Source organism: Xenopus laevis, chromosome 6S, assembly GCF_017654675.1.
Source record: "Xenopus laevis strain J_2021 chromosome 6S, Xenopus_laevis_v10.1, whole genome shotgun sequence".
Lineage (NCBI taxonomy): Eukaryota > Metazoa > Chordata > Amphibia > Anura > Pipidae > Xenopus > Xenopus laevis.
In genome coordinates this window covers 43852660-43975056 of record NC_054382.1, presented here as the reverse complement: position 1 = coordinate 43975056, position 122397 = coordinate 43852660, and the positions used below count along the sequence as shown (strand labels likewise).

Sequence of the window (122397 nt, the reverse complement as noted above, 5' to 3'; positions counted from 1 at the left end):
TTGCCTTACTCTGGATCAAAAGAGACATTTTAATTTTTTTTTAACGTTAATAAATAAATAAATATTAAATATTTTAACTTGAGTTGAGTGTTTTTTATGTGTACTACAACATTTATTTCTATGCCTAAACACAGTGAAAGGCAGAATGCAATCCTCCCATTTAACAATTGTGTGAAATTACTTTTTACATTCTTCTCCCCAGAAAAACTCTAAAATAAATCTTGCTTATCATAATATAACAATATGTGAGACTTATGTATTGATCCAATATTTTTTCAAGGACAGAGATGGGACTTATCTTGTCCTTGATGTGTATTCAGCTATGGAACAGAGGGTTGTGTTTGGGGCGCTTTTGCACTGTTGCATAAAAAAGCATTTAAATTAAATATATATGCATTTATTCATGTTCAGCATGTGTTTTAAAAATACAGAAAAAAATGAATCTGTGTAAGAACCCTTAGTTTGCCGTTTCAGCAATCGGGTTGCTAGGATCTGAATTACCCTAGCAACCATGCATAGATTTGAATAAGAGACTGGAATATGAAGAGGAGGACCTGAATAGAAATATGAGTAATATAAAGTAGCAATGCCAATACATTTGAAGCTTTACAGAACATTTGTTTCTAAGATGGGGTCATTGACCTGCATTTAAAAGTTAAAGAATGAAAAGAAAAAGGCAAATCATTAAAAAAAAACTATAAAAATAATGAAGACCAACTGAAAAGTTGTTTAGAATTGGCCATTTGAAGCCAATTGAAAAGTTGTTTAGAACTGGCCATTCTATAGAACATTAAAAGTTAACTTATCGTGAACCACCCTTTAAGGATATATATATTCAGGTAAAAAAACTATAAAAATAATGAAGGCCAACTGAAAAGTTGTTTAGAATTGGCCATTTGAAGCCAATTGAAAAGTTGTTTAGAACTGGCCATTCTATAGAATATTAAAAGTTAACTTATGGTGAACCACCCTTTAAGGATATATATATTCAGGTATATTAAGGGTGTGTATTTCTACTTTGCTCTCTCTCTCTCAGGCTGCTAGAGCCCCCCAGCTCTGAGCTAGTTCTCAGCTAACTTGGTTTAGAATCGTAACTTTCCAGGTTTCATCTTTTAGGGCTCATACTCATGGCTGTTTTCACATTACATAATGCTTACGTGCGTCATTGTGAGTATGGCCGCTTAAAGAAGAATTGACTGCATTTGGACCTGCGATGCCCATGGGAGAAAACAGCTGTGAATATGAGCACTTAGCCTGTGCCCCCAACCAGCACTGTAACATAAGGAAGTAGATATTTCCTGTACCAGCAAAATTCAGGGTACAGTGCTACATAAAAGTAGACATGCTGTGCTATAATATGTATAGTAATAGAGTAGAATTACAGGTCCACTAGTTTTGCACTGCTGTATGGATTTAGTTAGTTCTTCCTGTTGTAAATCTGAAACTCAGAGATCCTGTCATCTCTAGGTCAGAACCTCACAAGCCAGTATGTTAGTCTGACTCTCCCCTGATCTTTTTCCACCTTGACCTACCTGTATTTTTAACCACCAAGTAGACACAACAACCACACACCACCCTGCTGTAATCCCAGAACCTACACAATCCTATACATTGGGTCTATGTTCTATATGAGGATTTGTAAATAAAATAGGTGACAGACTACATTTATGACAGATTTTCTGTCAAGTCTGGGACAGGGGCAGATTTTGATATTAGAATCCTTTATGCCCACATTCATACCCCCACAATGTTGAGACTCTCCCAGAGATTAAATGAGTCAGTATAAACCCCCCATACAAACATGATAAGGAAAAGGGGAATCATTCAGATATAATTTTTCACTCTTGGTTTCTGGTAATCTGTATTCCTGTAGGTTATTTTTTTCATAAAATGGAAAAATGGGTTGGTTTGGAGGAGTGCTACCATCAAAATCTGCCCCAGTCCCAGTCTTGCCAGAAAATCTGTCATTTGGTAGTCTTTGCCACCTATTTTGTTTACAAATCTTCGCACTGAACAAGGCACCAAGAAAGACAGTAGATTTTTTGTTTGGTAAATTACTGATTTTTAATTGTTGCACATTTTTGGAGACTTTCTAATGACTGCAACCCTGACTCTGTAGGACACAGACCCCATAATAACCAAAAATGTGAATAGCCATCTTAAGAATTGTTTTCTTTAGACCAGTGATTCCCAAACAGTGACTCCTGAGCAACATGTTGCTCACCAACCTCTTGGTTGTTTCTCCTAGTGTCCATAAAGCAGGTGCTTATTTTTTAATTCAAGACTTGAAGTTTTGGTTGCATAAAAACAGGTGTACTGCCAAACAGAGCATCCTTTAGGCTGTGTGTCAACATAGGGGATACAAACTAGCCAATCACAGCACTTATTTTGCATCTCCAGGAACTTTCTTCATGTTTGTGTTGCTCCCCGACTCTTTACATTTGAGCTTGGCTCACAAGTGAAAATGGTTGAAGATCTCTGCTCTAGACTATGCAACATGTTGGAATTATTATTAAAAAGAAAACGGTGAATTTGTAGCAGAAAATAAGAGAGTAGAACAATTTAATTTTGAAAAATTATATATTTTCTAAAAGCAGAAAATTAAAGGGGTCATTCACTTTTTTCAATTTAGTTGCTTTAAAGGGGTAGTCACCTTTAAGTTCTTTTTTTGTATGTTATAGAACGGCTGATTGTAAAGACTTTTAAATTGGTCTTCATATTTTATTTTTTATGGTTTACAAATGATTTGCCTTCTTTTTATGACTCTTTCCAGCTTTCAAATGGGGGGGGTCACTGACCCCATCTAAAAACAAATGCTCTATAAGGCTACAAATCTTTTTTTGTTTTTTGCTTTTTTTTACTCATCTTTCTATTCAGGACTTCTAATATTCATATTCCAGTCTCTTATTCAAATCCATGCAAGGTTGCTAGGATAAGTTGAACCCTAGCAACCTGATTGCTGAAATTGCAAATTGCATTGTTTTAGAATATCACTTTCTACATCATACTAAATGTTAATTCAAAAGTGAACAACCCCTCTAAGATCACAAATAAAGAGTTTTACAATTGCTTTCTTGCCATTTTTCCAGATTTGAAAAAATAAGTTTAATTTCCCACATTTTGGTATTTCAGACAGCTCAGTAATCCAGGAGCAGATTCTGCATTCTGTTACAATTTGCTACATTGGTGATAAATTTCTCACAGCATCTATAGAATATCAGCAACTATTGTACCAATTATAACATCTGCCAGAGGTAAGAAGAAATGTATAAACTAATGTATTAATTTAAACTAGTTTACACAGTCAATGAACCCCCCCCCAGAGCTGGTTTAGAAAGACATAAGAAGGTGAAAAAAGAATCTTCAATATTAGAAAAATTGTCACAAATAGAAAATAACTGAAAAAAGGCTTTATTTCTGGCGAACTATCTGAAACCATCTATAGTGAAAAAGTGTTGGAAGCTGAACAACCCCTTTAAACTATGTTCTGTTGTCATTTCCAGTGAATATACTGTATGTTTGATATTAATACTACAGTTTGCAGATATCAGGGGTTTAAAATGTTTTTGTACAAATTAAAATAATACCAACACATTTTACATCGATTCTTACACATCAGTCAGTGCCCCAGAGGGGTTTACTATCAAAACTCCCTAAGAAAGTCACACATCAGTTTTAATGAAGAGCCAATAAACCTGACTGGAACATTCATTTATGAATGCAGGGCAGTGTGTAAAGGGCAATTTTTGCAAACTAATTTATCCACATTAGTTTCCGCTTAGATTTCCTTTGTAATTGCATGCACACAGGGATTTCTACACCAAACAAAATAACCAAGGCTGCTGTTATTCCAAGTTTGTCTTTTTTATCACACACCCAACATAGCCTTTCTGTTCCTTTTACAGGGTCATGACATGACTGCCCTCCTGGGTACAACAATGTGCCCGTGGAACCAGAAAAAGACACTAGGGGAGATAAAGGTAATGGCACCTCTGCATAGGTCCTCTATATGTGGGAAGCAGTGTATCAGCAAAGCTCTTCTGTTAAGGGAGGAAAGTCCTGATTTGCAGGACCTCAAAAGGGGTAGGGATTATTAAAATGTGGACAGCATTAGTGTGGATTAAGTCTTAGTTGAGGTTTTGAGCAATTAGCCATGGCCTAAAACAGCTAGACCTTAATGTATGCAATGTATGCAGTAGCTATGGGCATGAACTTACAACCAAATGAAAGATATTTGTTGAGCCTATAGATGCTCTTTAAAACAAACACACCTTATACATACCTGGGAAAAATCAAATTGTCTTGTCATCTATATTTCCCTTCATTCATAAGAAAAGAACTACAGTCCCCAAAACTGGACAGGGCAGGTAATCAAGCAGAATTTTGGGTGGGGTATAATTCAACATTTTATTGAATACTGCATGTGGCGTTTTCTTGAGCACCACTCTCTAACAGCCAAAAAAAAACACAAATTCGTCTGGCCTTGTCCAGCAGTGGATATCAAAACCACAATGACTTCACTGTCAAACTAGATGGTGCAGCCAATCTCCATAAGCTTTCCTGTTATGTTAGAAATGAGAAAGTAGCCATCTCCTAACCGGGGTCAGTTTGAGCCATTCTGGACAAACGATTTTCCTGGATGTACCAAGTTTGTGAGTGAAATTCTTGGCATCTTTCTGGTACACTGTTCAGAAATCATTTTATTTCAGTTGATTGCCAGCAATAAAATAAATCAACCAGCCAGCCATTAAAGACTATGGGAAAAACAATATTGTACAATACCAACAGCATGGTGTGAGGCTATTCAGACACAACTTACACTGTACATTAGCCTTATCACAAAACCTCAGACACTTTTTACCAAAACATTTTTAATGAGTACTGTATGCTTACAGTATAAAACATATTGAAATTATATATTAGTCTTGGAGTGGATGCCTTATATTTACTTTTGAACTCCATAAATAAGACCTTTATTACCTCCACGGTAACCAGCCATGCTGTTAATGGAGCACAATAGGTTTGCATATGAATGTATTCGGTTATTATAGATTTTACAGTACACTTTATCACAAATGTTTGTATTATAATGTATTTATTGTGTTCACTGTGGTTTTCCAACCTGCTACCCCCAGCTTGTGTAATATTCAGGCATCTGAAGTCTGTCCAATCACATATGCAAATTGGATATGCATGTTCTATCATTACAGATTACTAGACTCAAGTAAATTGTTGGATGCTTTTATCAGAAAAAGTGTTGCCCGTTGTACAGATCATTGTCAGTTCTGATGCAATCAGTGGACCGGCACCATTCATTCCCGTATGTGGCCGAAGAAATTGCAGTACTGATTGCATAGCATTTCTATATATCATTCATTTCTGTAAAAGCTTGTCTTTCAAAAGCCATAATGCACTGAAAAAAAAAAACAGGATTATTATTATTTACTATTTTTTCATTAGGAGCCAATGAACCTTCCTGTATGTTTTTGGAGTATGTGTGAAAACCAATGTACCCAGAGAAAAACCAATGCAGATAGTGCCTATGTCAGAATCAAACTCAGGCAGAAGTGTTTATAACGGTGCTATTGCTTACAATTAACACTGATTTGGCAAGTTAAAGTGATGATACTGTTATTACACTACAAAATTACTTTTAATTTATAATCCTTTTAAATCTTGTAAACAAACTATTATCTCATGTTTCAGGGAAAAAACTAAACAGTTAAAACTTACCAAGCTCTTTAAATCTATTTTGAATAGTTACAGCAAATGACACACAAGAAAAATCCACCTGTGTGATTTCCACCTTGCTGGTTGCAGGAAAACTTGGATTTGCTAGGCTGCGGTCCAGGTTGTCATTCAGAAAACTAACTGCACTAGCACATTTCCAAACTATAATTGCCTGATCTGTGGGTGCCCTGGAATGGTCCATGCAATTACAATTCAAGTCAGGTCAAAATTGCCAGGTCCACCTGGATTGTGGATAATTAATCTGAGGAGCCAAATAATAGGTCATACATGCCCAAATGGTTGGGCAGTATGGTTAAAACTAAACTTTATTCTAGATCATGAATCAGTTTCTAATCATTTAGGACAACTAGAAGACATAAGAATGTTTAGGGGCAACTAATCTAATAGCTCTTAAAGTAAGTGCTGTTAAAAACATTATTTATTGCAGCATAAACCTTTTCCTACCAGCATATTGGTTTTATGTTCTTGTTAAAAAAAAAAAAATAGGTTCAAGGGATTCTGTCGTGATTTTTATATTATAATTTGTGGAAAATGGTTGAATTCTCGTTTAAGACCATGGGTGGAGCACATAGGCGTCCAACTGTTGCATTTTTTTGTGTGGGGTTACTTTTTTTTGTGCTAGCTCTTTTTTACTTTATCCATATAAAACAAATGAGGGGTGCAGAGACTTTTCTTACTTTGCTATCTGGAAGACAAGTCCCAAATGCTTCTAGCAGGAGATTTTCTTCTTGTACAGCTTTTTCAAAATCTGTATAGGACAATTTGCTGTCATGGTCATAATCCTATAGAAAAACCAGAGCATAAAAGATGGATTACTGCTTTTCCAACACAGCTCGTTTCATTAACATTTATTTCCATATATAATAAGAGAAATTGGGCCCTACTTCCTATAATTTTTCCTCCATGTACCCCCATAGCAGCTTTCCCCATATACAGATAACAAATGTTTTGCACACCCAATAAGTTATGCCCTTTGTTTAAAGAGAGATAAATGTACAATTATCCCTACATGCACAAAAGGCATGGTAGCCTTCTGCCCTAAATAAATAAATGTAGGTATCTTGAGGTGAATATTCATAGTCCCTTTGTCAAAAGGTCTGTTATTTTTAAAAACCAAGTGTTTATTTATGAACAGTATCTTGAAAGTCTGTGAACCCTTTTAAATTCTCTATATTTTTATATAAAACAACATCTGATTTTCAGACAAGTCCTAAATGTACATGAAGAAAACCTAGCAAAGCAAATGAAACAAAAACTATTTTATTTGGTCATATATTTATTGAAAACAAATGATAAAATAACATTTATGCATGTGGCAAAAGTAAGTGGATCGCTATTCACTTACTTTTGTTCAGTATTTGGTGTGACCCCCTTGTGCAGCAATAACTGCAACTAAACGTTTGCAGTAACTTTTATTAAGCTTTATGGGTATTAACAACACTTTCCTGAGGTCCTCAGACACCTTCTTTGTTCGAGCCATGATACACCTCCACAAATTTGTTGTATGTGTGATCAGGCTTTGCTGAATCCCTTTTCTTTAAATAAAACAGGGTCTCTCACTCACACCTGATAATAAATGACCAAATATAATAGTTTTTGTTTCATTTGTTTAACTAGGTTTTCTTAATTGTAGGACTTGTTTAAAAATCAGATGCTGTTTTAGGTAACAACTGTAATACCAAATTATTTTTAACCAGATTGATTGGTCATCACTTGTTTTGCACTAATCACCCAAAATCTATTTTGCAGATTGCTATTAGTATTTATAGGCAAACATCACTATGGGGGACTCATTTCAGAAGAGATCCAATGGGCTTATTTTTTTTACGAATCATTTGAATTTGATTTTCCTTGTGTAGCTAAAATGTACAAAATGGCCTGACTAACTGAATTTGCTAATACTCATCATGTGTGCCAACAACTAAATTATGCAATGAGCAAGTCACACTGAAACCATTGGTCAGAGAATACTGTCATAGACTGTCTATCATGCACTGGAACATTAGATTAAACATTATGTTTACCATCTTTTTTAATGCTATTTCAACCAAGTCCTTTACACCTTCATCAGGGTCTTCTTCACTTGGCTGCTTTAGTAGGCTGTTCTTTAACATGTGGAACATCTCTTCTCTGGAGATATAGCCATCACCATTCAGGTCATAAACACCAAAACAATCTATGAAAAGGGACCAACATTTTGTAAAATGAAGGAAAGACATCATCCAACTCTTAGTTTAGCAATTCAATACAGAACAAAAGTAATTAAAGCCACAAAGTCTGATCTGTACTGGGTTTAGAAATGCATAGCATTCAGTAATCAGTAGAAGGCACATTTACTGATTTCAAATGATCTGATTGGTTAAAATGGGTTACTTGACCTGGTGTAAACTTCGTGACATTTATTGCATTACTCCAAGTGGATTCTGCTATTCAGATACCTTCAAGGGGTGGGACTAGAGCAAGCTAGATCCAGAAGGTAAATACAAGTTTGGGGTTTTAGATCTCTATTATTATTATTTTTTTTTACTTTTAAAACAGGACTGTTTTAGGCCTGTGAGTTGCAGGAGGCTCACCGAGAACTTTTTATGATCACCAAGATGTCCAAGATGCACAAACAGGCTTAGAAAGTGTGCACACACAAAGTTTTTTGTACCCACAGCCAATAAATAATAAGAGGAAACATTGGGGGTCTCCTCCAAATTTTGCACCCTGACCCAAGTGTCTCTAGTTTTACCTTTGGCTATGCTAGATATATAATGATCACAAATATTAAAAATTTAAATGCTGATATATATTTTGATCATATAGAACAATTTCAAGTCCAAGTTAATACTGTAATCAAATATCCATATATCAAACAAAAAAATTCTTACATTTGATCTTTTCTTCTAGAGTCCCATGTAAAAATACAGACAATCCTTCCACCCATTCTGTAACACTGATGAAGCTGTCATTATCTTTGTCAAATCCTCGAAATACTAAAAGATGAGGAAATTAAAAACAAGTTAAAAGGTTCAATAACTGATTCTTTTAAATTCCACTGAGATCTGACTCTCCTACCTCTGTCCATGATCATATCATCAGTCATGCCAAATGTATTGTGCAGGATGTTTCTGAAAGTGTTCCGGTCAATGCCGCGCCTTGTATTAGGATCACCAGGGCGCCCCACCAACGTATGATAGAGCCGGATGAGGCTCTCCACTTCACTCTTACTAACTGAAGATTAAAGATATACAGTGTTGAAAATACTTAAATGACATTTTAATTGAGCAGATTATGTTCATACAAAAAAAACAGTAGTCAGAGTCAACCATATTGAACAAGCTATATGTACCAACATACACATTTCTTGCTATATTTGGTTCAGTGTTTCAGTTGAGTATTTTTGTGTAGTAATTACTATATTTTAGCCATGCTGATATTTAAATGTCATCTTAATTTTCTGCTGTGGGAGACTAGCTGATAAATGTTACTTACTTACTTTGCTTTACATACTTCTAGTTGCAAGCATTTGGGTCAAAATTGTTTATTCGCAGTAAAGACCAGTGAAGGAAATTCTCAGCATCCTACTAACCTAACAGTGGAAAACCAAAACATTCTGCCATCAGTGATATTTCTGTTGTAAAAATGTGTTGATTCCACAACCTTGCATACTTCAGTTTCTCAACTGTATAATTTTTTTTTTTTTTTTTTTTTCCTTATGTGTTTTTTTTTCTGTTTTCTTATGTTTCCTATTTTGTCCTACTTATTATTTGTGTAAAATTCATAAAACTACTTAAATAAAGAGTTATAAAAAAAAAAAATGTGTTGATTCAAAAGTAATGAAATTTTTTAATGGGCATGCTGATTTCAGGAGTGGTGCTTTGCAAATCTTGCATTGTACATCTAGGGTGGTTTTGATCTATGCAATTTGGTATTGATGTGTTCGGGAGACATGGAATTTTCCAAGGTGAAGAGCACATTGTCAGTGGGCAGAAGCCATCTCTGTATGACATGCAAATTAGGGGACCGGTAGAGGGCAGAACTGTAGAACTGTAGAACATTAATGGGGCTACCACAGGCCTCTGTACTCTGGAACAGATTCATAGAGATTTGCAGCAACTGAAGTAGCAAGGAAGGCATTGGGCAAAGTGCAAAACAAATGGTAGAATGTTCTAGTGATTTCCACATTCTAAACTGCCAACCACTTGGAAAAGAACCCCTACAATTTTACTAAGTAAACTAAGTTCTTGAATTTGCCCTTAAAGAAAAAAAAAGAGTTTAACATCATAATCATCAGGTACACATGTGAGTTGTGAAACTCAGCTGGTAATGAAAGCACAACGTGTACATTACAGTGCATGCAAGATTTTCTGTTGTTTTTTTTTTAAAAATTTGATGAGGGGACTCTGGCCACCAATGGGTATTTTTAACTTTAAAAAAAAAATGTCTTATTGAACAGCAGTGTGACTGGCCTCAGCGGATTTAGTCTCATACTCACAATGCTTGATGAGTCGGCTCAGGGCTTCTGCCTGCTTCTGCAGGTTTTTCCTATTCATGGAAGAAACTTGCTGGGACATCGCAATGGTTGGCGACTTCTTTCTCTCAACTGCTCTAAGTCGACCTGTGTGTAGACACAATCACCACGGCAACAAACACCACCAATCAGCAGCGCTTCCGGTTTGATCTCGGCAGCGCTACTTAAAATATGTGACGTCAAGAAAAGGTTTTTGAGAAAGGCTGCATTCAGCTCCTTAGTTATGACGAAAGACGTCCCTAAAATGGACACTGTATATTTCACTTATGTTCCTGCCATCGTTTTTTATATCTGCCTCGCACGGCGTTAAGATGTGATTGCGATAGTCGGAAGATACTATTCTGCAAGCGCAGGGGGGAGTGAGGATTACGTGGGTTAGATAAAGTGAGAGGTGAAAGTTGGTGCGTGTTGAGCTATATGGGGTGTAGTTTAGTTGTGGCTAATGGCTCTGTTTTAAATTTCCTCCTGCTGTGCCTGGCGTAAAACCACCAGACTTTTGTTTGTTTCAATGTTCCAGTTGGGGTTCCCCTGTCAGTGGAGCGCAGCGTGGTGTTAAATTCTTTATCATGTTGCGTTTGGTGACAGCAGCCGATTTTCTATTGGGGAGAGGGGCAAAGCCATCAAGAAAAAGTTTAGGGTGTTAAGGTGCTGCCAGATGAGCAGCTGAGAGATGAAATGAGAATTGAATGAATATTAGGGATGCACCGAATCCAGGATTCGGCCTTTTTCAGCTGAATTTGGCGGAATCCTGCTGCCCAACCGAATCCGAATTTGCTTATGCAAATAAGGGGCGGGGAGGGTAATCACATGACTTTTTGTAACAAAACAAGGAAGTAAAAAATGTTTTCCCCTTCCCACCTAGGGTTGCCACCCGGCCGGTATTTTACCGGCCTAGCCTGTAAAATACCTGCCAAGGCCGGGTCCAGTATTACAAATTTACCGGCAATGTAACTGCCGGTAAATTTGTAATACGATCAAAAGGAGCCCTCGGCCTGCCCCCAATCGCCCCCAATCCCCTGCAATTTACCTTTTCTTTTGCCTCTTCTAGCGTCCGTGGTGTGGCCCGCCCCTTTTGACGTCACATCCCGCCCCTTTGAGGCCCCGACCCCCAGCAGCCGGTAAATTTTTTTTATAAAAGGTGGCAACCCTATTTCCACCCCTAATTTGCATATGCAAATCAGGATTCGGTATTCGGTCGAATCTTTTTGCAACATTCTGTAACCAGAGTTTATGAGAACTTTGCCTCAGAGGACAGCACCCCACATGTAAGCAGGGGCAGCCAAAAACCCACTCCTGGAGACATATTGTGTAAAAAAAAAAAAACAAGAACAATGCATTAAACTCTCTTAGATATAGAAAGAATGTGCTTTAAATAGAAGTGTTGTTGGTTACTTTATTGAAAATTACTACAAAAACCCTACTAGTTCTGCCCAATATGTTCCACTTTCTGCTGCCTCCTTTTCCAGGCTGTGCAGGGGAGCCAGTGCCACTCAGCACACTGCATTGTAGGATAGGAACTGAAGCCTGTCTTTGCTTGTGTGACTGCAGGGCTGTTGCTTAATTTATTTCCAGGTAAAATATGTTTTATGTCTACTTCAGGCATGTCCAAAGTCCGGCCCGTGGGCCAATTGTGGCCTGTTTTCAAATGTACATCAGCCATCAGCCTCCATCATGAAATTAATAATAATGTGGCCGCCAGCACAGTGCGTTCAGGAATCGCGTAGCTGTAGCAGTAATATTTGGGCACATTAGTGAAATGATGTGCCTCTTGGTCTATACTGCTGCCTGTGTGCTGAAGGTGTTAGCAATAGACACGTACTGGATTGTAGTGACGTGCCGCTCTCGCATACTACTACCCCAGTCATGTGACTTGTGCTCTGATAAACTTCAGTCACTCTTTACTGCTGTAGTTCAAGTTGGAGTGATATCACCCACCTCCCTTTCGCCCTCAGCAGCCTAACAACAGAACAATGGGAAGGTTACCCGATAGCAGCCCCCTAACACAAGATAACAGCTGCCTAATAGTTCTAGTAAAATCCAGGTCCCACTGTGACACATTCAGTTACATTAAATAGGAGAAACAACAGCCTGCCAGAAAGTAGTTCCATCCTAAAGTGCTGGCTCTAAAAAGTACATGACTAGGAAAAATGACCTGAGATGGCTGCCTACACACCAATATTACAACTAAAAAAAATACACTTATTAGTTCAGGAATTAAAATTTATATTGAGTGAATTATTTGCAGTGTAACCAGTGTAATTTAGAAATAAAAACCATTATAAAAATCATGACAGAATCTTGTGTACATTTGTGCTTACAGTTCTACGATTTTATAATCCACATGAGCACCCTGCAGTCATGCCTATTTATTTAGGTCTGCCATTGGTTAACTAAATACAAGATCAGAATGTCTTTCTGGTAAGATACCTGCAGATGAGAAGATACCTTTGTTTTATAAAATTGCCTAAGAAAATATGTTATGTTCCAAACTAAAAGCACCCTTGCTTGTGACTTTATATCCCCTTCAATACTGTAAACAAAAAGAATGTTTTTTAAATGTATATTTGAGTTTGTAATTTCCTTAACTTCTTTAACTTTTACAAATTATACCGTTGAAGGAATGTTATATAAAGCCATCATATTCAGTACAGTCTGCACAAATGTAATCTGAGTTTGTAGCTCCTGAGAAAACAAATGACCTGCTCTCATAAAGGGGCCATTATAGCAATTACATTTACAAATAGCTTTAAAACCATTAAAAACATGTAGTAAATGTATATGATAAGGTTGTGCTTGAATTACATTTTCTTTCACATTTTTTCAGTTCACTTGGTTTTTAGATTGTTCACCATAAACAAAGACTTTTATGAATTGCTTTCCATCTTTTTTCCCAAAATTTAGAGTTAAAATTAACAGTAACATCAAAAAATGCACTGGTAAAACTGATCTGTTTGCTTCAGAAATACTACTATATACTACTAGCATTTAAATAAGCTGCTGTGTAGGAAATTGAAAAAAGGCTATATGGCACAGGTTAAATATCAGATAACAGATAACACCATTATGTTCTACAGAGCTTATCTGCTATATGCTGTGTAACCTTAGCCTTTCCTCCTTTAATTGGCTGCTCCCATTGCTACACATCAGCTTATTTATATAAACAATAGTAGTGTTTCGAAAACAAACACACCAGTTTTACCAGTGCTGGACAATACTGCATTATATTTTTATTACTTTAAAGGAATTGTTCAGTGTAAAAATAAAAACTGGCTAAATAGATAGGCGGTGCAAAATAAAACATGTTTCTAATATAGTTAGTTAGCCAAAAATGTAATGTATAACGGCTGGAGTGATTTGATGTGTAACATGTCAGTCTGAACACTACTTCCTGCTTTTCAGCTCTCTTGGTTACACTGACTGGTTACCCTGGCTACCAGGCAGTAACCAATCATGGACTTGAGGGGGGGTGCACATGGGTCATTTCTGTTGCTTTTGAATCTGAGCTGAATGCTGAGGATCAATTGCAAACTCACTGAACAGAAATGTACCATGTGGTTCCCCTTCAAGTCGCTGACTAGCTCAGAGTTATAGAGCTGAAAAGCAGGAAGTTGGATTCTGGTTGTTTTATTAGACATCTGTTCACTCCAGCCTTTATATATTACATATTTGGCTAACTAACTATATTAGAAACAGGTTTTATTTTGTACAGCCTATCTATTTACACAGTTTTTATTTTCACACTGAACTGTTCCTTTAAAACACTTAAAATATTTGATGTTACTGTTCCTGTCTATAGTGTCTCAGTAATCCAATTTGGACTGCTATAATTTGCTACATTTAGTTGATACAATTAGTTGATACATTTCTCAGCAGCATCTGTGGAATAGAAGTGCAACTATTGTATCAATTCAACAGGTGCCTTTAATGTAACTCATGATTTGTATGAATTTATGTATCAATTTAGAGCAGTTAAAGTTCCCCTCCTCAGAGCTGCTTTTGAAGGGGAAAAATGAATCTTTACACTTTAATATTAGGAAAATGGTCACAAATAAAAAATAATTGGAAAAAGTCATTATTTCTGGTGAACTGTTGGAAACCAACTGAATTGGAAAAAGTGTTTGAAGGCAAAACCCCCTTTAACTGTGCAAAATAGCTTTTGGGTGAAATTATAATTTTAAATCATTCTAAAATCCAGAAAGAACTTGTGAGGTGTGATCACTTTTCCTATTTATTTTTATTATGTCCACTCCCAACTCTACACTTATTTTCCTATTTAGTTTTCTCGTCTAGTCTGGCAATCAATATGTCCCCAGGTCTCTAATGTTGTGAGGTGGGCTGTAACTGTAGCTAGGCTTGAGAACAAAAATGTTATAATTCTTCACTAGTTTAATAAAAATGTATTGTCTACATCATGCTAAAATATACTTTCCCTTTGTTTATTAACAATGCCAAAAATAATTATTTGAAAACTTTATTTAAGAAATACAAAATAAATAAACGATATCATACTGAAACTATACCACCCCCGTAATAAAATTATACCAGTATTTACTTTCAACTGCTCAAATAGAAAATGTTTCATATTCCAGTGTAACAGTGGAGGTGACTCATTAAGGTAGGTGCTAGCTTGTGCCAGTGCACTTACCCATAGAAACCACTCAGATATTTGCTTTCATTTCGCAACTTATAGCATATTAACCAAAACTCATTGCTGCAATGGACAAAAGAACTTGTGCAATTTAGCATCTTTATTAGTAAATTACCCCAGATGCTTGCTGCACATCAAAATGATAAGCAAGATAAGGAGTTGGAGGGGAAATGTATAGGTGAGTTCCCCACTCATGCATACATAGCTGATGAACATGGTCATGTAATGATTTGACCTTAGTTGTGTGCTTGCTCACTCATGGTACAGCGTGCAAAATCTCTGATAAATGACCCCTTCTAATGTCCGCAGAGGTGAAACTATCAATAAAATGTATAATGCTTCTTTTTGATTTCCAAGTGAATAAAGACCCAATGAACCACTCTCTCCCAGGCGGGAGTCCTCCTCTTGTTTTACTGCATAAAAAATCATTTGTTATCCAGTCCGTTATCAACACGATACCCTTGTGGCATGCACTCGACAGATCAGTAGATGGAGGTGAAGTAAAACAGATTTATCAACCAAACATGTTCCCTAACGCGTTTCGCGTGATCCCACACGATCCCAGGTGTACACCTATGAGTACGTGTGGGATCACACGAGACGTATTAGGGAAAATGTTTGGTTAATAAATCTGTTTACTTCACCACCATCTACTGATCTGTCGAGTGCACGCCACAAGGGTATTGTGCTGGTTGTTAAAGCCTCCCAAAGCTGCGGGTTTGGGGCGTCACATCCGGACCAGAGACCAGGAGCGGTGAGTGACCTATATAATGTGAATGAATATCTGAATATCCTGATTTAAGTGATAGGTTCGGGGCATTTGCACCGGACCCACTCAATGAAAGGGTGAGTGTTACAGGAATTAAGCCTGCAAAACAACTTTACTAATATTAAAGGTAAAGGTTAAAGGATTTGAGCGCTTTTTCAAAGTGTATTTTTTAGTATCCAGCCCGTTATGTCTCTTTCACATGAGGTCAAAGTTCAGTTTCTCTTCATTTCCATTACTGATACACAGCACTTTGCAGTTTTTCAATTGTATCTTTGAGCTGGTCCATAATAGGAATATGACCAGAAAAGTTGTTGGTTTCTGTGTCTTGCAGCATCTTCTGATACTCAAGTGGTAAGTCATTCTGTTTGGCTCCCATGCACAGGACCTGTTATTATAAGCACTTATATTAAATCCATATCTGCATATACAGTAGAAACACATATTGTACCTTCACCAAAACATCCATTCTTGAAAGGAGAACTCCACCCAGAATATATCTGTTTTAAGTCAATAACACTATTTAGAGGATTTGGAAATCTGTGATACCTACGGCCTTCACTTTTACCCAACTTGAACACACCCAATTGCAATGCACAATAATTTGGGTGCCAGTCATTTAACAGTTAGACTTTATTTGCTAGAGCTCACATACTTTTTGCTACAATGGTACAAAACAGTCACTTAAGAAGATTTCATCAACTTGATGTTAGACAGTCATAGTGTTGGCAACAACCCAGAGGTTAGAGGTAAACTAGTTCCCAGCACTAGCAGATGACCACATTGGTAAATGAATCCAGAATTTTCCTAATTGTCATTCCTTTTTTGTACTTTTTTAACACTATCTTCTACTAAGGTCCACTACCACCTCAGGCTCTTTTGTAACCAACCACTCCTTTAAGTGGGGTCCAAGGAATAGAGATGTCGCGAACTGTTCGCCGGCGAACTTGTTCGCGCGAACATCGGGTGTTCGCGCTCGCCGGAAGTTCGCGAACGTCGCGCGACGTTCGCCATTTTGGGTTCGCCATTGTTGGCGCTTTTTTTTGCCCTCTCACCCCAGACCAGCAGGTACATGGCAGCCAATCAGGAAGCTCTCCCCTGGACCACTCCCCTTCCCTATAAAAACCGAAGCCCTGCAGCGTTTTTTCACTCTGCCTGTGTGTGCTGAAGAGATAGTGTAGGGAGAGAGCTGCTGCCTGTTAGTGATTTCAGGGACAGTTGAAAGTTTGCTGGCTAGTAATCGTTTTGATACTGCTCTGTTATTGGAGGGACAGAAGTCTGCAGGGGTTTGAGGGACATTTAAGCTTAGGTAGCTTTGCTGGCTAGTAATCTACCTTCTACTGCAGTGCTCTGTATGTAGCTGCAGTGGGCAGCTGTCCTGCTTCTGATCTCATCTGCTGACTGCTGCAATAGCAATAGTCCTTGTAAGGACTGCTTTTATTTATTTTTTTGTTGTTTTACTACTACTACTACTACTACTACTACTACTACTACTACTATAAGAGCCCAGTGCTATTAGTCTAGCAGTGTTGGGGAGTGGGACTGGTGTGCTAATCTGCTGCTCCTAGTAGTTCAGCAGCACCAACTTTAATTTTTTTTTTTTAATATTCATTCTTTTTTTATTTAACTTTTTTTTATTTTACTATCGCTGTAGTAGTGTATAAGTTGACCTTTTAGGCATTATTTGCCCTGTAGGCATTTTTTGCCCAGTGTGTTATTCAACCAACTGCTATCTAGCTGTGTGCCCGTGTTCACATTCTGTCTAAATATCCATAATATTACCGTCTCCAGAAAAAACACCGGAGTGACTTTTTTCAAGCAGCCATAATAAATTTTACGTAATCCGTATCCATCGCTGTAGTAGTGTATAAGTTGACCTTTTAGGCATTATTTGCCCTGTAGGCATTTTTTGCCCAGTGTGTTATTCAACCAACTGCTATCTAGCTGTGTGCCCGTGTTCACATTCTGTCTAAATATCCATAATATTACCGTCTCCAGAAAAAACACCGGAGTGACTTTTTTCAAGCAGCCATAATAAATTTTACGTAATCCGTATCCATCGCTGTAGTAGTGTATAAGTTGACCTTTTAGGCATTATTTGCCCTGTAGGCATTTTTTGCCCAGTGTGTTATTCAACCAACTGTTATCTAGCTGTGTGACCGTGTTCACATTCTGTCTAAATATCCATAATATTACCGTCTCCAGAAAAAACACCGGAGTGACTTTTTTCAAGCAGCCATAATAAATTTTACGTAATCCGTATCCATCGCTGTAGTAGTGTATAAGTTGACCTTTTAGGCATTATTTGCCCTGTAGGCATTTTTTGCCCAGTGTGTTATTCAACCAACTGTTATCTAGCTGTGTGACCGTGTTCACATTCTGTCTAAATATCCATAATATTACCGTCTCCAGAAAAAACACCGGAGTGACTTTTTTTCAAGCAGCATTCTTATATTTTACGTAATCCGTATCCACCGCTGTGTATACGTTGACCTTGTAGGCATTATTTGCCCTGTAGGCATTTTTTGCCCAGTGTGTTATTCAACCAACTGCTATCTAGCTGTGTGCCCGTGTTCACATTCTGTCTAAATATCCATAATATTACCGTCTCCAGAAAAAACACCGGAGTGACTTTTTTTCAAGCAGCATTCTTATATTTTACGTAATCCGTATCCACCGCTGTGTATACGTTGACCTTGTAGGCATTATTTGCCCTGTAGGCATTTTTTGCCCAGTGTGTTATTCAACCAACTGCTATCTAGCTGTGTGCCCGTGTTCACATTCTGTCTAAATATCCATAATATTACCGTCTCCAGAAAAAACACCGGAGTGACTTTTTTTCAAGCAGCATTCTTATATTTTACGTAATCCGTATCCACCGCTGTGTATACGTTGACCTTGTAGGCATTATTTGCCCTGTAGGCATTTTTTGCCCAGTGTGTTATTCAACCAACTGCTATCTAGCTGTGTGCCCGTGTTCACATTCTGTCTAAATATCCATAATATTACCGTCTCCAGAAAAAACACCGGAGTGACTTTTTTTCAAGCAGCATTCTTATATTTTACGTAATCCGTATCCACCGCTGTGTATACGTTGACCTTGTAGGCATTATTTGCCCTGTAGGCATTTTTTGCCCAGTGTGTTATTCAACCAACTGCTATCTAGCTGTGTGCCCGTGTTCACATTCTGTCTAAATATCCATAATATTACCGTCTCCAGAAAAAACACCGGAGTGACTTTTTTTCAAGCAGCATTCTTATATTTTACGTAATCCGTATCCACCGCTGTGTATACGTTGACCTTGTAGGCATTATTTGCCCTGTAGGCATTTTTTGCCCAGTGTGTTATTCAACCAACTGCTATCTAGCTGTGTGCCCGTGTTCACATTCTGTCTAAATATCCATAATATTACCGTCTCCAGAAAAAACACCGGAGTGACTTTTTTTCAAGCAGCATTCTTATATTTTACGTAATCCGTATCCACCGCTGTGTATACGTTGACCTTTTAGGCATTATTTGCCCTGTAGGCATTTTTTGCCCAGTGTGTTATTCAACCAACTGCTATCTAGCTGTGTGCCCGTGTTCACATTCTGTCTAAATATCCATAATATTACCGTCTCCAGAAAAAACACCGGAGTGACTTTTTTTCAAGCAGCATTCTTATATTTTACGTAATCCGTATCCACCGCTGTGTATACGTTGACCTTGTAGGCATTATTTGCCCTGTAGGCATTTTTTGCCCAGTGTGTTATTCAACCAACTGCTATCTAGCTGTGTGCCCGTGTTCACATTCTGTCTAAATATCCATAATATTACCGTCTCCAGAAAAAACACCGGAGTGACTTTTTTTCAAGCAGCATTCTTATATTTTACGTAATCCGTATCCACCGCTGTGTATACGTTGACCTTGTAGGCATTATTTGCCCTGTAGGCATTTTTTGCCCAGTGTGTTATTCAACCAACTGCTATCTAGCTGTGTGCCCGTGTTCACATTCTGTCTAAATATCCATAATATTACCGTCTCCAGAAAAAACACCGGAGTGACTTTTTTTCAAGCAGCATTCTTATATTTTACGTAATCCGTATCCACCGCTGTGTATACGTTGACCTTTTAGGCATTATTTGCCCTGTAGGCATTTTTTGCCCAGTGTGTTATTCAACCAACTGCTATCTAGCTGTGTGACCGTGTTCACATTCTGTCTAAATATCCATAATATTACCGTCTCCAGAAAAAACACCGGAGTGACTTTTTTTCAAGCAGCATTCTTATATTTTACGTAATCCGTATCCACCGCTGTGTATACGTTGACCTTTTAGGCATTATTTGCCCTGTAGGCATTTTTTGCCCAGTGTGTTATTCAACCAACTGCTATCTAGCTGTGTGACCGTGTTCACATTCTGTCTAAATATCCATAATATTACCGTCTCCAGAAAAAACACCGGAGTGACTTTTTTTCAAGCAGCATTCTTATATTTTACGTAATCCGTATCCACCGCTGTGTATACGTTGACCTTTTAGGCATTATTTGCCCTGTAGGCATTTTTTGCCCAGTGTGTTATTCAACCAACTGCTATCTAGCTGTGTGCCCGTGTTCACATTCTGTCTAAATATCCATAATATTACCGTCTCCAGAAAAAACACCGGAGTGACTTTTTTTCAAGCAGCATTCTTATATTTTACGTAATCCGTATCCACCGCTGTGTATACGTTGACCTTTTAGGCATTATTTGCCCTGTAGGCATTTTTTGCCCAGTGTGTTATTCAACCAACTGCTATCTAGCTGTGTGCCCGTGTTCACATTCTGTCTAAATATCCATAATATTACCGTCTCCAGAAAAAACACCGGAGTGACTTTTTTTCAAGCAGCATTCTTATATTTTACGTAATCCGTATCCACCGCTGTGTATACGTTGACCTTGTAGGCATTATTTGCACAGTGTTTTCTTCAAACCGCCATCTAGCTGTGTGAGCTTGTTCACATTTTGTCTAAATATTGATAATATTATCGTCTCTAGAAAAACCACTTGAGTTACTTTTTTTCAAGCAGCATTCATATATTTTACGTAATCCGTATCCACCGCTGTGTATACGTTGACCTTGTAGGCATTATTTGCACACTGTTTTCTTCAAACTGCCATCTAGCTGTGTGTATTATCGTTTCCAGAAAAACCAACTGAGTTTTTGTTGTTGTTGTTTTTTTAAAAATAATGCCAGGCAAAGGCAGGCCGCCACGCAGAGGCCGTGCTAGGGGCCGTGCTGCTATGCAATCCTGTGGCCCTAGCAAATTGCCCAGTTTTAAAAAGCCAATGACCCTGAACTCCCAAAATGCTGAAGAGGTAGTTGACTGGCTTACACAGCACACCCCATCCTCTACCGTTTCTAACTTTACCACAACATCCTCCTCATCCTCCACTGCTATGGCCACCCCACGTAACACTTCCTCCACCACCGGTGCCCCTTCTTCACTGGGGTCAGAGGAGTTATTTTCCCATGAGTTTCTTGAACTGAGTAATGCGCAACCATTATTGCCAGAAGAAGATGAAGGAGATGAGGACCTTACACCAGATTTAATTCTGGCAGAGAACACGATAGAGATGGACATAATGAGTGATGAGGAGGAGGTCCCCGCTGCTGCTTCCTTCTGTGATGTGTCAGAAGAAATTGATGCATCTGAGGAGAATGATGATGAGGAGATTGATGTTTTGTGGGTGCCTAGTAGAAGAGAGCAAGAGGAGGGTAGTTCAGATGGAGAGACGGAGAGTCAGAGAGGCAGTAGGAGAATAAGACCTAGAAGAAGCAGGGAGGACAGCCCGCAGGGATCAGTAGGGCAACAACATGTATCGGCACCTGTGTTCAGCCGGCCAACGCACCCGCCATTGCCGCCAATACCGCCAACTCCGCCAACTTCTACTGTTACCGCCAGATCGCACACTTCCAAAAAGTCAGCAGTGTGGGATTTTTTTAATGTGTGTGCCTCTGACAAAAGCATTGTAATTTGCAATGAGTGCAGTCAGAAACTGAGCCTTGGTAAGCCCAACAGCCACATAGGTACAACTTCTATGCGAAGGCACATGAGCGGCAAGCACAAAGCACTTTGGGAGCAACACCTCAAAGGCAACAGGCAAACTAAAAGCCACACTCCTTCTGGTCCAGCATCTTACTGCTCTACCTCTGCTCTCCTTGACCCGTCTGAACCACCCTCCACTCCGCCTTCCACCTTGACCACCTGTTCCCATTCCCAGTCATCTGCCACCAGCCAAGTTTCTGTGAAGGCCATGTTTGAGCGTAAGAAGCCAATGTCTGACTGTCACCCCCTTGCGCGGCGTCTGACAGCTGGCTTGTCTGCACTCTTAGCCCGCCAGCTTTTACCATACCAGCTGGTGGACTCTGAGGCCTTCCGCAAATTTGTAGCAATTGGGACACCGCAGTGGAAGGTACCCAGCCGCAATTTTTTTTCTAAAAAGGGAATACCACACCTGTACCAACATGTGCAGAGCCAAGTTACCGCATCTCTGTCACTTAGTGTTGGGCCAAAGGTCCATATGACTACTGACGCATGGTCCTCCAAGCATGGTCAGGGCAGGTATGTCACCTACACTGCCCACTGGGTGAACTTGGTAATGGCTGGGAAGCAGGGAATGGGTAGCTCAACAACAACAGTGGAGTTGGTGTCACCGCCACGGATTGCACGCGGTTCTGCCACCACCTCTACTCCTCCATCGCTCTCTACCTCGTCTTCTTCTTCTTCTTCTTACTCTGCTGCTGGGTCCTCCTTCTCCTCCTCCACACCTGTGCACCCCCAGCTCCCCCTAGGCTATTCGACGTGCCAGGTACGCCGTTGTCACGCTGTCTTGGGGATGACGTGCCTGGAAAGCAAAAACCATACCGGATCTGTACTCCTGTCATCTCTGCAGTCACAGGCCGATCGGTGGCTGACCCCACACCAACTGCAGATCGGAAAAGTGGTGTGTGACAATGGAAGCAATCTGTTGGCAGCGTTGAGACTAGGCAATTTAACACATGTGCCCTGCATGGCACATGTGTTAAATTTAATAGTCCAACGTTTTGTCTCCAAGTACCCAGGATTCCAGGACGTTCTCACCCAGTCCAGAAAGGTGTCGGCCCATTTCAGGCGTTCCTACACAGCCATGGCACGCCTTGCTGACATTCAGCAGCGCTACAACATGCCAGTCAGGCGTTTGATTTCTGACAGCCAGACTCGCTGGAATTCAACGCTCCTTATGTTGGAACGTCTGCTGCAACAACAAAGGGCCGTCAACGAGTACCTTTTTGAACTGGGTGGTAGGACTGGATCTGCACAGCTGGGGATTTTTTTCCCCCGTTACTGGGTGCTTATGCGCGATGCCTGCAGGCTCATGCGACCTTTTGAAGAGGTGACAAATATGGTCAGTCGCACCGAAGGCACCATCAGCGACCTAATACCCTTCGCTTTATTCCTGGAGCGTGCCGTGCGACGAGTGACAGATGAGGCTGTAGACCAGCGTGACGAGGAGCTGGAAGCGCACGATTTCTGGTCGGAATCACCAGAACGAACCCAGGCACCTGCTGCAACGCAGGGAGAGGTGCCAGAAGTGGAGTCAGAGGAGGAAGGTGGCTTTGTGGAGGAGGAGGAGGAGGACCAACAGGAGCAGGCTTCCCAGGGGGCTAGTGGTGACCTTTTGGGGACCCCTGGTCTTGTACGTGGCTGGGGGGAGGAGACCGTGGATGATGCAGTCCTTGATAATGAGGAAGCGGAGATGGATAGCTCTGCATCCAACCTTGTGAGAATGGGGTCTTTCATGCTGTCATGCCTGTTGAAGGACCCCCGTATCAAGAGGCTTAAGGAGAAGGACCTGTACTGGGTCGCAACGCTACTAGACCCTCGGTACAAGCATAAAGTGTCAGAAATGTTACCAACATACCACAAGTCCGAAAAGATGCGGCATTTACAAACCAGCCTGCAAAACATGTTGTACAATGCTTTTAAGGGTGATGTCACTTCAGGAACTCATCAACATTCCAGGGGCAGAGGTGCCAGTAATCCTGCCACGAGCACACCTGCAAGGACAAAGCCCTTTGGCCAGTCTGTAACGTCAGACATGCAAATGTTTTTCTGTCCAAGGCAGCGCCACAACCCTTCTGGATCCACCCTCAAAGAACGCCTCGACCGGCAGGTAGCGGACTACCTGGCATTAACTGCAGATATCGACACTCTGAGGAGCGATGAACCCCTGGACTACTGGGTGCGCAGGCTTGATCTGTGGCCAGAGCTGTCACAATTTGCCATGAACCTCTTGTCTTGCCCAGCCTCAAGTGTGCTCTCAGAAAGGACCTTCAGTGCAGCAGGAGGGATTGTAACTGAGAAGAGAACTCGCCTAGGTCACAAAAGTGTCGATTACCTGACCTTTATTAAAATGAATGAGGGGTGGATCTCGGAGGGTTACTGCACGCCGGAAGACTTGTTCTGACTTCTATGCAGCTGTCCTTCTCTTCAAGCCTCATGACTCCACACACAGCTGTCCTTTAGCGTCCTCCTCCCTCCGCCACCGTTACAAACTAGGGTGCAAACCCTACTGGTTTAATTTTTTCTGGCCTCTGTGCTTCAGTGGCTGCAACCAAAAAAACTGGGCAAACAATGTCTACAAGGTCAACGTATGGCGAAAAATGACTATTTTCAGCATTTATATGGCATATTTTTTCTGGCAACTGTGCTTCAGTGGCTGCGTCCAAAAAAATGCATATTTTCTGCATTTATATGGCATAATTTTTCTGGCCTCTGTGCTTCAGTGGCTGCAACCAAAAAAATGCATATTTTCTGCATTTATATGGCATAATTTTTCTGGCCTCTGTGCTTCAGTGGCTGCAACCAAAAAAATTTATATTTTCTGCATTTATATGGCATAATTTTTCTGTCAACTGTGCTTCAGTGGCTGCGACCAAAAAAATGCATATTTTCTGCATTTATATGACATAATTTTTCTGTCAACTGTGCTTCAGTGGCTGCAACCAAAAAAATTTATATTTTCTGCATTTATATGGCATATTTTTTCTGGCAACTGTGCTTCAGTGGCTGCAACCAAAAAAATTTATATTTTCTGCATTTATATGGCATAATTTTTCTGTCAACTGTGCTTCAGTGGCTGCGACCAAAAAAATGCATATTTTCTGCATTTATATGACATAATTTTTCTGGCCTCTGTGCTTCAGTGGCTGCAACCAAAAAAATTTATATTTTCTGCATTTATATGGCATAATTTTTCTGTCAACTGTGCTTCAGTGGCTGCGACCAAAAAAATGCATATTTTCTGCATTTATATGGCATATTTTTTATGGCCTCTGTGCTTCAGTGTCTGCGACAAAAAAAATGTATATTGTTAGCATTTATATGGCATATTTTTCCTGGCCTCTGTGCTGCAGTGGCTGCGACAAAAAAAAAATAATATTGTTTGCATTTATATGGCATATTTTTTCTGGCCTCTGTGCTGCAGTGGCTGCGACAAAAAAAAATTAATATTGTTTGCATTTATATGGCATATTTTTTCTGGCCTCTGTGCTGCAGTGGCTGCCACAAAAAAAAATTAATATTTTCAGCATTTATATGGCATATTGTTTCTGGACTTCTGGTTCAGTGGCTGCGACAAAAAAAACATAATTTTTCAGGAAAGTACACATGCCTAATTTTTCAGGGTTCTGCAACAGTGGCAAAATCGCATCTTTTATGGTCACCGCAGGTGATCAATAAAGTAGACCAAAACTGGGCCCACACTGCAGAATCTGTGTTTTTTGGTTCACTTCACTGTACATTGAATTACCTCTGCCTGACCGTGCACGTGCGCACAAGCACGGTGACTGCTAAACACACCACTACAGAAATATTGCCACCAACAGGACGAACATCCTGGAGGTGACAAGCAACTAGTAATTAAAAACTATTATTTGCTCACTTGACGGTATCATTCATTAAAGCTCTTTGCGTCTTTTTGCGTTGCAGTAAGCACCGCGTTTCGTCTTTGCGTGTGAACAGGCTGTAACTTTTACACGACTTGATTGGCATGTAGACGCCGGACGTTTTAAAGCATTTTATTACACAGGTTTAGAAATGTAGTGTGATTTCTGCCCTTTACAGCACAAAACGCAGCGCTGTGTCAACAATGGATTTTTTAGAAACATTTTTGCCCATGATCCCCCTCTGGCATGCCACTGTCCAGGTCGTTGCACCCTTTAAACAACTTTAAAATCATTTTTCTGGCCAGAAATGTCTTTTCTAGATGTTAAAGTTCGCCTTCCCATTGAAGTCTATGGGGTTCGCGAACCGTTCGCGAACCGCTCGCATTTTTGCGCAAGTTCGCGAATATGTTCGCGAACTTTTTTTCCGACGTTCGCTACATCCCTACCAAGGAAAGTGAGCACATGATTTATGTTTTTTTGAAGCTATAGAACTACCAGGAAAATACCTTGACCTAGAATGGGGAACCATACCCCTTCCCTGCTGTGGAACAGGCCAGCTCTTAGCTGTCTTAAAGGAGAAGGAAAGGTTACAACTAACTAAGCTTTATCAGAAAGGTCTATATGAATACATTAGTAAACCCTAATGCTGCTCAAAGTCCTCTGTCAAAAGAAACACCACATTTCTTTCCTCCAATTGGTACACATTGGCTTTTGTATCAGACTTCCTGTTTTCCACTTAAACCTCCAGGGCTTGGGCTTGAGCATGCTCAATTTGCTCCTCTCCCCCTCCCTCCTCCCCTCCCTGCTGTAATGTGAGCTCAGAGCTATGAGAAAGCTGGGAGAGACTCAGGCAGGAAGTGATGTCACGGCAAGCTAATATTGCAGCTGCTATCCTAAACAAACAGAGAGAGTTTATAGAGCTGTTTACTCAGATATGGAAATGCATTCTTAAAAATAAACATGTTGTTCCAACTTGCACTGTTGTGGCTAATCTATTGGCAATAAACTGACTTGGTAGCTTTCCTTCTCCTTTAACCTATATGGGACTGCCTGAAACAAAACATCTATCCTCCTACATAATTTTTATTTATTTAATAATGGATAATAATCCATGAGAACATAACCTAAAGGCAATGTTATAATTCTGGCTCTTTAGCTCATGAATGTGGTAGTCAAAATGACTTATTTATCCTTGCTTCCCATAAAAATGAATAGGAAACAGCGTAGTCAAAAAGCCTTGTCGTTTATAGAATTTACAGTTGAAAAATTTTGTAAAAAGTGGAGTAAAACATTAATGGTGATGTTGTCCACAGCAGCCAACCAGCAATTACATTTCAACTGTTAGAAAGCAAAGATCTGATTGGTTGCTATGAACAACATCACTGGTAATGTTACGCTCCATGTTTTACACAGCAAGATAAACAGACCCCTAAATGTTCAATCTTTAACACTTCTTCCCCAGTTCTGAAATGCTGTCTGATGAACTTGCAGCAGAGCATTCAGCACACAACAAGAATAAAAGCAAGATACAGAGCAGGCAGAAAACAATTTTAGCATTTTTTTGTCAGATATTATTTGGAGTTTCCCATTTCACAACTTTCTAACTGGTGCAATTTTCAGTGAAAAGTATCACTGTCTAGGCAGGGTATCAGGTAAATATATATGGCTTTCAATATATATGCCTACCATTTGGCACGCCAATGATTATAATTCTAATTCTCCTTTAACGTGGCAAATGATTGTGTAAAATTGGCAAGGGGGAATTTTCTTGTCTTGTAATTTGGTAAAAAGTATTCTATTGCAGTAGACAAAAAAGTGTTTTCTAATTTGTGGGAAAATTGTGACAGTAGTAAATAGTAAAAGAACACTGTAAATGGTGAAGTCCGACTACTTACCTGCTTGTATTGTGGAGAAGTAAGGCCAAAGACGCACTTTTTCATTTGGTAACATCGACAGGTGATATTTCCTTCAGCTGTTTGAACATTTATCTCTACAGGTTCATAAATGCCCACATGAACACCTTCCTGCCTAAAGCATATCAGTCACACAATTAGACTTGACTCAAGTGATGAATACAAATTGTACAGCTGATATTTAACACTGAATAATGCACAGTTGTCATCCAATGCAATATGCTATATAAGTTATAAAAAATGTGGATCTTCTACATGCGTAGCTACTGGTACCTTTGTACTGAATTTGAGGCAAACAGAAGTTGGTAGCTATCTGTAAAACCCTGTTTCATGTAAATAAACCATTTTCATAATAATATAATTTTTTAGTAGTATGTGCCATTGGGTAATCCTAAATAGAAAACTGCCATTTTAAAAGATAAGGGCAGCCCCCTGGGATCGTATGATTCACATTGAACACAAACATACTAAACAAACTATACATGTTAGGTCACATGAGCCAATTAACAGACATAGTTGTAGTATTTCTGGTCAGCTGATCTCTGAGGCCATCACGAAATGCTGGTTCAAGGCAAGTTTAATAAGATTCTTTAATATGCCTCTTATTTTGATATAAACTATCTGTTGCTCAAGTATTCATTTTGGGGGTATAGTTTTCCTTTAAGTAAATGATGGGAGGTCCAGGTATTGGAAAACTGATAATAACGATCACAAAGGCTACACTGACACTTTCTGGCTAGAAATTGTATTAACCTTACTAGGGTACACTCAATGACCTCTATACAGTAAACAGTTAACTGGTCAATAAGGTTTTACATTTTAGTCAATAATTATTTATGTGAACATACTAGGATCTGAATGTCCAAAGTGATTAAGACATGAAAATTAATAAAAGTATTTAGGTGTTCATTTTAGCCAAGGCTTTTATAGATACTTACATATCCAAAGAATGTAGGTTGGTAATGTCCATCTTCCATAGAACTCCCCAGACTTCATTTCTCTGGCTCTCAACCACTGTAGCCACACCACCTCCCCAAGATGAAGTCTTTCTGTATTCATGATTGCCAAATGCAAGCCTGAAATTCTATAAAATGAAAACATACTATCTACTAACAGCAAATAATCTCTTAATCAGTGAATGGATTATATCACAGAGAGGGACTGGCCAACTAGTAGCTAGCTAGTAATAGATGTAATATTTTCCTATAGTAGGGGGTCACTGACCCTGGCAGCCAAATGTCAGGCGATCCTATACCTTTATAAAAGCATTCATCCTGCAGCCTTGTAGAGTTCCCTTATGTTTTTATATCCTCATAGAACTCCTTAGTGACTTCTAATATCCTTATATTTTAAAATAGGAGGTACTGTACATCCACTATTCAAAAAAACCCCGCACCTACACCTAGCGACAACCCACCTATCCGGTTCATTACACAATTCACCAAGGAACATCAGAACATTAGGACTATTTTGAACAATCGCTGGGAGATCCTACTTCAGGACCCCTTCCTTAAACCCTTGTTACCTACAAAACCTCTAATTACATACAGACGAGCACCCAGTTTGCGCAACATCTTAGCCCCTAGCAAATTACGTGAAAGGAATTATAACAATCCAGTAGGACCTATTCCCCTTATACCTGGATCATATTCCTGTAACCATTCCCGTTGTTTAGCTTGCCCTTTTGTTACCAATACATCCACTTTCTCATCCTTCACTACCAAGATTCAATATACCATCAATAGTCACATCTCCTGCCAATCCAAATATATCATTTATCTCATAACATGTCCATGCCGTCTCCAATATGTTGGCAGGACAACACAAGTTGCCCGGAGCCGTATAGGCCAACATAAAAGGAACATTATTAATAAATTTCCTATGCACAGCGTGTCACGTCATTATCACAGAGCACATAACAGCAGCCCCGACACCTTTTCTATCACACTTATCGACTCCATCAGTTCTGCAGATTCTGCAGCCTTTGATTTTTTAAAAAAACGAGAAATGTACTGGATCCAGACCCTCAGGACCCTGGTACCTGAGGGTCTCAATGAAGTTTTAGAAAAAGTCTATTAATTCGTCTTATAATATTCCATATGCCATATTGTTCCGTTTTATTAGTCCTCTCTTTTAGTAGCCTATTTATCTAGTTTTATTGCATTTATTTGATGCTTTTATGACCGATTATAGCCTGCATAGTTTTGCATAATTTTTTTATGCATTATTTTTATAATCGGTCTAGGTATTTATATTTTAACATTATTTTTATTCAACGCTGTTTAGAGTTTTTACATCAGGTTTTTTCATTCAATGCTGTTTAGAATTCATATATCAGGTTCTTTTTATGTGTGTATTTTTCATGTGTGTATGTATATATTCATATATTTATATGCATTCCTTTGCATTTTCATTGGTTATGACACTTTATTAGCCCCAACCAAAATGGTCGTTTATACCACGATCTATTTTCCACTACCAATATGGCTACACCATCTCCTGTTTGTCTTTCCTCCAATTAGTCACACTATATAACACGCCCAGGCATCCTCAAGCAGCACAGAGGCGCCTGGTGTGTTTATACAAAGACACTGGTAAGATTATAGCTATTCCTTCTTAAAAGTTATTGATTCCCCCTTGTTTTAGTCATTTGTGCTGCATCCCCTTGTTTTAAATATACCTTAGTTCACTAATTTATGTCTCCCACATAGTTTAATTTTATGTTTCCTACCCAGATACTTTGTTTCTCATTTAGACTAATATATACCAGCAGCCTATTCCCCATATCCATCAGCATTTGCTTCCCCATGCTGTGAATTTTTCCTCTTTCCCTTGTTTTCCCTTCCCCCACATACTTCCCATTAATTAGTCACACTATATAACACGCTCAGGCGTCCTCAAGCAGCACAGAGGCGCCTGGCGTGTTTATATAAAGACACTGGTAAGTTTTTTTCACTTTATCTTAATTTCATTGATTTCTTTTGTTGGTTTAGTCATCTGTGCTACATCCCCTGGTTTTAAATATACCTTAGGTTACATTCTTTATTATGTTACTATTGTATGTCCCCTATTATGTCTCCCACCAAGATACTTGGTTCCCAATTTAGATAATATATACTAGTAGCCTATCCCCCATGTCCATCAGCACTTGTTTTCCCATGCTGTGAACTATTTCTCCTCCCCTTGTTTCCCCTCCCTCCCATATCCTTGGCCCAAGGGCATCACTTAGTATGCACACTTACCCATAATCTGAACAGCTGTATATAATAATATTTTATAAATTTGCCTGTTTCTGTATTTTTTTAGTTGGTTTTTGCTCCCGCTCCATATTGCCTGATGAAGCAGGAAATGCCTGCGAAACGCGTTGCAATACAGTTTTGTGAATAAACTACTATTGAAAATTACCACTTTTGTTGGTGTCTGCTTGGAGGAGGTAAGTTTATTACTACCTCCTCTGAATTACCCATTGGGTTTTTAAGTGCTTTTAGCTATTTTTATCCTTTTGGCGCCTCTGTTTTGTTTTACTACCATATCGAGTCCACCCCGAGTGGAGGGGTATCATCCCCACTTTCTTCTTTTACAGAGAGCAACTTCTTATTCCTGAGTGGGGTCAGGATAATTTCCCCACCTGCCTATACAGTGGTTGCCTAGCGGTAACCCTGGTTTGTGAGTATTAACTTGTTTACTCTACCATTACTCCTTGTTAAAACATATTACACTATTGGGGCTCTTGGTGTTCCTTTTTGTCTCTTATATCCTCATAGAACTCCTTAGTGACTTCTAATATCCTTATATTTTAAAATAGGAGGTACTGTACATACAAATGAAACATTTGGGGCCCTTGAACATATATTGAACAGAATGAAATAATTTTTTTCAGGGTTGTGGAAATGCCGGGGCCTCTATTAGTTTTACCATCTTTAACCCCCCTGATGACTGTATGGGGCCTGAGATGTCATTGGTCACAGCCCCTTTCTTCAAATACTACTACTGGCACTAACATGGGCAGATAGTCAGGGCAGTAACTATGGAAAACCTTGATTGGCAGCAATATGGAGCTGCTACCATAGCAATGGCCAGAGAGTGAGATCAAGGTAGAAATATACTCCTTTTATATATATATATACAGTTCCAAACACTTGCACTCGAAACCATAAAGTTGTGGTTAGCTTTATAATGATTTGCCTTTTTCTTTTGATTCTTTAACCTTTATATGCGGGTCACTGACTCCATCTAAGAAACAAATGCTCTGTAAAGCTACAAATGTATTGTTATTGCTACGTTTCATTACTCATCTTTCTATTCAGGTCTTCCTCTTCATATTCCAGTCTCTTATTTAAATCAATGCATGGTTGCTAGGGTAATTTGGATCCTAGCAACTGGATTGCTGAAATGGAAAACTAAAGGTTCCTACACTTTTTCTGCATTTATTTAAAAGCATTATGAACACGAATAAATACATATATTGCATTTAAATGCTTTTTTACGCAACTAAGTGCATTTTTTCCATTCCAAACACAACCCTGTTCCATAGCTAAACACGCGTCAAGGGCAAGAGAATGCAACATGCTGCGGTTAAACAAACGTGCTGAAACGCAAATGAAGTAAAACAACTCAGAACACAGTACAACCAGGCAGAATATAATGGAATCAATTATTGCACTCAAAGCTGCGTTTAAACACACGGTAAACTCAGGAAAAGAGCCTGTGTGTTAGAGCCCTAAGAGATGTCGAATAAAAAGCGAAATAACTCAAAAAAACACAAATAATAAAAAAAAGAAAACCAATTGCAAATTGTCTCAAAATTTCAATCCCTGCATCATAAAAGGTAACTCAAATGTGAATATCCCCTTTAATTGGATGCTAAAATCAGCCCTGCCATAGGAGAGTATGACTAAATAAAACCTCTGTGCTGAGTCATCTGATGGTCAGCATTTTCCTATGTATTTATGAGGCACTACATAGTGACTCATCATAAATACCTACCCTATGCCAAAATAATAGTATAAATCCTATACACTTAATCCCAGAGGTGAGAGGTACAGATATTACACATAATGTACCATGTTCCTGTAAGTAAATGCACACAGATGCTGTGAGTGCATCAGACAGTACCTTGAGTGAGGCAATGCAGTGGAAGGAAGCGGATGGGTTGGAAAGAAGAAGCCGCTCTTTCAGCAAATTGCTGCCATAGGCAAAATAGTAGAAGGATTGTCCCCCTGGCAGAAGACCAGGGACTCTTGTAGCTTCCATTTAGCCTGACAGCTCCCGGAGGCAGCACAAATTCAGAATACAGGGGCTGGTGACGTGACTAGCAGCCAGTGTGGGAGGAGCACATTGAAAGGAAAGTGGTGACAAGGCAACTGCCACAAAGGCCGTTCTAGAGCACAGTGTTGTTCTACTGACAGTGACAAAAGCACCAGACTGCCTGGGGGAGGGGCAGGCGTCCTTACTGTTTTGTTTAAAGGAAAAGTAATACCAAAAAATGAAAGTGTATTAAAGTAATAAAAATATCATGTACTGTTTCCCTGCGCTGGAATCACTGACCTGTTTGCTTCAAAAACACTACTATACTTCAAATAAACAAGCTGCTATGTAGCAATGGCTAAAATTGAATAAAGGCTGTATGACACAGGTTAAATAGTGGATAACAGATAACACCATGATGTTCTACAGAGCTTATCTGCTATCTGTCGTGTAACCTGAGTCTTTTCTCCTTTGAATGGCTGCCCCCATTGCTACACAGCAGCTTGTTTATATAAACAATAGTAGTGTTTCTGAAGCAAACACAGCAGTTTTACCAGTGCAACACTGCATTATATTTTTATTACTTTAAAACAACTTAATTGTTTGATGTTACTGTTCCTTTAAGGAACAGCAAAACTAAATTTAAAAAATAAAAATCCATTCAATCCTCTTCCAATAATACCACCAACTTAAATGAATTCAGTGGTGTATACATAAATACTGTAATAAAATCCCTCTTGTGGCTGTGTACTGCCTTTTCGTATCGGGCAATGTGCATTGTACAAGAATATATATATACTAAAGAATTTTCTCCTCCTCAAACAGCAGCAAAATTCACCTGCCTCCAGCGTATTTTCACAACACGTCTCATATTTACTAAGGATTATAAGTGCACTGTAGTGAGAGAAAACTGGGCAATTCTCTTTTGTTGTAAATTGTCTGTGAAGATTGGAGATGATTCCCTGCTCATGCTTGTGCCCTCGCTTTATCCTTCTTGCAGTATATCAGAAGGGATCTGATATAAAAAGAACCAAAGAGCTGTACAGTAAAGCTGGCACAGACACAAAGATATAGTTTTACGAAATTTAGTTTCACATGATTTTTGAACCATCTATGGGCTCAGAATAATTGTCCCAACAGTTTTCGTTTCACGACTTTCAGTTGTTTAGTTGATCAGAAAGGTCAGAAAATCAGTCGGCTAACAATAATATCTTTGCTTGTATTGCCTATTTGACTATATCAATGGTTGACTTTCACTGCTATTACGCTGACATAACTATGGGTGTCTGCAGAGGGTGGGGCAAGTAGGTAAAAATATCACAAGTAAAACATTTACAAATATTTGGTGGCAAATACACAAATCTGGAACTGTTAATACACTTGAAAGAGAGAACTTTTGGACTGCTAAAATGATTTTGGGGTTAACATACTTGATGGTGAAAAGAAATACAGTGTTACCAATGGTAGACCAGGGGTGTCCAACCTTTTGGCTTCCCTGGGCCACATTGGAAGAAGAAAAATTTTCGGGGGCCACACTCGAAAATACACACAAACACTAACTTTTGATTTATTTTTAACATATCTCTGTTTATTAGTTTTCATAATAAAGTATACATGTTTCAACATTGAATAAAGTAAGCAAGATATCATTGTTGCATTACAAACAATATGTCATGTCAGTTTACACAGCTGATCATCTGAAACAATGTTGATAATGAAATGTTGTATTTAACCTTTAACCTAAAAAAATATAAATCATAAAAGTAAAGTTTCGTAACTTTTGTTAAATCGCAATCTCAAATAGTCGTGCTATTATATCTCAGTGATTAGGTACATGTTTTCCTAACTGTATCATTTTGACAATAAAAATGTTCCAAATGGTTCCATTGACTTTTATCTTATGGGTAGGAGTCGGTCTTAACTAAGTCGTAATGGAAAGGAAGAGGACTTTTTAAAATCTTCCCAAGGTTGCCATGTAATGTCATGGTTCTCAACTATCGCTGTTAAATGATGCATTTCTTGGATATAGTTAAGTCTAAATATAAACTGAGGCACAGAGAGAGCCGGAGAAATCCAATAAAGTGCTATAACCCATCCTGCAGCTGACCATATTTGCAACTATAAATAGTTAGCTGATTTGTCAAAACCAGGGGATGGATAGTTCAATCTTTTGATTTATTTTATTGTAATAGTAAAAGAAAAGAGGGTATCATAAACCTAGTGAGATTTTTGACATTGTGTTTGAGAAACTAATGTATCATTATCTGGTTCACTGAAAGTAGCTGCAATTCTCAGTGTATTCTCAAGGCGCTCATCAGATAATTTTTGTTCTAATTTTACTCTTAGGGGCAGCTTTATCAAGGGTCGAATTTCAAAGTAATGGGAGTATTTTTAAACTCCCTTTACTTTGAAACTGGAATTAAAAAAAAGACCAATTGCAATTTATTTTAAAAAATCCATGTTTATAACTTCAGGTGAATAGGCTGTATTCAAATCATTCGAATCTAAGTTTTAGCCCATTTGATCGAATTCGAATCAAAGTATTTGCCCCAAAAAACTTCAATTTCCACTAAATGACTCCAAATAGGTTCTAGGAAGTACCCCATAGGCTATAACAGCAATTCGCAGGTTTAAGATGGCAAATGGTCGAAGTCGAAGTTTTACAGAGACAGTACATTATAAATTTCAATATTCGAGTAGTCAAAATTTTTTCGAATTAAAATTGAATTTTGGCCTATTCGATAGTTGAAGTACACAAAATAGCCCGAAATTCGATTTTTTTTTTACTTCAAACTTTCACTTCAACCCTTGATAAATCTGCCCCTTAGTGTGTTCATTCTTGAAAAAAGTTTCTCACAAATGTAGGCGCTGCATATATCCCTAGCATAGTGGGCAATGCCGCTGAAGAATGCTTACCTGCCTTTGTGAGTAACTGAAAGCTCACTTGTTAAATGCTTTTCCTGCTCTAGGAAGCCACATACCGCACACCCCATGTAAACCACACATGCACATAATTAGCAACCGCGTACATACGCTCTCTGCGTGACATTGCAACATGGCGTTTCCTAGATTGGCAGAAGTTCAAACTGGGCCGCATTCATATCCATCCTGGGCCACAGGTTGGACACCCCTGCTCTAGACAGATCAGTCACAACGCACCCTTCCCACTATAAGATAATCAATAGGAAAGTGAATAATATCCTCTCCACTTGTGCCTTAACAGACACATGGGGCAAATTTACTTAAGGTGAAGTGACTAATGCTGGCGAAAATTCGCCACTGTGACATCATTTCACTAACTGGCGCTGGCGTGAATACACTAGTGAAGGAGATACTCTAGCGCTACTTCGCACTCTAGCGCCAAACAAATTTTTGCTCTGGCGAATGGCCGTAACTAAAGCTAATTTTAGTGCCTTGAGGGCTGCCCTAAAAGAGTATTGATTGGGGCATTAAGTTTTCAGCTAAAAACACAGAACAGAAATGGTTGTAAATTAAAATTAAATCATTACTGTTCTCAATTTATTCCCTTAAGAAGTAAATGTAGAAGCTCTAAGAATCATCCTATGTGGCTTAATACAGAAGTAAAGAAGTTGATAGGGAAGAAGAGAAAGGCATTGAAAAACTACAAATCTGTTGGGACAGAAGTTGCATTTAATGAATATAAACACTGTAATAAATGTTGTAAATCAGCAATCCGGAAGGCAAAGAAAGGAAATGAAGAGTTAATTGTGATGGAGGTAAAAACTAACCCTAAAAAGTTTTTTTAATATATAAATAGTCAAAAGATGCAGGTTGAGAGTGTTGCTCCATTAAATAATGGTTGTGACAGATACAGAAAAGGCAAATGTGTTAAATCAGTTCTTTTCTTCAGTGTATACAATAGAGGAGTCTGTGTTCCCAGGCTCACTTTATAGTTGCACTAATGGCTCAGCTCAATCTAGTCAGTGGCTGACTCAGGATATGATTCTTAAAGCTTTAATAAAAGTTAATGTAAAGAAGGCTTCAGGGCCTGATGGCATACACCCCCGGGTTCTAAGAGAGCTTAGTTCAGTTTTAGACCAGCCTATATCTGATTTTCTCAGATTCACTTTCATCTGGTATGGTGCCTATGGACTGGAGAAAAGCTGATGTTATTCCAATATTCAAAAAGGGATTACGATCTCAGCCTGGCAATTATAGGCCAGTAAGCTTGACATCTGTGGTGGGCAAATTATTTGAAGGCTTGTTAAGGGATCACATTCAAAATTTTGTCCTAGTGAATGGAAATTATGAGCAGCAATCAGCATGGCTTTATGAAGGATAGGTCATGTCAGACAAATTTAATTGCTTTTTATGATTAGGTAAATAAGATGCTGGACAGTGGGGGGGCAGTAGATGTGATCTATTTGGATTTTGCCAAAGCGTTTGACACTGTGCCCCACAAACGACTGCTTTCTAAACTAAGGTCTGTTGGGCTTAATGACACATGGATAGGAAACTGGCTACAGGATCGGGTACAGAGGGTGGTTATTAATGGTACATTCTCTACTTGGAGTAAGGTTCTTAGTGGTATTAGGTCCACTTTTATTTAACTTGTTCATTAATGACTTAGGGGAGGGTGTTGTAAGTGATGTATCAGTGTTTGCAGATGACACAAAACTATTCAGCCCAATTAATTCCATCCAGGATGTGGCATCCTTGCAACACGATCTTGACAAACTGGCAATCTGGACAGCTAAGTGGCATATGAGATTCAATGTTGATAAATGTAAAGTCATGCACCTGGGATGTAAAAATATCCTAGCCACTTATACCATTAATGGTACTGCACTAGACAAATCCATTATGGAAAAGGACCTTGGAGTCCTTGTAGATGATAAACTTGGCTGTAGCAAGCAATGCCAGTCAGCAGCATCAAGGGCAAATAAGGTCTTGAGCTGTATTAAAAGGGGCAGAGAGTCACTGGAGGAGAAGGTCAGTCTTCCACTGTATAGAGCACTCGTAAGGCCCCATCTAGAATATGCCGTACAGTTTGGTCTCCATCACTCAAACAGGACATTATTGAATTAGAGAGGGTACAGAGAAGGGCAACTAAGCTGGGAAAAGGTATGGAAAATCTTAGCTATGAGGAAAGACTGGTCACATTGGGGATGTTCATGCTGGAGAAGAGGCGCTTAAGGGGTGATATGATAACTATGTATAAATATATAAGGGGATCATATAATAACCTCTTTAACGTTTATTTACCAGTAGGTCTTTCCAGCTGACACAAGGTCACCCATTCCATTTAGAAGAAAAGAAGTTCCACCTAAATATTTGGCAAATTGGAGAGACTTCAGATGGGTTTTTTTTTGCCTTCCTCTGGATCAACTAGCAGTAAGGCAGGTTAAAAAAAGTTAAAAGGTTGAACTTGATTGACATGTGTCTTTTTTCAACCTAACTTACTATGTACTATGAGAGCCTTTTACCAGACCCTGAATGTATTAAAGGACCAGTAACATCAAATAAATGTAAAAAAAAAATTGTTAGTATACATTAAGAAAAACACCAAGACAAATGAAACTTTAAAAACACAGTCTTTATTAAGAAATACTGTAACTTACCGAAACTTTGCTTGCGCTCCTCTTTAGAAAGAGATTGGTTGATCCATTGTGCGGTGCTTGATTTCTCCTTCCTTATAGGAGATAGCCAAGGAAAAGTAATCGAGTGCTGCACGATGGATCATCGTCGTGTTGCCTTTTCTGAAGAGGATCGGAAGCAGAGTTTCGGTAAGTAATTACTTAATAAAGGCTTTGCGATTTTAAAGTTTAATTTGTCTTGGTGTTTTTTTTTAATGTATACTAACATTTCTAAATGTTTTTCTGATGTTAGTGGTCCTTTAAACTTGTAACACAGGAATCAAAAAAATACTTTAAGGAAAATGTTAGACCCTAAACATCACCAGCCTGGGTCGCATATAAGGCCTTCATACGCGGAAGCTTAATTAAGTATGCCTCAAGCTAGAAAAATAGAGACTTAAAATACAATCCCAACTAGAAACAGAACTAGATAACGCAGAGCAAGCCAATAGAGCATCGAGGAAATAAGACAAAAGATAAAAGAGCATAGAGGTAAATAAGACAAAAGATAAAAGCATTCCATATAGAAAAAGTAGAGAAGGCAATTTCGAAGGACCAAATATACCTTCTATAGATATGCAATTAAACCTGACAAAATGCTAGCAAACCTACTCAAGACTGACAGAAACAGCAATAAATAAGATCAGGTTTAATAATGGTAATCTATCCACCAATCCGGATATAATAACAGAAACATTTACAAAATTTTACAAACAATTATACAAAACTAAAGAGAAACCTAAAGAGCTAGACTACTAACTAAAGAACTATGGATAAAATGGATAAAGATGTAACATATGAAGAAATAGAAGAAGCAATCAAGATTAGGCTAAGCACCAGGGCAAGATGGCTTTACCTCCCTCTATTATAAAAAGTTTTCAACTCAATTAGTCCCTCAACTTTAGAGATGATTTTTCCACATAACTGCATGGGACCCCATACCCACCAAAATGAATGAGGCACGAATATCAGTTATTCCAAAGTCAAATAGAGACCCACTAACACCAAAGAATTACAGGCCAATTTCATTACTCAATATATATATTAAAATACTAGCTACAATACTGGCAACCCACTTAAAGGGAATCCTTAAAGCAATATTAAATAAAGATCAAATTCGTTTGATACCTATACGACTAACCCCTGATAATATTCGCAAGGAATTTCATAGCCTATGCCAACAAAACCAAGACCCCAGTATGCCTGTTAGCATTGGATATAGAAAAAGCTTTTGACACAATAGACTTGAAGTATCTATTTTCCATTATAGAAACATTAGATTTAGATCATAAGCTAATTAATACACTTAAAGCCTACTATCACCAACCTTAGGCGCAATTGAACCTACCAACCACTAAACCAGCAGAACCCATCAGTATACAAAGGGGAACCCAACAGGGCTGCCCCTTATCTCCAGCCTTGTTTGCCCTAGCAATGGAACCGGTAGCGAGAGCCATCAGAGTAAACATAAACATAAAAGGACTAGAAATTAAGGGTAATGAATATAAACTTTCCATGTTCGCAGACGACCTGTTCATATAACTCATCCCCTTACTTCCCTACAAAATTTAATGAATACATAAATGACTTTCAGCCAGATTTTGGTTTAGCCATTATTCAGAGAAATCTGAAATGCTGCCTTGTAACATATCTAAATCTATGGTAAAACTAATAGAACTGAATTTTGGGTTTCATACACTGACAGATTACCTGCAGTATCTAGGCACCAAGCTTACTGCCTCACTATCTACGTTGTATAAGTACAATTTCCCCCCCCCATATACAAAACTCAAAAGCTAAAACTATGGGACAAGCATCAAATATCCTGGATTGGCAGTATACACTGCATCAAAATAGTACTGCTACCAAAGTTGCTATATCTTTTCAGAACTCTACCTCTAGCAGTACCACAATCAGCCCTCAACAGATTACAATCAGCCACTATTGACTTTATATGGAGGAGTAAACACCCAGGAATTTTCTAAACGTACCATGTTCCTACACAAAGAGGATGGGGGCCTAGCGGTTCCCAACCAGTTGAAACATTACAAAGCAGTCAAGTTAGCCCAATGGGCTCCAGCACATGCAGGACAACAAGCCCCTCTATGGCTACAAATAAAGGACAACCTCTATTCAATTATTCTAGCTCTTTAGCTGCCTAAGATTCCATTCAAGGACTTTGTTGACCCCTCTCCAGTAACAACTACTATGTTACATCTTTGGCAAACCCACAGGAAGAAAAATCATCTAGCGTCATCCCAGGGGCGATCCTGGCCCCTCCGCCGACTGAGGCAGGAGCAGTTGCTGCTGCCCCCCTCCCCCGGGAATTCACTCTTAAAGTACCAGGAGCAGCATTTTTGCTGCCCCTGGTACCTAGTGGGGCGCTGCCGCCTGAAGCGACAGCCTCAACTCGCCTCATTGGTGAAGCACCCCTGCGTCATCCCCATCTCCACTGGACCCGCTAACAAACAACCCAGACTTCCCACCGGGAGATTCTAAACGGGCATTCCCTTGGTGGCTAAGCAACACAGTTACCAAACTGTATTCATTAACCCAAGGAGGTAAACCACTAACCCCAGCACAACTCATGCATATAACCCACCCCCACAGGAAGCATATAGGACTATGCAACTTTTAAACTATGCAAGCAGGAAAGCTAAGTGCTATGAGCATAATACCATAACAACATCTATAGGTGGCCATAAACGCACAGATAATATCATACAAAAACTTTTCTTACTATATTTATTGTGTGTATGGCAGGAGACAAGTTAACCAATATTGGGTATCGATCAGCTTGTCGATCAGCCCATGTGAAAAATTTTGAAGGGCATCCGAACATCAGCCATTGTTAGTTCTGAATCATCATATACAGGTAGAATTCTATTGTTTGTACCTGTATATCTGACAAATCCACTCTACACTTGTGTATTGAAACAAACAATTTTTCCTGGAAAGATCTCTTCTAGGAAATGTTTATGGCCACCTTAAAGGGATCCTGTCATCGGAAAACATGTTTTTTTCAAAACACATCAGTTAATAGTGCTACCCCAGCAGAATTCTGCACTGAAATCCATTTCTCAAAAGAGCAAACAGATTTTTTTATATACAATTTTGAAATCTGACATGGGGCTAGACATTTTGTCAATTTCCCAGCTGCCCCAGTCATGTGACTTGTGCCTGCACTTTAGGAAAGAAATGCTTTCTGGCAGGCGGCTGTTTTTCCTTCTCAATGTAACTGAATGTGTCTCAGTGGGACATGGGTTTTTACTATTGAGTGCTGTTCTTAGATCTACCAGGCAGCTCTTGTGTTAGGGAGCTGCTATCTGGTTACCTTCCCATTGTTCTTTTGTTTGGCTGCTGAGGGGAAAAAGGGAGGGGGTGATATCACCCTAACTTGCAGTACAGCAAGCATGATTGAAGTTTATCAGAGCACAAGTCACATGACTTGGGGCAGCTGGGAAATTGACAATATGTCTAGCCCCATGACAGATTTCAAAATTGAATATAAAAAAAACTGTTTGCTCTTTTGAGAAATGGATTTCAGTGCAAAATTCTGCTGGAGCAGCACTATTAATTGATTCATTTTGAAAAAAAATTTTTTTCCCATGACAATATCCCTTTAAGAAATGATCCCAATGTAGCCTAACAGCCAACCGAGGAAGCACCTGTGTCACTAACAGGGAAGCATTGATAAAAGTGCTACATAGAACTTACCTGTTCCTGGCTTGACTAAATAAAATATACCCCTCATGCGATTCACACTGCTTCAGAGGATGCAATGAAGAAGGCACAATGCTCCACATATGGTGTAATTGCAAAATAGCTTCTACTTTCTGGGACTCTGCATGCCACCTGCTGTTAAAAGTGCTACACACTTCAGTCAAGAAAGACCCCCTGGTTATACTTCTAGGGTGGAAACCTCATAAATTTACAAACTCAGCACATAGGCTATGCCAGCATATTCTAATGGCGGTTAGACTTATCATTGCAAGCCACTGGAAAAAAAAAACCCTTCCCCTGACAACGTTGAAAGCTAAAATAATCAATATAGCAACCAACGAAAAACATACCTACTGTATATGCTACAAAATGATATGGAAGCATATGACAAAATCTGGCTCCCCTGGCTAGCCCATAAAAATGATCCACTGCTCTTCTCCTCTATGCATGCATAAGTTCCCCATTAAGTCAGCGTGAACCCGATGTTATAACACACATTGATATATATGCTCCTAACCAGACAGAATTAGAATAAAGCCCAACGACTTCTTTACAATGTTCGATGTTTGAATTTACCCTTTTTGTTTCTTTTCCCTTTTATCTTTCCTTTTTTCTCTTATTCCAAGTTTCCATTTAGCAATATTCTGTGATGTAATATGTTTTACAGAAAAATGTATTTCCTTAATATACTTTTTGTGGAGCTTGATTTCCATGTAAACTCAATAAAACATTTCAGTTTAAAAAAAAAGAAATACAGTGCAGAGGTTATTATATAATAGTGTGTGGGGAGCTTATAAAATATGCTGACTGATAACTCTGAGCCAATGTAGCCATCCACTTTGCAACAAATCCATGCACTGGGCATATACATTTTAGCAGGTGAGCCTGTGCATCAGATGCAATGGGCAGTAACCTTTGTTTGTCTTACTTACACACTGAATCTACTCACACTTGCACTTAGAGAGTCTCAAACTAGTGAGAAATAGCTAATCTGCTGCAATTCACTTGCTTTTGCCTCTTCATTTACACAGTGTTAGCCTGGGTACATACATACATAGCATATTTTGGAGTGAAAATATGCATTTGTGCTGAAACCCATTCCCTGTTTCGTTACCCAGGCTGACACAGTACTCAGTGGCGTAACTAGATATTACTGGGCCCCACAGCAAATTATTTTTCAGGCCCCCAAAATGTTTAGAGGTTGACTTGTTTCTCCAATATTTATTGAAATTGTATATGAATTAGGGCCTCGTGGGGCCCCTATACCTCCCGGGCCCCCCTGCAGCCGCAGGGTCTGCTTCCTCTATAGCAGTGATCCCCAACCAGTAGCTCATGAGCAACATGTTGCTCTTCAACCCCTTGGATGTTGCTCACAGTGGCTTCAAAGCCGGTGATTATTTTTGAATTCCAGGCTTGGAGGCAAGTTTTGGTTGTATAAAAACCAGTTGCACTGCCAAACAGAGCCTCAATGTAGGTTGACAATCCACATACGGCTACCAAATGGCCAATCACAGCCCTTATTTGGCACCCCAAGAACATTTTTCATGCTAGTGTTGCTCCCCAACTCCTTTTACTTCTGAATGTTGCTCATGGGTTCTAAAGGTTGGGTATCCCTGCTCTATAGTTACGCCCCTGACAGTGCTCTATCAGTAAGAGACATAAGCAAGTGGGTTGAGGTCATGGAACAGTCACATGTGACACTAGCCTTAGAGGGACACATTTGAAGAAAAAAATTTGGAGGAGACATTCATTTGAACCCTCCTTTACACAGAAACAGATACTGATGCCAGAAAAAGATACAAAGTTTCTGAAACTATATTAATTATTAATAAGAGTCTTTTTGGCAGAGAGCCCAGAACACTGAGCATCTGCCCTGAGATACATTTTTAACAATTTAAGATAAGCAATGATACAATTGTAATGAATAAGATGGTCTTAAGCAGGTCTCTTGGGAGAACTGAGACAAGCAGCTTAAAGGGCAATTTCAGCTTCATTAGAAAAACATGGCCCTAAAACACAAATAAATGTGTTTAAACTTTCATAACCTGCCAAATTGTGTAAAATGTTATTCAGAAAAGAAAATTAACTCTTAAAATAGATAGATTTTATAAAATGGACAAAAATTTTGTAAAATGGACATGGTAATTAGAGAGGTGTGACCATAAAATGGGCATGGTCAAAAATGTTGCCTCGCTTAGCGCAGCTGATGTTGTTGCTGCAAACCTTTTGTTGTCCTTTAACCACAGCGGAGGCATCTATTGCATTCTGGGGTTTGTAGTTCAACAACGCTGTGGATGAAAAAAGCAAGGAATCCATTTTGTTCATCTCTGTTGCTTATTGTATATGTATAGCCATGCTGGAATTTTTTTTTTTTTTGCTTGTAGAGAGCTATTTTTGCTAGATCATTGCGTGTTTCGTAAGAGGTTTCAGGGTTAGTTGTCTGGGCCTCACTGGCTATTCTGCTTTTTGTGATAACAACATTTTATATGACTTAAAAAATCTTTGTCGGTCCTAGTGCAATCTATCTATGTTTGCAGGGCCACTTTGTTTTCCTGGCAAATTGGTCTTTTAGTTTATGGACAATTCGTATGATCGTACGATCGTTCCGAGATAATTGTGGTCTCACGGTGACGATCGTTCTTTTAAAAATCTAAAAAATCTAAAAAATCTATGGCCAGCTTTAGAGAAGCTAATAGCTGATAAGAGTTCCTTTCTGTGTGTGTGCTTGTGTGCTGGCTTTTTAGAGTATTGATATATAGGATAGGATATAGGACCTCTGGGTACCAAGCTTAAATACTTTTCACATAAATAAACAAACTGGCCCAACCAATCCAAGATTTTATCTTTTATCTTTCAAAGAGGCCCAAACTGAGGGCAACTGAGGGACCAATTTAAACTGTTACTGGCTTTTCCGTGGTGTTAAATAGGAGTGCAATACCGGTTTTTCTCTTGCCTTTGACAAAGCCCGCAACTTGGCGGGTGAAACGCGCGTCAGGCGCGTTTTAGCTTCTGGTTAGGCAGGCGTCTGATAGGGACATAGAATTGGCGACTTGGGCGATCGGATCGGGAGGGGACCTCTGTGGATGAAGGGGTTGGACAATTGAATGATCCGTGGGTCTGATACTATTTGGAAATTTGTACTGTGGTACATTTGAGCTTTAAACGTACTCAAACGATTTAAGGTCTTTGTTACCTTTAGCTCTCACTCATTTAACCTTATACCACAAAGGAGGGATCCTTAAGTGGGTGAAGGGGTTGGTTTGGTGTGGGGGCTAGACGTGTAGTTTTGCCTATGTGCTAAGTAACTACCATTTTGTGATCCAACCGCCACTTCTTAGTGATCTAAGTGCAATTAGCACATTTCCCCTCGAAACCGTTGTTACCGTGTCAATCAGCCTCCTATACCTAACCTTCATTTTAATGTTGCTCTCTAGACTTTGCTTTTAACGATTTAATAAAGGTTAAGTTTTACTATTTTTTGCTTCACTCGAGTCTCTGTATTTACGGATAGGAAGGTGCAGCTATTGGGTCAGCTCTTTTTTCTTTCTTCTATTTTAATTAAAAAATGTGTACCGTATGCAGTGGAATTCTCCCTTCATTTACTGCTGTGGATAGGAATTGTCAGATGGTCCCTAACTGCTGAGTAGGGAAACAATCATACTTATGAACAGCAGGGGGAGCCCCGCCTTACTTCCCAGCCATGCAGAACTCAAGCAGCTTTGTTTATGATGATCCCTAAGCAGCGCAGACCACACTGAGCATGTGCACAGTCTTAGTCTTGCAAAGATGTTTAACAAACTTACAAGATGGTGACCCCCTGTAGCCAACTTTGAAAGCATAAATTATTTGTTTGATTAGGCTTGTGGTGCAGTAAGTTCATATTTATATTTAGTATACAAAATACAGCATTTCTAGCCTTATTCTATTTTAGACTTTACATGACCTTTAAGCTGGCTACAGACGCAAATATCCGATCATACGAATCATCATACGATCAGACTTTCCCATCTTCCGACCTGCCACTAACCATTCAGATCAAATAAAGTAGAAAAGAACAGATCAGCCGATGTTCTGACCCTGACAGCAATTGTACGAAAGTTATGCGACCAAAGCTAGTGACAGTCTTTCTCTGAAAATCGTACGATCGGCAATACATACAGAGATATTATCGGCAGCCTACAGAAATCTTTTAACCTGTCTGGTCGACTAAACGACTGGGAGAAAAATGTCGGGACTCTCCACACACGGTCTTAGCATCTATGGCCAGCTTTAGTGTATGGCCAGACTTACTTCTTGGACTGACTGATCTTACACAAGATAAATTCTAGCCTCAGCCAGTATCCTCTGTTGTGGTACCCTGTGTAATGCATGTTTCAAAAGAGTTAATGCACTGTAGTGCCAGAAGGAAACTACTGTTGAGCTCATTTCCAAGGGGTGCTTTTCCAATTCCCATCATTCATTTAGCAGAAAATATAGCCTATAAACTATTCTAATTTTAATCCTTATTTTCTTATTTCTTATTGATGGGGTGGGAGTCAAGGCAAGAGATTATAGAATCAAGTACAGCATGCATATATTAATGGGGGTTACATGGCTGTTTAAGTTGTGCTCAGGTTTTTAAGGGATGGTGTCACACACGAACCACCAAGGGCAACAGAACTCATTTAGACCCTTGTGGGCAGATCTGTAAAATAATCGATTTTTAGACTTAATTCAATGGCAGATTCAAATTAGTTAGAATATAATCCTACAAAGATGTGGGCAGAATATGATGTGCCTTATCTGTGCCTTATCTGTATTAAAGCATGGAACTACTTCTCCATGTGCCACTGCATTAATGCTTCCTTGTTTGACCTGGTGTTGTAGATGGTAAACTTTAGCCCCCTCCCGTACTCTTTTCTTTCCGCTAAATCATTGCTGGCTATTGGTGGGTAAGAATAATATTGAGAAAACCCTGTGTGCATTTGGGGGGGGGGGGGAGGGAGCAAATGATAATTTTAAAGTTTGCAGAACAAAAACAGTTTAATCCATCCAACACTTTTCCCTTGTATCTTTCACCTAATCTCATTCTTAATACATTCCTGAGATTCAGCACCGTTATCTGACATCTATTTATGTCCCACTGACACAGAATACTATTTTATATTATAGAAAACTCTGATGAAGATTTGTTAGTATTGCATTAATTTAGAGTCTTTCTCTACTACCAGTCATTAGCCTTCTGTTCCCCTGTGTTCATATAAATAGTAGCTTCTGCTCCAGATTTTTCTTTTACAGCACATCGCCCACTCACTATCATGTGCTATCTGACTGTTCTATGCTATGTCTTACTAGCAAAATGAAAAGCATGAGCTCTCTAACAAAAATGTGAGGGAAGGCATTTGGGGAGATTGGTCGCTGCAAAGACGAGGCGATTAGTCGCCAGGCAACCAAATCTCCCCAAAATGCCCAGTGTGGCCTTACCCTAAGTGTTAATTTTGGGGGTATAGTTTTCCTTTAAAATGAATAAAGGAGTCTAGCGAACTGAGTTCATTAACCCATTCGTTGAGTGCTTCCCTACCCCATATCAGTATCAGATCATCTATGTACTGCTTATACAAACAAATATTATGATGTAGAGTGACTCATATTGATCACAAATATAATAATGTGGGGAGTTATTATCACTGATATATTAATGTGGGGCGGTTTCCAAATATGTCAATGGCTAGTTGTTGAGGGATCACAGTATACAGGCTATTCACATCCATAGTCACTAATAAAAAGTGTTTTTTAAGTGTTTTCATCATCTTCAGAGTCTGAAGGTATGATGGCATACATCTTATAAATGGCTGCAGGATAAAGTCTAGGAACTGTGAACCACCTCAGATCAATAAGAGAAATCCGTTGTAAGTCTGAGCTCTTCAACAGCACCTCCCCTTGCCGTGCCAACACTCCGCCCCTTGCCTCCTCCCCCAGCCCACCTCTCCTTTTCCCTCCATTGCTAGCCCCCTCCATTGTTCTTACCTGGGGGCTGGCTGGGAAGGGGAGAGGGAGACTAAGCTACACGTGAGGGGGAAGGGGGGCCTCGCCTAACCCCATTTCAGCCCTAAACGGGCTTCATTCCCCCAAATGGCTGCAGGATAAAGTCTAGGAACTGTGAACCATCGCAGATCAATCAGAGAGGCTTTTTAAAATGGCAGATCTGACAAATCCATTGCCAGACATTTTCTTGAAAAAGGACACTTACCAACTGCTCTAAGATGTATGATTATTGACTGATGCCCACCTTTACCCAGATGGAATGTAAATGGATATTTACAGTGAATACTCTATTCCCCTCTAGCCATACTGTTGCTACTTATAAAACAATATTGGATTCTATGAACTAATAGTTGCCTTCTTTCGTGGATATATTTGCCACCAGCTTGTGTTTTTGCTATAATGTTTTTTTGTTATGTTATTTTTCTACTTTATAATATGTTGTTTTAATATTATTCCCAGACGAATGTGTTACGAATACACTATAATGCTTATTTTTAGCTGCTTTCAGCACTTGCCTACCTTATCGTATTCTATTTTGCAGTTAGTATGGCCATTCATTCCCTCACACTTTTCCACTCACCCTTTTTGCCCTCATTCTGTGACTGGCCAATATACTTGGACTATAAATCGGCTGGGCTATGGCCGCTAAGCATTTTTTGTGAATAGTGTGGTAAATGTCCCTTTGGTTACTATAAATACCATGATAGTTCCTGCCTGGTTGCACAGCTGATTCCACTCAGCCATCCTCCCCCTTTTATAGTAATGATCAATCTATGACTGAGCCTGGTGGTCCACTGTTCTCTTCTGTAAGGGTGATGACACAAGCTAAGATTCCAGGGAGATTTGTTTTCCGAAGTTGCCCGAAGTAGCCTCACGAGGAAACTTCGGGCGACTTCGGAAAATGAAGCGCTCTGAGTGCCATCCCGCCAACGATTTACATTCTCGTCGGCAGGAAGGCTTTTCGGGGAGATTAGTCGCCTGAAGAAGAGGAGATTTGTTGCTGGGCGACTAATTTCCCTGGAATCTTAGGGGGTTATTTACTAAACTCCAAATGCAAAATTCACGAAAAATACGTGATTTTTTAAAAAAAACCCCAAGGATGGAAAAGTCTGAATCTGAAAATACAGCATCTCAGACCTGTCGAGGTTGCATATAAGTCAATGGGAGAAGTCCCAATGATTTTTTGATGTGCACTGGGTTTTGGGCAATACCCCGAAGTTTTTTGAGTTTTCGGGTGAAAATTACGAAAAAATTGTTAAAATCGCATGAAAAAGTCTGAAGAGTTCGTAAAAAATCAGTTTTTTTCCCGCAAAGCAAATTTTTGAGAAAATGTAATAATAAATAAGCGTAAAAAACCCGAGTGGATTTGATCGGCGTTTGTAGCAGAAAATATTGAGATAAATTCGGACTTTGATAAATAACCTCCTTAGTGTGTGTCACCACCCTTACTGTTTCTGCACGGTCTCTCTCCTCACCCCTCCTTTTTCTGCTTTTTGGCCATATTGGTTTTAATGCACTTGTGCCTCCTAACATTTTATTGGGACACTCACACACTTTACATTTGATTATCAGGTGAAACTTTTTCAAGACCCTATGTGATCTCTGCAATAATTCTCTGTTTCATGATGTTTCTATCTTGTATATACTGCACTTGATGACATCACAGGGAGTAGGTTGGACACTAATTTACATAAACCAGTGGCTTTTTAGGTTGTGGGATACTGGTGTGTTTTGGATGTCTTGAGAAAGGTCCTCTTAGCAGGATCGAAACGTTGACAGCAATTTTCACACACTCATGAGTCCCATGAGTGCTCCATTTTTTTATGTGAAGATATATATATATATATAAGATTCAGGGGCACGCCTCAGTATGTCTGGTTGTCACTGGATATCACAGCTGGATTGCGATCCTGCTGCCCCCCCTCCCCTGGAAATTCACTCTTAAAGTACCAGGAGCAGCATTTTTGCTGCCCCTGGTACCTAGTGGGGCGCTGCCGCCTGAGGTGACAGCCTCAACTCGCCTCATTGGCAAAGCACCCCTGATTGTGTGGGCATCTGCCAAAACAAAATAAGGCAAGAAATGGGTTCCAACGTTAACAACTATGTAGATTTCAGATAATAAATGTACTGCAAATATTTTGCACTTTGTCATTTTAATTGCCCCTTACTGCTAATGCTAATCAAGTGTAATGTTTCCTTTGGCCTAACAGGTAACACCGTGGTAGGATTCAACAATGACAAATCTACAGATACAGATCACTCTGTGCATTGTCATCCACTGGTCATCGAAGGAATGAGGGGTATCCCTCATCAGTACCATTTACAATAGCAGCATTCTTCTGTGGAACGTGAGATCCAGGCTGGAGCTACCTACCTACCCAGGAATGAGTTGGGCTCTCCGCCCCTGCCTTGGTTACTCCCCTGCTGTGGAGGGAGTGGTTAGGATTCCCTCTGTGTTTAATCAGTTCACCCCTTCTCCATAAGCCTTGGCACATACCTCACGGGGTCCTCGCTTCAGGGTTTGTGGCTTTGCTCTGAATGAGCCATGCAGTGTAGATCTGGCTGAAAAAGAGCTGCAGGGACCGGGCTGATATTACTGCTGCTAAGTCATTCAACGGTAAGGATTATATCTGCTGCCTTCATTATAACATTTGCTTGTTGACTTATGTACAGCTCCTGCATGCACTGTTCATTTGCTGCTCAAATCAATCATAAATGTATTCTTGAAGGAATTTGGTACAATTATACTGTTAATTAGGAACACCCAGCTGAACACTGTCCTATTCTGTTGCAGTGTCACTACTTGCTCTTCTTTCATTCTTGTGCCTAATTAGCAAATACGTTCCTAATTTTCTATGTCTATAATACAATGACCAGGAAAGATCTTTGGACTACCCTGTTCTGTCTGTGTAATAAGGATACACATCTCTCTGCTTACTCCTTACCTTATATCTTCATTATAGTGATAATAACAGCATGTATCCCTCACTTATTGGCATATTTGTGGCCAATAAAATAGCAACATATAGTAACAAAACAGACAATCTGCTATTGTATCTAGTGGGATCTATACAAAAAATACCATTTGATCTTTAACTGATGTCCTGATTTTTCCTGATCCTTGTGCACGTTTTAGCAAAGAAATCTAATGGATTATGTGTTAGTTTCAAACTGGCAGGGATTTTGCAAGCATTTGATTGAAAAATATTTTTGCAGTTCAGATTTTTTTTCTGTTTGAATGATATATTCTACAAGTGGACAAAGATGGTGTTTGGGATCATTTTAACATGTAATAGGAGCTTTACAATCTCTCAGGGGATCATGGTGCAGCCAGGGCTATGATGTGTAGTGTGTTCTCTGACTCACAATCTGTTAATGCTGGGAGGACAAATTAGATAACATTTCCACACCATATATCCAAACATTCTAATATGTTTGTATAGCATTGATGTTAAGTATTCGTAACATACCAGTTTTTATTTATGACACTATGCATTCACCTGTTAACTTCTAGTATGATGCAGAGAAGAATATTCTGACAATATTTGCAATTTTTATTATTTATGGCTTTTAGGTTATTTAGCTTTTTTTTTATTCAGCAGCTCTCATCCATTTTGGCAATCTGGTTGCTACGGTCCACATTACCCTAGCAACCATGCACTGATTTGAATATGAATAGGAGAGGCTTGTATAGAAATATGAGTAATACAAATAGCAATAACAATAAATGTGTAGCCTTACAGTACATTTGTTTTTTAGATGGGGTCAGTGACCCCCCAGTTGCAAGCTGAAAAAAGTCAGAAGAAAAAAGCAAATAATTAAGCAGATATAAAAAGAGAAATAATGAAGACCAATTATAAATGTTGCTTAGAATTGGCCATTCTATGACATACTAAAAGGTAACATAAAGGTTAATCAACCCTTTAAATTGATTATATGCAATTATAAAAATTGTCATTAAAATACTTTAGTTGTGTTTGCTCAGCTACAGTAAAGTCTTAAGTATTTTACTCTCAGCTTAAATAGACCTCTCTGTGCTATTCAGTAGTACTTAAACAATAGAATTCATTGGCCCATTATTAAGGCTGTTGTGCAAATTCTTGCAGTGGTTCCAAGACAAAGCTGTTGTAACGGTCTGATTGGAGAGTGTCATCAGACACTAGTACACAATATATGTAGCTTTTTCTACTGCAAAAAAAGCCAAGCAAACATTAAATCACATTAACATATGATCAGAATTACTAATATTTTCAGAAATTGATAGTGGGATTTGGATTTATCAAGCCTGAAAGAAGATGTAACTGGAAGAATTATTTACAAGTACAAGCGCAAGTAAAAAGTGGCAGTTCACTGCCTCAGTCTGCTTTGATGACTTGTGCAAGTTGCATGCAAGATGCAAAAAGTAGGGGCATGGAAGCAGGGGTGTGCTGGAATTAGCACCTGCTTTGAGCAGATGTTACTGTAAAGTTAAGGAGGGATCATTTATTAAAGCATTCAGGGCCTTAAAAATCCAGCACGAAGTCACAGCACAATATCAGTGGGGGCAAAGCATAGGGCAGGATTATTTTGCTACTTGTACTCCCCAGTGCACCCTAGTGTTTATGTCTAAGGGGGTTATTTACTAAACGAAAATTTGTGATTTTTTTTCTAAAATCTGAGTTTTAAAAAATCACGAATTTTTTGGAATTTATTAAACCCCGAGGATGGAAAAGTCAGAATCTGAAAATCCAGCATCTCAGACCTTTTGAGGTTGTATATAAGTCAATGGGAGAAGTCCCAATGATTTGATGTGCGCTGGGTTTCAGGCAATACCCTGAAGTTTTTGGGTCAAAATTACAAAAGAATCGTGAAAATCTGATGAAAAAGTGGAATTCTGATTTTTCCCTGCAAAGCAAAATTTCGGGAAAATGAAATAATAAATAAGCGTAAAAAAACCCGAGCGGATTTGATCGGAGTTTGTAGGAGAAAATATTGAGATAAATTTGGACTTTGATTAATAACCCCCTAAATGTTTATGTGTAAGTCAGGGGGTGGGGAAGAGAAGCTTATGTAACTGCCTCACCCACTGCTAATGAATACAGTGCCACTGAATGCACTGGGGAAACAGTACTGTAACTTTGGGCACTGCACCAGGAGTAGTAAGTGAACAGATTATTGTTTTGCAACTTCACATGCAAATATATTTTTTGTGAACAGGATACTAATGCTGTTTCTGGCCCTGAATGTATTGGTATACTGGAAATAATGTAATAAGCACACACACATTGTACAAGGAATAGCTCCACAAATAATCATAACACATTGTGTGCATTTTTGCAACTTAGAACTTTGTGCTTTCATTTGTGAATGAGCCCCATGATATTCTTGTGTTCATCAGAGGGAACGCACAACCCATTAATTGTAAAGAGACATTAAGTTATGACCGATAGTGATGTTATTTGTTGCCGCAAAGCCCTAAGAGTAAGAAATACAATATCCTTGATATCCATGTGTCTTTCTTTAGACTGAATCCCCTTATTTTGTTACATATTCACAAGGGAAGAAATTGGTTCCCATCTCACAAATAATTTTAACCAAAACTGAAATGTCTGGTCTAATTTTAAAACTGTGTTTTTCTTAAATTGGGTATTTTTAAGACTATATATTTTGTGCTGGAAAAAGCTTAAATTTCAAAGTTGGTCCTATGTTTGTATTGTTGCAGGAATGCCTTCGAAAGTAAAAATTCCTCTAATATTTTCGCTCCTGTTTCTAATAATCAGTGTGTCAGTTATAATTGCAATTGCTTATGTTCAAACACATCATGAGCGATCCCTCTCTCCTGGACTGAAGGTATGTAACGTGAGAGCTCTTGTCACTATAAGTCACACAGGGAAATCTATGGTATATATATATATATATATATATATATATATATATATATATATATATATATATATATATATATATATATATATATATATATATATATATATATATGTGTATATATATATATATATATACACACATTGATGGATTCAGCCAAATCAATAGCCACTGATCTTTTTGAAATTGTTAAATGATCAGAGTACTAAATAAGCTGAAAAGCTCCCCTATAGGACCTTCACTGGCTATTTTGGCTCACCTGATGCTAAACTGGTAAAAAGATATTTTATTCACTTATTTCCTCTACTGCTTCTTTTGCTTGTGACCATTGACCTCCCTGCCCTGATACAGTGACTGACCTGCAAGGGTGGGAAACAAGGGAGCAGCTGAGACTGTGATTGATAGGCTGCTTGAGTGGTATACGAGTCTGAGAGCTGTTGTGTTTTTTTGTTATTCTAGTTTAGTTAGTTTCTAGTGTTTCCTTGGCAACTACCTCTTGCATTAATTTGCACACTAATGATACAGTGGCCCTCTTTAGAAGAACTGAGCAACTTGGGGAAAATACCTCCCTGACTCTCTTGCCAGCACCCTGTTCTCATTTATTGGGTGATTCTACCAATTTATGGCAATTACAAATCACTACCGTTTACAAAATCACAGAGCTGATCACTGACACCCTAAATTATCATATCTATTATGCAAAAAAATGCTTTTTTTTTCATTATAAATATTCCCCTCAGTATGAAGTGTCACTCCTCAGGCAAGGGCCACACATTGAGGGGGGTTATTTATTAAAGTTTGAATGCCAAAAACTCGAAAAATTCTAGTTTTTTTTTTTTACTAAAAAATCTGAATTTTTAGTGGGCATTATTATTTATTATACTCTGAGGATGGAAAAAATCTGAATCTAAAGATCCAGCATCTCACACCTGCTGAGGTTGTATATAAGTCAGTGGGAGAGGTCCCTATGTTATTTGGAAGTTCTGTTGGTCTGCGCTGGAATTAACCCGAAAATCCAACTATTTCAGACTTTTCGGGCAAAAATCCGAAAATTATGGGCTTTTCAGCAAAAAGCACGAAAAAAAAATCTAGCAATTCGAGAAAATCCTCCAGGAAAATTGAACGATTTGAGTTTTTCCCTCGATATTATCAAGTTTTTCCCCGATCCAATTAAATTGTTCATTTTTAATAGTAAATAAGGTCAAATCGTGGATTCTAGTTTGGTCTGACTTTTTTATTTCAAAATATCAGAAAAAAAATAATCAGATTTTGATAAATAACCCCCTCAGAGTTCAGTGTTTGAGTGTCTGGAGAACTAGAGTGTGCAACTAGGTGCAGCAAATATTGGCATAATAAGGAGCCACACAATTGTAAAATGATGTAAAAGGTATTTCTTTCTGCCATAGATACTGACCATCAGATAAGGTTTATGGGAGACAAGCCTTCTTTCAACAGATTTTTCTGTTAAATAGTGATGCCAGGCAGGACTGTGGCATGGAAAACCAATGAACTCTCTTTGGCAGATGATCATTTACACAAGCTCAACAAGATCAGCAGCCAAATGATAACACATGTAACTTTCAAAAACATTTTTAAGTGAAGTATATTAGCATATTAAAGAGGCTTTATAGTTTTTTTTATAGTAAGCTAGTCTTTTTTTGTATGCTTGCACTAAGAATCTGAGAGCTGAGATTGAAGAAAGATAACACTATGAGTGTTTTGTTTGTTTAGTATGGGATAGTTCTGGATGCAGGATCATCTAGGACCACCGTATATTTGTATCAGTGGCCAGCTGAAAAAGAAAACAATACTGGAGTGGTAAACCAGACTCTAAAGTGCAATGTTAAAGGTAAGAACACATAATTATGCTTTGTGAAAATTAACACGATATTGTGATTCATTTTTTTCCATGTTAAAAAGAGAGAGCTGTCTTGCATGGTTGCAGTTGATGGAATTTACCTTGCTTGTCTGTGCACGATCGAGTAACTGCATTCTCTAGGCAATAGGTGTGACATACTGATTACAGTATTAATTCACCCTGCTCATTCTCTATAAAGCCTTTAAAATTAACCTTTTATACACTTCCCAATAAGAAAGCATAATGGCTGCTATCAACACTTTATGGGAAGTAAAAAATCCAGTAGCACACTTGAATAGATGCAAAATCCGTAGTGATTTATTTAGCCCATTTATGAACAAACAAGGGCAATGTTTTAGCCATACTGGACCCTTTATCAATACCACTGTACCACGTCCCAAGTTCATCAGGACCTTGTTAGCAATGATCTATATAGGTGTTGTTGTTACAGTTCACCTAGTGTGGGGTACAGATTTCCACAGCTAATTTATGGACTAGGATCGCTCTATGTTCTATAAGGGCTCTTACACATGAGCGTTTTTGCCTGCGCTCCCCTGCGTTCCGTTTTTCGGCGTTCAGCCGCAGGGGAGCGCAGGAATAGATGCATTTAATTATTTCAAATGGGGCTGTACTCACACAGGCGCATGTAGGCGCCGAACGCAGGAAAAATGCAGCATGTTGCGTCTCAACCTGCGTTCAGCGCCTACATGCGCCTGTGTGAGTACAGCCCCATTTGAAATAATTAAATGCGTCTATTCCTGCGCTCCCCTGCGGCTGAACGCCGAAAAACGGAACGCAGGGGAGCGCAGGCAAAAACGCTCATGTGTAAGAGCCCTAAGGGAACATTTTATTATTTCAGGATAGACAACAACAGCAAGCACAGCTGCTATCCAAATTGATAAAAGTGTCCCTAGTGTGTGTGGTACCTACTCTACTGTGGTAGGAACTGATGATAATGATGTTGCCAATCAAAGTCTACACCCCTTTATTATGTAAGAGCCATAAGAAGGTACACAATGATTTGCTCCGCTGCAAAAACAAGCCCACTTACTGGCCAAAAACAAAATAGGAATAAAGACATATTCCACTCAATGCTTCTGCACAAGAAGCTGCTGGGATCTTCTAAAAAAAAAAAAGAATTGGAGATCTTGTACAGAAGCATTGGGTGGAGTGTGACCTTTGTTCTTTTTTTTGTTTATGAGAATAATGTCTGCAGTATATAAATAAATTATAATAATGTTGGTTGCTTTATCTGCTACATTTCTTTAATAAGAAACTGTTATTTAAAACTTTTAAACTGCTGTCACTGATGTCTTACTTATTTTTATAATCTCGCCCACTTTTTGGCATATGACACATCTCTCTAGATTATAGTAGAACAAATCCCATGGTTTAATCATGGGATCTTTGTTTAGGGGTCAACTATCTTAAACCACAACAAGGAAACCCACAGAATGACCCTGATACCTGTACTGAAATGGGGATTGGTGGCAAACAATATGCAGCCACTTGACTTCCTTTCCTTGACTCTCTGGGAACAATTATAAATCTTAGTACTTGGTGGGTGTGCAGGTCAACGTAGCGTGCCCTTCCTCCACTGACTCTATAAAGTAATAAGGTAAGCCCACGCCGCTGGGGGAAATTTTACCCTTTGGGTACCGCGCTGCTGCTAACCACCATTAAGAATCGCTTTAAAGGGGTTGTTCACCTTTAAGTTAACTTTTAGTATGTTATAGAATGGTTAATTCTAAGCAACTTTTCAATTGGCCTTCATTTTTTTCTTTTTTATAGCTTTTGAATTATTTGCCTTCTTCTGACTCTTTCCAGCCCTCAAATGGGGGACATTGACCTCTTCTAAATAACAAATGCTCTGCTAAATAACAAATGCTCTGCAAGTAATAAAAATTAGAAACCAATTACAAATTGTCTCAGAATATTACTCTCTACATCATACTAAAAGTTAATTTAAAGGTGAACAGCCCCTTTAATGGCCCTTCAGCTGTAACAGCCCAGCAGCCAATAACCTCCCTGCCTGATCTCCCAACCTCACCCCTGCACGCACCAACCCCTAAGGATCGCAGGGGAGTAATAACTCTCTGCTCTCTACTTTTCTTTCGCATCGGGCATCCCTTCACAATACATTTCCTTAGGCCAGTGTCACAATTTGGGATTTTGTGAACTGAGTGAAACATACTGTTATGAAAATGCTGTTGTCGTTTTGATGACATCTGTGAAAACTACACTCTGTTTTATTGGATATGTATGGGGACATTATTTTTGCTGTAATGCACTTTAAAGTTGTTGTTATCTAACTGTTGTTCAAATATAAGAATATTAAATACTGCAAAAGGTAGCTATGCCTGTTTATATGAATAATCAGTAAAATTCCACCCCCCTTTGTGTAGGAAGGTTTTAGAATGATGCACAGCTTGGCATGTCTTTTAGGCCTGGGCATATCCAGCTATGCTAATGAACCAGAGAAAGCTCCCACGTACATTGATGACTGCTTAAAGAAAGTAAAAGAAGTGATTCCAGCAAATCAACATAACAGCACCCCGGCTTATTTGGGAGCCACTGCGGGAATGAGATTGCTAAAGTCAGTCATTCTTGCTAGAATTTGCCTTTTACAGATTGGCATTTCACTAATGAACTATATCCCCCTTCCCAGTTTTTTAAGAGGTCTATTTACAGTCATAAGACTTCCTTTAGTTACAGCCTTTAAGCTGATTGATGCCTGAAGCAAAACTTCTTGTGGTGATGTGAGTGCAAATCCTCTTCTCTAGTTTCTTAGCATTTTATTTCCTGTATAATGCTTAGGCTGAAAAATGAAAGTGCAGCACGAGGAGTCCTTGCCAATATCCATGACTACTTCCAAACCCAGCCCTTTGATTTCAGAGGAGCTAACATCATAACTGGGCAGGAAGAAGGGATATACGGATGGATTACTGTCAACTATTTAATGGGAAATTTCTTGGAGGTGTGTGCAGATAATTGCATGCTTTTTACATGTTCCTATCCAAATGTCATGCACTGACTGGTTAGGTTATCAGCTTACCTTATAATTAAGTCAAAAATAAATTGAAAGCCAATACCTTGTCTGCTACAAACGGGTGAATCCCAAACTTTATTCCATGGTGCTCACAACACTTCAATGTTCAGACGTTTCGGGACCGCATGGCCCTTCCTCAGTGACCATTGGCTTTCCATTTATTTTTGACTATTTCACTGGCGAGTGGCTAGGCCAGAGCCTTTACCCAATTCCCCTATCTGGACTTTAATGAGTACCTTATAATTAAGTACATTTTAGCCTTATAAACACCAATAAATACAGAATGTCTCTGTACACAAATAAAAAACAACAGAACAGTTTTTGTACAGGTATGGGATCCATTATCCGGAAACCTCTGATCCAGAAAGTTCTGAATTACAGAAAGGCCGTCCTAGACTCCATTATCCAAATAATCTTTAATTATCCAAATTTTTAAAAAGGATATAATAATAAAACAGTAGCTTGTACATGATCCAACCTAAGATATAATTAATCCGTATTGAAAGCAGAAGCAGTACATTGGGTTTGGTTAATATTTTCATGATTGTGTAGTAGATTTAAGGTATGAAGATCCATATTACAGAATGATCCATCATATGGAAAGCCCTGGGTCCCAAACTTTCTGGATAATAAATTTCTTACCTGTATTTGACAAAATACACAATAAAATGTAGCCCCACAGTTTAAAAGGAGTAAAAAACTGGTTGGCAGAATATTGTGGGCATATAGCTTTTAAAAATCTTTTCATATACAGACAATTTAACCAATTTGTAGGTTCTTAAACATTATATTAAGTAGGTGATTGATTCAGCCTACCTTTTGTTTGCAACAGGTAGAAAAACATTACAGAAAAATAGCATATGTATTGCAGGACTATAGCTGACCGTACAAGCCCAGATTTAATTGAATAGTTTGACCGTACTGCCCAACCATTTATACGTATATGACAGGTCAGGAAGGAATTTTAATGGATTATCTTGCAATCAGATCACAAATGATTGGATATGTGATCAGATTGAACAATTTAATCTGCTGCATTTTGGCAACTGTGGGATGGATCAACAGATGAGAAAGTGATGAGGATACAATCATTTGGTCCACATGAACAGTACAATAGGAAGATGGCCATATATCTATATATCCACTCATTCAGAGTAGATATGCTTGTCCCATGGGCTCATCAGATACTGAATAGTATCTGGCAGTGTATGGCTACCTTTAGAATTAGGGATGCACCGAATCCAGGATTCAGCCTTTTTCAGCAGGATTCGGCTGAACATTTGCATATGCAAATTCGGATTCAGTTCGGTGTTCAGGCTTAATCTTTCGTGAAGTATTCGGGGGTTCGGCCGAATCCAAAATAGTGGATTCGTGCATCTCTATTTAGAATATCATAAACTTAGGTTTGCTAATAACTGAAAGAGCTGATTCTGGCCCTGTATTCAGGCACCAACACAAACAACTTTTTTGGCCATTTTAATAAGGATGTTTATACAAATATTCTTCCTTTTAAACAGAAAAATATATGGAGAGCCTGGGTACGTCCTGATGGAGCTGAAACCACAGGAGCGTTGGATTTAGGAGGCGCATCTACACAGATATCGTTTCTGCCAGAGAAGTCAGAACAGAATGCCAATAACACGGTAGAAGTAACATTATATGGGTATCTGTACAACGTATACACGCACAGCTTCCAGTGCTATGGACGAGATGAAGCGGAGAAGCGGGTTCTTGCTTGGTTAGCTCAGGTATAAAAGTAAATAAAATGCTTTATATCATGGATTTAAAGTTCCCACCTTTCCACTAACTTTTAGTATGATGTAGATGGTCCTATTTTGAGACAGTTTGCAATTGGTCTTCATTTTTTTAAATTATTTGTGATTTTAGAGTTATTTATATAGCAGCTCTCCGGTTTGGAATGTAAGCAGCATCTGGTTGCTAGGATCCAAATTATCCAAGCAATCAGGCAGTGGTTTCAGTGAGGGGGCTGAAATATGCATAGTAGATGGCCTGCATAAACAGATAAGAAAAAAATAGCAATAACAATAAAATTGTAGCCTAACAGAGCAATGTTTTATAGCTACCAGCGTCAGTGACCCCCCCATTTGAAAGCAAGAAAGAGTCAGAAGAGAAAAGTCAGAAGCAATCTGTCTCTCTTTATGAAGAAGTTGGATATTTTGACAGTTAGGTCAAATACATTGGTGTGTGCTGCCTATATCTCTAGACAAGCTAGCTGTCTTACCAAATAACCAACACAACCAACCAATCAATACAAAACTGCATGTAGAGAGACACATTGCTGAGAGTTGGATAGTGAGCAATAATTTAATTATTTCCAAAATGTACAGAATTTAGGATATTTCCAATCCAACCTAATTGCATTGTTGTTTATTAGCTTATAAATACACGTTAAAAACCATATGTTTTTAAAGATCTATTCTCTGCGATCATCTTGAAGTGCTGCATTACTTTTGAATGGTTTAAATATTGTTAATCTCAGGCAATGGGGTTAAGTTTTGTCTACCCAGAGCACTTACCAATGATTCATTTGTTGTTTATTTCCCACTCTCAAGGCTTAGAGATAATACACAGTAGACAAGGGACATTCTGTGGTGAGCATAACAGCACCACCAAATACATTTTGTAAGGCAAGTCGTGTACAAATTTCATAAAGATCATTATCAGACTAGCACATAAAAAGTTTCCTATTTGAGTCAATGGGAGCTTTAGGAGAAGATTTCAGGTCTGACAAACATAGTTGCTAAATTTACAGTGTAGCTATCCACAGCAACTGAACTGTATTTTGTTTTAATTTTCTAACCTGTAGTAGACACTTGCTGAGTGTTTGCTATTGGCAACTGTACAACTGAAAAGCATTGTGTGCTAATGAGCCTAAGCATCAAGAGAAATATTGTCCCTTTAGAGCAGGGATCCCCAACCTTTTGAAACTGTGAGCAACATTCATAATTAAAGGAGTTAGGAGCAACACTAGCATAAAAATTGTTCCTAGGGTGCCAAATAAGGGCTGTGATTGGCCATTTAGTAGCCCCTATGTAGATTGTCAACCTACACTGAGGCTCTGTTTGGCAGGACACCTGTTTTTATACAGCCAAAACTTGCCTCCAAGCCAGGAATTCAAAAATAAGCACCTGCTTTGAGGCCACTGGGAGCAACATCCAAGTGGTTGGAGAACAACATGTTGCTCCCGAGCTACTGGTTGGGGATCACTGCTTTAGAGTATTGGTTTCCATACCATGGGTGTCCGCAGAAAATTTTCCGGGGGGGGGCAATAGGGTAGCACATAGGGTAGCATCCCACTTAAGATGAACCAATACATGACAATACAGAAGATAACCTAATTTAGGCTTGCCTTGGGGTGGAAAGTATAAAAAATGTTTTATGTTGTTGGAACTAGATGGAGAAGTCAGGGTGGGGCAACTGCCCCCTCTTGCCCCCTTCTGCAGACACCCATGTTCCATACTGTTTGGGTGCCTGGCAGGAAAGAACATTTCAAGGTGTCTATTAATCAGGGCAGATTATTTGTCATTGGGGCCTTGGGCACTGCTCTGCCTCTCCACAGACATACCTTTATTTCACCTCCAGCCTGCACAAGGTCCACTCCCTTTTTGTAGATGCTTGTATATCTTCAGAACTTGATGAGAGTGAATATTATGATCATTTCTATATGTTTATGAGTTTGTTACACAATAAGGGGGCCCAAAGCAAATGCTGGACTGCAAAGGTTTGCCTGAACCCAAAAAGCCAAGTCTGAAAACTCCTGCTTTAAATTATAATGCCTCAAAACCTTGGGTATTAGCTGGGGTTAATATTATTCATATTGGATTCCTTTGACTGCCCTCTACAGTTTGCTTAGCTGAGGGCTGCTGGCCTTATTACACAGATTTCATCATACCCAGTCTCCCTTACATTTGCCGTAGTACATAATACTATATTGTTGATAATTGTGTTTGCCATGAAATATAAACATCCACCCAATAGCTGCTCAGCATTTTCTTGCTGAGGGTAATTGAATAGTTGATAGTGATGGTTCCACCGACGAACAATGAAGCAGGCACTCAAGAAGGCAAGACTTCCACCAGGCAAATGTTCAAGTGAAGAATTTATTGTGTCAAACAGCCTGACGCGTTTCGTGTTCCAAACACCATCACTAATGATAGTGATGGTTCCACCATCTGACCAGTAGTATTAGGATCTCCTCATCTGTCTGTGACCACCCCTTACCAGTGTCACATTGCTAGGTTGACATGACATAGACATGGTTATTAATACTTTCCCTTTCTCTTTTCCCTGTCCTGAAATGAAAAAAGCATTTAACCTTTTTTTTCTGAATAAATGAATATGTTTTGAGTGAGTATAAGGGATCTTTTTAGGCTTCATCGAACATAATTCTTTAAATGTCAAATATGTTTATTTTATAGTTCGAGTAATGTTAACCCAACTGAATATAATGAAACTGCTTGACTGTGCTATTAATGCAGCATTTCTATTTTGTATCGGTTTCGACTTATGACATGATAACTTTCCTTTTTTCTCTTCTCCTATGCTGTTTATATAAATATAAAATATCAAAGTTCATTTTAAATGGACAATTTAAACCCACTTGTTCCACATGAGTTCAATGGATGAGACATAACATGCTTTTGCCTATTGTTATCTTAAAATGTTATTTTTTGTGCTAATCATTGCAAACAGGGAAATTGGAGGCACACCATGTTTGGTCAATGCAAAGTAGATAATTACCAGTATATAACCCCATTCCTTCACTCTCTGTTGCCACTGTCTTGTTAGCAGGAGTCTGTTATGCAAAGGTATTACATGTACACTTGTGGTCTCTGAATCTAATTATCTGCCTTACAAGGACCAAACATGGAGTAGATATACTTTTCTTTGATTTATTAACAAAATAGCAAAACAACCCTAGATTTTTGCAGTTGCATAATTAAGACAATAGGTAAAAAGTATGTTCAGCACAAACATATTCATTGAACTCATGTTGAAAAGGGAGTATATTGCCTCTTTAAAAATGTTTTGAATTTTTATGCCCTGCCTTTTTTGATCAGGATCCCAAGCTAAAATTCTATGAAAATCCATGCTTCCCTCGCAATTACACAGTGAACTTCTCAATGGAACATACGTTTGGAAGTATGTGTACTGCTCACCTTCGGCCAGCTAATTATGATCCAAACTGACTCATCACATTTAAGGGAACAGGAGATCCAGTTCTGTGTTCTAAGAAGGTGTCCACTCTCTTTAATTTTATTTCATGTCAAGGCAAGGAAGACTGTTCATTTGATGGCATTTACCAACCCAATGTTAAAGGAAATTTCTCTGTAAGCAATTATTTTATCTTTTTAATTATATGCCTCTCATGCCACTAAGCTATGTTACCAGATCATAGTCAAGTACAATAACAACACCATTTATGCATTATAACTACATTGCTATTTATTAAAATATATAGTGCAGCGCCAGATGTGAGTTGCTCTGTAACATCAGCTGCTTTTTACCTTATGCATTGAGAGGTGGAGAGCTTGGTCAAGGTTTTGGGATAGGGAAGCAGCATGGTGCTTTTTATGTTTTTTTTTACGACTTGGAGGAGATTATTGAGCCATGTTTCTGTGTCTGGCAACGAAACAAAACTATGCAGAACAGTTTAATCCAGCCAGGATTTTTCCTTGTTTCAGAGGGTCTTGGCTGTAATGGAAAATGGAGAACTTACCCCACAGGATATCCAAGATGGCGACCTCCTGCTCCACCATGCGGTTCTTCCTGGTCCTGATATGACTGCGTCAGAAACGTGTCGCCCCAGGATTGGTCGCCGGCGACGGAATGGACGCCGGCATCAGAATGTGCGTCGGCGTCAGGACGCCAACGTGTGGACGCCGGCGTCAGCGTCATGACGTCACCGCGTCAAGTTTGGCGCCAACTTGGACTATTTATTCCTGACTGCCCTTTTCACCCTTGCCCAATTATAGGTCTATCTTGCATAATTCCTGGGTGTGATTTACTGCTTTTCTGATTATCTGTGTACCGACTTCTTGCCTGTTTTACGACTCTGATCCTTGCTGCCTGTATTTGACCATTTGCCTGTTTACGACCATTCTCTTGATAAATCCTTTTGTACCGCGAACTTGGTGTTTTGCCTCCTCCTTGGTCCACACTACAACAGAGCCTTCGGGCCCTGACAGTATAATTGGGCCATGGACCCTTCTGAGGAGCCTCAAGTTCCAACTGATGTCGGCAGAGCCGTTCGTGGATTGGCTTCCCGTATGCACTCCTATGAAGCCCAGCAAACCCACTTCGGCCAGGCACTAGAAGCGATCCTGGAGAAATTGTCTGCCTTATCTCCTGTGGCGCCAGTTCCTATGCCAGTTCCTGCAACTCCGCTCCAGGTTTCCGATCTTCGCATCCCTGCACCTCCTCTCTACAGCGGTGATCCGGAATCATGCCGTGGTTTCATCAACCAGTGTGAGATCCAATTCACCCTGCTTCCAGGTCAGTTTGTCTCGGAGCGAGCAAAGGTGGGCTATATTATTACCCGCCTGCAAGGGAAAGCTCTGGAGTGGGCTTCTCCTCTTTGGGAGAAGGAGGATCCGGTGATCGACGATGCCAGGGCCTTCATCCGGGACCTTCGCACTGTGTTCGATGCTTCTGCCTCGGCTCGTTTATTCCAGCTGCAGCAAGGGACTCGTTCAGTTCCTGAATATGCCATTGAGTTCCGAACTCTCGTGGCAGAAACTTCTTGGAATAATGATGGATACCATGCTGCCTTTTACAAAGGTCTGGCGATGCGCATCAAGAACGATCTCGTATCCCGTGAGATTCCTCCTCGATGGGAGGACCTTGTTGCGTTGGCTGTGAAGGTTGACACCGACAGAGGGAGTTCCAAGTCGAACTTGACAGGGATCGTGCTAGGAAGTTTTCCAGGTTCCAACCCACCCTGGCTCCACGCTTCCAAAGACCACTACTCCCCAGTCCGGCTTCTAATCTTCTTCCTCCTCCTCCTGTGGCACCTGCTACTTCTTCTTCGCCATCTGAAGAACCAATGCAGATCGGACGGGCACGCCTTTCCGAACAGGAGAAGCTCCGGAGAAGGGCTGCTGGGTTATGCCTCTACTGTGGGGGAAAAGCCCACTTCGCCCAGGAATGCCCAGTGAAGCCGGGAAACTCCAAAACCTAGGTAAGCTTGGGGAGACTTACCTGGGTGGAATTTGTTCTCCTCCCCATTCCTCTGCTCAACGTTTTCTTCTTCCTGTTCAAATCCAGTTCGGCTCCAAGAAGATTTCTTCTCAGGCCTTCCTCGATTCTGGTGCTGCTGGCAACTTCATGGATCGTGCCTTTGCTGATAATCATGTCATCCCGCTTCAACCTTTGGCAACCCCTCTTCGTGTCCTGGCGATTGATGATCGTCCTCTTTCTTCTGCCATCATCTCACAGTCTACTCAGGAACTTTCCTTCCAGGTGGGCACTATGCATTTGGAAAGACTGTCTTTTCTTCTTATTGATTGCCCTTCAACTCCTGTGGTCCTGGGACTGCCTTGGCTGTGTGTTCATAATCCGGTCATAGACTGGTCCCTCTCACAAATTTCCCGTTGGAGTCCATTTTGTGTACGCAACTGTTTACCTGCTGCTCCTGTTATCAAAGTTTCTTCAGTGTCTTCAAGTTCTTCTCTCCCTCCTGTGTACCAAGCCTTTTCCGATGTCTTTGATAAGAAGTCCGCTGAGACACTTCCACCTCATCGTCCCTATGATTGTCCTATCAAACTTTTACCCGGCTCAATGCCTCCCCGAGGCCGCACCTATCCGCTTTCTCCCTCCGAAACTTCTGCTATGAAGTCCTATATTCAGGAGAAACTTCTGCTATGAAGTCCTATATTCAGGAGAATCTTCAAAGAGGTTTTATTCGTCCTTCTACCTCCCCTGCTGGAGCAGGGTTCTTCTTTGTTGAAAAGAAAGACGGTAGTTTGCGGCCCTGCATTGACTACAGGGGGTTAAATAAAATCACCGTAAAGAACAGATATCCCCTTCCTCTCATCTCTGAACTTTTCGATCAGCTCAAGGGAGCTAGTTTCTTTACTAAGTTGGATCTTCGTGGGGCCTACAATCTCATCCGGATCCGTGAGGGAGATGAATGGAAGACCGCTTTCAATACTCGTGATGGCCATTACGAGTATCTCGTCATGCCATTCGGCCTTTGCAATGCTCCTGCGGTCTTCCAAGAACTAGTCAATGACATTTTTCGTGATCTCTTGGGACAGTGTGTGGTCATGTACTTAGACGACATTCTTATTTTTTCCAAAAACCTTTTCGATCATCGTTGTCAAGTGCGTGAAGTTCTTTCCAGGTTGAGGAAAAACAATCTCTTCGCCAAGTTGGAAAAATGCACCTTCCAAGTTTCTTCCATTCCTTTTCTTGGCTACATCATTTCCCCTCAAGGTTTTAAGATGGATCCCGCCAAAGTTTCTGCAATTTTGGATTGGCCTCTTCCTACCAGCGTTAAGGCAGTCCAGAGATTTATCGGCTTCGCCAACTATTATAGACAATTTATCAAAAACTTTTCTTCCAGGATCCATCCAATTCTTGCCTTGATCCGTAAAGGGAGTAAACCTCAATTCTGGCCCCCTCTAGCTCTCGAAGCCTTCAAGTCCCTCAAGGAAGCCTTTTCTTCTGCTCCAATTCTTCGACACCCTGAACCCTTACAACCCTTCTTCATTGAAGTCGATGCCTCCGATGTAGGAGCTGGAGCAGTTCTGTCCCAAAGATCTTCTTCTGACGGAAAACTCCATCCGTGTGCTTTTTTCTCCAAAAAATTTTCTTCCCCTGAGCAGAATTACGATGTGGGCAATCGGGAGCTACTTGCCGTTAAGTTGGCCTTGGAAGAATGGAGACATTTGCTTGAAGGTTCTTCTATTCCGGTGACAATCTTTACCGACCACAAAAACCTTGAATTTATTCAATCCCTCAAGCGCCTCAATCCCCGGCAAGCCAGGTGGGCACTTTTCTTTTCTCGTTTTAATTTTATTATCACCTTTCGTCCTGGCCACCTCATCGTCCCTATGATTGTCCTATCAAACTTTTACCCGGCTCAATGCCTCCCCGAGGCCGCACCTATCTGCTTTCTCCCTCCGAAACTTCTGCTATGAAGTCCTATATTCAGGAGAATCTTCAAAGAGGTTTTATTCGTCCTTCTACCTCCCCTGCTGGAGCAGGGTTCTTCTTTGTTGAAAAGAAAGACGGTAGTTTGCGGCCCTGCATTGACTACAGGGGGTTAAATAAAATCACCGTAAAGAACAGATATCACCTTCCTCTCATCTCTGAACTTTTCGATCAGCTCAAGGGAGCTAGTTTCTTTACTAAGTTGGATCTTCGTGGGGCCTACAATCTCATCCGGATCCGTGAGGGAGATGAATGGAAGACCGCTTTCAATACTCGTGATGGCCATTACGAGTATCTCGTCATGCCATTCGGCCTTTGCAATGCTCCTGCGGTCTTCCAAGAACTAGTCAATGACATTTTTCGTGATCTCTTGGGACAGTGTGTGGTCGTGTACTTAGACGACATTCTTATTTTTTCCAAAAACCTTTTCGATCATCGTTGTCAAGTGCGTGAAGTTCTTTCCAGGTTGAGGAAAAACAATCTCTTCGCCAAGTTGGAAAATGCACCTTCGAAGTTTCTTCCATTCCTTTTCTTGGCTACATCATTTCCCCTCAAGGTTTTAAGATGGATCCCGCCAAAGTTTCTGCAATTTTGGATTGGCCTCTTCCTACCAGCGTTAAGGCAGTCCAGAGATTTATCGGCTTCGCCAACTATTATAGACAATTTATCAAAAACTTTTCTTCCAGGATCCATCCAATTCTTGCCTTGATCCGTAAAGGGAGTAAACCTCAATTCTGGCCCCCTCTAGCTCTCGAAGCCTTCAAGTCCCTCAAGGAAGCCTTTTCTTTTGCTCCAATTCTTCGACACCCTGAACCCTTACAACCCTTCTTCATTGAAGTCGATGCCTCCGATGTAGGAGCTGGAGCAGTTCTGTCCCAAAGATCTTCTTCTGACGGAAAACTCCATCCGTGTGCTTTTTTCTCCAAAAAATTTTCTTCCCCTGAGCAGAATTACGATGTGGGCAATCGGGAGCTACTTGCCGTTAAGTTGGCCTTGGAAGAATGGAGACATTTGCTTGAAGGTTCTTCTATTCCGGTGACAATCTTTACCGACCACAAAAACCTTGAATTTATTCAATCCCTCAAGCGCCTCAATCCCCGGCAAGCCAGGTGGGCACTTTTCTTTTCTCGTTTTAATTTTATTATCACCTTTCGTCCTGGCTCCAGAAACAGGAAGGCTGACGCTCTGTCCAGAAGCTTTGCTCCTGAAGATTCCGGTCCCGAAGATCCTGTACCCATTGTACCCTCTACCAAGATTATTGCCGCGTTGTTTCCCTCCTGTGCCTCTCAGTTACTTTCTGCTCAGTCTTCGGCTCCTGTGGAGACCCCTCTTGGTGTTGCCTTTGTCCCTCCGGAATTTCGTCATGACATTTTATCCCAAGCTCACAGTTCCAAACAGGCTGGTCATCCAGGGATTAAAAAGACAACCGAGCTCTTGTCTCGATTGGTCTGGTGGCCGACCCTAAGGAAGGATGTCAAAGACTTTGTTTTGTCCTGTTCCATCTGTGCTGTTTCCAAGTCCGGACACTCCCCCCCCAAGGGTTTACTCTTGCCACTTCCCATTCCATCTCGACCTTGGACTCACTTGGCGATGGATTTCATTGTCGATCTCCCTGTTTCGTCTGGTCACACTGTCATCTGGGTGGTGATCGACAGATTCAGCAAAATGGCTCACTTCACGCCTCTCCGGAAATTGCCTTCTGCTCCTGAACTCTCTGAACTTTTCATCAAACATATATTTCGTCTCCATGGTTTTCCTACCGAGATTGTGTCCGACCGGGGTTCCCAGTTTATTTCCAAGTTCTGGAGGTCTCTTTGCAAAGCCCTTAACATTTCTCTTCAATTTTCTTCTGCCTACCACCCACAGTCTAATGGAGCCGCTGAACGGGTTAATCAGGCTTTGGAACAGTTTCTTCGTTGTCATGTGTCCTTGTGCCAGGATGATTGGTCGGATCTTCTTCCCTGGGCTGAATTTGCCCACAACAACGCTATGCATTCTTCTTCCCAGAAGTCTCCTTTCTTCTGTGTTTATGGTCTCAATCCTTTGGTGTTTTCTCAGGATCTTCTTCTTACCAATGTGCCCGCGGCCAATGACCAAGCTGCTCACATGTTGGCTATTTGGCATGCCACTGCGGCAAACTTAGAGAAGAGTTCCCTGGTGCAGAAAAAGTTTGCTGACAAAAGAAGGATTTCTTCCCCTCCATACATTCCTGGTGATAAAGTTTTTCTTTCCACACGCAACATTCGTCTCAAGATTCCTACACCCAAGCTTGGTCCTAAATTCATCGGCCCCTTTCCTATCATCGAAATCATCAACCCTGTGGCTGTTCGTCTTCAACTTCCTCCTGAACTGCGGATACCCAATGTTTTTCATGTTTCCCTGCTTAAACCTGCTATGTCTTGCCCTTCTTCTTCTTCTTCTCCAGCTCCTGTTTTGGTTGACGATCATATGGAATTTGAAGTCAAAAGAATCTTGGACTCCCGTATTTCCCGGGGCATTCTTCAATATCTGATCGAGTGGAAGGGGTTCGGTCCTGAGGAGTGTTCTTGGGTGAGAAGTTCCGACGTACATGCACCTGTCCTGGTTCGTAAGTTCCACAGACTCTTTCCTTCCTCCCCTAGCCTAGGTGGTCCTGAGGCCCCCCCTAAGGAGGGGGGTACTGTAATGGAAAATGGAGAACTTACCCCACAGGATATCCAAGATGGCGACCTCCTGCTCCACCATGCGGTTCTTCCTGGTCCTGATATGACTGCGTCAGAAACGTGTCGCCCCAGGATTGGTCGCCGGCGACGGAATGGACGCCGGCGTCAGAATGTGCGTCAGCGTCAGGACGCCAACGTGTGGACGCCGGCGTCAGCGGCATGACGTCACCGCGTCAAGTTTGGCGCCAACTTGGACTATTTATTCCTGACTGCCCTTTTCACCCTTGCCCAATTATAGGTCTATCTTGCATAGTTCCTGGGTGTGATTTACTGCTTTTCTGATTATCTGTGTACCGACTTCTTGCCTGTTTTACGACTCTGATCCTTGCTGCCTGTATTTGACCATTTGCCTGTTTACGACCATTCTCTTGATAAATCCTTTTGTACCGCGAACTTGGTGTTTTGCCTCCTCCTTGGTCCACACTACAACAGAGCCTTCGGGCCCTGACATTGGCAAACTGGCGATCTGTACTGCTGAGTGATGGATGCCAGAATTAATAAACAACAGTTATGGATTCAGTATTTGTAATTATGCAGCATTGATTCCAAATTCTCAATAGTTTAGATGTCTATGGGAGCTTATAGTATTGGATAAAAATGTAATAAGACAAGAATGAAGGGGCAAGAAAGTAATTGGTCAGGTTTACCTAAATGGTTTAGCAAATACTGGGACAACTCTGATTTAATGGATAAAACCAACCGACATAAATCATGTAACACTCCCATATCACAATAATTTGAAATAAAGGAAGAAGGTCATGCTATATCAATGTACAGACCTTCCAAATTAATTTCAAATTATGCACAATGGACTGTGGAGCATGGGTAGGTTTCCGGCAATACAAAATAAACTGAAGGCCTCAATTGGCCTATTGCTCTCCAATATGCTATCGCTGAATTAGTATATTTATGTATACTGATCTGTTTTGCAGGCTTTCGCAGGATTTTATTACACTACAAGTGCTTTAAATCTGACTGGGTATTTCCAACTGAAACAATTCAGCTAAAGCATAACTTCATTTTGTGCCAAAGAATGGAGAGAGGTTTGTACGATTTCTGTGTGCTCATTTTTGTACTTTTGTATTTTGATTTATGTGACTAGAAAGATAGAGCTCATTTTAGAGCAGGTTCTTGAACTGCTCCCTTTTAAAACAATTCCGCATCAGCTTGGTCAATTACAAGGTTCTATATAGTTATAGGAATCCTGTAGGAACACAAAGGGGCAAATTCACTAGAGCACAAATTGGCTAAGGCTAGCGCATATTCGCCAGCGTGATGCCATTTCGTTACTTTGCCCATTTACTAATAGGTGCTGGCGTAAATTTGCACCCTTATGCCAGGCGAAGTTGCGATATAGCGAAGGGACATAACTACGCTAATTCACTAACTTGCGCATTTTACTGAACATTACCTCTAATGCCAGACTTGCCTTTGCCACCTCAGACCAGGCGAAGTGCAATACAGTAGCTAGGGCTTGCTTTAAAAAAAGTTTAAATTTTTTCTAAGTCCCAAAAAATGCTGGTGTCTTTTAGTTTAAGGGCGATAGGATGAAAAAGATCGTAAATTTGGGGGTATCCTCCTTCCCCCTACATTTCCTAACATATGGTAACTAAACTATACAGTAGGCACATGTATAGGGCAAAATAACAACTCTATTTTGAAGCTTTCCCAGGCTTGTGTAGTGTAAAGTATTTGCTGCTACATATACGTCCATTGTACTTTAACTTTGCGCCGTATGCAAATTAGGCATCGCTAGCATGACTTTGCTTTGCTTGACGAATTAAAGCTAGCACAACTTTGGTAGCTTTCGCCTCCCTGTGTGCAACTTAGGATTTTAGTGAATAGGCGGCGCCCTGGCGAAGTGCTCTGAAGGCGTTGCTAGCGTATTTTCGGTGCTTAGTGAATTTGCCCCAAGGAGGGCTTCAATGAGAAAATTTATAAAAACTCTTTAAAAACTTTAGAGGGCCAGATTTAGAGCTGAGATTAAAATTCACCACAGAAAAAAACTCACTCGCTTTATATTTATTCCTATGTGATTTTTTAGAATCGTATTTATCAATGGAGTTCACCATTTGATAAATATTCATTTAAAAATCCAATAGGAATGAATAGAAAGTGAGTGAGCTTTTTCTGCGCTGAGTTCTGATCTCAGACTTTGATAAATCTGCCCCTAGTTCTAAGGATCAAATACTAAGATCAGTAATTTTTTTCTCAGCATGAATGTGCCCTTTAGTGCTCATTCTGTCAGCATTTTTTCTGGTCTGGCTGTGGTCTGCACCTCGTGCATTATAAAAAATTCAGCATGAATTGCAGACTACAGCATCAGGGGCGCAGGTCAGCCCTGTCCTTACTGCCTGCCATAGAGCCCTATTGAACTCTCTGTCCTCTATCAGTGTTGGATGGGGGTGTCCTGGGGCTGCCACCTCAAGGGCCTCCACACTAGTTCCTCATCCCCACCCAGTTTGTCACTCTTGTGACAATGGCAGATGTTTCCCGCTTTCATGATCTGCTAGGCTTTTAGTCTGATTTTCATTCGATAATCCAACAAAATCCACTTTTTCTGGTGTCAAACCGGAAATGTTGTGCTTTTTTAGGCGTCAAACCAAAGAAGTTGCACGATTCGATTTGCTGCACAATTTTGTTGCAACTTTTTCCCTTTTTTTAATTTGGATCCATTGGTAAATTAGGAGCATTTGGGTTTGGGAATTTGGTTGAATTAAACAATGACAATTAATCTCTTCCTTTTTTTTCATCTTTACAATATATCTCAAGTGTTATATTTTCTATTACTCCCTAAGCACACAAGCCAACTTTTTTTTCTTGCCCTACATTTGTTTGAAGGTGACTGTGGGGCTCATTTATAAACACTGGGGAAATTTGCACCTGGGCAGTATCCCATAGCAACAATCAAATATTTGCTTTCTTTGTTCTGTCTTCAGCAGGCTGAAAAGGCTAGCCACTGATTAGTTGCTATGGGTAACTGCCCATGGGCAAATTTGCCCAGTCTTTATGAAAGTGCCCCAGTGTGTGTGTGGTTATTATACTAGTAACAAACTCCCACCTCAGGTGTATAGTGCCAAAGCCAAAATATATATATAATTTTCAGAGAAAGTAAGGAAGATAAACTAGCTGCTAAATGGTGATTTATTCACACATGTTCTGAGCTCAAGGCTCTTTATAGAAACTTGAGCTTGAAACATGTATGAATAAAGCAGTTTTACTCACATGCTTCTAATTGATTAAAAATGTGTTTTATTGCAGACAATGTGCTATGGATAAATATTTATGATTGGGAATCTTGTATAAACATTATTTTAAATTTTAACGAGCTTCTAGTTTTCTCATTGGAAAACGGTTACTTACTGTGTCACCAGCTCTACTGGTTTTTTTTTAAACTTACTTTTTATTCAAGTTTAACATTTTGTACAGAATGAAAAAATAGAGTGAAATAACATATCATAACATACAATAGGATAAAATAAAATACTGGCTGCCTTTTTAATCACATTTTACCAGCATTCTTAATAAAATATATCTTTATATTATATATATATATGTAATTGTTTTATCTTATTATTTTTTTCCCACAGCTTCCACAAATTTTACATAGGTTTGATGAAACATACGCACGATCTTACTGCTTCTCTGCGAATTTTATCTATTATCTCTTGGTCCATGGATACAAGTTTGACAATGAAACATGGTTGCAAATTAATTTTCAAAAGGAGGTAAGTGTCAAGCCATTTATAAGGCAGGTTGCAGTTTACTCTAGGGATGTACCCAATCAAAGATTCAGTTTGGGATTTGGCCATTTCCATCAGTATTCAGCCGAATAAAATTGCCTGGCCAAACGGAATCTGAATTCTTATAGTGATACTGACACGTTCCTATAAAAATCATAGGAATGTGTCAGTACCAAGTAGTTGCTGCATCCGGAATAGTTCCCCTGAAAGCCTCCCTCAAAGCTGCCCCCAGCCCTGCGAACCTGCATTGATCCGACACTGCTAAAAGATCTTCTGTGCTGTTTCTGTTATGCAGGACTGGGGGTAGCGCAATCTTTCCATAGGCTAATTACGAATGAAAACAGGCAGGCCTGGATTTGCGGCAAGGCCGCATAGGCCCGGGCCTAGGGTGGCAAAAAAATAGAGGCGGCATGCCGCCCAGCCGCATTATGGGGACGCGTGCTGCGCCGGCGTTTTTTCGCCGGCGCGCTGGGAAAGTGAGGTGAGGTGGGTGCTAGGACCGCGCGGCCGCCTGGTCGGACCGCGCGGCCTAGGGGCGCGCCTCAGTGAAATCCGGCGCTGAAAACAGGACTTAAGCCTATGGAAGGATCGCTCTGGCCCCAGCCTAGCATCACTCAGCATGCGTCAGCTAGGGATGGGCGAATTTGACCCGTTTCGTCCAAAATTCGCCGCCGGCAAATTGATACAGATGCCCAATTAAGTCTATGGGTGTCAAAAAAATTTTGACGCGCTTCTTTTTTTCTGACGCAAGACGCCATACAAGTCTATGGGCGTAATTTTTTGGCCGAAACAAGGCAAAAAAATTCGCCCATCCCTAGTGTCAGCGAGTCGGCTGTGCAAAGGTTCACGGGGCTGGGGGCGGCTTTGAGGGGGATTGTTCCGGGTGCAGCAACTACTTGTTACTGACATGTTGCTATGTGTGTGGTTAAAACATTTTAACTTCCTTGTTAAAATCATTTAAAAGCGATACTGACACGTTCCTATAAAAATCATATAATCTTTAGCCCTTCCTAGCCCTGATTTGTATATGCAAATTAGGATCCAGTTTCAGTTCTGTATTCGGCCAAATATTTCATGAAGGATTTGACCAAATCCCAAAATACTTGATTTTGGGATTCGGATTATTTACAGTATAACAACAAAGGGGTACTTGTTTAATCTGTGCTCCATTGGTTGTCTTTTACCTGCAATATTTATATGGCCATATACGGGCCATACTATGACTATCATTATCCCATAGGCAAAAAGATGGCTACATTACAAGTGACCATGCATGGGTATGGCCACTATATTAATGATCCGTTCTTTCAGGCATCTGAACATTGAAAATGCAAGAAGTGAAGAGGAAGCTAAGCTTACTTACTTTCAGATGACTGAAATGGTGTATCTGGCCAGATTATTCCAAATTCACCAGAATCCTAGGATTATCTGTCCAAATGGCCCCCTGACATACTGTATATGTCTAAATGGTCTTGCACCCTGCTGTTTACCCCTAGTTCTGGCCCTGACATATATTTGTAAAACAAGTTGTTGTGAGGCTCAGTAACAATAGTATTTACAGCAGATATGTGATATCTGTTCTTGTTAGCTTTCCATGTACTAGCGAAATCCAGTCCAGTTAAATTTTCAGTGTTAGGCCCTTATTCACGGTACAGATTTAAATGTGATTTTATAAAGTTAGAATGAGTCTATGAGAACTCATCTGGTCATAGCATTTACTGTAATTGAGAGTGTCGGTAGTATGAGCAGCATTCTGCTAGTTTTGTCCAAACAGGGCAGTTAGATAGAAATGGAATCTGATCTTCACTCCACTCTGACTCGTCTTCCCTTTTTAAAACATATTTTTTAATGAAAAATTGCATTCTTCTTTAAAACTGCATAGATGTGTTTGCAGTTGTATCCAAATTCATCATGATATGATTTTCATGGTGTTGAACCCAATAGAATGACAGTTGATACTGTAAACTACATCTTAGTGCATAAAGCCTATGATAATTAGATAAATCCATGCTAACCAATTAATACTAAATGCTGTTCTACCTAGAATTTCATACAAAATAGCTGTGTACTGCAAATTTGGTTTGATTTTTCAGTTCTCAAAGGCCTTAATGAGCAAGGATCATTCAGATCAATAGTTTCTTTAATACATACATATTTATTTTTTTGGTAATGAAAATTATATATATATATACCAAGCATATTATTTTCTTTTTGCAGGTTGGCAACAGCAGCATAGCTTGGTCTCTGGGCTATATGTTAACCCTCACAAACATGATACCTGCTGAAAAACGTCTCATCGTTCTTCCCATGAGCTTGTCTCTGTTTGCTGGTCTTCTCTGCTTGTTCACTGCAATGTCTGTATTATGTCTGATAATACTCGTTATATTATTTATCAGGGCACGTAAGAAATGAAACATGGACTGGACCGTACAAAGAAAATTTGCTTGAACAATCATCTTGCAACAAGTGCATATTGTCCTATGTTTACAGTTTGTCAAGCCAATGGACTATCATGTTTCTCCTCGAAATTTGGGGACTATTGCATCTCAGGGAGCATGAGCTGGAAAGTAAAGTGATTAAGTTATTTGGGGCCAGTGTTGTGTGTTGAAATCAGAAGAGGAAAGGGGTGGGGATTTGAGGGGTGGTAATTTGCTAGACACCCCCACAGTAAAAATAATGTGAAAAGAGAGTACATCTAGAGTAGAGTAAGTAGAAAGTAGCATAGAGTAAGTAGCATAGATGAGCACACTGAGGCTAATGGCTATAGTCACTGGGGGGGGTATCAAATTGGCATTTCCTCCAGTGATGACTACCTTCCTTGTTCTATAAAAAAAAAGTATTACTGAAAACTGTTGATTTTAAACTTACCAGGAGCTGCAAGTTTGCAGCGCCTCGGTACCCAGCAAGTTTCAACTCCCCTCATTGACACATCACCTGGGTTTACCTTACTTACTTACCTGCATGTTTAAATTCAGCCAGCCTGCCTTTGCCTAGGGTAGTACATCTGCCTCATTTGTGCTCCCAGGGGTGGCACAATAACAACGAGCATCAATTACCAAGAATGCATCTGCCATATCTGAACTAAGACTCAAAAATTCGAATACTGAAATGTATTGAAATGTATTGTCTCTTTAAAAATTGAATTTTGAACATTTGCCATTTAAAACCTGCCGAATTGCTATGAAAGTTTTTCCAATTCGGAATTCTGAGCTTGAAAAATCTGCGCCTTAATATTTAGAGGCATATTTACTAAAACTCATCAAAAAAAAATTTTGACCAAACTCCCAAGCCTGAATGCCCTTAGTCTACCAATAATTAATCTCTATAAAATTGTTGCGATAAAAAGTCATGAGAAAATCGAGAGTCAATTAGAATCGTGCGACTTTTTCAAATTGTCTCTCCAAAAATTCAAATTTGTTGCCCAAAAACGTTATTCTTCATATTTTAGTAAACTATTCAGGGTGGAACTACTGGGGGTGCGATCTTGGGCCCGCACCCCCTGGGACCCTCCAGGCACTTGCTCTGATGTGAAGGCACCCAGGCCCCTGCTATCATAGTTCCATTACTGTAACTGTTATTCTCAGCATGCAGAAAAATCATTTGAAACTGTTGTAGATGCAGTGTGTGCAGAACCTTTAAGGAAAACTAAACCCTAAACATGAATATGGCTAAAAATGCCATATTTTAAATACCAAACTAATTGCAGTAGCCTAACGTTTCAACTTCTCAATAGCAGCAATATTCCAGGACTTCAAACTTGTCACAGGGGGTCACCATCTTGGGAGGTGTCTGCGACACTCACATTATCAGGGGGCTCTGAGCAGCTGTTGAGAAGCTAAGCTTAGGGTTTGTCGTAAACTATCAAGGGCAAAATTAGTTTGTCCTATGGATACCAAATAAGGGCTGTGATTGGTATTTGACACCCTACATGAGGCTCTGTTTGGCAGTACACCTGTTTTTATGCAACCATAACTTGCCTCTAAGTCAGGAATTAAAAAAATAATCACTTTCTTCGAGTCCACTGGGAGCAACATCCAAGGGGTTGGTAAGCTACCTTTCCAATAAGAGCCTGTAGCCTGTGGAGTGGAATAGAAACTCAATTAAGTGGCTCAAGTACAAGGTAATGTTGTATTATTACAAAGGAAATCATTTTTAAACATTTGGATTATTTGGATAAAATGGAGTCTATATGAGACAGCCTTCTGGATAATGGGATTGCGGATAATGGAATCCATACCTGTATTTTAAAATCACATATAATAATGGCTTATGGTTATTAATGTCAGTTTGCACCATCTATTTAAGAGAGGGAAAGGCCAGAAAGGAGATGTGTATTGAAAAAAAATTGCAATTTTACATCAGGTATAGTAATCCATACCTCCCAACTGTCCCTTTTTAGGAGGGACAGTCCCTCTTTTGACAGCTCAACCCGCAGTCGCTTATTTGTACTGGAAAGTCCCTCTTTTCTCTGCACTGAACAGCCAGAAAAAGAAACAAAGTTTCTCACTTAATTGGCTTTTAGCAGAGAGCCCAGAACATCTAACAGGTGCAAATAAGATACTTTGTAACAATTTTGAGACACAAAAACACAGTTTAGATGAGGAGAAATATTTTCAAACTTTCATAACCTGCCAAATTTTGTAAAACAAACATGGTAATTAGGGGGTGTGGCCACAGAAAGGGTGTGGTCAAAAAATTGCTGTGCTACGTGCGGGAAAACATTTTTTGTCCCTCTTTTTACTTCCAAAATGTTGGGAGGTATGAGTAATCCACAACATGAAGTTTTATTTATTTACAGATGATTAGTCACTATGGGTTCTAGGCCAGACTGAAGTTACAATAAATTGACTTCAGTCTGATTTTATTTGCCACATTAAACTTGTATTTCTAAATGTTTGCACTAACAAAAGAGGTATATATTTGGAAACTAGGACTGGCTCTGAGCAAACTGGGCATGGGCTGAGCAGATGTTGTGCTGAACCACAAATATTTGGGTAAAATGTGCTTAATTACACATGTATAATTAATGTACTGGTTTCTAATAAATGATATGAGTCACATAAATAGACTGATAGACAGTGTTACTGTTGGGGATACATCCAGATTGGCCAGGAGACTCTTTCTACTTTTGAAATGGTGGGCACTGACCACATCAGCCAATAAACTTTTGCTCTGTGTGGCTACAACTGTATTATTGTTAATTTTTATTATTAATCTTTCTATTCCGCTATTCATGTTCCGGTCTCTCATTCAAACCACTGGATAGCTCCATTCCGATAAAGAGCTGACTATAAACCATAGTCAATGTAACTTCAGTGTTCTTTTAACGCGAGACTGCACTGTACATGATTTATGGGAAAAGTTCCTCCATTCAACAAACTGCATTTCACCCTTTTCCAAAATGGCAGGGCGCACACAAGCGGCGCTGGAAGTGACGCTATTTCCGTGTTCATTTTTCTACGCTGCCAATCAAAGCGCGGTTTTCGAAGCCTTCACTTTTTTGCCACTTTGTTGCCAGGTGTGATGACGCGTCTTGAAGGCGCATGTTGATTGGTTAAAAAAACAAGGTTATCCGGAAAGCGCCTACGCTTCTTCTTCCTTTCTACGAGCCAGCGCCATCATGGTGAGTTCGTAGTGAGTGAGTTCTGTGTAATAGTGACTGTTATTAGAAGCCGTTCTGCGGTTGGAGACCCTTATTTAGTCCAGCAAATCTAATAGCCAGTATCTGTTTTGGGTATAGGTGGAGGGAATCAGTTTGTGGTCTGTGTATTACGGAGAACAGGAGCCACATGGAGCCGGGTCTCTCCGCACAGGCCCAGTCATTTGGCTTCAGTGTGTCCGTGTCACGTTGTAGTAAGCGTTCCTATACCGTTGTTCAACTTGCAGCGTCACAGCTGCGTCAGTTTTCTTTCAGCTCGAAACCTGCCTTCAATAATTGCTGGTTAATAGTAGCGCAAGTGATAGCGAGGCTTGGCAGGCATTCTTATTGGAACTGGAGACCCTGTATGTGCATCTGGTTGGCTCGGTGTCTTAGCGTTTAACCTACATTGAGCGTGTCAACTAATGTAGCCGAACGCATTGGTGGACTGGCTACTGAGCCATGCGCAAAACCAGCGCTAACTTGCTGGAGGCAATGTGTACTCGTTCTCCTCTCCCAGCAGCATTGTCTGTTATTGTGCTGGTGTGGTGTCACGCTTAATATGTATGATCTGTGTGCTCCACAAATGCCCATCCATTCAAACGTATTACTGTGTTAAACTGAGCATTTTCCAAGAAATCTCATATGGACCAGTTTATTTTGTAAGTGGGCTTGGTTCTTACACATGAGTAATCCTTCTAAAACGTAATGCTTTCACTTTACCCCCCACATGCTGAACATATACACATCTATATGCACCTCTGCTGTATTGTTTGAGCTGGGTGAAGTTCTGCATGTCATTACTTGCTTATTCCATATACTAGTCGATTGTACCTCAATTTCGGGATCTACTATAAAGTAAACAAATGGATTGTGGTCCCAATGTTTCGCAGCCGCAAGAATCAGGGTTGCCAGGTCTAATTTTCAAAACCTGCTACAAAACTAGCCAAGAGGCAATTCAAAAGTAGCCCAAAAATACCACAATATGTGCAGTGATAAAGTCTAATAAATTAATTTGTGAAAATACACCTTTTTAAAAGTTTCACATTTTCCCATGAAATAAAATGGGACAGTCACCCCCTTCCAGGAGCGTAACTACAGAGAGGTGCCCAGGCGGTATAGGGCTCCCATAAGGCCCTAATACATATACAATTTCAATAAATATTTTCAAAACAGGTCAAACTCTAGACATTTTGGTGGCCAGCAGATTTTTTGCCCCAAAATTGTGTAAAATTGAGGAAAGCTACCGGAAAATGCAGGTAGGGTACAGAGCCCAAACTCGAAGTCCGTCCCATTGCATGGTGGGTATTGTAGTCTTACATTAACCTTCAAAGTTGGCAAATTGTTAAACAAATTCTATATTACCCAACATGCATTGGGAGACGCAGGCTTGGCACATTACTGCAAGGAAAAACTTTGGCTGGTTTCCAAATAACAAACCAGCCAAAGGCCCAATAAGTAGCCCAAATCCGTACCTTGGCTAGTTTGTACTTTCAAACCCCGTCTGGGCTTTAAATTAATAACCCAATTTGGCTTGGAAACCTGGCAACCCTGGTGAGAATTTCAAATTGAGTATCTCTCAAGAATGTTTATATTTAACATATTCAAGGGCTCATTTACAGTTATGGGTTAAGTGAAGTTGCTCAAAACAGCCAGCATTGCACAGGTGCAATGTAGCACCAGTGTAGTACCTTTGGAACCACTTGGTCCTCTGGCTGGCAAGACCAAAGAGGAGTATCTGTTCTAATGATCCTATCTGAAGAACGGAGAAACCATTGGTCCTCTGGACTAGGCTGACAAGCGGAAGCTTGATGAAAGCTGGGCCGCTGTGCTCCCATGAGGGTGGCCCCTGACTTGCATTTTGAGTCGGGGGAGATGCACATGCACCCATGCTTAATCAAGCTTCACTTCCTTTGCCCTTGCCATTAGGTGGGTGGGAAGTCTTTTCTTTTTCTGGCTGCCAACCAGAGCCTTGCAAAAGGCAACCAATGGCCTTGCACCGCCCACTCCAGCACCCTTTTTGTGTCTGGTTTGAGCACCCTGGATGGGGTCACGGTCTTTTGGCTGGACTCGCAGGCCATGACACACCCTGGGGGAAGCTTCGGCAGAACCCAGGGTCGACGGGACTCCCCCTAGCTTCGGCGAAGGGGAGTCCAAACGTCCCCAGACCCCTTCGGGGGGGCGGGGTGGTGGGCCCTCCCTAGCTTCGGCGAAGGGGGACCCACCCGTTCGAGCTGTTCGCTGGCGGTAGCTGGGAACAGCTTGGGCAACGGAGCCCATGCCTTCGGGTAGGACTCGGAAGGATGATTCAATATCACCTGTCTTTCATGGTTTATTTAACAATTCGGAAAATGAAGCAGCGCAAGAAGATTAGTCCCCTGCAGTAGTGAAAGTATTGAAATTTTTCGCTTGGCATCTAATCCTGCAGACCTTCAGGTGTTACCAAGCTAAAGTTATGTTGACATGGTCCTATATTTAATATTTTAATCATACTGAAGTGGTCTGTTCTTTTACTCTACATGCCCCTCCGCCAGTGGACCACTCCCTATTCTTGTACAGATCCATAGACTTGTGTTCAATCTAAACATAATAAATACTGCAGCCTGTAGAGTGATTTAGCTTCTCCATGATCACACAATTTAAACCTATCTGGACAGTTGGGAGGGATAAACACTGCAGGGCTGGTGCGTTCTTCAGTGCAGTTTTCATACAAATTGTCCCCTGTTGAATGATTAGCATTATGAGAGATGGCTCTTGTAGGAACATGTCCTTGTCATGTGATTTGATATCATGTTAAAAAATATAACCTTTTTTATGTGTCAGTGATGTTACATAGGATTTGAAACAATCATTTTTTCGTATTCTTAAATTTATTTATTTTTTTAAATATTGTATTACAGGTATTCAAGCGCTACGTCCAGATTGGCCGTGTAGCCTATCTCTCCTTTGGCCCACATGCTGGCAAACTAGTGGCAATTGTTGATGTCATTGACCAAAACAGGGTAAATATGATTATTTTTTACCTAATGAATTTCTAGTTTGTGAAGAATATAAATAGAAAATTTATAAACAAATACTGATGGTAACTTTACTCTACTAAAATCTAAACTTTTAGGAGCCTCATGAGAGGGCTATTTTTATATGGGTTTAATTATAGTAGTTATGAACACATAAACAAATGGTTTTAACTAAAGTATCTGGAGTTTATTTGCGGGGAAAATACATTTTTGTTTTGTTTTACAGGCCCTTGTAGATGGTCCTTGCACTGGAGTAAGACGTCAGGCTATGCCTTTCAAGTGTATGCAGCTGACAGATTTTGTAATAAAGGTCCCACACAGGTATGTATTTCTAGGTGTCTGCATGCTTAAAGGGGATGTATTGTCAAAAATTAAAATCCCCGTTTGCCCTTGTGGAACTGATATAAGCCTTTTTCTAATTGCAATCAATTATTTTTTATCAGTGGTTTTCATTAGCGCTTTAGTTTAAAGTTGAGCGCAATCCGTTCCCCCACATAACTGCTCTTTCAGCTGCGAGCAAAACCTTCACGGCTTGTGGTAGTCTCTGCTGTTCGACCCGCCCATCTCTTCTGCTGTTCCCGCCCGCCTACCAATGAAAAATGAGTAGCTAGTCAAGCAATGGTGAGAGTGACTGTGACGTTCTGCAAACAAGACCGCCTACTCATTTTTCATTCGTAGGCGTGTGGGAACAGCAGAAGAGGCAGACGGGTCAAACAGCAGAGATGGCCACGGTCCTTGAAGATTTTGCTCACAGCTGAAAGAGCAGGTATGTGGGGGAGCGGATTGCACTCAACTTTAAACTGAAGTGCAAATGAAAACCGCTGATAAAAAATAATTGATTGCAATTAGAAAAAGGCTTATATCATTTCCCCAAGGGCAAAGGGGATTTTAATTTTTGACAATACATCCCATTTAAACAACTACTTGTTTTCAGAAAGACCACCATAAAAAACAACTTTTTCCAATTACTTTCTATTTTCTATCTGTCACCGTTTTTCTATCTGAAGTGTAAAGTGTCATTTTTTAGCTTCTAAAGCAGCTCAGGGGGGAGGGTCGCTGACCCTGTGAACTGTTCTAAATTGATTCATTTAGTTGATAGATTTCTTATCTTTGTCCCTGCTGAGCAGAATGTGAGTTTCGTTACAGGCAGCTATTAGAATTGATATAATAGTTGCTTATGCTCCAGATGCTGCTGAGAAATGTATCAATTAAATGTTGCAAAATTGTAACAGTTTAGAGTCTTCACCTGAATTACTGAGCTGCCAGACTCAAAACACCAGAGACAGGAACATTCAACAGTAAAAATTAATGTAAGTAATTGAAAAAAGTATTTCTGTGGAACAATCTGAAAACAACTGAACTGAAAAAAGTATTTGCAAGGTGAACAACCTCTTTAAAGGATGTCACTAGCCTCCTTATATGGTTACTTGGCACCATTGTCATCCATTCCTCTATTTATCCTCCCCCATAAACAGTCCATTATGGTGGCTAAGACTACTGCTGCCAAAATACCTACCCCTTTGGTTTGTGCATTCCATAGCAACTTCATTCATGATGAAGTATGTGATCCTAAAAGGTTAGAGGCTATCTTGAAGAGAACAAAAGGACAGCTACAAATTACTCTTTGGATTGCCTTTTAAATCCGTATTTTAGTGAAGTAAAAACAGCATTGTCTTTTGAATTCTGAGCAAATATATGTTTATGAAGCTTGTAAGAAAGAAGTACTAGTGTCTGAAGGAAAGCCCCCCCCTTTCATCCTTGCATTCAGGTCATAATGCTTATTTAATTGCAACAGTACACTGGCCAATCATCTGAGATGGTTGACCACCCATGCATCGGACTCGGGTTGGCAGCCCAAACGTTGAGTACCCAGGTGCACGGCAAAACCATGTAGCAAAAGTCTATATTTTTAAAGTGCATATACAGCCAACGTTACGTTTCGGTTCCCTCTGGGACCTTTCTCAAGGTCCCAGACCTATAACTAGGAAGATAGGCTTTTAAAATGTTTTCAGATATTTTAGAGGTGCAGGAAACCCTTTTTCCTGCAAGATGTGATAGTTCTTTGACTAGGTCTATGGCAATCCACTGGGCAAACATAAAGATAATACTTAATAAAATAAAACTTCTTTGTTAAAATGTCAGTGATCTTCTAAATTTGTATAGAAATAACTCCCTTTCCTTCTTCTGTCTATATGGGGTTTTGCATTATAAGGAAGTGCAAAACAAATGTATAATGTAGTGCAGTGTGTGTAATACACCCTGGTTACTGTTTTAAAAATTAAGGACGAACTCCTTGTATTATACACTTTTTTTAAGAATTCTGCATTATAATATATTGTGTGCTTCATCTTTCTTGTAGACTGGCACTATAACATTGCTTTTTAACCCCTAGAATTTTGCAGGCTGTGGCTTTGAGTCGTGTTGTCTTGAAAATTTACAGAATGTTTTTTTTATTTACTTGAATAAATAGACTTTCTGCATCGCCACCACATACTGACATACCACACTAATGATACTAATCTATCGATTACATTCTAGTGCTCGTCAAAAGTATGTTCGACGTGCCTGGGAGAAAGCAAACGTTAATGAGAAGTGGGCTGAATCTAGCTGGGCAAAGAAAATTGATGCAAGACAAAGGGTAATGTATACCAATCCTTTTCCTCCTTTATGAAGTATATTGTAAAAGCTTTAAATGGGATCACCTAAGAGGGCATCTTCCTGCGTGAAAGAATTATCTGGTGCAGAGCTAGCTTTAATCAGTTGTTGGAATTAATGTTGTTGAAATCCAGGTGAGGACACATACTAAAACTTACCACAATATTCCTCATATTTGGGGTTAAAGAAAAAGTAATCTTTTGATTTTAAAATCCCTAAAAAGACTTTAAACACCCCTCACATGACATATCTCTCTCCCAACATTGAGCCTGATGTCCTTTCTAAGAGAGAAACATGCTGCAGAAATCAGTCAATTCATTATCTAATGTGAAGCCCCACTCCCAAGCCATCCTTTTCTTATAAATAGGAAGCTGGTCAAAGAGCTGAATACTGCATGAGCCTGATTGATTTCTATTAAAGCAGGATACATAGTTGACAACACTTTCACCAAGTAAAAAAAAAAAAAAAAGCTTACTTGGGATCTGTTGTGCAGCACTGTCAAAGCCAGATTGTAAAGATGCTTCATGAAACTTTTCCCAGCTCTGCAAAAAAGTGGCCCAGTAAAATATAAGGGGATGCTCCAGAGAGAATTCTGCCCTCTCTGTACACCAGCTGCCTACACAGCTCCATCTGTAGCTGCACAAGTTTTTCTTGACCGATGCAGTCATTTGTATTCTTTAAGAAAGTATTAAAGGATAAGTGTTTTAATACACATTTGTTTTAATTTCAGAAAGCAAAGATGTCCGACTTTGACCGCTTCAAAGTTATGAAGGCAAAGAAAATGGTAAGGCTAATGTATTACAATATTGGATTTGTTGCTTAAAGGGAAAGTTTTATTTAAAATGCATGCAGTTTATATATTGAACTTTTCAAAACCACCAATTGCAGGTAGACTTTTTGTACACCATACTATAATTTTAAGGTAAACTACGCTTGTAAAGGTAATCTACAGTCAAAAATGTAATGTTTCCCTCTCTAAAATATCTGTATATTCTTGTGAAAACTGCAGGGGTATTGGTTTCTCACTTGCCACACCAAGAAATTAACTCCCCAGTTGCAAACTGTGTGTAGATCCCTTCTAAAGCCAGCCATACATATGCCAATATAATAGTACAATAATATATTTGCAGACATTGCCTGCTGATATCCATGACAATCACTTTTATTTCCAGGACACGATTTTGCATGATTGCTGTGTCAATTAATGGCCAGAATATAGCCTGACTTGTTTTTTCTACTTTAATACTACAATTCAGATCTGAATGTTAGTTTATGATTGTTGCATTAAAAGTACAGCATATAAAGTGTCTTTAGGATAATGGCAGGTAAGGAGATCTATCGACTGCACTTACTCGCTGGTGACAGATCTCCTAAAAATACCTTAACAGTTGTCAGTGTGAATCTCTTGAGGGTAAAGAAGAATCGCATAACTTCCAGAAAAAATTGTTTTGGGAGATTCTTTGCCCCAGGCTACAAATCATGTCTGCCATAAGCCCAAGGAGGATATCCAGTGGCTGCTAAAAAAAAATATATTTGCTCTGAGAGCAAGTGGAATCCCTGGGGAGAATAGTAGACATTTATATTTCTTGCAAAAACACTGCAGTGTTTTTAATGCAAGTATATATGTGCTATTTTTGAGAGTATAACCTAAAACTATTTTTTTTTTAATCATCTTTAATATCTGTTCATGCATTTTATAGTTCCCATTTAAAATATCTAGAATTTACCCTTCTGTAATATGGAAAACTCCTTAAACCTTCTTAGTAATTAAACATATCACCTTAATATATTTTGCTTTGGTGTGAGCGTCTGTTAAAAGGCACTAATATCCTTATTTCACAGTGATAAAATAAGCTGTTTAGACGTTCATGTTTGTATAGTTGTGATTATATACATGAATTTGCCTTTACGTCTTTAACAATGCCTTTATCTGTAATAAATGATGCTGAATATCTGTATATCTGAAATCTATATTCTGTTAATGTTGGAGCTCATCGTGGCAATAGTTAATAAAATGTCACTTTCTCTTTTCCACAGAGGAACAAGATCATCAGACATGAAATGAAAAAGCTCCAAAAGGAGGCTGCCAAGAAAGCATAATTCTCTGAATTTGGAAAGTAAATCAAATAAATTGTTTATAGACAGTTTGTGTTGTCTTTATTTTGCTCTCTTTGGGGCAAATAAATCTACCTCCAAAGTTGTGCCAGCATTGGCTTCGCCGCACTTTGCCAGGCGTTGATTCGCCAGGGCTGCTCTAATTCATGAAGATCCGAAGTTGCGCACAAGTTACCGATTGTTTGCGAAGTTGCGCTAGCTATGTTACGATCAGCGGTTCGAAGTTACGCTGGAGATGCCTAATTTGCATACAGTGCCAAGTTAAAGTACAATGGACGTATATGTAGCAGCAAATACATTACACTACACAAGCCTGAGAAAGCTTCATAAAATAAAATAGTTGTTGTTTTGCCCTATACATGTGCCCATTGTATAATTTAGGTGCCATATGTTAGGAAATGTAGGGGGGAAGGAGGGTACCCCCAAAAAAATTTACAATCTTTTTTTTTTTTTTTTTTTTTTTTAGCCTATCACCCTTAAAAAAGTAAGACACCTGCGTGGTTTGGGTCCCTTTGCCAGAGTGCAAATTTGCCTGGCGTAAGGGTGCGAAGTAGCTCTAGAGTAGATCCACTTCGCTAGTGTATTTATGCCAGCACCCGTTAGTAAATCGTGAAGTGGCAAAATGACATCACGCTTGCGAATTTTCACTGTTATAAGCCACTTCGCCCTTTAGTAAATTTGCCCCTTTGTATCTTGTGGTCATTCGTTCCAAGTTTTCAACAACACCAAAAAAACTAGATCACAGGCAGGATTTACTTTTTGCACAATGGCAACATGAACACTAGCAGTAAAGCAGACTACAATATCCCCTGGATTATACACCACTTGCTTGATTATGATGTCTAGCTACAATATTTTCTGAATGTTCTTAGAACAATCTGTTTTTATATGCATTCAAATTGGGAGAGATGTTTTGGTTACTTAAAAAAGGAAAGCTACCGAAGCAGTTTGTCAATAATGCAAGCTAAAACACTAATTATTTCGCAGAATGCTTTACCATACTTGAGTAAACAGCTCTAGAAGTTGTTTGTTTAGGATAGTAACTGCGATATTAGGTTTGGTGTGACATCACTTCCTGCCTGAGCCTTTCCCTGCTCGCTCATAGCTCTGGGCTCAGATTACAGCAGGGAAGGAAGGGGATAAGGGAGAGAGCAGCACGCTCGAGCCCTAGCGGTTTATGCTTAAAACAGGTTTGATACAGAAGCCCATGTATACACAATAGAAGGAAAGAAATTAGATTTATCTTTTGACAGAGGACTCGGAGCAGCATTACTTTGAGGGTTTACCGGTGTATTTCTATAGACCTTTCTGATAAAGCTTACTTAATTTTAGCCTTTCCTTCGCCTTTAAAAATGTATAAATATATGCCTTTCTATGAACTAATACCTTTATGCATATATTCCAAGAAACTGGACCCGGCATTACTAGATGTGGCCAAAACTGTGGATGGGTAGTGGTCATTTGTACAACAATTTGTTTCTGTTCTATATGTCTCTGGAACCAAAGATGTCTGACCGTATCCTGGTACAGGGTTTCTTTTCACCAACCATATCCAGAAAGCCTTCTTCAGTAGAGTTAATTTCTATTTACTCTTTAATAAGAATAATAGTTCTTTGTACTTGATTCTACAAAAAAAATGGAAAATCCTAGGTCCAAAGCATTCTGCATATATGCATTAAAGCATTCCAGTCTCCCAAAATCGCTACAAGATGAAACTTCAAGCGATTTTGAGAGACTGGAGCGACATGGGTTTTATCACCAGCAATTCACATTATTGCCTATGGGAAAGCTTTTTACTGGAGAGTGCAGGAGATTAGTTGCCCAGAGAAGCAGCGATTTATCGCCTGATGTGTCACTGCCCTTAGGTCTACAAGAAAATCTTATTAATACTTAATAAACCCAAAAGACTGGTTTTGCTTCCAATAAGGATTAATTATATCTTGGTTTAGAACAAGTACTGTTTTATTATTACAGAAAAAAAGGACATCATTTTTAAAAATTTGGATAAAAATGGAGTCTTTGGGAGACAGCCTTTCTGTAATCCTCAGCTTTCTGTATAACCAATTCCATACCTGTATTTGTTTGTTATAGCTATACAGGAGCAGTGACCAGCTCCATGTTGTAGCCCCCACCCTTCCCAGCTATAGTCAGGTGATCCCACTGGTGTCTAATAAAAGGGCAGCCAAGTTTGGGAGTTTTACTTTGAAAGCAGCAAGTAAGTTGCAGGTAAAACTTAGTCCCTTTGTAAAATGTATAAAGAAGCAATAGAATTCTTAATGAATCAGATGAAAATTGAGCACAGGACTGGCCAGATATGGGATGACTTTGACGTAGTTGGCCAGCTTAAATATATTGCAATATATGGACAAACAATCAGTGTTTTGTTTAAAGGGGCGACAATTTTTATACACGTGTCTCATTTGTCAAAATGCATTAAACTCAATGGACGTCTGAATAATTTTGACTCACGACAGTTTTCACGATTCATTAAATTGAGCTTTTTGGCATTAACTAGTTCTGTATGTTAAGTGCTTTCTAATTTATTACATGAGTGTGTTCTCTTGGAATTCCCTAAATTCATTGTTGTGTACATTAAATAAAGTATTAAGTAAGGAAGGGCAGGGAGAGCAGGAATAAGAGCGCAAATGGGGGTGCAGGGTTGGCCCGAACCCGTCCGACCCACGGGTCCTGCAGGTATCGGGCCTGCCTGCACATCACTATTCTTCATGTAAATAAACCATGTTCATAGCCATTGGGTAATCATAAATAGAAAATTGCCATTTTGAAAAATAAGGGCCCCCCCTTGGGATCGAAGGATTCACGGTGCACACAAACAAACCATACATGTTTGGTCACATGAGCCAATTAGCAGACAGAGTTGTGTCTTTTGCTTCCACACTTCTTCCTGTTACCGTTAGAGTTGTAGTATTTCTGGTCAGGTGATCTCTGAGGCAGCACAGAGACCATCACGAAATGGTGGCTCAAGGCAAGAGATGTAAAAGGGCAATATTTACTTAAATATATACACCATTTTGGTAAGATTCTATAATATGCCACTTAATTTAATATAAACTAACTGTTGCTTAAGTATTCATTTTAGGGGTATAGTTTTCCTTTAAGCACAGAGCAGGTGAGGGGGGATGCATCAGGCAGCAGCCAAAAAAAGTGTGGGGGCCCCTTAGGTGGCAACGCAGGTGAGGAATTGGTCTCCAGTCTGACACTGCCTTTAATTAAAGGAGAAGGAATCCTATTTTCTACTTGGGGTGCCAAAAGTTAGGCACCCCAATTGACTACTTTTACTTACCTGGTAAGTAAAAGTAGTCACTTGGCCTTAAAATACATAACAATTTAGCTGAGTTTATACACTTGAATTTGGATCCAGCGATTCAGCACTGTACTAGGGTGCTGGCTGCTTGGCAACACCTGCCGCTTACGCTATGGGGTAGAGTGGCCCTGTTTGAAATGGTTTTTCTTCCGAAATTTTTATATCTCTTTCGCAACTGCCCAATTCACATACCAAATAGAGTTTTTCGCAACAATGATAAGATGATGACGTCATTTATTTGGAACAATAAAGCCCCCGGGATTGCCAAAGAAACCCTGTATGCCCCTTTAGATAGCGGAGGCCTGGCGCTGCTCAACTTGAAGGCTTACTATTTGGCAGCCCAAACTGCCTATGTTCATTGGTGGCTGGTGCCTAACGCAGAGAACCCTAATATGCAGCTACAGGCTTCGTGGCTGGGGTCGGTAGAGCACAAACCGATCTCCCCAAGGAACTGGCAGTGGTGACAACTACCCATAGGGCTTGGCTTTCCGCTCTCCATATGACAGGGGTTGACCCACCATTGCTCTCCCCGAATTTGCCACTCTGGAGAAACTCTACTCTAACCCACTTTACTGATCTCCCCAACTACCAAGACTGGCCAGTAGGGGGCATTAAAACTTTGTAAGATGTCTTAGAGGATAATATGTTTATATCTTACACTGTGCTTAGAGACAAAATGACGGTTCCTAATCTGAGGCTCCATGCATACTTTCAATTGAGAGAGGCCTTTTTGTCACAGGCCTCCCACACTGACAATGTGGCGTAAGCAAGTGAAAAATGTCCTTCCCCTGATCAAACTTACCTACTTGTCTAGGGGTTGTCCGGACAAGTTTGATAAAATTTGGCGACCATGGACTGATGCTGAGGGCATAACTGTTGTAGGTGAATACAATTTATATCTGATGGTCATGGGAACTCTGTATGCATTCTTTGTAACTGATGAACGGTCATGTCAATGGACAGTGCCCCCCTCCCCCCCTCCCCCTTGTCTTGTGAATGAAAATCAATAAAAACTTTTTGGTTTAAAAGTAGTCACTTGGGGGTGCTTAACTTTCGGCACCCCAAGTAGAAAATGGTATTCCTTCTCCTTTAAAGGGGGCCTGTCACCCAAAGAAATAATTCCAAATTGTTTTCTATTATGTTAGTTGAGCAAAATACACTTTGCTCACACTATATTTATTATTTACATTTTGTTTCCTTCAGTCTTGGAATGCACAATTGCAGTGGGCAGGCAGGTGCCATTTTGTGGATAAAAGCAATTTCTGTATCACCCCAAAATATTGTGTATGTGCCAGAATGAGGGGCCTAATGCCCATTGCCCTACGCAATTATAGAGTGTTAGACTGTTGTCAGTACAACAAATTTAAAAGAATCTTTGATTCTTTTGAGTTTCTTAGCAGTAACAGTTACCAGAATGTGGGCAGCAGATGCTCCTATATGTGGAGGTGCCAATGGGAACAATGTGTACAAGGCTTGACCGCAGTTGGTCCCTTCTTTTTTACTGCAGCAAAACAAGTTGCATTGAAATTTATTTAAGCTTTAAAAGTCAGGGAACAGAAACTTAATAAAAAAAAAATCAAACAAATCTATGTAAATGTTGGAGTTATAAAATTAACTTCAACAGAAACTAATAATAATTTGGTAATGTGGAAAATAGACTGGACCACAACTAAATTACAAATTGTATTTCTTGCATTATGCTAGTAATTTCCTGATAACTCTCAGTGCTTTGAGATGTACTTATCAGAGAAAGTGTTAAATTGTCACATTTCTTTTCCCTGTGTGCATGCTGAAACAATGCTTCCTTTTTCTCTAGGCCGGCTGCAGCAGCATGACACTTTGAGTTTTTGGCTCCCCCATAAACACCAAAGATCTGAACTCTTCGAGCATACTGTTTGCTGACTTTTATTAAAAGGTCCTCTGACAAAAATGTTTTTTTTTTTCAGTGAAAAAAAATGTAGTTGCAAGCAACTTACATTATTTAAACAGTTTCATTGGTTTTAAAGTTATTTGACAGTGGAATTGCTATTGAAAATAATATGTCTAATCATTTACATTCTCTGCACTCCCCAACTCCTGAAATGTTCTGGCAAGTATGGTGATTAAAGGTGATTAAGATAGTGGCATAACTAGATATTACTGGGCCATTACTCTGCCCCTCCCTACATTTCTGAACTAATTTCTATATACTCACCTAACCGTTTACTAAGCTCCTCTACTGACCTGCTACTCAACTCTTCTCTTATTACCTTCTCACATGCTCGCATTCAAGACTTTGCAAGGGCTGCACCCCTCCTCTGGAATTCTCTCCCATGGTCTGTCCGACTTTATCCAAACCTTTCTGCTTTCAAGAAATCTATCAAAACGCACTTATTTAGAGAAGCCTACCCTCACTCTGCTTAACTACCAAAAGCAATACCACATACAGCACTACATCTCTCACTCACTTAATTTTGATCTTGCCCACTCCCACACCTTGTGTCTTATTCCCTTCCCTTTAGATTGTAAGCTCTTTTCCATAGGGCCTTTTGTACCAGTATTGGTTGTGATGTATGAAACTCCATATGTTCTATGTATGTATTTCATGTGATGTGTGTATAAACACATTTACTTTACAGACCTACGCAATATGTTCTATGAATACACGTTAATAAATAATAATAATAATAAATACAATCAGCTGATGTTTCCCTGGAAAGATCTCACTAAAACAACAGGACTCCTTTTGTGAAAAAGAACTTAATCAAAAGAAGAGCCTGCAGTCTTTCCCCTGCCAGACCCCTTTGATACACACACAAGCCAACCCCCTCCTCATCTGCCTCACCTCAATCCCACCCTCTCCTCCTGCTGCTGCTGCTGGGGGGCTGGTCTGAGCTGGCTGCTGAGCCCCTAAGGAATGCTGGTAGAAATGTTCTCAGTTTCAGTGCAGAGAGCAAACTGGCTAAGCTCAGCTTAACTGCACGAGACTTCATTGTTATTGTCACTGACACACACACTGCACAAAGGAATTGCAATAGTTCAAGCAAGGGAAGCCAAGTCTGAATGTGGGGATGGACTTTATTACACAGTAGCTTGGAGAGGGAAATAATGCACGAGTAAAAACCTTTCATGCAAATTCAGCACAAGGGCGAAAACCTGGGACTTAAAGCATCTGGATGAGATTTGGGAGGTTTTTGCTGGCCCTAAGCAAAATCCTCAGGAACGTAGTACTGCACAGCAACCACTTGTAGGATCCTAAGGAGAGAAGAGAGAAAGGCACTGACTGGATTGTTGTATGAATAGTTTAGGGCGACCACCGAAGAAGAGACACAATTGTGAGTGTCCACTGATGGCTCCCCGTGGCTCCCACTCTGCACACTGAGCAATGGTAGGTATGGAATACCATTGTGCCACTGAATGTGACTCAAAAAATCAAACAGAACAGACCTCTGCCTGCTAGACAGCAGCTTGAAACATTTATGTGTAACCCTTTCACTGTTGGGGACAGCCCAACCTCTTACACTGTGTTGTCTAGAAAGCAATAAACTTATCAGAATTGGCTCACCCTGACACTGGTGAGTGAGAGAGGAGTACAAGTGCCTTTCATTAGCTTTTTGTTAGCATGTATATGGCTGAGTAGCTGGTAAATGTGCTGACTTCTTGCAGCTGGATAAACAGATTTGTGGCTTTCCAGATACTTGTACCTACAGTATGTGCACTTCATGCTGCTCTAGGGAAGTAGTGTTTCTCAGAATGCATCCGAAAACGTCTTTTTCTTTTTGAACATTTGTTAATTTATTATGGTGTCTTTTGCCTGAATACAAGTGTAATATAATATACCAACTATAGGATTAGTACTATTTCTTAAATATATTAAAAAGTTATTTGCATTTGTATATTTTTATTTGTAAAGCGCTCCTTGAGGGCAAAGCACTGTACAACAAAACAATAAATTAGTAGTAACAAACAAGGGGTCATTGGAATAAAAAGTAACAATAAGTGCATTATTAGAAATACAATTCACATAAATATAAAAAATATAATTACAATACAGATTAAGTGCTCAGTGTCAAGGAAACAAAAGGCTAGAGGACCCTACCCTGTAGGGCTTACAGTCTAAATGGGAGGGTAACATACAGACACAATTCAGAGGGGTATTAAGGTGCTGTGGGTTACAGTTTGTTACACTGTCCTATTTTAAGCTAAATCACTACTGATTAGTTCTGGACATACAACAATTCATGTAAACAGTGGAAGTCATTTGTTGAACTCTGTAACTGGATGTCACATTATATGAGTGTTTACACTTTTTGCTTCATATTAATATCCTTTATTTATTCTAATAATTCTACAGCTCTTTACAGAGACTGTTCATTATTTACCAGTGGAGCTTACAATTTGGGGCCCTATATGACACTCATACACTAAGGTTTATTTTTAACAGGAGCCAATAACCCAGTTGTTTTTATAATATGGGAGGAAACTTACAGGCACACAGAGAGAAAAGGAGAACAGACAACATACAGACATATTGTGTCCCAGCTGGAATCAAACCTAGGAACCTTGTGCTGTAGGTTAGCACTGCTAAGGACTGTATATACATTGGTTTATGAATAGATAGTGCTCTGCTCTGATACTAGATTGTGCTCTGCATTTTTTTTTATCTCAGACTTGTGATTAGTTTTGTGCACATATATTGAACGTGAGTATCAGTCAATTGCACTGGGTTGCACATTTATACTCTTGGGGCTTAACTAAGCTCATGTCATTATTCATATCATTATCTAGACTTATTTCACATTGGTGGATTGTGATAACATGTATTGTTCACCTTTAAATTAAATTTTAGTATAACACAGACAATGATATCCTGAGACAATTTGCAATTGGTTTTCACTTTTGATTTTTTGCAGCTTTTCAGTTATTTAGTTTTTTGTTCATCAGCTCTCCAGTTTGGCTTTTACAGTATCTGGCTGCTACAGTCTTGCTTACCTTAGTAACAAGGCAGTGGTTTAAATGATAGACATATATAAATAGGTGAGGACCTGAATAGAAAGATAATGAATAAAATGCTTTTTTTTAGCTACTGGGATCAGTGACCCTCATTTGAAACCTAGCAGTAGATGAAGAAGGCAAGTAGTTAAAGAACTATAACAATAATACATTATGAAGACCAATTGCAAAGGTGCTAGGAATAAGACATTCTAGACCATGATAAAAGATAAGTTAAAAGTGAACCACTCCTTTAACCTAGTGTTATTTTTATTTATTTTTTTAAGAATCTCTATATAATGAGCAGCATTCTTATTTATTAATTGCCAGGTATGAAAGGTAACTGGTTAAGTCAATGGTTTTGTTTTTTTTTTTGATTTTTCAATATTATTACTGAAAGGATGAACTCAGGTAACTGCTTATAAACTGTCTTTGCTGACATTGACTTTGGTGATTCATTAACAACACAGTCCATTTTGGATACCCTTCTATCAATTGTTGCACTGTTTGGAAGTTGAGGACCTAGGCCTAAACTGGAGTATTGAACCTTCACCACTCAGGCCTTTGCTGCCCTCTCACCAATTCTTGCTAATATACTTGCCCCGCTCCACCCATTTTATTTATATTTTCACAGCACCCTGTCTTTTCTGGTTCTCACAAATGGGTGGGCTGGGATATGTAACAAACGTTAGCAACTTTGTGCTAGGCTGGGTACAGGTTGGGAGAGGGCAGGTTAGGGTCAAGCATTGGTCAACAAATTGTTGACTCACACATCACTGCGTGAGAGTAACATGGCCATACACTAGACCAGTGATCCCCAACCAGTAGCTCGTGAGCAACATGTTGCTCTCCAACCCCTTGGATGTTGCTCCCAGTGGCCTCAAAGCAGGTGTTTATTTTTGAATTACAGACTTTGAGGCAAGTTTTGGTTGTATAAAAACCAGGTGCACTGCCAAACAGAGCCTTGGTGTTAGCTGACAATCCACATAGGAGCTACTTAATGGCCAATCACAGCCCTTATTTTGCACCCAGGAACATTTTTCATACTAGTGTTGCTCCCCAACTCCTTTTACTTCTGAATGTTGCTCACGGGTTCTAAAGGTTGGGGATCCCTGCACTAGACAATACTTTTGGATATATAAGAGAGCCTCCAGGCTTGGTTATTATGTGCATGTGCGTGCCATCATATGCATTAACATACTGAATAAGCTGGGACAGTTAGGGGCATATTTATTAACATAGGAGGAAAAGATCACCGGTGATGTTGCCCATAGCAACCAATTGGCAATTAGATATCAACAGTCACCTAAAAGTTACAAAACAAAAGCAAAAATCTGACAAAGGGAACGCATCAGGTCTGGACTGGAATTCAAAATAAGCCCTGGCGTTTCAAGTACACAGGGACCCAAACATTGTAAATTAATGGATTATGTTGCAAAGGTCATCTACTTTCTATAAGAGTTTTATTAGTACTGCCTTGTCATAATGAGAGCCATTTGTAATGCCAGGGCCCCACAATTGCCTTTACCTCCTGCCAATCCCCCGGTCAATCTTTGCCCTGTTTGAGCAGTATTTCACAAAAGAACAAGTCAAGAAAATCTGAGTTTACACTTAAAAGGCACATACAATTTTATTTCCATATTCCTTTCTTGTTTATACAGTGCTGTAAGCGTTATGAGCATATGATAAATATAAATAGCTCATAAATTATGCAGATTGTTTGGTATATGCCATTGATGTTGACAGTAGATTCCAGTAGAAATATTGTATGTTTAATATATGAGTTCAGCACATTGTTTAAAACAGATACTGTAGGTTTGTTAATTTTACGTCTCAGACTTGAGCTCAAAGGTGGAATTCCATAAGTGTTTTTTTTTTGATGACTGGCTGCAAAAATGCCTCAAGTAATTCTGGAGGACAGAACTTGCAAACTTCACAGCTCAGCTCCTTTTTGGAAATCTGACCCTGTATTTTCCTCTTGTAACTTTGAAACTGCTCATACATTTATACAATACTTCTGCATTTCTCTGCAGGAATCTAAGATGGCTATTTTCTATACATATTTTATAGGTGCATTTTGATGATCAGAACCACTGCTTAAAATTCCGTTTAAATACTGTAGATGGGAAGAGTAAATGCAGCATTTGGATGTAGTGAATTACAGTATATGCAATTACCTACAATCTCATAACATTTCAAAGGGCAGAGATAACCACAGCATTGGTTCCATGAGATTAATCCTCCCCCGCTTGCGGCTTTTAAGAGAGAGAAACTGCCCAGACCAACACCCATTTCCAAAGGCATTGTTCCACCATTTAAAGGGAAGGGTGTGGGGCTGCTACAACCACATGGAAGCCGAACTGAGAACTGTATTGGGCTATTGATGTGATCAGGGCAGCTTTAACTATAGGGCAAAAGGGGTATTTGCCTGGGCCCACCAATTCTTAGGTCCCACTATGGTTGTATTAAATTAGCTTTCCCCACCTGTTCACCAGTCTTGTACGTCTAGTGACATCTCTCTCTTATCTTCCCTTCAATTGCATTGAGTAATGAACAGCCCCGCTGCAACCACACTGGTTACTTTCATATGGAAGCGTGATTGACACACATCAAGCCAACTAACAGATTCTCAATACTACTATATATTAATGTGTATACTTGCATTTTCTTTACTTGGTGTGAACAGAGAGGTTGCTGCATTACCAACAAATGGAAGTCAAGCCCAGCATCTATAGCTCTTCCTAACCTGTCCAGCCATTCATTCACTTAGCAGTGCCTCCTCCTCTTGTATCTGGGGCAAGGGGGCTGTGGCATGGGCCTGCATCCTTGTCTGAATTTTTAATCACCTCACTGCCCAAAAAAGCCTTCAGACCAAAGGCAAAAAATGGTCAGATTCAGTAACTTGTCAGTGTCTGCAGCTGCAGAAAAACCCACACCCAGCATTAAGTCATTGTATTTGTGAAATTATATGATGCTTCTCATATCGCTGCAAAGGAGGGTGGGTCAGTTATAAATACTGGGTGTGTATAACTGCACATTTTATGGGAAATGGTGCCAGTTGTTTCTACAGGGTGAAGGGGGCTCACCAAGGCCTTAGATTGGCCCTGGATGTGATGCTCTTTGAATAGGTGTCCCCAGGCCTCTGTTATGATCTTATCATTGGAGCAAGGTAGTTGATATGGGCTAAGATGCACTTGTTTGGTGACTATGCCAAAAGAGCGCATATATCTCTGTGTGGCCAGATTCTATCTACTGCAACAGCTGTTTAAATATTGAGCATTTGTTATCCTCTGCTATTTATGAAGTATTTTGCCTTAAAGCAAAATAATAGCTAGGAATTAGTCTTTTTGAAGTCAGAAATCCATGAGAGTGTCTCAACATGTTTCTTCGTGCAACATACACTTGAATTTCAACAACTGTAATATTGTAGGAACAATATAACTGTAGGAGACTAAAAGTTTACAATAATAATATACTTGAAACCAGGTCTTGAAGAAATATTCTAACATGATTACAGTCAATAATTTATAAAACAATGCAAAGAATTGAGAGTGACTATACTGTGAAAGCATTCATTGCTCTGTAACCACAGGTTACTGGATAGTTTTCCAACTGCTATGTTATTTGACTTAGAAACTTGCCAAGAAAGAATAAATAGTTCCTTGGACTGACATGATTAATTGTAATGCAATACATTTCTTTCTCTTGTAGGCTTTGAGATTATGCCTGAGGATACGCCTGAAGAGAAGGCCTGTATTGGGGATCTGCTTCTTGTTCACCTTAGCTCTACTGTTAAATAATAATTCTTCCATATTCCCAGCTGAAGGCAATGTTAAGCAGAATATTGAACACAGGAAAGTTGTACGGCAGAAACGGCAATGGGATGACACTAAGATCAAACTGCTTAGTCTGCTTCAAAACTCTGACCACAGAAGTTGGGATTCTGATGTTCCAAGTTACAGACAAGAACTGCAGCCCTTCATTAAGTTCAGCCATGATTGCAAAGAGAAGAGAAGTTTAGGTCACATTGGTGACCAACCACACTGGAAAAGTAATCCTCATGTTACCAAAGAGAAGGGCGAAGTGACTAGGCAACTTTTACATGGTTTGGATATACCCACAGATATTAAGCCTAAGAACATTATTTTAGTCACCCAAAGAAATAAAATTGAACAACAATTCCCTAATTTGACTGTATATGCTGTCCAGATGTTTGATGATATGAAGCCAAAAGATGCCATTCCCCCCAAACCCTCTATAATCAGAAAGAATCCACCGCAAAATGGTCTTGGTAAAGTACAATCAGTGGTCACAGGCTACTCTGCACAAACACGTGATAGTGTTCCATTGAATAGGACAACAGTCATTGCAAGACCAAACAAAAAAGTCTCTGTTTTGAAAGGGAACAATGACAGTGGCAGTTTGAGCTACTCCCAGAATTTTTTAAGGAATAATAAAAAAAGGTTTGATTTACATTGCTTAAAATTTCAACCAATAGAAAACCAAGAATACCAAGGCAAGACAAGTTTAGGATTAAATGAAGAAGCACTGCCATGGTTTACATCAGATGATCTGAAAAAAATGAGGCTATTGTCAGAGGGTGAGATTATTGCAAAATCTCGAATTCCTGCACATGGACAAGTTTTGCAGGTGGGTTTATGTCCAAACCCTCTTGTTGGGAATTGTCACCAAAAGAAGATTTGTTCAAAAGGACTGTGTGGATTAATAAAGCGCCCTACTGATTTATATGAAGTTCTGGCTTTTCACCTTGACAGGATTTTAGGGTTAAATAGGAGCATGCCAGCAGTGGCCCGCAAGTTTACAAGCAACTTACTACCTTACAAGTACACCAATGGTGCCGCAAGGCCAATCGTATGGTGGGCTCCAGATATTAAGCACTTAAATGACACGAACAATGACCAAAACTCTCATGCACTGGATTGGATACAATACCAGCAGATGCTGAAGCACAGGTGTGGCATGAGGGACTCTTCAGCGAATATTAATAGACCTCCTTGTCTGGGAATCAAACATACAGAGTGGGCCAAACTGGCTATTTTCGATTTTCTCCTGCAGGTAGATTCTGTTTTATAAGAGTATATTGATTTAACAATATACTTTCCTACAATTAATTTGTTCCTGGTAAAATTTAATGTCAATCATTAGCACAAGGGGGTTTCAGATTGTTCTAATAGACACTGACATAAACGAGTTAACGGTTAATAGATGAAAGACCTATATGAATTATAAATATACACATATATTTATATCACTGATCACAAAAACTATAAATATGAAATAAACAGTATTTAGAAAAAAAAAAATAATATAATAATTATAATTTATATAATATAATAATTATAACTATATTAGAATAATTATTTGCAAATAATAATAATAATAATAATAATATAATACCTACAAATTAAATGTATTTATAATATTTCCATTTGACCATTCTATTTTAATCACTTTCCTGCAGCATCTGGACAGGCACGTGTTCCCTGCTCCCTGATAAACTCTTATACTATTATTTCTTATGTCACTGCAAAAGAGCAGATATCCTCTCTTTGGTGGGCTTCTAGCATTAAAAACATTGCTTCCCGAGAGGACTAAAATTGTTTATGGTGCACCTTTGCATTACATTTCTGTGTTTGTTAGATTACAGTACATATGTGAGAGAATGGTTTAAGTTAAGCGAAACTGAGTGTGGTAACACTCCTATGGAAGGTTTATGTCCCATTGAAACACTTCACTGCAGCCGGGGGACAGACATTTTTCCTAAAGTCCAGTGAAAAAGATTACAATTCACCATTATCCAATGGATATGCTAACCGTTATCTAGGTGTACATTCGATTTTGCATTGACTACCTTGGATTTGAGCTATGAGATAGTTGGCTGTTTTTGTATATCTACCATGAAACTTCTGGCTGCAACTTCTTGCCTAAAAGAAGAGGAAGAAGTCACAGGGGATTGCTTTCCTTTCATAAAATGTTGGCACTCTTGATCAGGTGGGCCAAACATAATTACAAATGAATGAGGTTGCACCAACAAGATGTATGTCTACCAGCTCTACACCAGTCACCTTAATGTTACCTAACAAAGAGATTACTGTTTTGGAATTTCCAATGGTACTCTGTTATGAGTGAGGTCATAAGGCTCTCATAAGGCTAATGACAATATCATTGCATGTATTGCCTAGCTAACGATATCAATGGGTGACTCTCACTACTATTTGTCAGACATAACTTTTGTACGATTGCAGTCACAGCAGGAACATTGCCTGATTTGTTCTTTTACTTCTGAATATCTATCTGAATGGTTAGTGGCAGGTTGGAAGATTGCAACATACTATCCTTCATCGGATACAAGGCTAAAATTTGCACGTCTATGGCCAGCTTAATGCATGGCTTCGGCGAGAATATGCAGCTTATGAAATGCATCTTAAAAATGGTGAGGTAATGCAACCATTTTAAGGTTAAGAAATAGAGAAGCAACATGAGGAGGCAGATTTATCAAGGGTTGAATGTAAATCGAATTTGACCATATTCGGTTGAAGTAAAATCGTTCGATTGTACGATGAAATCCTTTGAATCGAACGATTTTACTTTGGCTTCTAAAAACTTAGCCAAATGTTGGCTATAGGTTCTAGGAGGTCCCCATAGGCTAACATAGCAATTCGGCAGGTTTAAGGTGGTCGAAGTGTCGAAGTTGAACTTTTTTAAAGAGACAGTATTTTCGAAGTCAAACTTTTTTACTTCGAATCGAAGACAAATTTAGGCCTATTCGATGGTCGAAGTACCCAAAAATTAGTTAGACATTCGAAGTTTTTAAATTCGAAAATTCAGTTCGACCCTTAGTAAATGTGCCCCGAGGTGCGGACAATCATCCTGTAATAAGAAAATCTGATTTAGAGAAGATATTCTGATTAGAGCTAACCCAAACAAGCATGGAAAGCAATGACTTCAGCATTAACTTATAGTGACCTCAACAAAGATGATTTAATAAATGATTGCCTGCAGTTTGCAAGAGAAAACGAACATAAGAGCACCAATGGAACATCAATAAATGGAGGCAGAGACGGTTCTGATAGTAGAAGTGCTGGGTGGATGAAGGAAGCAGTGTAATAAGTATTTAGACCAGGGGTACCCAAAAGGTACATTGTGATCTACCAGTAGACCTTTAGCTGGTGATGAGTAGATCTCAAGACACTGTAAACAAACAGCTTGACTGAATTATTTTCATTAAGATATTTATTACAGTTTATTTATTAAAGTTACATAATAAATAGTTGTTACTTAAAACTCGCAATGGAACAGAATGCTAACAATGTTTTTATGGATGTAGATCATAATGAGACAACATCCCTAAAAGTAGACCCCTCATTAGTAAAGTATGGGCACTCCTGATTTAGTGGCTTCTGTTACATCAGAATACAGGAGGAAGAGAAGAGGAACACCATGTGAAATGGCAGCAGTGAATGGTAGAAAGCAGAAACAGTGACAACTGTGAAAACTAGGACTGTCACAAGAACAGTGAGGTGGCAGGTGATTTCTCAGGAAACAAGCAGCACAGAGGGAAGGATCCCACAACTGTCAAGATATCTCATGATGTTGAATGAATAAAGGGGTCCCTTTAATTTGTGGACCCCTAGATTTGATGATTGGTAGAAGGTTATGGTACTATTATTCTACTACTTTCTAAGGAGGTTTACCAAAGAAAATGGAAAGTCCAAAATTTGACATTAATGTCTGTTCTGGATGTGTCCTTTATTTCAAATTATAGCTGGTGTGCCATGTCACATTGATGGGGTGATGTGCATGCTAGCGAATCCCACTGATTCATTCATTTGAATGTTAGCAAAGGTCCATAAAAGGCTTGCCAGAGGTTCTATTCGAAAACCCAGTTACATTTTTATACGAGTTACAAAAAGTTACAAGCTATTGCGATTTACAGGTGGAATTATTGCAGTTTGTCCCAATATTGCTAGAAATTTTCACTGAACACAGGCTTTGTGTACCAGCTGGTCAGAAACCTGGCAACTTTCCTAAACCATCAGACTTTATTTGCATCTCTGCTACTCTTTCAACACAGAACCTTGAAGAGAATCAAATAGCGTTGGCCTGATCCTTGCTTGCTGCTCTGCACTTTTCAGCCTGAGAAATCAAAGAATCATTTTATTCAAATGCCTCATTCCATAAAAGTAGAGTAGTCTTGACACAAGCCAGCCTTCCAGGAAAGGAAATGAGGAAGAGTGAGGATTCTTTCTTTGCTTAATTACAAGTGTGTTGTTGGGAGAGAAAGCACGTTGCTTTTTGCTAAACCGCTTAAACCTGAATTTTGATATCTGCATCTACAGTTTTTTGCTTATTATTACTAGCTGTTTTAATCTGCAGTATTTGTGTATGTTACTGTATATTGCAACCCTGTAATCATGTTCAATAAAAATTCCCCCAGGCCCAAGCCACAGGTCATATTTATGTCAGGTAACTATGTCAAGGCACAGCATTTAATACAAATAGACATTTGGAATAGGTGATCAAAATTAGAATTTGCAACCGGTCCCTGGGACCAAAGTGGGGCAATGCAAATAACATATTTCGCCACAGATTTAAGCATTTCAGAATTTTAAGAGTACAAGTCAGCGTGTAATCTGAAATGGGCATAACCAAGTAGTTCCATGGCTAGAAGATGGGGTTGCTTTGCTCCACAGATAACACCTTAACTTTAAAGTTCATATTATTAAGTCACAGATGTGGCTTATTTTGGGAGCAGGCTCTTCTATATAGTCAATAGAAACTACCACTCCAGACCCACCCTCTGCCTAGTATCCCCTCTTATGCAGTGCTGTGACACAACTCACCGGGTGCTCAGCATCCCAGCAGTAATTGCACTCCTCTCGAGCATAAACCAGGCGGCACTCTGGTTAAAAAGGCAGCAGTTTATTGCAAAAGGCTGTTTTACTCAACCAGGTCTAACCATGCATAAATCAGACCTGGTTGTATAGCTGCCTGTTGCCTTTTTAACAGGAGTGCCGCCTGGTTTGTGCTTGAGAGGAGGGCTTTCCTATATACACCTATGCACTAAACACTTTGACTGGGAGCTTGAAAAGACAGGGGAAATTCTGCATACATTGACCTTAATTAGTAGCACTATGTCATAAATAAAGAAATATATAAGAAATCAAAACATTAATGTACATGCTTATCCACAATTTTAGGATTTGGCTGAATGCCACCACAACAGATTCAGCCAAATCCCAAACTGAATCCAGACACTATTTTTTATATACAAAATAGATCACTAAAAAAATTAAATCACCTTTAGTTATCCAGTGGCCTAAAAATACATGAGATTTATGGTTTGTATTCAGTTCTGTCATGCACTTAGGATTCCTTTGAATCCTGCTGGGAATCAGACAAAATGAATCTAGGATTAACGGCTTTTTACTAATAGCAGAATCCAGTAAAGGCTTATTATGCACAGTGGCTCTATTAATAAGTGAAATAAAATATGAAACCTACAGTAAAGATCGAACCTAAAGTAAACCTACAGATTGAAAGCAAACATGGTCATGGCCGGCCCTTAAAAACAGGCCAGGCCAAGGTATTTGGCACCCAAGGGAAGTGCTGCAATTGACACCCCCCTTTATGGGTTGTGGAAGCACTCTTAAGGCTAAATTAAGGAAGTGCTACTTACAATGTACTTCCCTGGGCCCCAGCCTCATAAGTAATTCAGTATAAATGCAAGTGTATGTGTTTACAGACAGGGTTTTTAGTTACAAAGTTATGATCATAAAGTTGACAAGCCACGTCAAGGTAAACCACATACGGCAGTCCCTAACTTGTACCTCTGGTCATAGAAGTATAAAGGATCTTGTGCCTCTCTGCATAGTAGCATTAATTGAAGTAAATGTCTGCTGAGTTTTGGTTTCAATCTGAAGGCTAAATCCTTCCCCCGCCGCCACTACCTTGCGGCTTTTAAGAGGGAGTAATTGCCCAAACCAACGTCCATTTTTTTAAAACAATGTAATGACATTCAATTGCATTGTAAGTAGCACTTCCACTATACTTAAATATACTTTAATTTAGCCTTAAGAGTGCTTCCACAATCCCCGAATTTTGTATATGCTTCAACTGCAAACAAGTTAATTAAAGACATTTATTTAGTGGTGTGTGGAGAGGAAAAAACACAACCTGGGTTTAATTAAGTAAATGTAAAGTTAAAGTGATACTGACACTAAAATATTACTCTTCAAAATATGAATGTACATTATTGTACATAAGGGAAAAACAAAAACTTTTATAGAACAAAATATCTAATGCATTACGTGTTTGTGTTATATGGGCACTTAATTACTAAATCAGAGCATGTTAAAACATTTTTATTTCAAAGAAGTGTTTTCTCCCCTTATTTTCCAAAGTGTTTAGCACTTCCGCAATTTTTAGAGGTGTGATAGGGGACTAGCACCCAGATTGCATATTTTGTTTAACAGAGGCAGCTTTTAAAGAAATACAGGTATATACATATGCAATGAATATCATTTGTAAGCTGCATGTTAATTAATCTTGTAATATTTTATATTAGTCTTGGTTGGTTCCCCTCTGTTCTTGTTTCAGGAAAGAGTGATGTATTTGTTGTATTCACAGCCTGGGTAGCCAAACCTTACAGCTGTGAAGTATCTCTTCCAGAACATAAATCTTACTGCTGCCATGGCACTTATTCAAGCACAGAAAAGAGACTGGGTATAAACTGGCACCAAAATGTACTGCCACTTGATGCCAGTTTATGAAGCAAACATTATGTCATTTTCCATAGTTCCATCTTAGTGGTAAAAGTCTCTGAACACACAAATAAAATAATTTCAATTTATATAAAGTCTTTGTTGTCTATGAGCACATTAAATAGTTGAGTTGAAAATGTATTCTGCCTATTCTATTCCCACAAGTGCTCTGAAAAAAACAGGCATGTTTATTGCAAGAGTTAGCAGGAAAACTAGATGTCTTGATTAAAACAGAAGGAAAAAAAAATTTTTCAGCACAAGCTCCTATTCATTGAACTCCTATACTGTACCTTCAAGAATTGATACATATTTATCTTACATATTTCAAATCATTTAAATGTATTCAAGGGCAACTTACATTTGCTGCAGTAGTAGCTGTAAAGCTGTGAGTCATAATTTAGAAGTAGTCATGTATTCTGCTTGTTCTCATATAGCATAACAAGGTATATGGTCATGTCTATGATTTCAGACGTCAAGTATTCATAAAGTTGTCTATTTACAGGTCCAGGATCGACTAGACCGATACTGCTGTGGCTTTAACCCCGACCCATCGGAGCCATGTGTGGAGGAACTGTTACATGACAAATGCCGTAATGCAAAAGGACTTGTTTTAGTGCATATCTTGGTAAGTATGTAGATGTAATGTACATGTGAATCTGTCACATATTTGTTTTTCAGCCTACAAATTTACTTTGAGAAAGAATTTACATGTTTGAAGGAATAGGAAAAAACCCCAGACCCTAGGACAAGGCACTTTTATGTACAGTATATGAATAAAATACCTATAATGCTGGGATTTTTCTCCAGGGCTGGAAGTGGTAGTATACTGCTACCTGCAACTACTTTTACTCAGCTGATGAGGCTTTGGGGAAAGCAAAACTAGTATCCTACGGCAGAAGGCTGGCAGTACAAGAGTTAAAGAGGAATGCTGTGTAATTAATCAAAACCAAATGCCAAATCAGCTAGATACAGGATGAAAGGACAAAGCACAACCAGAATAAGGCTAAAGCCATAAGCACTACAAATGAAAATGGCAAAGTATCAATAAGAGTGCAGACTGTAAGGAGGTCATGTGATGCCAAGTGAACCAAGTGCAGTTAGTCAGTGCAAATAGCAGTGCACACACAAAGGCAAGGCATAATGATCATCTGCATTTATGGATATATATGTTATCATATATTTTAAACTCAAATTGTCATTGCCAGTTATCTGTTCCATCATAATACAGGTATGGGACCTGTTATCCAGAATGCTCAGGACCTGGGGTTTTTTTTATTTGGATCTTTATACCCTAAGTCTACTAGAAAATCATGTAAGCATTAAATAAACCCAATAAGCAGGTTTTGCCTCCAATAAGGATTAATAATATCTTAGTTTGGATTGAGTACAAGGTACTGTTTTATTCTTACAGAGAAAAAAGAAAACCTATAGTATGATCATTTTTAAAAAATTGGATTATTTGGATAAATGAAGTCATAGGAGATGGCCTTTCCGTAATTCTGAGTTTTCTGGATAACGGGCTTCTGGATAACAGATATTTTACCTGTAGTTTATTCAGGAATTGGGTGCTTTAACCATTGGAAAGGAGGAACACATAATAGCTTATGTGCCGGAAACACTGCAAGATGAGAAGAGGGAAAATGGGAACAGTGTTTCTCGTCTTTTGTGTGCGTGGAAATTTGATTAATAAGTGGAGTAAAATTCTGTTAAATAGACTGTAAATCATAAATACCTCCACTGAACATTCAGTCATGCTCTCTGTATTCCCGTCCAGTCAAGTTGAACCATTACTTGCCTCAGCTCAAGCACAAAAACCCCCAAATGTGAATGTTTCATGGTATTGTTCTACAGTGGCTTGTAGATAGCTCCTCAAGGCAAACTAAACAGCAGCCACTATTTACAAGGATGAATACAAGCATGCAGATGGATATATTAGGCAAAATACATTTCCCTGATTTTCCTGGATTTTACACCATTTTTTTGTGGTCCTCTGAAAAATGTAAAATATGGGTTCTACTGTAATGGAAAACAAAGCATATTTTACAGTGCTTTTGGACTGAGATGACCATTGTTTCCCCATAGGTGCGTCAGAGTAACCCGTCACGCTTAGTTTACATTGACAACGCAGGACGACCCCATCACCCTGACGACAACCTTAACTTTAGGCTTCTGCAAGGGATAGATGTGTGAGTCTGAATGTTTATAGTATATTTTCATAAGTGGGTTATTGTCCTTGGTATGTATTAGATAACTGCCTCTTAAACTGGTAGCTGTGCTTCACAGAAAACTTTTGGGCTGTGCCTTGACAAACCTATAGTATGATCAATTGCATTTTGGCTCTATTCTCAAAATTACTTGGAAATCACTTAATAATTGTAAATGTGTAACTCATTGAGCCCAAGTGTCTGGTCAAAATCTTTTGTGACATCAGTTATTTGTTTAAGACAAATACACTCGACAGGTATCAGACATATCCAATGCCTTTCCTGGTCCAATTAAAGAAGGTATAGATGCTGGCTAGACGGATCTGTTCTGTCACTTCTCTATTTTCCTTTTATTTCCTTTAGTTTAAGCTTTCTTTCCTTTCCATTTATGAGCGTCAGGTGATGACGAGTGTTTTGTGACATCAAAATCTGTACATATGATGTTAATATGTATTTGTGTGGCGCCCCATTGGGGAACAGGTCTGGGCCGGCGGTGGTCCTCCGGGTTTTTTCCAGGTGTCCCGCTGGCCCAGTCCGACACTTTATACTTACCGGGTTCCTCCAGCGAGCACCACAGAGTGATCCTCTTCCGCCTTCTTCTTTCTTCAAAGTTCCCGGGGAAGACGCATGCGCAGTAGAACGAAATAGCTGACTTTTTAGTTAAAGTTTGGCTTCTCGATCTACTTCATATGCGCAGCCGCAAGAAGAAAGAAGAAGCCGCAAGAGGATCAATTTGTGGTGCTCGCTGAAGAACCCCGGCCAGTGCAGTTTTCTGCTGATAGGAGCACCGGCCTGGGGTTTCAAGTAAGTATATACATTTACTTGGGGGTGCATAACATTTGGCACCCCCAAGTGGAAGAAGACTTTCCTTCTCCTTTAATTAGAAGCAATTTCCCTGTTAATTAATAAGCTCTTATTTCTTCTTCTGTTGCTAATTAGGTTTCCTAGTTCAGCCGTGCAAGTGCTGGAATCGGGCTGTTTACAGAACATGCTGCTAAAGTCACTGCAGTTTGACCATGTGTTTTGGGAAAGCCAAGGGGGCTTGGATGGCCTGAAGAAATTAACTGAAACCATTAATCGAAGAGGAAAGATCCTGCTGAAGTACATAGAAGAGCACAAGTTAACTCTTTTCCCCCAGTAACTGTTACTTTTCTGCAAGATGACAGGATGGAATCAGTTAAATGAAAAACAATGCAGAAAGAGGCATTTTGCTTCTAATAATATTACCAATAGTTTCCATGAATATGAATAGAATATGGCAGGATGCCGAGGCACAAATGGAACTCTAGAGGCAGAGAGAAGTACAGGTTTGTTTTAAGACCTGCAAATCCCATGCTTTCTGTCATTCATTCTTTAACTGCAGCACTGATTATATATGTATTCTCTTCTCACTGCTCATTTGGATATACTTTTTTTTTAAACACAAGGGAAATCTTTTTTGTGATAACAAGCATGACATAGAGCTTTCTTTTGTTCTCACAACAGCAAACCTTCTGGGTGTTAATGCTACTACAGATCTGTGTGGTACCAATGCAATCTTTATAGATTTATTTTGTATTTCCAGCGGACCAGACTTTTTCATTTGTGGCGTGACAGGTTCTTATATAGGCACATTCTAGGGGCACGTTTATCAAGGGTTGAATTTAGAATTCATGTGAGTTTTTTTTTAAACAAACTTTATTAAAGAAAAAAAATCAAATATCTAAAACTCGGACTAATTTTAGCGACCTGAAAACTCAAATCAAATTAGATTAGAATTCAACCAAATTATTGAGGTTTTTCTCCGAAAAAAACTTGAATCAGGAAGGCTACAAGCATCTCCAAAATGCTCAGTGGACCTCTCCCATTGACTTATAGAGTAATTTGGCAGGTTTTAGGTGGTGAATAGTGAAATTCGAATGCTTAAAGGCTCGAAAATCGATTTAGATTTTTTTAAAAACTCGAATTGCGTTTGGATCATTCCCTAGTCGAATTTGACAGTTTTGACCATAAAAATTTAGAAAATTCAGATTTTCAATTTGACCCTTAATAAATCTGCCCCCTAAATGTAAACGGCAACTTTCATGATGTAGGACAATGGGAGTTGTAGTTCATATATGTTTGGTTAAACATATATATAGTTAACATATACTTTTAATCTCAAATCCAAAGTAAAACCTGAACAAAAATGACCCTGACCCTTTACAATATTGCACAGAGCTGTTCTGATATATACTGTAGCAAATTACAAGTACATTAGAGGACATTATAGACAAATGGCAGGGGACCTTTTTACCCATAAAGTGGATCACCGTACCAGAGGCCACCCCTTTAGACTAGAAGAAAAGAACTTTCATTTGAAGCAACGTAGGGGGTTCTTCACAGTCAAGACAGTGAGGTTGTGGAATGCACTGCCGGGTGATGTTGTGATGGCTGATTCAGTTAATGCCTTGATGATTTTTTGGACAGACATAATATCAAAGGCTATTGTGATACTAATGGGCAAATTCACTAAGATTCGAAGTTGCGCCAGGCGCAACTTCGCCGCACTTCGCCGCACTTCGCCAGGCGTATTTTCGCCAGCGCTCCGCAAATTCACTAAAATCCGAAGTTGCGCACAGGGGTAGTGTAAGTTTGCGAAGTTGCGCTAGCGTTAATTCGTCAAGCAAAAAGAAGTTTCGCTAGCGATGGTTCATTTGCATACGGCGCCAAATTCAAATTTCAATGGAGGAATACGTATCAGCACTACAAATGGCTAGAAAACCTTCAAAACATCAAATAAAAATTTTATTTTGCCCTACACATGTGCCCACTGTCTAGAGGAGGGGAGCCCCAAAAAACTTTTCGATCTTTTTCAGGCTATCACCCATAATGTAGAAAACACGCCAGCGTTTTTTGGGACTTAGAAAAAATTTTGACTTTTTTTGAAGCAATCCCTATCTACTCTATTGCGCTTCGCCTGGTCTGAGGTGGCGAAGGAAGTCTAGCGTAAAAGGTAGCGTTCAGTACACTGCAAGCGTTAGTGAATTTGCGTAGTTACGTCGCTAGCGAAAATTCGCCAGGCGTAAGGGTGCGAAGTAACACTACCGAAACTACGCCAGCGTTCGTTAGTGAATTTGCGCATTAACAAAAATGCCAAACGCTAGCGAATTAACGCTAGCGTTCGGCGCTTCGTCGCTTAGTGAATTTGCCCCTAAGCTCTATAGTTAGTGTAGGTATGGGTATATAGAATTTAATTAAAAGTAGGGAGGGGTGTATGTATGGATGCTGGGTTTTCATTTGGAGGGGTTGAACTTGATGGACTTTGTCTTTTTTCAACCCAATTTAACTATGTAACTATGTAACTATGTAAATTGCTGCTAGAAAAGATATTAGGATGCTCTGTCTGCATTTTACTTCTGCTGAAAAGGCAAACCAGGCTTTGTTTTCTTTTCTGTCAGAAGTGTTGAATTATGTTAGCTCATGACATCCCCAAAATGATGGAGATAATCATGGACCACTTCAGTTGCATAGTGCTCTTATATATTGGGAATTGTATAAAAGCCATATGTACTGCGACAGACATCTTTTAAAGGAGAACGAAAGGATTTGTGCACTGGTGGTGCCAAATGTTAGGCACCCCCAAGTGATTGTATTGACTTACCTGAAACCCAGGCTGGTGCTCCTATCAGCAGAAAACTGCACCGGCCCGGGGTTATACCAGTGAGCACCACCGGATAAGTCAATACAATTACTTGGGGGTGCCTAACATTTGGCACCCCCAAATGCACAAATCCTTTGCTTCTCCTTTAAGGTTTTAACTGAGCTTCGGATTATCAACTGCGTTCCCCTTGAATACTATTAAAGTATATAGCCGGCATCCATTAACACATGAAGGCTTATGTTTCATAGTGGATGGGGGCAGATGCTTCCAGATCCTATATGAGTATTTCTTTGAGTTTGTAGACGGTCCATGTTTTCTTCAGTGTCCTCTTCTAGTAAGAGTGGTGATTCCAAGAGAGCAGTGCATAATTCTCATGTCTGGGAGTGTGGTATGATCACTATTTGCTTTTCCCACTGAAAATGCTGTTTGTGATAACATATCTGTACAACTTAGCAGGATTTATACTTATAGCTGAACTTATTATGCTTAGCTTTTTTTAAGGTCACCTGAAGCTTTGCCTTATAGTCGGGGGGGGGGGGGGGGTGTACTAGCCAACACTTGTTTAACCTTTTTTATCTCTTTGTATTGCAAAAAAAACAAGAAAAATAAAGGTATCATTTATCCTCAAACCACTAACATGATAATGTTCTTGACTGTAAAATGTTTGATTTGTAAAATAAAGACTACAATGCGCAGCACCCTGTTTCCAGACTCTGTGAGTGTGATTATAGGAGATGGAGCAGACCAGGGCTTACACTGTATCCAACCCCCTCAATGCAAATATTCCCTTTTATACTGTGCTCTTGTATTTGTGCCAGTTATAAAACAGCAATTATAACTCCTGTACACACTGGTGGAGCAAAGAGAAAATGAAGAACGCTCACACATTATTCTGCACTTTTTTATGCATATTATTCTGCATTTTTTTTATGCACACACACAAATGCAGTTTGTACAGGAAACTTTAGTTTTGAACACGCTGCCTAGAAAAAATTAAAGGGAACATTGGCCCCTGCTTGATTTCAAATGTTTCAAATGCTAATCGGTTGCTATAAGTTATTGGATCTTTTTCAGAATTAGTGAACTTTATTTCATTACTTCATTCATTTTTAGCTGAAAAGGTGTTTATTTTATATTTTTAAAACCACACCACCTATTTTTATATCTTTTTGCTTTTTTAAATGATTTTCTTGTTTTGCACTCAGCACAGGTGCATCCATTCAACCTCCTGTTCCAAATCCAATGAAAGAATGCATATTGATACAGGGGAAACCTAGAGATACTACAATCTTCAAGCTGCCAGCAATTTCAGTATTCCTATAGCGGCCTGTTTCAATATTTGCAGAAGACTTTATCACTGACCCTGGCAGCCAAATGTTAGGCGATCTAATACCTTTATAAAAGCATCCAGTCTGCAGCCTTGTAGAGTTCCCTGTATAACTCAGCCTGTGGCCTTATGTTTTTATATACTCATAGAACTGCTTAGTGACTTCTAATATCCTTATATTTTAAAATAGGAGGTACTGTACATACAAATGAAACATTTGAACTTATATTGAACAGAATGAAATAATGTTTTTCAGGGTTGTGGAAATGCCAGGGCCTCTATTCATTGTACCATTTTTAACCCCCCTGATGACTGCTCACACAATTTAAAACTAGTAACAAAAATGCAGCTTAATCCATTTTACGTTTCCTTTCATGTCTGGGTAGTGACCTGAACAACAGCAAAGTTTCAAACCACTTTGGCCTTTGCTCCAGCTACTTGAGAAAAGACCTAAGAGGCCTGAGATGTCATTGGTCACAGCCCCTTTCTTCAAATACTACTACTGGCACTAACATGGGCAGATAGTCACGGCAGTGTCAATGGAAAACTTTGATTGGCAGCAATATACCTGAATATATATATCCTTAAAGGGTGGCTCACTAACTTTTAATATGCTATCGAATGGCCAATTTTAAAAACTTCATTCTTTCTTTTTAATTTTTTTTTTTTTAATGATTTGCCTTTTTCGTTTGATTCTATAACCTTTAAATGCAGATCACGCAAACATTACTCAGTTTAAACACATATGAAATGCAGGGGGAAAAGCCTGTGTGTTAGAGCCCTAAGAGCTGCAGAATAAAACACTAAATAACTAAAAAAAATATAAATAATAAATAAAAAGAAAACCAATTACAAAATATCACTCACTGCATCATAAAAGGTAACTCAAATGTGAATAACCCCTTTAATGGGATACTAAAATCAGCCCTGCCATAGGAGAGTATGACTAAATAAACAGTCAGTGTTGAGTCATCTGATGGTCAGCATTTTCCTATGTATTTATGAGGCACTACATAGTGACTCATCATAGATACCTACCCTATTGTCAGTGACCTTCTACTGACTAGAAAACTGTGAATGAAACATAACCAAAATAATAGTCATAAATCCCATACACTTAATCCCAAAGGTGAGAGGTGCAGATAGTACACATAATGCACTGATGGTAACTAAGCTGCATCAATCCATATTAATGGAAAATCTTCATTTTTACACTTTTTTGTAGACTTAATTAAGGTATCCAGAATATAGAAAGATCCCTTAAATGGAAACGCACAGTCCCTAAGCATTCCAGATGATTATTCCCATACCTGTGCTTGACAAATTATTGGATCAATACAAAAATCTACCAAAACCTTATATAATAATAAGAAATATTTATTTTGGAGTTTTTCTGGGAAGAAGAATGTAAAAAGTTATTCCACAGACTTGTTACATGGGAGACAACTATTATAGATGGTAGCCGCACCGCACCGTAGCTTAGCCGCTAGTTTAGCGGTTACAAAACTGGGAACCATAAGGAACTTTACTTAAGCACGCAGTGGGTCTGAGGACCAGAGGGGGAGGAACGGTTTACTTTCTCTGGGTGGGGGAAATTATCTTCCGAGTGTCCTGTTCAGCGGATCTGTCAGTACAAGGTGGTGCCTTTGTAGTGTCTAGGGAATAGGCCACAATGCTTTAGGTGCCTCTGAGAGGACACAGTGTCAGTTAAATTTTGCGCACACCATACTGTACAGTGGCTGACATACTACGCTTGATGATTTAAGGGCACCTCCCCACAATCCCTAATCCTCGTCTACCTTTGCTCAGTCTCTTCGGAGATCACTGCCTCAGTGCTAACTTACCCTTCATGTACTCCCTGACTACTATTTAGCCAGTATAGGGAAACGGGTGTTGTAAGATCGATATGGGAACAGTCTAAGGAAACATTTACACTGTCACCCCTTTTCATACAAAATCCAGATCTGATTTCCACCCTTCCGTTTTAATTGTTTTTAGTGGTTTCTATAATTAATTCCCTTCCAATCAATGAATTTTAGTAGATGAAATAAAAGTTACTTTTTATGATGTCTCTTTAATTAGTCCAAGCCGCAGGCTCAAGTACATTCCCATGTTCACAACCAGGCACCATGCACTTTAAAGAATTGAGTCACTATGAATTGTCTATAAATGCACTTTATTCAATTTTGTTTTGATAATCACAGAAGATATCACAGGATTGATCACAACATGAACACAATAATTTATTTATTCATTTAAATTCCTAAGTTGATCGCCTCAGGCAGGTAGACATTTTGTTTAACACAAGGGTAATTTAGGATTGTGCGACGTTATATACTCCGCTTTCTGTCTCTTCTCTTGAGCACCAAACCAAGTTGTTACATGGGAGGATTCTGCCTACCAATGTGTTTAGGCATAGTAATACATTTTGTACTAAAAAAACACTCAACTCGAGTTAAAATGTTTGATATTTATTTATTTATTTATTTAGAAAAAAAATATCACTATTGATGCAGAGGAAGGCAAAAAACCCTATGTGCAACTTTTGTAAATTTGACAGAAGAGAGGAAAAATTCCTTCCTGACTCCTAAGGGCTATGGCACTTGTAGTATTTCACCCACAGTGATGCTCTCAGGGAGAAATCTTCCCTGCCTGTGACTGCACGATTTTTGAGAAATCACCAAATGCACAATGGACCTTTATGGCAGTAGGAAAATTACCCTGGATCAGTGAGCTATCCTTGTTTAATTTGGGGGAAAATCTAAAAAAAAAGGGGTGGAAAGCAAATAAAAATATTCTGATTGGCCCATAAAACAAAAAGTAGACAAAAATCTGAGGGTGGAAAAAAGTTTACATTTGCATCTTTGAGAAAAAAGTAAAGAAGCTAAAAAAATATACCGAATAAAAATATCACTCATCGTAATCTAGTAACGTGTAAATATGGGCAGCAAGAAAAAAAGGAATTCTAAGATGAAAAAATGGAAAAAATACAAATGACTTTGGATAAAAAAAAAAAGCAGAAATGTTCTAAAGGCTTCTTCCTTGTTCTTCTGGACCTGACACACTGCATCTCTCTTTGCCAAAACCAAATTTTTAGTCTCAGTGCCGCGACACAATGCCGCTCTCTTGGCCAGATCCCACTTTCATAGATGAAAAATAAGTGAGAAAAATTGTTAGAGCAGTTATGTTTTGCAGCTCTACATTTTGGCATTTACACTGCTACATTTTTGCTAGGAATGAAGGTGAACAGAAGTTGGGAGCACTAGAAGAATTAGTAAAAAACACTATAATGATAATCTAACTTCACAACCAGGCTTGCTATTTTTTTCAGTTCTTACATGGCATAAATGAAAGTTTTACCTTAATATTATTTATGCATTTTTACCACTGCCTAAACATATCTCTCTTACCTACACATCCACACTCTCTGCTTGCAGACTCCAACTGACAAACTCAAAACAAAAACTGTGGTACCGTGTTAGCCAGTAGCAAAAATAACAAATAAAAAAAAAAAACAAATACAAAAATTATTGTAGAAGTGATTCCTATATTGGCTAACAATAAAAAAAAATACATTGCAAGCTTTCAAAGCACCAAGGCCCCTTCGTCAGGCAAAATACAAATGAAATCTAGAAAAGCACGGCATATATACTGTTAGATCAGTGATACGTATTCATGGGCAATAAATTAGGAAGTTACAGATATATAGAGATCAATTGTAGAGATAATACAATGAATTAGAGTGGGTTGTAAATAGTCCAGGAGTCCAGAAATTCTACTCTTAAGGTTATCATATGCAGCTTTTTGCTACCCCTGGTAACTGTTTTCTCACTTCTGCCTGAGGCAAGGTTCTTACCTTTCTTCATGGCAGGGATGGCATTGCAAGGTATTGAGCCTGATTAAGGTTATAATTGAGACATATGGCAGGATAATATCATTTATTAAGTAAAGTCCGGGGGGGGGGCAAGTCCCCCCACTTGCCCCTATCTGTGGACGCCCAAGCTGCACCTGAAAGTAGCACATATAGATATTATTTTGATACCAGGTGCTGAAAATCATGCCATCCAGACTTTGATCATTTTCAGCAAATTGTCTGCAATAATATTGGAATTCTGGTCGAAAGGTAGCACATTGCAAATTGCACTCTCTCTCTCTCTCTTTCTCTCTCTCAAAGTCAGAGTCAATAACTTAAAATATGAGTTGCCGGACAGAGTGTCTCACCAAGTGAAAAGGTGCAGGAGCCTTTAACGAGTGGACATTGGATTTATGTTTAGAAATACAATCAACTACCTTTTGTGCGGTTTCAAACAAAGCTGCATGGGTCTTTTGGCAAATAATCCACATGTAATGATTTGCAAGTATAGTAATTCTTTATCATATACTTTTTTGCATAGTGTGGATGATGGAAAATAATACCATTACTTGGGCACAGAGTAAGCATGAAAATGTGCCATTCTCTGCTTCAGCAAAAATAGCTGTTTTTGTATAATTTTTCTACCGATATATGCCAGCACCGACTCTCAAATTTCTACCCCGTTTGTATGCAGCAGGCAGAGTATGGTACACAGGGCATAGTGCAGGCAGAGTATGGCACACAGGGTGCATAGGGCAGGCAGAGTATGGCACACAGGGTGCATAGGGCAGGCAGAGTATGACACGCAGGGTGCATAGGGCAGGCAGAGTATGGCACACAGGGGCATAGTGCAGGCAGAGTATGGCACACAGGGTGCATAGGGCAGGCAGAGTATGGCACACACAGGATGCATAGGGCAGGCAGAGTATGGCACAAAGGGTGCATAGTGCAGGCAGAGTATGGCACACAGGGTGCATAGGGCAGGCAGAGTATGTCACACAGGGTGCATAGGGCAGGCAGAGTATGGCTCACAGGGTGCATAGGGCAGGCAGAGTATGGCACATACAGGGGGCATAGGGCAGGCAGAGTATGGCACACACAGAGGGCATAGGGCAGGCAGAGTATGACACAGACAAGGAGCATAGGGCAGGCAGAGTATGACACACACAGGGGGCATAGGGCAGGCAGAGTATGACACACACAGGGAGCATAGGGCAGGCAGAGTATGACACACACAGGGAGCATAGGGCAGGCAGAGTATGACACACACAGGGAGCATAGGGCAGGCAGAGTATGACACACATAGGGAACATAGGGAAGCAGAATACACCAGGAGACAGGGAAACCCATAAAAACCAATCTGCTGGTGCCCCCCCAGCAGTTAGTCTGAGGTGTGAACAGTACAGGGCTTTAGGGGTGTGAACAATAGAGGTGTTACAGGTGTGAACAATGCAGGGGGGATTACAGTCTAAATTTGAGGTTTACACAATTCAGAGGCCAGTTAATCTCAGTCATAGAGAAAAATAAGAAAAATTGATCAATGCACATTCCCTGGTTCCCTGTCACATAAGTAATCTATGCAGATGCATGTATTTAAAAAGACAGGGTTTTTTTAGTTACAAAATTGTGATCATAAGATTGATAAGCCACCATACCACCTCAAGGTAAAACCCATATGGCGGTCCCTAACTATTTACCTCTGGTCATAATATCAAATGCTTAAGCCTCCCGGCATAAGAGCATTACCTGAAATAAAGGTCTCCCAAACTGGGCATTGGTTTCAATTATAGGACTTAGTCCTCCCCCGCCATTAGCTTTCTTTTTTTTAAAGTTTTTTATTTAGAATTTTAAACATAACACAGTCAAGAACAATAAAGAGACAGAACAGAGAGAAAGTTAAGAGAGAGAGAGAGGGGAGGGGGGGTAAGGTATAGAATGGTACATCCAATAAATTAGCGTATAGGCATTCAACCATCTTGGACAGTCAACCAAGTACCCCAAATCGCTTCAAATTTCGCGGGACATCCTCTTGAGAGATAGGTCAGTTTCTGATTCGAAAGAGAGTCATTTACCAGAGTTTTCCAATATTGTACCGTGGGAGGGTTGAGCGATTTCCAGTGCATTAATATGGCTTTCTTAGCATAATACAGGAGCTGTAAATAACATAATCTAGTATATGGGTGCAGCTGCAAATCCCCTACTATCCCCAACAGACAGGTTTCTGGCGAACGTATGCTGGGGAGTGCAAGCTTTTCATTCAAGTATTGGAGGACTGCACTCCAAAAACCCTGAATTATTGGACAGGACCAAAACACATGAAACAGAGTACCAGGTTCCACTCTGCACTTAGGGCACAGGTCCGACACCGTATCATATATCTTAGCCAGGCGGTAAGGGGTTAAGTAAACTCTATTTAAAAATTTAATTTGTATAAGTCTGTCCCTCATCGATATTGAAAGTGCTGGTACAAGCTGTAGTGCGGCCATTAGCTTTCAAAGGGGAGAGATAACCTAGAACCCAGCATTGGTTCCTTGAGATTAATCCTCCCCCGCTTGCGGCTTTTAAGAGAAACTGCCCAGACCAACACCCATTTCCAAAGGCATTGTTCCACCATTTAAAGGGACGGGTGTGGGGGTGCTGCAACAAGTACTGATAACATTTAAAGCTTTAACAAGGGAAACACAAGGCAGTGTTTCATGTTGGAGCCACACAAGGGGGGTGGGGGACACCAGTTGGAAAGCATTGTTCTGGGCCATTAGACCAATCAGAAGCATATCAACCAATATATGGGGCTAAAAACTGTCTGCTGACAATTATCTAGCCTGGAGATTGGCCAGATAGCAATCCAGCATGTCTGAAAATTCTGAAGGGTGAGCAGTGCATCAGGCATGGATGTTATTATGCTTCCTGAACGAGTGTGCCCAGGGCCCTGTCTAATCCTGGACCTGGAAGGTCAAACTGGGCAAAAATCTGCTTGTTCAGCAACTTCACCAAAAGAGTGGATCTTTCTCTGTATGGTTACTTTCCACCTACATAAAACAACAGCTGTTTAAGTACTTAGCATTTGGTATGCCTGCTATTTTGCCCTAAAGCAAAATAATAGCTGAAAATTCGTGTTTTTGAAGCCAGAAATCCATTGAGTGCTGCAACATGTTCCTTTTTGCAATTTGTACTTGAATTTCAAAGTTAACATTGGAGGAATAATATACTGTATGGGATCCATTGTCCAGAAACCCATTATCCAGAAAGCACAGATTTATGGAAGACCATCTAATATAGACTCAGTTTTAAAGGGGTTGTTCACCTTTAAATTAACTTTTAGTATGATGTAGAGAGTGATATTCTGAGACAATATTGCAATTGGTTTTCATTTATTATTAGTTGTGGTTTTTGAGTTAATTAGCTTTTTATTCACCAGCTCTTCAATTTGCATCTTAACCAATCTGGTAACTAGGGTCCAAATTACCCTAGCAACCATGCACTGATTTGAATAAGAGACTGGAATATGAATAGAAGTGGTCTGAATAGAAGGATCAGTAATAAAAATTAACAATAACAATACTTTGTAGCATTTGTTTTTTAGAAGGGAGTCAGCAACGTCCATTTGAAAGCTGCAAAGAGTCAGAAGAAAAAGTCAAATAACTATAAAAGTATAAAAAACAAATAATTAAACCAATTTAAAAGTTGCTTAGAACTGGCTCTTCTATAACATAATAAAAGTTACCTTAAAGGTGAACCACCCCTTTAAGTAATTAATTCTGGTTTTAAAAATGATTTTCTTTTTCTCTATATTAAAACAATATGTCATGGTGTGTATCAATAGGTGTGCTCTCATACATATCTCATACTGATATAGTGTCATGATCTTTGTCTGCTAATGCAGAAGTGTTTAAGTTTTGACTTCTTGAAGCAAGAGAAGCATGGTGTCTGTGTGCAGCTTCTCCTCTGTCTAAAAGAAAGCTGCAGACTCACATAAGATTGAGCTACTGGTTATCCCATCTCTTAAGCAGAATGGCAACACAGTACCTTGTACTTTATCCCAACTAAGATATAATAAATCATCATTGGATGCTAAACAATCCTATTGGGTTTTCCTATTGAGTTCAGTTCTTTTTTAGTACACTAAAGGTATGGAAATTCAAATGACAGAAACATGCGTTATCTGGAAAACCCCAGGCCCCAAACATTTTGCATAACAGGTCCCATACCTGTAACTATATAACTAAATAACTACAAGTGTGTGTAATCCACCCAAAACCAATAGTTCCTGGGAAATTACCAATATTTGGTGGCACAATCACTGCAAATGTTTTCAGTACGGTTCTACCTTCGAGGTTAATAGTGTAGCAGTGAACAGATA

General features: G+C 39.5%; 4 protein-coding genes and 1 pseudogene across 5 annotated transcripts; 3 read left to right on the top strand and 2 right to left on the bottom strand.

Moving 5' to 3' along the window:
• Positions 1-5225: 5225 nt before the first annotated feature.
• On the bottom strand, positions 5226-10340 carry efcab1.S (EF-hand calcium binding domain 1 S homeolog). The gene is given in 6 exon segments (NM_001096226.1): positions 5226-5413; positions 6429-6533; positions 7776-7927; positions 8625-8729; positions 8812-8967; positions 10232-10340. Coding segments are annotated over 6 exon segments (627 nt in total). The 5' UTR covers positions 10290-10340; the 3' UTR covers positions 5226-5362.
• Positions 10341-14722: 4382 nt separating this feature from the next.
• LOC108719977 (gamma-glutamylcyclotransferase) lies at positions 14723-32930 on the bottom strand. Its single transcript, XM_018269318.2, has 4 exons — positions 32660-32930; positions 28483-28628; positions 27527-27659; positions 14723-16069 (listed from the first exon to the last, which is right to left on the bottom strand). The coding sequence occupies exons 1-4, from the start codon at positions 32795-32797 to the stop codon at positions 15917-15919; spliced, it is 570 nt and encodes a 189-aa protein (XP_018124807.1). The 5' UTR covers positions 32798-32930; the 3' UTR covers positions 14723-15916.
• A 20906-nt stretch (positions 32931-53836) lies between these two features.
• On the top strand, positions 53837-77669 carry LOC108719976 (annotated as a pseudogene).
• Positions 77670-80134: 2465 nt separating this feature from the next.
• Positions 80135-87980, top strand: rpl14.S (ribosomal protein L14 S homeolog; the record flags this gene model as incomplete). Its single annotated transcript, NM_001091255.1, is given in 6 exon segments — positions 80135-80149; positions 83065-83166; positions 83408-83502; positions 85720-85819; positions 86567-86620; positions 87874-87980. Coding segments are annotated over 6 exon segments (417 nt in total). The 3' UTR covers positions 87937-87980.
• Positions 87981-94156: 6176 nt separating this feature from the next.
• Positions 94157-111564, top strand: gask1a.S (golgi associated kinase 1A S homeolog). Of its 2 annotated transcripts, XM_018269316.2 has the most exons (5): positions 94157-94643; positions 99959-101323; positions 107534-107656; positions 109114-109217; positions 110175-111564. In XM_018269316.2, exons 1-5 carry the CDS (start codon positions 94641-94643, stop codon positions 110374-110376), a joined length of 1797 nt encoding a protein of 598 aa, XP_018124805.1. In that variant the 5' UTR covers positions 94157-94640; the 3' UTR covers positions 110377-111564. The 2 variants fall into 2 exon arrangements, with proteins under 2 accessions (XP_018124805.1, XP_018124806.1); XM_018269317.2 differs by lacking the exon at positions 109114-109217 and having other exon boundaries at positions 94158-94643; positions 110175-110304.
• Positions 111565-122397: the final 10833 nt, after the last annotated feature.

What these genes read in the sequence shown, in the direction of transcription:
- LOC108719977 (XM_018269318.2), bottom strand. Translation starts at nt 32,797, where the DNA reads ATGGAAGCTACAAGAGTCCCTGGTCTTCTGCCAGGGGGACAATCCTTC. An exon ending in ACTGCATTGCCTCACTCAAG is followed by an intron (nt 28,629 to 32,659) that starts GTACTGTCTGAT and finishes TTCATTTTATAG; the next exon opens with AATTTCAGGCTTGCATTTGG. An exon ending in AACCTACATTCTTTGGATAT is followed by an intron (nt 27,660 to 28,482) that starts GTAAGTATCTAT and finishes GATATGCTTTAG; the next exon opens with GCAGGAAGGTGTTCATGTGG.
- gask1a.S (XM_018269316.2), top strand. An exon ending in TTTTCGATTTTCTCCTGCAG is followed by an intron (nt 101,324 to 107,533) that starts GTAGATTCTGTT and finishes GTCTATTTACAG; the next exon opens with GTCCAGGATCGACTAGACCG. An exon ending in TTGTTTTAGTGCATATCTTG is followed by an intron (nt 107,657 to 109,113) that starts GTAAGTATGTAG and finishes GTTTCCCCATAG; the next exon opens with GTGCGTCAGAGTAACCCGTC.